The sequence below is a fragment of the Oryzias latipes genome, chromosome 5, assembly GCF_002234675.1.
Source record: "Oryzias latipes chromosome 5, ASM223467v1".
Classification (NCBI taxonomy): Eukaryota; Metazoa; Chordata; class Actinopteri; order Beloniformes; family Adrianichthyidae; genus Oryzias; species Oryzias latipes.
The window spans coordinates 15457702-15601880 of NC_019863.2; the positions used below are offsets into that span (position 1 = coordinate 15457702).

Here is a 144179-nt window from a genome sequence, read left to right on the forward strand (position 1 = left end):
TGATAAACACACGGTCAGATTATGGATTTAAATGTAGAACAGAAATCAGACTGACATGCTGAAGTTTGTGATAAATGCAGTCTTTGGCAACTCCACTTCGAAAAATATTTCCTGGGAAGAGTTGGCTTTGTTCAGAGCCACTGAGGTCATGACAGTGTGGGCAAAGCGAGATGAGACAACGCACTCCACAGTCACGCTGTGCAGCTCCACCTGAGGCCACAAAGAGAGGGATTCAAGCACTGCAACAGTTCAAATCAACTGCTTGTGTTTTTGTCAGAAAAGGCAGAAAGTTAAGGTTAGGGCTAACATAAAGCTTGAAATGCAAATTTACACAGGATAGGAGGAAATCTTTGGCAAGAAAAACGGTAAAGATTTTCTTTTTTTAATTTATTTATTTATTTATTTATTTGTTTTCATGCTTAAGTAAAGGGTTTTCATTTTCAAAAGGAAGTTTTAACAGAAACTCAATGTTCTGATATGCCAAAATATTGCATCTTGGAAAGAGTTCTCAAACGACATTACGTCACTGATTCCACTCTTGGGAGTGTTGTACTGTTGCTGGGATTACAAGAATGATCTCAACATTTATTTTTAGTCATTTTTGGGAAAAAGACTTAGATTTTGTTAGGTAAATGAGCGTGTAGAAATAACAACATTGTGCTCATTGGTTTCGACTTATTCTTAAGGAAGATTTCACATAAGTTATTATTGACTAGATATTTTTCTGTATGATTTTTTTTAACAGAAATGCATATTTTTTCCCGCTAAAAGTCTATTTTTCTTACCAGCTTTTCAGTTGTGCTTCTTTTCTGTAACAGAATAAACACAAAACAAGACAAGATAGATTTATTATTGAAAATCAAAATCTAGCCCTGAAAAACTTGTTTCCATTTTAAATGGAATAGTCAGGCATTGCAGAAGTTTCATACTGTCAAATAAATGCATCCAGACATTACAGAAAAACACAATTAGGAAACACAGACCACAACAAGAATCAAGTTGCTCATGCACAAGGGAGTGTGCATGAGCAACTTGATTCTGCCACACAAGAAGCAAGTGTGGCAGAAGAGGTCCACCACGCTTCTCTTCTCAAAGGATCTGCTTCTCCCCGTGCTCCTTTTAGTAACCCTTGTGCTATCCTAGGCACTTTACCATTGGGAGGTGGGTCATCTAGACCCCACAAGACAGTGCACTGAACCTTTTTTCTTCAATGATTTGTGATCTTCACTGGTGTCCATGGATTACATGAAATCTTTCCACCTTTATCCTCCTTTGTCATGGTAGGGAGAACACGTCAATGTAAGGGTGGGGTCATCTAAGATAACACAAGTTAAGAATTCAAGTAGGAGGTAACAATTTCAAGACAAAGAGAAAAGTTCCTTAGGGGGTGACGTATAATGACCCATTTGGTGGATTCTAAGTTCAAACAGTATTCATTATCAGCTCAGGACAGTGTTTCGTAAAACCCCCTCTTCCTAGCTGGGGATGAGAAGCAGATTAACAAACACACAACTGTTTTCAGAAAAGGTAAAAAGTTAAATCTGAGTTATCATTTAAACAAATACATTTAACCAAATACATTTAAACAAATAATAATAATAAAACAATTTCCTTCACACATATATGTCCAGTTTTGTTTCAAGCAACAAGGTTTTATTTTACATGCATGAAAAAGCTTTTTTATTGTCAATGAAATGACTTACTTTAAATTTTTTGGCAACTTGCATTTTTTCCTGAAATTCAAATAAAGGACAATCTGTGTGTCACATCAAGTGTAAAAGAGACTGACAACGTGACAGAAATCAGTTCAATATTTGAAAACAACCCAAAACTAAGATACCAATTTAAAAAGTTTTAATCATCTAGACTAGTTTAACTTCAATAGCCCCAAAAATGAAGGAGACCATGTTAAGTTACCTGCAGAGACTTTTTGTCCCCAGAGATGACCAGAGCCCCTGAAGCCAGGCTGCACAGCCAGAGGCAGGCACATCCCCACAGCAGCAGGCGGACATTCAGCAGCTCAGACATGACCTGACTCCCGCTGAACACTGGCCCGCTTCACTCTTCACTGCTGAGAAAAAAGCTGCTGCTTGGGGGCAGAGACAGAGTGTGGGTGTACTCCCCTCAACTGTTGATCAACAGATTTGGGCTAAAAAAGCCAAAAGGCCCTGAGGTACAAATGTGGCCCTTGTGAAATTCAAAGAACTTGAAATACTTTCTATTAAAATTTCTTTTTAAACTACTTCAAAGTGTTTTTCTAGAGCAAAAATGAAATTAACATCCATAGGCATAAAGGCATAAAAGAAAACACTAACCTTTGCTACTGTTGAAATAAATGTACAACACAGCATACACATTTAAAGTCTGGCCTTACAGAATGGTGACTGTATTTCTATCAAACATGTTATGATGGCATATTCAACCCAAAAAAGGCAACAAGTTAGAAAAAAGTTTTTCAGTCTGTGCAAATGCATTTGTTTTTCAAATACAAGCTAATGGCACGACAAAGACTGGATTAATGATTTATTCAAATGCAGACCAACTTCTATTTGATTTAGAACTTTCAGCTGTATATTTGCAATTCTGCTGCTGCACACATCTTTAAACAGCCGCCTTGTTTTCATACTGGGCTGTACTCTGCTCCCTGAGTCACTTCCAGCATGAGGTGGCACTGTGTTTACACTGAAACCCATTTTCTAATTTTTTCTTTTCACAGAGAAGTGTTCTGTTTATTAGTTTATCATCATCCCCTTTCAGGGAGACTCCCCTTAAAATGCCCACCGGTACATGTGGTTGGGCCAATCTAGCCACAGGGGTTGCAAGCCAGTAACTTCTGTGCCGGTCCCAAGCCCGGATAAATAGAGAGGGTTGCGTCAGGAAGGGCATCCGGCGTAAAAAATTGCCAAAATAACCATGCGAATCATCCACAACACTTTAGACATACCGGATCGGTCGAGGCCCGGGTTAACAACGACCGCCACCGATGCTGTTAACCTACAGGGTGTCGGTGGAAATTTGACTACTGTTGGTGGAAGAAAGAGGGGAGGCAGAAGGGTCCGTGGCCAGAGAGAGAAGGGAAAAGGCAGGAACATAGGTTTGAGAATAGGGACTCTTAACGTTGGCACAATGACAGGGAAAGGCAGAGAGCTGGCAGACATGATGGAGAGAAGGAAGGTAGATGTACTGTGTGTGCAGGAGACAAGGTGGAAGGGCAGCAAGGCACGTAGTATTGGAGGAGGATACAAACTGTTCTATCATGGTGTTGATAGGAAGAGAAACGGGGTAGGAGTGATTCTGAAGGGGGAGTTTGTAAACAGTGTTCTAGAGGTGAAAAGAGTCTCAGACAGGATGATGAGCCTAAAGTTAGAAATTGAAGGGGTGATGGTGAATGTAGTCAGTGGGTATGCGCCACAGGTTGGCTGTGAGTTAGAAGTGAAGGAGAGATTCTGGAGTGAGTTGGATGAGGTCATAGAGAGTTTTCCCAGAGGAGAGAGAGTTGTTATTGGAGCAGACTTTAATGGGCATGTTGGTGAGGGCAACAGAGGTGATGAGGAGGTGATGGGCAGGTTTGGTGTGAAGGAAAGGAATCTGGAGGGACAGATGGTGGTGGACTTTGCGAAGAGGATGGAAATGGCTGTAGTCAACACTTACTTCCAGAAGAGAGAGGAACATAGAGTGACATACAGAAGTGGAGGTAGGAGTACTCAGGTGGACTACATCCTATGTAGACGAGGTCATTTGAGAGAGGTTAATGACTGCAAAGTGGTGGCAGGAGAGAGTGTAGCCAGACAGCACCGCATGGTGGTGTGTAAGATGACTCTGGAGGTCAGGAAGAAGAAGAGAGGGAAAACAGAAAAGAAGACCAAGTGGTGGAAGCTACAGAATGAAGAAACTTGTGAGGAATTTAGGCAGAAGTTGAGGCAGGTCCTGGGTGGTCAGGATGAGCTTCCAGAGGACTGGGAAACTACAGCAGAGATTATCAGGGAAACAGGTAGGAAGGTGCTAGGTGTGTCATCTGGAAAGAGGAAAGACGGTAAAGAGACTTGGTGGTGGAATGAGGAAGTACAGGAATGCGTCCAGAGGAAGAGGTTGGCTAAAAGGAAGTGGGATGTAGAAAGGACTGAGGAAGGTAGACAGGAGTACAAGGAAGCGCAGCGTAAAGTGAAGAGAGAGGTGGCAAAGGCCAAACAGAAAGCTTACGATGAGCTATATGACAGGTTAGACACAAAGGAAGGAGAGAAGGACTTGTACAGGCTAGCCAGACAGAGAGACAGAGATGGGAAGGACGTGCAACAGATAAGGGTGATTAAGGACAGAGATGGAAAGGTGCTAACAACCCAGGAGAGTGTACAGAAAAGATGGAAGGAGTATTTTGAGGAGCTGATGAACGAGGAAAATGACAGGGAAAGAAGGGAGGAAGATGTGGTTGTTGTGGAGCAGGAAGTAGCAGAGATTGGAAAGGATGAGGTTAGGAAGGCTCTGAAAAGGATGAAGAGCGGAAAGGCCGTTGGTCCTGATGACGTACCTGTGGAGGTATGGAAGTGCCTAGGAGAGACAGCAGTGGAATTTCTAACAAGGTTGTTCAATAGGATTTTAGAGAGTGAGAAGATGCCTGAGGAATGGAGGAGAAGCGTTCTGGTCCCAATCTTTAAGAACAAGGGTGACACGCAGAACTGCAGCAACTATAGAGGAATAAAGTTGATGAGCCACACAATGAAGCTGTGGGAAAGAGTAGTGGAAGCCAGGCTTAGGAAGAAGGTGGAGATTTGTGAGCAGCAGTATGGTTTCATGCCCCGTAAGAGCACCACTGATGCCATTTTTGCTTTGAGAATGTTGATGGAAAAGTACAGAGAAGGTCAGAAGGAGCTGCATTGTGTGTTCGTAGATTTAGAGAAGGCGTATGACAGGGTGCCGAGGGAGGAGCTGTGGTACTGTATGAGGTCGTCTGGAGTGGCAGAGAAGTATGTCAGAGTAGTTCAGGACATGTATGAGAGAAGTATGACGGTGGTGAGATGTGCTGTAGGTCAGACAGAGGAGTTCAAGGTGGAGGTGGGACTACACCAAGGATCAGCTTTGAGTCCTTTTTTGTTTGCTATGCTGATGGACAGGCTGACAGACGAGGTAAGACAGGAATCTCCCTGGACAATGATGTTTGCGGATGACATTGTAATTTGCAATGAGAGTAGAGAGCAGGTGGAGGAACAGCTAGAGAGGTGGAGGTTTGCTCTGGAAAGAAGAGGCATGAAGGTCAGTCGTAGTAAGACAGAATACATGTGTCTGAACGACAGGGATCAAGGTAGAAGCGTTAGGTTACAGGGGACTGAGGTGAAGAAGGTGCAGGAGTTTAAGTACTTGGGGTCAACAGTTCAGTGTGATGGGGATTGTGGAAAAGAGGTGAAGAGGCGAGTGCAGGCAGGTTGGAGCGGTTGGAGGAAAGTGTCAGGAGTGTTGTGTGACAGAAAAGTGCCAGCAAGACTTAAAGGAAAGGTGTACAAGACAGTGGTGAGACCAGCTCTGCTCTATGGGTTAGAGACGGTAGCAGTGAGACAGAGACAAGAGGCTGAGATGGAGGTAGCGGAGATGAAGATGTTGAGGTTCTCCTTAGGAGTGACCAGGTTAGACAGGATAAGGAACGAGTACATCAGAGGGACGGCTCATGTTGCCTGTGTCAGCGACAAAGTCAGAGAAGCCAGACTGAGATGGTTTGGACATGTTCAGAGGAGGGATAGTGGATATATTGGTAGAAGGATGTTGGAGATGGAGCTGCCTGGCAGGAGGGCAAGAGGACGGCCAAAGAGGAGATACATGGATGTCTTAACAGAGGACATGAAGTTGGCTAATGTTAGGGTAGAAGATGTCCATGATAGAGTGAGGTGGAAAAGGATGATTCGCTGTGGCGACCCCTGATGGGAAAAGCCGAAAGAGAAAGAAGAAGAAGACATGTGGTTGGGCCAAAGAAAACTAAAGGTATATTCACACTTAAAATGTCCGCTGGTCTGGACCGAGGTTGCTTAATTTGGTCCACATTGAGTCCTGAACCTTGCACTTGGTCTGTATTCAGACTGCCTTCAAGTCGACGTTTCTGTTTTGAACCAAAACTTCTAAACAACAGCATGTGTAGTCTAGTCTGAATACACCCTAAGAGCTGGGTCTTTTTTCAAAAACACATTAAGACATAGGAAATACAGAACATATGAAACATAGGACTTTCTATGTTTGAACTGTTTTGACAGATAACACCCAAAATGTTTGTTGGTTTTCCCAGACCAAAATCTGTGCCACACTTCATTCAGCACCTATTGTGGTCCTACAATAAAAAATAAAACACATACGCCTTGTCTTTTTTTGAGGAAGAACTTGCAGAAGTGATGGCTGACTCCTTTTCCCCTCCACTGTAATCTTCTGTGGACAACTGTTGGACTTTTGGGACCTCTTGTTGAGTCTTCTTTTAAAGACCTACATGAGAGCCTCATAACTCAAAGAAAAAAAAAACTTGGTGAGGCACCTAACTCCCATAGATGAAAAAGTGAAGTGTTATTTGCAGGCACACCAGCAGCCCACTTCCAGGATATGAAATGAATTCACCTCACAACACTATTTTTTACTGTAATCTCACTTGAAGCAAGAAGTTGCTGTTCTTGTACTTGGCAACCAGATAATAAGCTGTTCTTGTACTTGGCAACCAGATAATAAACTGTTCTTGTACTTGGCAACCAGATTTCAGGAAAGAAATAGTACATTTGGCTTCTCTCTTTAAATGTCTGCAGTTTAAAAATCAAAAGAGAAAAAAACTCACGTCATTCCTTAATTTAAATGATGTTTTATTTTTTGTTAGTCTAACGTCAAATATTTCAAACAATGTTGACAAAGTCTCTGTTGTAACAACATAAATAAACAGATTTAATAAGAATTACAGTTGAAATTATATCAATGTTTCTAAAATGTCACTGTTTGAGTAAACCTGAACTCTTTTACTGACTAAATGAGTTACTTCACTGAACAAATATTTAAATTTAAAATAAATAACATCCCATTGAAGAGCCTCGTTGTCAAGTTATGATTATGTACCATAAAGTACATATTCCTTGAGTGGTTTTTCTTTGCAACTTGACTATTTGGTGAACACACTAGCTGCAGGGTCTTTGGCATCAGCAGGCTTGGAAAGGACCGTCTCCCCTCCTGTCCTCACACCGCTGAACACAGATGGAGCCACTTTCCCCATTCGCTCTGAACACCGAAACAGAAAAAAACGGTATAGTTTTGTTTAAATCCAGTTTTCTGCTCAATAGACAACCACAAATGTGTGTCTTTTGCAAAAACCCATTCCTTATATTTGACTTGGAAAAGAACATCAGAATTGAAGGATTTAAAAAAATCAATCTTTCAGCAGTGACGATGCTACTAGCACGGTAAGCTCACTTTAGCTTTCTTAAATTATTTTAAGATACTTGAGCATACAACCTAAATTATTATTTTTCTTTTAAGTTTTTCAAGTCAGCTAATAGTTTAGCAATCTAGCACATTTTACAGTCCTGTCTGCATCCGCAAATCGTGGAAGCACACGTACAAAAAACAAAATCTTTCCAGCGTCACTAACATTCCCTGGTGGTCTAGTGGTTAGGATTCGGCGCTCTCACCGCCGCGGCCCGGGTTCGATTCCCGGTCAGGGAACATGCTTTTTCACTGTTTTTAAGATCGTTCCAGCGGTCCAGCGTTAAAATTCACATCTACTCTGCTTAGTTTCTCTTTTTGTAATGTATATGATTTCTGTGGTTTACTTTTATAAATAACTGCCATCAGTGTGGCAGTTATTTTTTTAGCACAATACTTTTGGTCAAACATGCCTGAACAGAGCAAACATGGGACTTTCTGATAGAGATAATGTTATCCAATTATCTTGCTATATCAAAAATTGTGTTTTTCATAGATTGTACTCACCACACTCCACCATGACCTCATAGGTCTTACTCTTGACTTCACCCTTTAGGCCAAGTTTGCTGCGAGCTCCTTTCAGGTCTTCCTCTTTCACCGGAGGGCGCTTCTTCTTTTTAATTTCACCTGGCTACAAATATGAATTTAGCCATAAGTTTGCTCAAATTTGTACTGTTTAGTAAAATTATAACATTCTCCTACCTGTGACATATTGCTAACTTGCAGATTTCTTCCACAGACTCTGCTTCTATGTTGCTATTTTCTTGTGTCTTTGTTTCAATCAAGCCTGGGATAATATATAGTCGAGAACCCCTACCATCTGTTTCACTGAGGCCTGTTGTCAGAATGTATTCTTAGAACGGACGTGACAGATGATACAGCTGGAATGGGTCTCCAATGAGCTAATAAGCCAACAGCTGATAATTCTGGAGCCGAGTTCATTTTAGTACTTTACGAGGCAAGAAGAATGTCCACCCAGTAGTACCTCCATGAAACATCAGAGGCTTTTACACCTAGAAGAAAATTAACTTCTTCATTTTTTGGAATGAAGGGTTATTAAAGGTGTCGAAACCAGTTACAGCAACATGAGCTAAAACACAAAGCATGAGAATCTGAAACCAAACTCAAAACAATTATGAAGGGCTAATGGCTCACTTCCATTCAAATTGCAAAGTTGAAAATCTGATCTGAATGACAGACGACGTTTATGCATGAAACCAAATCTTATATATACATACTTGTAGCACTGAGTTTAGCTTTCAGCATGCTGTTCAGGAGACACAGTGGTGTAGTGGAAAACACCTCTAACTCACAATACAAGTAGCTGGATTCAAATCCCAACTGTGTACATTGCGTGTGGAGTTAGCATGTTCTCCTTGTCCCTCCAGCTTCTTGCAGTCCAAAAACATGTGTTATATGCTGATTGACTTGTCTCTTACGTGTGTCTGTCTCATGGTGGACTATTATACTGTTCAGGATGGTAGGCTCTACTCCAAGGCAATGTCAACTGTGGAAGCAACTATTAGGTAAGGAAGTGTTTCTTTGTAGCATAATTTAAAATAAAAGTCAATACCAAATCCTTTTAAAAAGAAGATAAGTACAATGGAATTTGACTTTTCATTTTCAAAAAGTTCTCTAGTAAATGTGTATGGAGTCCCAAACTGTTAATAATTAAATAAATAAATATGACCTCATGCAAATATACAATCAACCAATAAATCTCATAAATACATAAAAAGATCATGAAATTGTGAAAAACCTGCACACAGATTTTAAATAAGCCACTATATTATCAAATATGTTTAATTTTGCTTAACCTCTCCATTATTTTAAAACAGCATTTAAAATTTTTTTTTTAATCATGTTGAATACAATTATGATTTTATGGCTTTTTCAGAACCTTGGATTTCAAAATCAACAGTTTCCAAAGTAGCTTTGTTTTTATTTCATGTTGCTGTTTTTCAGAATGACTTATTTATTTCTTGAAGAGCTTTTTCAGCAGAATGACTCTGTCTGTCAATCAAACCTGACAAGGTTGAGACACTTTTGTTATTGGCTACTTCTTTACTCAGACATAAGCAGTAGCACCCTAACTACATCGATCGAAGTCGCTTCAGCGAACGTGACGGAGCAATGCACACCCCTCAACACTAGGGGGAGTATGCACCTCACCACATCAACAATGTTACCAAATTCTGGCGGTTTTATTTCAAAATTTGCGGGTAAAAATGACTGGGCGATTTTAGGTCGGTTCTGCTTTTATTTTTTTCTCATGAAAATAAAGTAGCGGACTGAGTTAGGCTGGGAGGCTGTTGGAGAGCCGTTAATCTTGTATGTACTGGACCTCCGTGAACGCACCAAGGGGAGGAGATACTAGCTAATGTTTTTAGCCTGGTCGCTACATGGAGAGCGGTGTCTGTGTTTATGTCATTTACAATGCATGGTAGACACGGACAATGTTCAGAGATCAGGTTGTAATTTCGAAGAGTTCTGCATGGTAATCCTGTTTCCATGTTTGAGTTCATGAGATCATCCCAGCTTCAGCTCCCTTGATGATGGCCACTTCAATGGTTTTTCCATCTCTCATTCTCTGAACAAGTTTGAAAGCTTGCTGTCCCGATTTAAATCGAGAGGGAAAAATAAAACCAGAGCACCTGATTGATAAATATTCTCTCGATGAAAATAAAAAAATATCATAAGGTTCAGGAGTCCTGAGCAGGCTGGCGCTGCTTTCGGGTCTCTGTCTGACCGCTAGCTCGCCTCCCGGGAGCCGCCACAGTGATCCCCTGTAAGGGAAACCTTATGTGACGACAGACTGGATCTGTGAGTACAGACAGCGGAGCTGTGTTAGCTAAAGAGCAGAGAAGAGGTCTAAGAGAATAACGTGAGGATTTTCGGATAAAACCTGTGCATTTTGCAATGCAAAAAATCATTTTGCATTTTCATTTATAACCCCCCATGGTCCGCGGTCATGGAAGGGTCGGTCGGTTTTTGTTGGGTCTGATGATTTTCAGATGACTTTTGGGCTGGAAAACTGGGACACTATCTAGAAATCCTGCACAGAGAACGAGAGTCTGGAGTGTTTCAACGGGAACTTCAAGATGTGGACGACTGGGGCATAAAGAAAGCTCCTCTGTGGTCCACACAAACTCTGAAACTAGAAAAACAGAGTCGTTGATGTTTGCATCTTCTGCAGCAGATTGTTTGTCTCTATTTGATCCACTAATGTCAGCAAAGCCATGCAGATGTCGCAGATATACAGTGATCCCTTGCTATATCACGGTTTACTTTTCACGGTTTCGCTACTTCACGGATTTGGATTGTGCATTGTGTTCTGCATTCTGATTGGCTAAAAAGTCACTCAGCGAGTAGCTCAAGAATGGGACCCTTTGATGAGCCGTTCATTACAGTTCTCCAACATAATCGATGGTGGCATGTCGGTGTATAAGGATCTTTAGCAAAGAAGAAAAAAGAGCGACAACAACTGCCTATCACTATGTTCCTCTCCCGAACAAACAAACCTGCAGCTGCACCGCGGGCTTCAGAAGGAAAAAACGCTGCAGAGGATGCAGCGGCTCAGTATGAAGAGCAGTGAAAAAGAAGACCGGAGTCACCATCTGTCCCACTGTACTTTTTTATTTTTTTCATAATCATTTTAAATTTTCTTCCGTTTAATCCACTCGGGTCGCGGTGGGCGGGGCTTATCTCCGCAATTTAAAGCCTTCTGTTCTTATCGATGATTGAAATTATCATTTGACAGCACACTACAGAAGTTATTTGTTGAAAAAACGTTTCTAAAGTACTTTTATTTTGTTAAAAAACAATTGATTTAGCCTGTTAAATGGTTTGTTCTTTCTTTTCAATGTATAATAGTGTATTTCATTGTATAATAATTGTAAAAAAATAAAGGTTTCTACTTCACGGGTTTTGCTTATCACGGGTTCTATTTGGAACGTAACCCCCGCGATAATCAAGGGATCACTGTATGTCATCTCTCTGACTGGCACACCGCAGAGTGGGTATCTAGGAATATGAGTCGATTTCCAGGGATCAGCCAATGTGCGTTTAGATCCCACCCACTTTTACTGATTGACAGACGGACTCATTCTGCTGAAAAAAACATGAAATAAAAACAAAGCTACTTTGGAAAATTTTGATTTTAAAAATCTGAGTTTCTGAAAAAAGACAGAATTATAATAATATTCAACATGATTAAAATTAATATTTTAAAATAATGGACAGCTTTTTAAAGCAAAATGAAATATCTTTAATAATATAATGGCTAATTTAAAATCTATGTGCAGGTTTTTCACAATTTCATGATCTTTTTATATATTTATGAGAGACTTATTGGATAATTGTGTCTTTGCACAAGGTATTTAATTATGAACAGTTTGGGACTCCATAAATGTGAAGCAAAATTCAATCAGAAATATCTAATTTGACAATGAAAATGGATCAACAGAAATGCACTGATCAGAGACATGCTTTGCTCGTGCGGAGTATCTAGCCACACCATGTGAGCACTGATGTCATGGCCCTTCTCCCTCCTGAAAATGTTGACTGGAATAGAATTATGCTACACTTTTTGCAGGGTGGATATGAAAATGAAAGTGCAATCCCCTCTTTGCATTTTCGCTTTAATTACGTTACAGACTGTGCGATGTTAAAGTAGAAAATGAAAAAGCATTTTGAAGGATTGATTTTTAATTTTATTTTTGAGTCAATTGATGTAGTTACATTGTCAAAATAACAAATGCAGCTTCATTTTGAAAATGAAAAAGCATTTCTGGTATTGAATTTTATTGTTAATTATGCTACAGAAAAACTTCCATAATAATTAGGAAATGGAAGACAGACAAGATTATTGATAATGTCCCTCAATCGAGGGCTCTCAATAAGACCTCACCTTATGGGTTCAAAATGATAACTAGAACGGTGAGCAAAAATCCCAGAACCACATGGGGAGACCTAGTGAATGACATGCAGGGAGCTGGGTCCAAAGTAACAAAGACTGCCATCAGTAACACACTACGCCACCAGGGACTCAATTTCTGCAATGCCAGACGTGTCCCCCTGCTAAATGTGCAGGCCTGTCTAAAGTTTGCTAAAGAGTATTTGGATGATCCAGAAGAGGATTGGGAGAATGTTCTATGGTCAGATGAAACCAAAATAGAACATTTTGGTAAGAACTCTACTCGTCATGTTTGGAGGAGAAGAGTGCTGGGTTGCATCCAAAGAACACCATACCTACTGTAAAGCATGGGGGTGGAAACATGTTCTGTGGCTGTTTTTCAGCAAAGGGCCAAAGACGACTGATCCAAGTAAAGGAAAGAATGAATGGGACCATGTATCGTCAGATTTTGAGTGAAAACCTCCTTCCATCAGCAAGGGCATTGACGATGAAACGTGCCTGGGTCATTCAGCAAGACAACAATCCCAAAAACACTGCCCGGGTAACGAAGGAGTGGCTTTGTAAGAAGCAGTTAGCCAGTCTTCAGATCTTAACCCCATAGAAAATCTTTGGAGAGGGTTGAAAGTTCATGTTGCCCAGTGATAAACCAAAAACATCACTGCTATAGAGGAGATCTGCATGGAGGAATGGGCCAAAATACCAGCAACAGTTTGTAAAACCCTTATGAAGACTTACAGAAAATACTTGATTGCTGTCATTGACAACAAAGCGTATACAACAAATTACTGAGTTTAAATCATTATTTACCGAATACTTATTTTCCACTACAATTTACAAATAAATGAAAAAAAATAAAGATTTGTCTCCAATAGTTGAGGTATACCTATAATGAAAATTACAGACTTCTGTCATCTTTTTAAGTGGGATGACTTGCACAATTGGTGGCTGACTAAATATTATTTTGTCTCACTGGATAAATAAATCTGTTGTATAAATGAATCTGTTGTATCCTAACGCAATTAAACGATTGCACTGACAAATAGATTACAGCAACCCTTTTTTCAAAATATTTTATTTGAAAAACACTTTAATCATGCCCCACCCCCTAAACTTAAAGTTAATCATTAAACAGTTAAACTGCAGAACATCTAAGATCCTCTTCGTCCCGCTTCAGCAGACTAGAAGGTGCTGCAATCCCCTTTTTCCAAATTCCTTTTCTCATCCCCAATACGGCGCAAACATGGTAAAACCATGATCAGCACCACAGAGGTTGCAGTTTGTTACCAACGTTAGTTTAAACAGAACTAGCAGTCACTCGAAAAAAACACACAACAGTACACAGGCACGCAAAGCCTTCTTCCCTCAGGTGTGTGATCCACAGTCATCGTTTACAGTTTAAAGGTCTATCACATTCTTTACATCAGAACCCGCTGAATGCTGCTTTGTGTCTGATGATTTAATATTTCAGATTAAACTGTCAACAAAAAAAAGACACAAAAAATATATATAAAACTAAAAAGAGAAAACAAACTTGCAAAACACCTGCTGGTAATGTCAACACACATTGAAAAAAATTTGTGAACAAAGTAGATTTCGACATAAAAAGAAAAGAAAGATGCAAGTTGGGGTTGTGCAATCAGCTCTCACAATTGGAGTGAAGGAATGAAGAACGCTTTGGGGATGAGCATAGTCACCTTCTTGGTTTAGAAAAACATTAACAAAAAAATAAGAATAAAAACATAAGAAGACAAAAACATTATTACAGCCGAAACAAATGAGTCAAACAGCCTCAAACAAACAAACTGCAGTTCCTTATCTACAAACACCAGTTAAGTGGACAAATAAATCTAGTAGCATCATTCTATGGTCCTGTTTTAACCACTGATGCATCTCCATCTTGCTGTTGCATGGATCTTATGTAGCAGCATGACCTTTGCAGTCCCAGTTTTAGAAATGACATGTAAGGTTTGTTAGAAGACACAAATGGAAGGCTGCTGCAAAAAGGAATGTGCTTCCTTTGTCAAAAGTAACATTACATAGGAAATATACAGTAGTAAAGAATGTAACTGTGCTGCAGTGTTCAGACATTGATAAAACACTTCTCTAGAAATGGAGAGGAGGAGGTGTAAATGTGCACCTGCCCTCTTGTACACATGTCACATGGTGGGACACCTCCATAAAAGATCAGACAAAGCTTAGATTATTTATGCCAGGAATACAGGAACTCCTACAATGTTTTTGAAGCAAATATAATCAACACACTAGACAGTTTACTATGATATTTGGCCAAAGTTGACTCATCCAATTGACTTGATATAGGAGCCATTTTTGCCATGCAGCAGGAATCCAAATATCATAAGGTACAAAATGACACTTTAATGACCTTGTTCAGACATGGCTTAGATATAGTCAGTGTTTTCTGCGGTCAGTGCAGAAACCTTTAGAAAAAGAATATAAGTACAGTAAAAACGTCTGAAAGACAGGAACAGAGGCTGATCTCTCGCTGCATGGAAGTACAGGGAATGTCTGCGGACCTGGAGGTGATGAGCTACCAGAGAAAACCTTACATAGCTGCAAAACAAGGCATGTACTCAGACTGGGATCCCCATGCGAAGCTTTTTCTTCTTCAATGTCTTCATGCCAGTGAGTCGACGGACATCATCTTCGTCTGACTCATCCATTTCATCATCTGCTGAGAAAAGGATCTGCAAAATGAAATCAGGGTAGGACTTTTAGACACTGAATATGAAAAGAGTGACTGTATTTTGTCATTATAGTACATTATTCATGATGTAATCTTTTATTAGAAGGTTGTAAAGAATCACTCCATCTAAATTACTCCAAGAGGATTCCTTTCAATCTTTGCAGTGAGTCTGAGTTTCCTTCTATTTCAGGACACATAGTCATGGTTGAACACTGGCAGAGTCTCATGGGGACTTTGCTTCAATAGTAAAACATAAAAATAATAAATAATTCGATTTAAAAAAAAAAGGCAAGTCTGAATTTTATGGCTCCTAGCAGCAATCACTGACTGCAAGGACCATATTGTTTTCGCAACAACAGACAAAAACTCAAAAAGGTTCACAAAACCTCAAAGTAAAGAAATAAGTCCAAAAAGACATGATCAGTCCCTTTTTTGCACAAAAACACATAGAAAAACATAGTTGGTCCTAATCGCAAAAACTTCTGCATGCACGAAAAGTTACCAAAATGTGCATACACCTGGAACCCGGTGAAAATGAATAATCGGAAAGTGAACGACACACCCAACCACCCCCAACACGAAGACATCTCAGCAGGCGAATCTATCCAAAAAAAATGAATGGAACCAAAAAAAAGGATTCAAAATACAGTGACGAAACCAAAACACACGTGTCTGGGATACCCAAAGGAAGTTTGGCCATACCATTATTATGGAATTAGGGGATCCCATTATTATGGGATGGCCAAATGACCTACGGCAGGGGTGTAAAACTCATTTTGGTTCAGGGGCCACATTCAAGGCGTCTGATCCCAAGTGGGCTGGACCAGTAACATAAAAGCAACCCAAGTAATTGCATTAAACTGGAACATTTTTTAAATGATTATAAAAAAACATACGAAGTACAGTCGGACAAATAGTGACTCAAGTGTATTTTACTGCTCTTCAGACTGAGCCGCTGCATCCTGACTCCGCTCTGCAGTGTTTTCTTCTTTTGAAGCCCGCAGTGCAGGTGTGTTTGATCGGGAGAAGAACACAATGATGGGCAGTTGTCGCTCTTTTTTCTATTGGTTTTAGAGAATCTCGAAATTGCAAGCTGATTTGCAAATACGTGTTGTAAATTTGGCAAGCTGATTTACGTACGTGTACTGCAATGTTACTGACGCACAGGTAGAAAAAGAAGTGGAGTGACTTTTTAGCCAATCAGAATTCAGAACAAAATGCACGATGCAAATCCGTGAAGTAGCGAAACTGTGAAAAGTAAAGCGCGTTATAGCAAGGGATCACTGTGATCACTGTATATGCCATTCCCTGGCTCAAGCTGATAAAAACAATATAACATATGATAAGATTGTCTGAGGAATTGTATTAGGAATTTCTTTTTTTAAACGACTGACGAAACCAATTTATCCTTGTTGGAGATATCCAAAGGGAGTTTTGAAATCCCTATGGAATGGCCACATGATCAAAGGTTTGGTGGCCGTTTTGTGCCAAAATCTGACATCTAGCTAATTTCATCTTGAATTTTCAATAAAAAGCTCCTTTCATACCAAATTTTTCTCCATGACCAAATTTTTACAATTTTTCATCAGCAAGGGATCACTGTATATGCCATTCCCTGGCTCAAGCTGATAAAAACAATATAACATATGATAAGATTGTCTGAGGAATTGTATTAGGAATTTCTTTTTTTAAACGACTGACGAAACCAATTTATCCTTGTTGGAGATATCCAAAGGGAGTTTTGAAATCCCTATGGAATGGCCACATGATCAAAGGTTTGGTGGCCGTTTTGTGCCAAAATCTGACATCTAGCTAATTTCATCTTGAATTTTCAATAAAAAGCTCCTTTAATACCAAATTTTTCTCCATGACCAAATTTTTACAATTTTTCATCAGTTGTCTTGAAACTTTGCGGGCATTTATGGCAAGCTGCTTTGGAAAAAATGTTGCAATTAGAAGTTGTAGATTTTAAATGGCGTGCCCGTGGCAAGTTAGCAAAAGTGGCATCTTATTACTCAGATATTTGTTAACCAGGGCTCGACATAGCCATTTGTCCGCAGGCCCGGTCCAGCTCGCTCGAGCAGTATGGACCACAAGACTTTATTTTTCACTTGTCCACTCGGGCCACTAAAATATTTAACAGTTAATATTTATATTTATATATTTTCACCTTTTTCAATAAAGTATCTTTTGCGAAAACGTGTAGATCAGGGGTGCTCATTACGTCGATCGCGATCGACCGGTCGATCTTCAAGGACATGAGTGTAGATCGCGGGCCAGAAAAGATAACAAAATAAATAAAAAGTGTTTAAAAACACTGAGCGCAAACTCTCTGTCATCAGAAAGTCGCTTTCTGCCCCGCGGCACGTTAAGTTCCTGGCAGAAGACCACTCCGGACAAGTGGAGTGTTTATTGAAGCCGTAACTCAAGTAACTAAAAAGTATATGTAACTTTGCAAATTTAAACAAGTAACTCTGCAAATTTGAACAACACAACAGTAATTAAGGATATAAAAAGTAAATGTAACTTTGCAACAGAAACAAAAAGCAGAACCTCAAGGCAGTCAGAGCAAAAAAGTAAATAAAACTTCTTAACTATTGATTACGAACAAATGTGAAATAGCAGTGATTATAAGCAGCATGAAAACTTCTTAACTAGTGTTACCTACTACACTGCAGTGCTCTCTTCAAAAAATCTGAAACAGACTAAGGCAGCTTTAAGTTTGATATGGTGTGTTTTCAGTAATTGAAAAGTGTATAAATAAGTGCTAGATATCAACAGAATGCACCAAATGGCACCATATTAAGATTTTCCGGGGGGGCATGCCCCCGGACCCCCCTAAAGTGGCGTCCACCGCTGGGTGCCGCCAGCGGCGGCGGCGGGTCGCGCTATGCGCAGTGTCGGGCCAGTAACTTTCAGGCAGGGCCAGTAACTTTCGCCCTGTAGGCCAGTGCAAATTTCTGGGCTATGTCAACCTCTGTTAACGGAATACTGTGAAAATGTAATGCATGCATCCATGGCTATAACTGAACAAATTGATATAACATTGGATACGAACATATGAGGAATGCGGCCGCGGTTAGCAAAAAACCCTCCATTGCTAAGGACATCCAAAAGTTATATTTTTCCGATTCTTAAACTCACGTCAATCTGTTCTTGACCCACGGCCAAAAAAAAAACCACCTAAAATGGTTGGTTTAGAGATAAAACCAACAGAGAAGCTGCCATTTTGAAAAATGTGGATTTTACATCAATTTGTCACATGCAGCTTGGACTAGCCTTGATCAGAGGTGGGCGGCAAGGGCGTCAGCGGCGCGTATAGTCGGTAAGCGAGATGGGTGGTGTTGCGTAGGGGCATACCAGCCACTTGCATTCAAGTTATCTTTACAAGCAGAAATAGTTAATTATGAAAATTTCTAAATTGTTTTTATCATCTGTATGATTAATTGCTGCATAGGTTCACTTCTTTCCTGCAGGGTTAGGATTTTTAACACTGCATAACCAAAAACTTTATATGCCAAATAAGTGTAGCTTTATTGCTGTTGTTTGCCAGTGACGGACATTATCTCTCATGAGCCACATACAAGTTTTACAATTCAACTTTAAAACATAATACTGGTGATATTTGATTAGCAATAATGCACAGAAGAGAACATTCAGCTTAACCAATGAAGGATCAGTCAACAAAAACAAAAGTCGAGCCAGCCAGGAGTCGAACCTAGAATCTTCTGATCCGTAGTCAGACGCGTTATCCATTGCGCCACTGGCCCACAAGATCCTTCCCCGGAATGCAGCAATTACAACACTGAGCGACATCCTGCCCATCCCCCCACATTCTCTTCCCCAACACGGCTTTCTTTAACCACTCTGCACATACTGAAACATTGTAAGATAAGAATGCTCGCAGGAAATTATATGAACCCAGTTAAAATGTTAAGATATATCTCAGAGGCACAAACAAATACCTTTAAATGCTGAAACAGTACAGTGTACACAAGAATTTAGTTTACTCCAGTTAATTGATCTCCAATTACCCTAAAATAAAAAATAATGACTTATAAGAAGGATGTATACATTCAAAGTTAAACAAAAAACAGCCTTTAACAAAGAAATAAAGAAAAGTACGAGCCAGCCAGGAGTCGAACCTAGAATCTTCTGATCCGTAGTCAGACGCGTTATCCATTGCGCCACTGGCCCTGTGCTGCTGTGAAGTCGCATGTAAAATAAGTACCAAATCAAAAGTGGGGGTGTGTTTCCCCACAAACCTCACTCCTGTGAGGTTTGTGGGGAAGAAGGGGGGCTTGTCGTGTGTGCATGAGACATGAAAACAATTCACCAAAAGAAGCAAAATGTTTCTGAAAGTGAACTTGAATTTACTATTACATAAAACGTGGATTATTTGCTGTGAGGTGCTTTATGAAATTTGTTTATCGACAAAAAGTGCGACCGCTTCACTGACAAGCAGCAAATTTTCGCCGGGTGCCGGCAACTTTTGAAGCGCCTGACATGGGGGTCTATATAATAATTAGCTGAATTACAGACTCAAGGACCATTTGCCACAAAACACACAACACATAAAAGACTTGAGGATAAAAATAAAACACTCAAACAAGTATAAAAACAATGACATAAAAAGGATTAAAAAAACAGTATCATAAAAGTATAAAAATTAATGACATTGGAATATAAAAACAATGACAAAAAAGTATAAAAACAGTAAAATAGCAGAGTAATGTGAACTTAATAAAAAGACGAAACACTGCCAACTTGAAAAAAAAAAACGCAAAAGTTTAAAAAAGGCGACCGTACCAAAACCTCCAAATAAGGGATTGGTATCTAATAGTGCTGTGCTTTATATTGGAGAGTTAAAATGATTTCATTATTTGAAGCATTAAGACGATAAATAAAACCATAGAAAAAAAGTCTTAATTAAAACCGCAAGCAGCGTTTTATGGCCCGCAAACACAACCCGCCTTCTACGCACCACCGCCCACCTTTGATGAGGGTTAGTCAAGGCTGCATATGCTAATAATATTAACAATGTTAACTATGCTAGCATTGCTAATATGGCTAAAAGTGCTAGCATAGTGATCGGCATCATCAACTGACTCAGAAAAACACATTGGTCCATTGGTGAGAGCTTTATGTCATAAGTTAGTAAAAAAACACTTTTTTCAAAATGGCGGCTTTTCTGTTGATTTTATCTCCATAGCAACCATTTTGTGTTTTGGTCACCTCGGGAGGAGGAATAGATGAACGGCAGTTTCAGACGAATCGGAAAAATTAAACTTAGTTGACCTTAGCAACAGTGGTTTTAAGCTAACCACGCCCACATTCCTTATATGTCCATATCCAGTGTTTTTCAATGTATTCAGTTTCAGGCAGAAATGCATGCATTCGATTTACACAGTATTCCATTGAAAAACATAAGAGTTATATCAGTGCGCCTGTTACGGCCCAAGGCCTTTTGGAGTGTGTATGTGTGTGTTGTGTGTATGTGTTGTGTGTGTGTGTGTGTGGTTGTGTCTTTTGCAGAAGCCTCCCCCACTTCAGTTGACTTCACCTGCTGCAGGAGATGATTTCAGCTTTTTCTCTCCTCCAATCACCAGGCTGGGCGGGAAGCATAAAAGCCTGGAGGAGCCTATGTTCCAGTGGGCAGCTTAATTCCTGGGAGGAATCTGTTTGATCAGCTGACCCCCTGTTGTTGGACTTGGCGTTAGAGCCTGTTGGAAACTGCCTGGTTTTCCCCTCTGATTGTGGACTATGTTTTGTATTTTAGGGATGTCTATCTAGTTAAATTTTCTTTTGGTCATTTATTGCATTAGTGCCTGAGCATTTAAGTTTATTACCTTCTTTATTGTTGCAGCTGTCATTTAAAATAAACTGCTGCACTGACAGCCATTCAACCCTTACCGGCTTAATATTGTTTCTTTATGTTACCTATTTTCTCCCTCCCTCTGGGTGGGATGTAACATAAGTGGGGGCTCGTCCGGGATCTTTGAAGCCATTTGAGTTAACATAATTTGTGATTTGTTCTATGTGGGTTTTTGTTCAGTTTTGATTCCATTTGGAGGTTTTGGTTAACAGTTTGTTTTCATAATGTTGTCATTTGAAGTCTGTGACCTGTTGGCTTTGGGATAAGAGCATTTTTAAAGAGCAGTTGTTGTCTGAGCATGGAAAGCTCCAAACCCTAAGGCAGACCTTGGCTGGACGCATCGGTTGGAGGTGGTGTAGGCAACGGTGTGGGAGTGGAGGCAACTGCAGATGTTGCCAGTGCGGTTAAGGAGGGGGCCAGACCCAACTCTGTTGCTCCAGACTGGGGTTGCCAGAGGATGTCTACTGCTCATCCAGTTTGTGAGTAGACACCTTGCTCTTGATTAAGTCACTGAATTCGTATTTGCACTTTTTGAGTGCATTGAGGCCTGTGTGGCCTGACCAAAACATTTGAAGTCTGTGCTTTAAGCACATTTTCAACATTTTGTGGGACAAGAAAACTGTTAACCAAACTTGTGTTGAATTTTGTTTGGTGCGTGTTCTGCGGGGCGCGCACCCCGGGTTGACGGGTGCGTGTTCTGCGGGGCGCGGACCCCGAGTTTACAGGTGCGTGTTCTGCGGGGCGCACACCCCGAGTTGACGGGTGCGTGTCTTGCGGGGCGCGCACCCCGAGTTGACGGGTGCGTGTCTTGCGGGGCGCGCACCCCGAGTTGACGGGTGCGTGTCTTGCGGGGCGTGCACCCCGAGTTTGACGGGTGCGTGTTCTGCGGGGCGCGCACCCCGAGTTTGACGGGTGCGTGTTCTGCGGGGCGCGCACCCCGAGTTTGACGGTCGCGTGCCCAGAGGGGTACGCGTCCTGAGTGGACGGTCGTGTGCCTCGAGGGGTGCGCTGCCTGAGTTTCTGTGATGTGTCTTGTGTGGTCAGTTAGTTTCTGTGGCGCATCTTGAGTTTGTGTGGTGTGCTAAGTTTCTGTTATTTGTCTTGAGGCCATCTTGAGTTTGTGTGGTGTGCTGTGAGAGCCACCACTTTTTTTGTGTGTGCTCCACTTAGGGTAAAAACTTCTTTTTGAAGAAGTTTTATCTTGGGTAGGGGGGTGTTACGGCTGTGGCCGTATTTGGTTTAGGTTTGTTCTGTGTTTTGTGTATTTTTCTTTATTAGAGTGGGACTTCTGTGTTTTGTGGATCTTTGTTTGTATGTCTGTGATTATTTGCAGGTGTGGTGCAAGAAGGTGTGGCCTCAATTTGGACAAGCTGGTGGAGGCAGCTTTAAAAGCACCATTTGGACATCCAGTCGGTGGGAAGGGAGCCTTGCTGCAACAGTCTCCACTGCAGCTTGGCCCTCTTCTCCATTTTATTTGTACTTCACCTCTTGTTTGGTTTGTCTTGTACTTCGTAGTTCTTTGTAGTTTGTAGTTTTGTGCCCACTCTGATTAGTCTTTTGGTTTATAGTTATGTTAAGTGAAGCTGTAGGGGTGAACTGCCATTTTCTTTAGTACATGTTTTCTCCTGTTTTTGTTAGGTTGGGGAGGTTAGTGTTTTGTCATTGTTTTCCCTTTTCCTTTGTACAGGTAAGAAAACAAGTTTTCAGTTAGTTGGGGTTTTGTTTGTTATTTTGGCCTGGGTTCACCCTGAAGCCTTTTAGCTTCACTTTTAGTTATTGTTGGATCGTTTGTTTATTTGTAAATAAATTTGGTTATTTTATGGAGACATTCGTTTGATGCTTTTTGTTACAGTCAACTTTGGTAGCCAAACCTTTACTTTTTTTATGCTATGCCCCCCCTAGCATCCCTAGACACAAAGGGGGCATAACAGTAGCTTGCCATTGATGCCCAAAAAGTTTTGAGATGATCGATGAAAATTCCATCGACAAGTTTACGTTTGAATTTGGTGGTAAAGGTAATTTTTATAGAAAATTCAAGATGGCGGCCTTATCCCGAGGTCAAAGGTCAACAAAACTCCAGAGGTGATTGAAGAATTACGTTAGGGACATGCGAGTCAAATTTCGTGAAGATCGCTCGAGACAAAGTTCATTTTTTCATATTGTGTAAAAACGCGAAAAACTCAAAATGGCAGATTTTGGCACAAAATGGCCGCCAAACCGTAGGTCATGTCGCCATCACGTAATGATTTCAAAACTTTGTTTGGATACACCCAACAAAGTAATCTGGGTTTCGTTAGCCGATTCTTGAAAAAAAAAAAAAAAAAAAAAAAATTTTTTTTTTTTTAGCTGAGTCAGAACTTTTTTTTGCGATCGCTTTTTGCTTATCACCCCCATATTCCTTTATTGATTTTGTCGTATGCAACATCGTTTTCTTCAGTGTGGGCCAGGGAATAGCACATTTCAGTTTCAGGACATTCCGATAAAATATGTGTGAGCTAGCTTAAATCGCAACAGTTGCGAATTCGCCACGCACATGCATTTAAAAATATACAAGTACTAATTACATCATTTTTTCCACAGTAGCTTCGCATTGAAGCCCGAGAAGTTTCAAAAAGATCGATAAAATCCCTGGGACGAGTTTTTCGTTTGTATCCGTTACTAAAGGGACATTTTTTTAAGAATTCAAGATGGCCGCCTCTTCCCAAGGTCCAAGGTCAAAGAAACGTCTTTGGTTATTGTAGAATGAAGCTGACGGAATGTGTATCCGATATCATGAAAATCCCTCAAACAAAAGTATCGTTTTCCCATACTGTCAAAAACTCGAAAATCGCCAATTCTCAGAGTTCGCCACAAAATGGCCGCCAAGCCGCAGGTCATGAGGCCATCCCATAATGATTTCAAAACCTCTTTGGGCCATCTCCAACACGCGTGTTTTGGTCTCGTACCCATATTTCGAAATATCTTTTTTTGGCCCCATAAGCAATTTTCGGCCCATTCATTTTTTTTTTAACGGGAACGCTCGCCATGATGTCATCGACTTCAGGGCGGTGACGTTCTCTTCGCCGAAAATTCATTTTCAATTTATACTAGGTGTGTGCCAATTTTGGTGAGTTTTCGGGTATGTGGCGGGGGTAGAATTTGAGCTCAAAGTGGAACAAAGAAAGTAGAAGAAAAAAAAAATAATTAAAGCCGCAAGCGGCGTTGTATCGCCCGCAGATGCACCCCCACCGCCCTCACCACACCTTTGATCAAGGCTAGTCAAAGCTGAATTTGCTAATAATGCTAACTATGCTAATGTGGCTAAAAGTACTAGCATTGGGATCAGCATCATCAACTCTCTCAGAAAAACACATTATTTAAAATGCCAATTATGCTAACTATGCTAGCTAAGCTAACATAGCTAAAAGTGCTAGCTAAGCGATCAGCATCATCAACTGACTCAGAAAAACACATTGCTCCATTGGCGAGAGCTATATATCGTAAGTTAGTAAAAAACCCACTTTTTTCAAAATGGCGGCTTTTCTGTTGATTTTATCTCCATAGCAACCATTTTATGTTTTGGTCACTTCGGGAGGAGGAATAGATCGACGTCAGTTTCAGACGAATCGGAAAAAGTAAACTTTTTCTTGTCCTTAGCAACAGTTGTTTTCTGATAACTGTTAAAAATACTAGTGGTCATCCAGCACCACCAGCAGGCCACACCCACTATCAGCTCAATAGTGAGCACCTGTGAGACTCAGCCAGGAACTTACTTAACTCAGCCAGCTTGCATTCCCTTCCCCCTCCAACATCTACCAGAAGAAGCAGTCCCAGCCAAATGCTACCACAGATCAGTCCATGTCCAGCTAAGTGGATGCATCATAGACGTATGTTTTGTTATTATCGTCAACCAACAATGTATGATGTGTCATTGTATTCATTTGTTTCTGCATTTAATTACAGGCAAAATCATCCACAACTCATCAGCTCAATCCAAATAAATAAGATGCCTGTGGAGTTTTGGGGGTTCAGTGTTTGAATGTGCACCCCACCTAAGACGTTCGATGACCCACACCAACTACCGTGTTTTTCCGGACTATAAGTCGCTGCGGAGTATAAGTCGCACCAGCCCAAAAATGCATTATAAAGTAGAAAAAAAAACATGACGTTAGCTTAAAACAACATATAAGTCGCATTTAAACGGGAAATTTATTTGACAAAATCTGAGACCAAGAACTAATAACTTGCACAACCTCATATGACACAATCATAACAGACTGTTTATCTCATAATTTCACAGTAATTCTTTCTCATATTTATTTATTCCTTTCATGAAGCATCATTGGCTAACTAATACTCTGTTTTCATCCTGTATTTGTAGAAACAGTTGTCATTTTTATTGCATTTCTGAATCTATGAAATCATTGGAAAATAGAATATTATGTTGTTAGCCTTCAAGATCTTACTGTAAAAAAAGTTTGCTGATTCTCTGAGTCACTTAACATACGCTTAACACTTAACATGCCTCATACATCAAATTGACCCAGGAACATAATCTCTGTTCCTCACAAATGAACATAACAGGAGGGTTAACAATGTATTTATTTCAATTTATTTCTAATATAAGTCGCTGCGGAGTATAAGTCGCACCCCTTGCCAAACTATGAAAAAAATAGCGACTTTTAGTCCAGAAAATACGGTAAACAGTTTTCTTTATGGTCCTTCGAGCCGGAAGTAACATCTATGGGGGACAATAGCTTCCAAATATCCATGGCAAGATGAGCAACATAAAGAGAGACCTAAACGAGTGAGGAGACCACCAAAGTACCTACAAGGCTATTGAACTGAATTCTATGGACAAACCTCAAAGCAAACCACAGAGGAGATGGAACTTGCTGCGGAGGCTGCAGAGACTCGTGCATTGAGGAATAAGGTGGCCGAGTTAAAGGGCATGGTCAGATAACTGATTGGTAGAGTTGAGCAGTATGAGCACACCTCAACTGAAAGTGAATCAGAGGTGGAGAACAACAGACCCCAGGAACATTAGCCTGCATCAGACCAAGTAAGTCATGCCAGTTATATCTCATGTGAGAAAGCCCACTCTAAACCCACTATATCTGAAATGGCTCCTATCCCAGATATTGGGAAAATAGCCCAGTCTCCTCAAACACTATCCCTGTAGCCATGCTCACACAGCCTTTCTACCATGCAAACTGAAGGAACCGGCCGCAGTTCCCCATGTTACACAAACTCCAGTTAAAGCATCATCCCTCCCAACAATTTCTGTGTCATTAAATCCAGCTGCTGTTCCATACACCTCTTCTACTTCAGTATCACCTCATGGAAATGTTACCGCTACATCTACAAGTGTACATTTGCCGTCAGCTGTCACTCCTTATGTTCCACTAAACCAGGGGTCAGCAACCTGCGGCTCCGGAGCCCCATGCGGCTCTTTCATCCTTGTGCTGCAGCTCTCTGTGTTTTTGTAAATTATCTATCATGTTCTAAAATTTTCGTGGTGCCCCTAACACCGTCGGGTAGTGCAAGCAGGCAGGAGGAAGAGAGAAGTGTGAGCACGCGGAGGGGGCGTGTCTGCAGCTGTGAACACCAACCAGAGTCTGTAATGAATAGGGATGGGTACCATGCCCCGGTATTGAATCAGTCCTGGGGCCACATTCTTAAAGACCGCAGTATCGTTAAGATCTGACCTGAACGGTTCTGCTATCGGTACTGGAGAAGTTACTTTTTCTTTTTTGTGTCCCACAAGCGTTATCTGCCATATTTAACTCACCAAGTCAGTTAACTTTCCATTAATTAATGATGATATTAATTTCGGTATTCTCGTTGAAGCGGAGAGCTCTGTCTATTTGTGTGCAAGGGGGGCGGGGCTTCCCAAACCCGGCCGCCGCGATGGACCTGCACGATGTCTGCAGAAGATCAGCTGAAAAGCTGAGCATTAAGTGGCCTGAAGCCCTCACTGAGACCACCACATCTCGCTATGAGGGAAAAAGACTGCCTAAAGCCAAGTCTTCCAGCAGACAGCTGCTGCCAGTGTTCCCTGAGTGCTTGGAGGAAGCGACCAGGACCTGGAGCACCCCCTTTTCAGCCAAAAGCCCCATCCTGGGAGGCTCGGCTTTGGACTGGGCCAACATGGAGGAGAACGGATTCTCGCATATCCCTCCAGTCGAACCGCTGCTGGCATCCCACCTACACCCGACGCAGCAGAAGTCCACCATGACTTCTGCGGGCCCCGCCCTGCCTTCGAAAGCTGACTGCTTCCAGTCAACTCTCACTGAAAAGGGCTAGAAGGCCGTTGCCGCATCAGTGAAAGCCCTGAATGCATCTTCTCTGCTCTTAGCCTACCAGGCAGAGCTGCAGGAACAGATGTCAGCCACACCAACCCCAGACCTGTGGAACGAGCTATGCGTGGTCACAGACCTTTGTCTGCGTCTCCACAGGTCCGCAGTCCAAGCCACTTATCTAGTCTCTCTCAGAAGGAGAAGACTCAACTCCTCGATGTGCCGGTCGACCCAAAGAGCCTATTTGGACCAGCGGTGGCCACTATGCAAAGGCGCTGTGAGGAGAAGAAACGGGAAGGTGAAGCGCTGCAGCTGTGTCTGCCCAGGAAGGTACCCCCTCCTACCCCAGCTGCACCGCGTCTTTCCTTCGCTCAAGCGGTAGCTAGACCAGCTTACCTCACTCCGAAACGCCAGCCTCAGCCAGGTGACCGGAGCCACGGAAAGCCTGCTGAGGCCAGAGGGGCCTGGGCCAAGAAACCGTTTGCTCCCAACGTGACAACGGCAGCCCAGCCAGCGCCTCCTGTCGCTCAGAGCTCAAAGAAAAAGAGGCGTGCCACCTAGGGCGCAACCACCAGGGACGGAGAGCGGGCACAACCAGAAGCCTGCTTCCCCCCTTCCACGACACGTTCCGTTCTCGTCGTTTTTCTCCAGGGCATGTTCCGGCCCGACCAACCGGCGTGCAGAGGTCCTGGGGACCCTCACAGTTCACAGCCAGTTAAAAAGGAGAAAAGAGGGGCTCTTCTAGGGCCGGCGTTTGGGGGTGGGGGCCTGGGCTTGCTCCGGGGGGGGGGGGGCGACACTTTCTGGCTCCTCTCTCTCTGTGTGGGGTGGGTGGTGCTGGGCCTGGGGTGTCGGCGCCTCCGGGGGTGGGGCCCCTGGGCTGGGTGGCCCTGGCCCCTTTGCTGGGGGGGGGGCTGGGGGACAGCTGTTTGACCACCGGGGGACAGTCTACCAGCTGTCCCCAACTTACCCCCTTCCTCATATAACCTCATATTAGGGGGGGGTCAAGTCTGCGATGCGCCTTGGGGGGGGGGGCTACTTGGCAGTGGCCCCCCTCCTATGGTTGCCGTATGGAGTGGGCCCCCCCTCTTTCGGTTTTATTTGCACCTTAGACATGTAGGGTCCTTGGTGGGGGGGTGCTTGGACATCACTGCCAGCAAGCAGCAGATGTCCTCCTGGCACCCTACCCGCCAATTTTAACCGCACCTTAGACATTTAGGGCCCCTTGGTGGGGAGGGTGAGGGGACATCACTGTGAGTAATCAGGAGATGTCCCCTTAGTGCCCTACTCGCCAATTTTAACTGCACCCCCCTTAGTACACACACCCCTCCCCCTTCAATATATACATTCCAAGATAAACACACACACATGCACACACACACCCTTTCAAACACACACATTTTGCAAGGAAGGTAGGACCTGGGTCCATCTGTCCCCTACCCCTTCCCTGGTGGGGGGTGCGGGCCCCTTGGCGATGGCGGCCGTGTCCCTTGGGTGCTGGCTCCCTGGGCCCGGCGGTGCTCTCTCCGCACGGTGGGGGGGTTCATATTACACCTGAGCCGGGGGTGTTTGTGTCCCTGGGGGGTGGGTCCTGGTCCTTGCCCCTGAGCGCTGGGCCCCGCCAAACTTCCAACATGGCCGAGCCTGGTCGGGCCATATTTATAACACCCCTTGTGGGCCCTCTTTTTTCCCCGGGGTTCCCCCCTCCTGGGCGGGGGCGGCGGGCCCCTGCCTTGCTCCTCCCTGGACCAACCGTGGGCTGGGCGGATGGCTGCCTGGAGTGCGGAGCGGGTCTCCCTTGGGGGGTCCTGGCTCGTACCTGGGGTAGGGGCGGGGGGATGCCCGGAACTCCTGGGTGGTGGTGGGGTGCTCGTCTGGGGCTGTGGGCGTCCTTCTCCGGTGGGGCCCTGCGTTGGGCGCTCCCGGCGCGGCGGGGGGGCTGCTCTCCTGGTTGGGCTGGGGCGGCGCTCTCTTTCCCTCCATGCCTCCCTGCTCTCTGGCTCTGGGGGCCTTGCGGCGGTCCTGCTGGCCCTTGCCTGGGTGGCGGGCTTGGTCGCCCGGGCGGCGGTTGTTCCCTGCCGGTTCCCGTGTGGCGTTGGGGGGATTTCGGCTGCCGCTGCGGTGGGGGTCTTGGGGTGGGGATGGCTGGGCACTCTCCCTCCTTCTTGTCATGTTCCACCATCCATTTTAGAAGAACATAAACACTCACCTGAGCACAGGTGTTAGCTCACCTTTGCACTAACAGTTTGCATGATTGAATGACTGAAATATTTCACACTAGTTGGTTTTAAGGCATAAGTATGCGTGTGAACACTATCTGTTTTGTGTACATGTCGACAGGTGGACATTTTTGCAGCTAGCAGGTGTGTTTATAACATTTGAGTGTGTGTGTGGATAGGCCCCGCCCTTTTTGTACTACATTTGAACCTTACCATAATGATTAACAACCAGTAAACTTGTTGCTTTATGCTGCTTCATGGTCTTATCCCCCTCCCTCTCTCTTCTTCCCCTCTTTCCTTTTCCGTCCAGTCCAACACCAAAGATTTTCAAACATGATTGAAATGAATAAAGTTTGGCCTCAATTACAAAAGGGGTTTATTCAGACATACCTTTGGTTTGTCTGAAGATTAATAACCCCTCTTGTTAAAGTAAAATATGTCCAACACAAGAGGCCCTCAGCTCTCATCTGTCTGCCTAGCTGTTGGACAGGACAAGTTAAAAAAAAAAAAAAAAAAAAAAAAAGGAGAAAAGAGGGACCCACAGAGAGCTCAGTGGAGCCACAGTTGTGTCCCAGAAAGTGTTTGAAAAGGTTTTTAAAAAATCCCCGAGGCGCGCAACCAGGCCCCGAGCCAAGGGCGCAGCCTCAACACAAAAAAACAAAACACATATAAATGACGGGAAGCCGGGTGGGAGCTGCGCGGCTGCACATGAGGCCACAGGAGGGAGCTGTTGCTCCACCAGTGGCACAGCAGCCCAGCCCCGTGGTAGCAGCGAGCCCTGCGTCAGCGCAGCTCGCGTTGGCCACCCCCACCAGTGTCTCAGCTCGGAAGCCGCTCGGCCCGCTCTCGGACAAATCACAGCTATGGCGACACTGCGGGGCGCCGGACTGGGTTATAAGGACTGTAACCAAAGGTTACAGACTCCAGTTTGCATCAACCCCTCCCCTTTTCAATGGTATACTGCAGTCGCAGGCCAGGGGGCAAAACGCAAGCATTTTGCAGGAAGAGATCAAAACACTGCAAGGCAAAAGAGCCATTCAGCTAGTGCCACCGGAGCAGGCTCACAGCGGTTTCTACTCCAGATACTTTCTGGTCCCAAAACGGGGTGGAGGCCTGCGTCCGATTCTAGACCTGCGAGCACTGAACAAATTCTTGAGGAAGTACAAGTTCAGAATGCTAACATACCCAGGTCTGATACGGTTTGTGCGTCCAGGAGACTGGTTCGTCTCCATAGATTTGAAAGACGCATATTTTCACGTCCCAATATGCCCCCCTCACAGAAAGTATCTCAGATTTTCCTTTCGAGGGAAGATTTACGAGTTTCTAGTGCTCCCCTTCGGGCTCTCACTGAGTACGCGGGTGTTTGTGAAATGCACGGAGGCCGCTGTCGCACCCGTGAGACAGATGGGCGTTCGGCTGGAAACGTATATAGACGACTGGCTGCTCGCAGTGCAGTCTCCCGAAGAACTCAGTACGCAGGCCGGGTTGCTCACATCGCACCTAACTGCACTGGGCTTCGCAGTAAACTGGGAAAAGTGCATGTTGACACCAGTTCAAACGATCACTTTCATCAGCTTATCCCTGAACTCAGTCGAGTTCAGAGCGCGACTCTCAGCGGAGAGAGTGACAGCCTTCCAAGCGTGTCTGTCAAAGTTCTGCAGGGGGGCGTGGATAACGTTCAGACTGTGCCTCAGGCTCCTCGGGCTGATGGCATCGGCTCTGTCCGTCATCCCTTTTGGTCGCTTACACATGCGTCCTTTTCAGCGGTGGGTGGCGTCGCTCAATCTGAGCCCCGCCCGCCATGGTCACCGGCAAGTGTTTGCTTCGTTGACGTGCATTCTCGCCCTACACAAGTAGAGGGATATCTCTTTCCTCGCTACGGGCGTTGTCATGGGAACCGTGCAAACAAGACAGGTGATTACCACAGACGCCTTGCTGACAGGCTGGGGAGCCACTCACGAGGGCAGGACAGTGAACGGTCTGTGGGGCTCTCACATGCGATCAGTTCACATAAACTGCTTGGAACTCTTGGCGGTGTCTCTTGCACTGAAACATTTCTTACCCTTCTTGAAAGGGCGCCATGTTTTAGTCAGGACCGACAATACCACGGTGGTGGCATATATCAACAGACAAGGAGGGCTGCGCTCATTTCAGTTGCACACGCTAGCACACAGACTGATTATGTGGAGCAGCTCCCGACTTCTGTCGCTGCGGGCCATTCTTGTACCGGGGATAATGAACCGGGAAGCCGACCTGCTCTCCAGAGGGAACCCGCGTTACAGGGAATGGAAGCTCCACAGCCAGGTGGTAGCCCAGATGTGGAGCATTTACGGTCAAGCAGAGGTCGATCTCTTTGCTTCAGCGGAGAACGCTCAGTGTCAGATGTTCTACTCTTTGACGGACCAGAGCGCCCCCCTGGGGGTGGACGCTCTAGCGCACGAGTGGCCGTGCCGACTTCTGTATGCGTTCCCACCGATGGAGTTGATTGCCCCTACCCTCACCAGGGTTCGGGAGGGGAAACACTCTCTCATCCTCGTAGCCCCTCGGTGGCCCGGGAAACACTGGCTAACGGACATCATTCAGATACTGCACAGCCAACCGTGGCCTCTGCATTTACGCAGGGACCTCCTGTCGCAGGCCCACGGGGAAATTTTTCATCCTCATCCGGAACGTCTGGCTCTGTGGGCCTGGCCCGTGAGAGGCTGAATCTCATGGTAGCGGGACTCCCGCAGAACGTCGTGGACACGATCCAGAGTGCCAGGGCGCGGTCTACCCGCTACGCCTACGGCGCGTTTTTGAGGACTGGTGCGTAAAAATGGCCGTGGTGACTTTCCAGAGCCCCGTCCCAGTCATTCTATCGTTCCTTCAGGAACTGATTGAAAAAGGTTTGTCCTTTTCCACCAAGTGTATCTGGCGGCCATATCCGCCTGTCACATAGGTTTTAATGACAAAACAGTGGGCCAGCATCCGCTTATTTGTCAGTTTATGAGGGGCGCACGTCGGCTCCGACCGGTGTCGAAAAGCCTTGTTGCTCCTTGGGATTTACCGTTGGTGCTAGACGCACTGTTGTGCGCACCGTTTGAGCCACTAAGGCAAGTGAGCCTCAAAGCGCTCTCTTTTAAAACAGCTCTGCTTATTGCACTAGCTTCTGCTAAGCGAGTGAGCGACATCCATGCGTTGTCAGTTCACCCGTCCTGTTTGCAGTTCTCCAGAGGGGATTCTAAGGTTTTGTTGAAACCGAATCCGGCATTTATGCCCAAGGTTTTCAACCCTGCCATACCTTACCACCCCATTGAGTTTTTGGCATTCAACCGGCCTCCTTTTTCCTCTACGGAGCAAGAGACGCTTCACACATTGTGTCCTGTGGGGGCGCTGCGCATGTATGTGGAGAGGACGGCTGGCTTCAGAAAATCTGAGCAGCTCTTTGTGTCGTGGGCTTCTCACACTGGTAAGCCCATAACCAAACAACGCCTGTCACACTGGGTTGTGGGCGCTATAACCATGGCTTATAGCAGCAAGGGGTTAACACCCCCGGCGGGCCTGCGTGCTCATTCCACTCGCGGCATGGCATCATCATGGGCAGTTTTTCAGGGCATCTCTCTGGATGACGTGTGCATGGCTGCCGGTTGGGGAACACCTCACACTTTCATCAGATTTTATAAATTTGATGTCACTATACCAGGGCTGCCTCACGCGGTGCTAAGTGTGGGGTCCACACCTACACCTGTATGATCAGCCTGGTTGTTCTCTGTTGGTCTTCGGAGTAAGCTTATCTGGCAATACGGGAGTCTCTACATCCCATAGTGAGATACCGAAACGAATGTTGAAAGAGAACTTTAGGTTAAGAACTTAACCCCGGTTCTCTGAAACATGAGTGAGGTATCTCACCAGATCACCCTCCTTGCCTGGAGCGAGAAGAGGTGTGCTTACTTAGACTGAGGAGAGAAGATGGCGTCCGGCTCTTATGGCAGGAGGAAGTCCCGCCTCCTGAGAGCAGACATCACCTTCTGTCTGCCAGTCAAGACTGCCATAATGTAATGTAAAAGAGCTTCTGGGGGACAGCGCAGGGGGCGTGTCCCATGGTGAGATACCTCACTCATGTTTCAGAGAACCGGGGTTAAGTTCTTAACCTAAAGTTGTTCAGACAGCACGCGCCGCGCGCACACACACAAGACAAGGCAGCGCACACACATCAGTGGCGATCTCGTAGGGGACACGTGAGCGCCCTAGACTAAGAACACCCGTTTCTGTGTAAAATTAATGAAGTTTTCATCAAGCAGCCCCTACCATGCTGACACCTTGCTGCTACGATGACAATGACTGTATGTTGCGCTGTTTAGAACACGCTGGGGCGGCGTGTTCTACACAAAACAAACAGGTAGAGAGGCGGGGCTTAGATTCACTGCTTATGATTCCAGACCCGTGACACACTATCAGCTGCTTCCTAATACTTAATAATAATTAATGACTAATGATAGTTGTCATCCGTAAAATTAATATAATTTATTGGGTTTACTGGATTTAAACAAAAATAAATAAATAGAAAGGAGTCTGTATCAAAGTGAATTTGTTTCCATCATCTCACTCAATCCTAACTCTGGGTGTTTGACGGACAGAAAAGTGTATTCAAGGTTGTGGAAATTGGGCAAAAGATCAAAGGAAACATCACCCTCATAAAGAAAAAAAATAATTAGATTAAATAATTAATTTTTCTTCTCTGAAGCAGACATCGATTTGGAACATGAAAATTTAAATTTCCAATTCATTAATGTTTTTTATAAGGCCTATATTGCAGATGAGGAGCTGACGGAGCAATGCTAGGCACTAGACAACATTCTGGATTTTGAAGGGAACTATGATTTGGACAGTAGAGAGCTTGTTCAGGACTTGTTCATTGACTAAGTCTCCTTGAGCTTATCACGTTCATGTCTGATAAGGATCTATCAGAAATATATCCCAACTTTTGGACTGCTCTCAGGATTGCACTCACCTTGCCAGTCACTGTGGCTCAAGCAGAGAGGAGCTTTTCAAAACTCAAGTTGATCAAGTCATACCTATAGTCAACCATGTCTCAGGAGCGACTGAGCGATTGTTAGAATCAATCATTCATTAGGGGAGCAGATTTCATATGATGACGTTATTGATGAGTTTGCATCAAGGAAGGCTAGAGGGGTTAGGTTTTAGTTAGTGTTTTCTGTTCTTAGTGCAATGGTGCTGCAGTTATATTTATTTTAGCGTGTTATTTGTGTGATAAAAGATTTGTGCTTTATACTATTTATTTTAAATTATTTTATCAGTATTGTGTTTGATTAAATATTTTTCTCCCCAACTGTGTTTTTTGCCATACTTATGGTCTTTTATTTTTAATGTAAGATAACTGTTCTAATGGAGCAATACAGACATCATTGAGTCAGGTAATACCCCATGAGTTATAAATCCAGTAAAACAAATGGCAAGAAGGAGAAAAATCCTAAGGCTGGCATATTTAAGATGCTCACTTATGGTTACAGAGATTTACAGTCAACTAATTTTTATTAAAAACATACTATACAAATCTGCCCATTCTGGTTTTGTCAGAAATCATTCTCTGAAACCAGCCGCCAAAAACAATAACCTTAAAGTTGGACTTCATGTTAAAATGTCTGTGAAAACACATCTGATATATGAAAAGAAATATGTAGACTTCAATTATTGAGCATCTTTTCTGGTATGCCAACATATTTTTTTGGTTTGAATGTTAAGTTCCTTGTATAATGTTAAGTATGATGTTTGTCTTATGCTAGGATTTTGTTTTGTGCCTTGGTTAAAATAAATAAATGAAAAAGTATTTGTGTATACCAGTGGTGGAATACAGATGGTTAACTCTTTACAACACATTTCCAGAGACTTACCTCAGACTCTGAGTCATCATGGGACAGTGCTCGTCTATAGCGTACTTTACTGCTCCCACGCGTGTCCTCTTCTCTCTCTTCCAGTTTTGCTTTTGTCCTATGCTTTTTCATAAGGAAATTATCAACTACCCAAAACATGAGGGCCTAAAATGACCACAAAAAAAAAAGATACAGATGTATTAGGTTTGAATTGAAAACTATTCCTATATTTATATTATTGCATTATGTTAGATTATATTTATATATTTTTAATATAATGGTTGATAATGGTTCCATGTTACTAAATTCATATGTTTAAAAAATATTTGTCAATGTAATTGTCGTTTTCTTTCAATCACATGCTCAAATAAAATAAAATAAAAAATGGTACCAGGACTTACGTTGACAAAGAATGGAACAATGAGCATGACTATTGCAAGCTCCAGGTCAGGATTGTGAATGGTACTAAGCAGATCCAGCTGCAATACAATAAAACCAAACAACAATCATTTCTTAATGTCAAGAACTAAAAAGCACTCAATTTTTCAAGACAAAAACAGAATCTTAAAATCACACCCAAAATTTTTTAAGGACTTTAAAGACCCACTCCAATAAAATTTTATATATATATATATATATATATATATATATATATATAGATATATATATATATATAGATATATATATATATATAAAATTAAGATTATAATTGCATTTCTTTATTCAAATTGTAGTGAATTAGGAGAAAAGAAAAAAAATTATTTGAAAAGCGGGCCACAAGCTCCCTGCTCTGCTCATTTCTGATGCATCCACTAGCAGACATAGAGATCCCTGTACATCTTTGTTTTCCTTTATCTGAGCTGGAATCTGGCTTGAAAGTGTACAGCTGGATAGCTCCAATACTGCTCACCATTTTTCTTGCACCACTAATGTTAGCTTGGGGCATATAAACAAAGAAATTGTGGAAAATAAGCAGAAAAAGATGGCATAATCATAATTAAAAGACCGCATTTAAAATAGATCAAAAGTTGATTGGAGTGGGACTTTAACCACACTATAAAATGAAAACAAAAAGAAAACTTTATTTTTAACTATTAGCTTTAGATTGTATTGTTTTAACAAATGTATTAATAACACACAATAAATGAAGGCTACTTTAACTGTTTAATGAGTTGATCTTCTCTTACCGTTTTCCACTGGGGGATGAGCAGAACCAACATGATGAGGATCTTCTCAAACATCATGATGAGAATGTACAGAATACACTGACCCAACCACGCAGAGCACTGAACTGGCTCTCCTGAAGGGAGAAAAAAAACCATAAAACACAGACATAATGGCTAAAAACAAAAAATGACACTCATGCTAACGTGTATGTTTAGTTTTTCCCATTCCAAATCCAAAATTTAAAATAAGAAAAAAAAAGCCATTTATGATTAAACAGAGGGTTGATTTTTGAAAAGTTCAATGATTTCAGATTAATAACCCCTTATGTGAGCATCAGATGAATAAAAAAGATCTTTTACTGTGAACAATTATAGATTTTAACAAACTGCACAATCCAAATTCTAAAAGTATTATTATAACATTACCGTAAATTGGCACATTTCAGACAAATATTTAGAGATGGCAGACAGAAAGTGAAAATGGCAGCATTGCCTCTTAATTATCACAAATGGAAAAGAAAAAGTTTTCTGACACCATTTTTGATACGGAACCACTTGAATGTGCATATAACCCTTGTGCTATCCTAGGCACTTTGACATTGGGAGTTGGGTCATCTAGACCCCACAAGACAGTGCGCTGAACTTTTTTCTTCAATGATTTGTGATCTTCACTGGTTTCCATGGATTACATGAAATCTTTACACCTTTATCCACCTTTGTCATGGTAGGGATAACATGCCAATGGTCATCTTGACCCCATAGGATAGCACAAGGGTTAAAAATATGATCTGACTGCAGGAACTTAGTGGCAGATAGTTTTGTTTTACAGAGAGCAAACCCTGCCCTCCAGTGGTCAACATGTGTCTTGTCTGTTGTCTTACCATATTCTCCAAAGCGAAGAGAATCCCATTGCCTCCACTCAACAATAGCGCTTACAACTCTCACTCCTGCATAGATCACCAACATGCCCAGGGAGGCATCTAGTAAAAAGTTAATGAGGTATCTATGAAAAAGCACAGGAGAACATGAATGCATCTGCTGGCAGTGTGTAGACAAACTAGAAAAAATGAAATCAGAGGAAACAAATCAGATACTCACAGTGAGCACGGATCCTCTTCTGTGAGGTCCGACAAGTAGACATTGGCAAAATGAATGAAGAGCATTCCAATTGCTTGCTTTGAGGTGTCCAAAAACCTACCGAGAGAGAATTAGGTTCCTTCTACAACACATTGATGGAAAAACTGCTGATTTGGATATGAAATACTTTTACAAAGCATTTACCAGATCCTCCATGGTCGCCGCTCATGTTTGGGCTCTCTGAAGCGTTTCACTGTAGAGGAAGATCAGAGACGGATCAAACTTAGAGACAAAAAATACTGTATTATATATCGGGCAGGGCTCAAGGCTAACTTTAAAGCACTGGTTGTAACAGTTTATCAAAATTAAATGAACCCACATTTCACACTGCATTGCCTTTACAGTTTAACAGGTTTGTATTTGTTCTTAAAGCTGCTGTCCATTTGCTGTTTTAAAGGAGTTGCAGACAAGATGCGGCCCAGACATCACTAGCCAGAAACTGAAATTCTACAAGATTGTGGCACCTTTTATTACCGTAAACCTTTTTCATGTGAAAAAACAGTTGAGTGTTCAACATGAGCTTAAAACAGGGCAGAAATAATAATGGTTTTATTCCTTTCAAAAAGTAGTTTTGTAAAACTGTAACACCAGAGCTTTAGCTTCAGTATTTGCATTCTTTCAACAACAGTAACTTTGCAACCCTTAAGGTGATCAACGTCAATTAGCGTATTCTGTTGCGGAGAAGAGCGGCTGTGCGCCGATATGTAACAGTTCATATGCATATCGGGGAAATGCCGCTTTGAATCATTCCTGATTTACAATGATACACATTGAGTTACGCTCAGAGCAAAGCAGGCTTTCACAGAGATATCTCAGGTGTCAAAGGCGTTAAGGTAAAAAAGTAAGGTCGCCAGTTAAATTAGTATTTTCCGAACAAAGTGTGTGTGGGGGGTTGGTTGGTAAATGTCCGGTTCTGGCTACTGATATCAGGATGCCATGTTGTCTGCAACCAGGTCCTCTTGGCTAAAAGCGAGAGGAGACACTTGGACGGCGCATTTGCGTGAAATGTTTTTATTTTTTTATGGATGCATGCCTACAGGAATGTGAGGTGGGAAGGGTCGCTCAGTCCAGTTCTCATATACAGTCAATTATTACACATTAATGGTACTGCAACTTGCATAAAAACTAACTTGAAATTTATAGTATTTCAGTAAAATAGGGCAAATAAAGCATTTATTAAATAATGAACTCCTTTTTCTAGACCTTCATAATGCACTCTGAGCTGCTCCAATCTCTTCTTTCTTTACAACATTCCATTTTTACTGTTAAAAAAATTATTTAATGTAATATTACTGCATAATGCACGAGTTGTAAAAGCTGTACGTCTTAATCCTCTGAACCGTTTATGTACGACGGAGTTTTAGGGCCACCAAAAAATAAATAAATAACGTTCAATGTTCTAATGCTAATATAACAGACTATTTTCATTCCTCTTTATTGTTTATGTTGAAACGGGATGTTTCATCTGGAGGACGGGGTGCATGTAACATTGTTTACTTCTGTGTTGATGTTCGGATGACAGGTTGATGACATAAGGTGACAAATGAACTTCAGGTTATGTGAATGAAAAGGAAAATAAGGTTGCAGCGGTCCTCTACACCCAAACGTGTCTCTGAGCTCCTTATTTTACATGTGAAACTACACTTTTACTGACACTGAACCCTGGAAAGCCGGCTCCACTGAAAATAATCAGATTTTTAGTCGCCCCCTCTGACATCCCTCCCTCTTCTTCCCTTCTTTCCTTTTCCGTCCGGTCCAACACCAAAGATTTTCAATCATGGTTGAAATGAATAAAGTTTGGCCTCAATTACAAAAGGGGTTTATTCAGACATACCTTTGGTTTGTCTGAAGATTAATAACCCCTCTTGTTAAAGTAAAATATGTCCAACACAAGAGGCCCTCAGCTCTCATCTGCCTGCCTAGCTGTTGGACAGGACAAGTTAAAAAAAAATGATAAAATAAAAGATTTTTAGTCGCCAAATGGTTCAGAATCTCTGTTTTTAAACCTATCCGGAAATAAATCTTCACAAAAAGGCTCCACATATTTCATCTTCAAGCTAGGCTCCGATAAACAGAAAACTTTGGGGATATTTCCTCGTTAACCTATGACTTTTATCTCGTTCATTTACGAGATGTTAAGTCGAAGATTTATGAGATAAAAATTCGTAAATTTATGACTTAAAAACCAGTAAGTACATCAAAAAAATAATTTAACAGTTATGACTTTCTTTCTCATAAATTTAGGACTTAAAAGTTGTAGTTTAAATGTTTTTTTGTTTTGTTTTTGTGAACTGGCCCTAAAACTCAGTCGTATTTATGCTTTTGGGAAAAGGTAAATTATTAATTTGAGGGAGGAAACCCGACTTTCAATGACCATTTATGAGTTCTGTTAAATACCCAACAATTAATAGCCCCTACGTTTTAATGCTAACACATCAAACGACCACATGGCGTCAGTGTCTAGCACTGTTCGCCCTAGGTTTAGGATTTTTCATTAACCACCCATTTTGAGGGACAACTTTAGCGTTTTACATACGAATCAGTGTGCGGGGGGAGAAACCCGTACCAGAGGGGACTTCTTGCGCCGTTGGGGCTTTCCAGCAGCAAGTTCTGACTGACTGGAAATTATAGTTTCTAATCGAAGCGCCATTTTGCCACGAGTCTACGGCGCTAAGCACGCAACCGGAGTAAAAAAAAACCCAGCTCAGACTTAATTTTAGTACGGACGAGACCTTAACATTGTTGTAAAAGCGTTGTTGGTTTTCTTTATATCTGCTCACGTTATCTGAGGCTACAACCACCGAGTTTATCGCACGAGGCTACTTACTCACCCACCTGAGACCGCAGAAGCTGCTAATGGAGGCGCGAGCGTCTTTGCACACAACACTAACTAAATCCCGGCCAATCAGAGGTGCGCTCGTGCCCTTCGCTATCTTTTGATGCTTAGACCACTGTGAGTCTGTTGCGAAACATTCTTTTTTTATACTTCACGCACGCGCGCTACTACGACCTGACGTTTTTGTTGTTGAGATTTAAGTCTCACGTGCGACCTACAGAGCTTGTTACGGAATATCCGTTGTTTTATTAAATAATATTAATCGTTTTAACAAGGAAGATAATTTGCTAATAATAAATTAAGCATTTACAAATATATTTGTGGTTAAAAAAAAAAACAATTACTTAAAATCTAACACACATCGTCATCAAAAAGTAAACTTTTTTTCACTGCCATTATTTCCAGATTTTACCAATTTAACAAACCAAAAATAAAAGAAGCTTATAAACTGATGATACATGTCTCTGGCCTCTGACCACCAAACAATCTGTTAGTATGTAGTACAGTACAGTATTTTAAACCAGATACATGGGTTAAAAAATTACAGTTGAAGTAGACTTAAAAAAAACCTGCTGAAATAAAGTCTAAATAGTGTCTTTTAAAAAAGTTTTAAGGTTGTGTGCATTTGTATATGTAGATTAGGCCTATTTAAAAAGGAACCCTGATAATCGTCTGACAAGTTGTTCCTCTTTCTTTTTACAATGGCCTCTTGTTGTACGAGGCTCTTTGATCACTTTTATTTTAACCTTGGTGACAGAAAACTCTGAAAACATTTTAAAAGAGGAGATTATTTACGTCTCAATGCAAAACTTTGTGTATTTTCAAATCAAGTTATAGCTTTAAAAAGAACTTCAAGTGAGTCATTGTATCCTAGCAAACTAGTGCAATAACAAGCTGTGACCTCAGCTTTTGCTCTCAACACATGACTTCAGACTGAACACACCCTATGCAGCAGGGTGAGATGTGAACATAAGTGCAGGGAAGGCCCAATCTCATCTTTTTGAATCAAAACCATTGTATTTAAACAAAAAATACATATAGTTTTTTAAAATTTTAACCATAAATGCTCATTTCTCTTTGTTTTTAGGCTGATCCTCAAGGCTTGTTGCCACAGCAAACCATCTGCCTCCTTACTCTCTTCTCCTCCTTTCTGGTAACTGAAACTTCAGTATCCTTTCATTAACATCGTCACCGTCTCTCCTTAGCAAAAAAAAGTTTTAAAAAGGCTCAGCTGGACCTTTTTAAGTTGAAGACATTTTGCTTCTTATCCAAGAGGGGAAATTTCTGAAAAACTAAGTTAGAAGGATCATTTTTCTGATATGGAAACATCCTGGATAAATGAGTCACCTAATAGATACACTGCCATCTCAAACTAGCTTCTCTGAATTTATCTTCAAACATCTACCATGAGCTGAGCTGTTCCTCTGATGAATTCATTTCACATTCTATCCATCCTTGTCACTCCCAAAGATACTTTAACATGTCAGCGTGTCTATTTCTCAGAGCCACTGTCTCTAAACCAGCAACATGGCTGGTCTCCAAGTCTCCACACTTTTCTTCCCCTTCTTGTTGACTCGCTTTGGTCACACATCACGCCTAAAACCTTCCTCCACCCATTCCAACCTGTTTCCACATGACCTCATTCTGCGTTGCTCTGGACTGTTGACCCAAAGTTCCTAAAGTCAAACTATCAGAGAAATAAATGGAAACATATACTCGAATATTCTTGCTAACACTTTGTCAAAACAAAGCAACATATAAGTTGGCCTGTAAATATTTTAAAAATGACAAATATTTTGAAAATCAGTTCAACTAGTTTAATGATTTCAAGCTTGAAAGATTTGGGCATATGGATGCAACAAAATAATGTCAACCCTGAAACCCTCTTTGACATCTGACTGTTGAAGGAAGCAGTCCGCTGGTAAAAACTGGAGTCAGGATCTAACAGGATGACGTCATTTTAGCTGCTATTCTTGTACGTACACTATGAAACCAGCTTTCTTATGGAATCAAATGTTTCCCAAATTTATGAAGCTGCAAATGAGGCCTGGGTCTGGTTCCCCTGTGGTGGTCCCCAGCCTGGATGAAATACAGGGTTGTGTCAGGAAGGGCGTTTGGCGTAAAAAACTCTCTACCAAACCCCATGTGCTGATCAGTGAAAGCTGATTCGCTGTGGTGACCCCTGCGGATATGCCAAAAAGTGAGCAACAACTCACATTTGAATCGAAACTTTGAGTTTATTTCTTTTTTTAAGTGCCATGGTTGTTCCATGCGTCATTATTTCCACTTTGCAGGAATCTCCTCTTCAACCCTTTTATGACATATTTTATGGTTTAATTATTGAAACCGTGCATGTCTTTTGAAATGGCTCTGACAGGTTCTCTGCATGTACATCTGGAAAGCTAGAAAAAAATTTTGTTCTTTCAGTGATGTTGATTTGCAGTTTTAGTCACATGGAATGTTGATTAGCTGTGTTGGATTGTAAAAAAAAAAAACGTTTTGTTAACGTTTGTAGAAAAAAGGCAAATAGTTGTTTCCCTAGTCTGTTTTAGACTATAGAAATTGTCTCAGAACCTTTTGAAGAATGCCAAAATCTAGGTTCCAAAATAAACGAATGAATGAATGAATGAATTGAATGAATGAATGAAACGTTTTTATAGCACTTTACAACACCATCAGCATCAAAGTGCTTTGCAATCAAAAGAGATTTAAAATTGAGCAAAATCCAAACAACAATTAAAAAATCAGCATAACGTTAACAGGTAATAAAATGCATAAAAGACATATACGAATTCAATAAAACAAGTCAAAGAAAATAAGATGCCACCAACTACTAAGCCATTCTAAAAAAATAAGTTCTTAGTTGTGACAACTGTTTAGGTCTGATGTCATGCGCAGTTCTGAAGGAATATTATTCAATAGCTGGGGGTCACCATCGGAATAGCACGTTCACCCAGTGTCTCTGGTCACATTAAGCAGGTACTTACTGGTTGGCAGACCTAGAGACTATATAAAATGGCTACAAACAGTTATCTGGTACTATATCATCAAGAGCTTTAAAAAATAAACTGTAAACGTTTAAACTAAACTCTAAAATTTACAGGGACCCGTGAAGTGAACTGAGGACTGGAGTGATGTGTGCTCGTCTGGATGTTCCAGTTAACAGTCGTGTAGCTGTAGTCTGGACAAACTGGAAGTGGTTCAGTGATTTACAATAAAGATTTACAATAATCTATCCGAGAGACAATCAGGGTGTGGATCGATGTTTCAAGATCACTGCAGCTCAGGGAAGATTTAGCTTTATTTAAAAGGCACAAGTTTGCGGACCACATGATTTCCTCTTTGCTCTTTGCAGATGATGTTGTCCTGTTGGCTTCATCAAGCCAGGACCTGCATTGGGCGGTGTGCGGCTGGTTGGAGGGTCAGCACTGCTAAATCTGAGGCCATGGTTCTTGACCGGAGAAAGGTAGATTGCCATTTCTCGGTGGGTGGAGTGTCCCTGCCCAAGGTGGAGAAGTTTAAATATTTTGTGGTCTTGTTCACGAGTGAAGGAAGACCGGAGCGTTATATTGACAGGCGAATCAAAGTGTCCGCAATTATGTGGTCGCTGTGCCGGTCTGTTGTGGTGAAGAGAGAGCTGAGCCAAAAAGCAAAGCTCTCAATTTACCGGTCGATCTTCGTTCCAATACTCACCTATGGCCATGAGCTATGAGTCATGACCGAAAGAACGAGGTCCGAATACAAGCGGCTGAAATGAGCTTCCTGCGTAATGGTGGCTGGGCACTCGCTTAGAGATAGGGTGAGAAGCTTGGTCACCCACAGGGAGCACCGAGTAGAATCGCTTTCCTCCGCATCGAGAGGAGCCAGTTGACGGTGGCTCTGGCATTTAGACCAGATACCTACTGGACGCCTCCCTGGGGAGGTGTTCCGGGCATGTCCCACTGGGCGGAGGCCCCGAGGAAGACCCAGGACACGCTGGAGAGACTACGTCTCTTGGCTATCCTTGGAAAGTCTCGGGATCCTCACGGAGGAGCTGGAGGAAGTGGCTGTGGCGAAGGAAGTCTGGGCATCTTTGCTTAGACATATCCCCCCATTACCCAGTCCCGGATAAGCAGAAGAAGATGGATGGATAGATAAAAGGCGTGAGTGAAAAGCTCATTTTGGCAGCATTGCCGATCTGTTTGTCAAATTGAATAAAACTGAAGGGACTTTTTAAGAGCTGAGATTCCAAGAACTTGAACAATTTTCCATCGATAAGTAACAAGCCCCCCATTGAATAATGTATTTGGCTTTAGGGGTTGTATTATATATATTTTTTATATTGTGGAACCAAACCTCACCTCACATCACATAAGAAGTTAGATATTTTTCATGTTTAAGGAAAACCCCTCCAATAAGAAAAAGTGACATTAAAAAAAATTCTCCTGGGAGAAAATCAGACTATTCATTTGACATGTATTGCCATTGGAGAAGCTTTGTTTAAGAGTGGACGTTTATGCAGTCAGCTGAAATCCACAGAGCATTTGATTCATCCAGTGCTACCCTTTGGCTGATAATGTCTGCTTACATCAGCACCCGGATCGGGTGTCTTGTCTTCCGGTCATACTCACACATCAGGATGCTGAAAGCCATCACAGCCAGAAGACCTTGCAGAAAAATCCCAAAGGAGTCCATCAGGGCGCCGTTCTTGCAGCCCCGCGTTTCAGTACCTGGCGATGGACTGGAGGATGCGGAAGTGTTGGTGCTGGACACTGCGGGCATGCTGGCTCCCCCCACCACCACCCCAAGCGCGTTTCCACCGCTGACAGCAGCCATAAAGCAGAAAAAGCCCAGCGATAACAGTATGAGGACGAGAGCTAGCTGCTGAGAGCAGTGCTAGCTTCTTCTGTCACAGTTACTTCTGCCCTGTAGTTGTTGGTCAGCTAACAACTGATATGTTAGGCTGGAGAGTCTTTGGCCAGAGAAGGTACCATTCCCCGACTGAAAGACGTTCATTCATTCTACTAAACCATGCTTGCGAGTCTGTTTTGAAATAAGGCTTTGCGAACAAGAAGTTCTGTAGGCAAACTCGTCTCGACGGTTCAAACCCGAGCTCTAATTAGAACAGTTTTTAAAGAGCCGGTCTCATTTAGGTGCTAGCATCGGATACTGAACAAAGATCTGGGCTTTCCTCTGCATCAATATGGTCATTAGCAACATTTAGGCTTATATTAGCGACATGACATCTATAGTTTAACACATTTTAACCAAATATCTAAGGTCCAGCGAGTCAGGTGCTACCACTAACCAAGCTAACCTTATACCAAAATTTCTCAATTGAATTAAGTCAAAGCAGGACTGGCAAAGTTTTAGTTTAGCATTTCTTCAGCAACAACACCAATCCCAACTTTATAAAACTACTAGGGGAAAAAAAGAAACCGGTATGCTGTAGGAATTGCGCTTCACCGCTAGCGAACATCCAGCTGCTTCCCTTTCCAGCAGTGCCCACTCATGTTGACAGACGCTGGGTCATGTGACCTCGACGTAAACACAACGAAGTGCATGCTGGGAAACGTTGTTAATCGTTTTTATTGCAGTGCGTTCTTTCGCAGCGGCGACAGAAACAATACATTTAATTGTTTTTGAAACAAAAAGAAAAGGAAATAAAATACAAACAACCCAACAAAGAAAACAATGGGGCTGATTTTTTTGGTCACAAAACAGAGCACAAACAATAATCACTCTACATGACATTGCAAACAGAAGTACAAAATCATTTTAAGAACATATTCTTCCTTTAAAACTTCCTAAAATCCCCTGTAAAAGCTAGACTAAGGTATATTATACAGTGGCTAATCCCCCATCATTCTCTCCAAATCAGAAAGGTTTGGCCAGTTCTGTGCAAATATATGGAATAATTGAACATTTAAGTAATTTTAATGCAAACAGTTCATCATGTGTATATATATATATATATATATATATATATATATATATATATATATATATATATATATATATATATATATATATATATATATATATATATATATATATATTATATATATATATATATATATATATATATATATATATATATATATATATATATATATATATATATATATTCAAAATTACCCTGTTGCACTGTTAGACATTTGATTATTTACAATATGTACAAATATGCATCTGGACGTACTGTAAAACAGTGCATGGTTTCACTTGTGCTTCTATTACAGAATCCTCATGGTACTGTTTATATACTTTAGAGGAGCGCAGTTTAGTCTCTTGAGATATATATATATATATATATATATATATATCTATATCTATATATATATATAGATATATAGATATCTATATATAGATATCTATATATCTATATATAGATATATAGATGTCTATATATAGATATATATCTAGTTAGTAATTTTAAACAATTTTGACATTTTTAATGCATTATGCATAACTGTTTTAAATTGTAAAATAGTTGCTTTTGCTTTTTTATTTTAGGCATCTATAGTACCAATTAAATGCTACGTCTGGTTCATTCACTGCACAAGAATTGATCTCTTTTACTCGTTCTTTTACAAAAAAGACAGGATTCTTTTTTTTTTATGTCCATACTTTTTCTAAAGATATCTGCATGCATCAAGAAAACCTTTAGTAATATAACACAAAAATTTAAAGTTGGTCCAAAACAACAACAAAATTAAAAAATAATCCAGCTACTTTTCAAAATAATCCACAAGGGTAAATATCAGTTAAAAAAAAGTCAAATATTCTCCTGTGCAGGATGACAAGCTTTGGGAACTCTTCCATTATAAGATTTGTGAGTCAGGCTGGGATTTGTAAATGGCCAAAAAATCAACAACAGTAATCCTAGTTTGTTCATCAAAAAAACAAGTTCTTCAAAACTTTAGGATTTTACTTTGAAACACTCTGGAATGAATAAGGGGTATATTCTTTAATATATGCCTTCAAACAGTCGTTATTTTCCCCTCTAACAATTTATTCTGGCACCATCTCTTGAGAGCACATAAAATGTTTTGATCCTCATCTTCTAAACTCCTTTTTCTCAAAGGGTCTAAATCTTCTTTACATCATGCAAGTCCACGGTGGACTGTGGATGTAAAACACACAGGACTCTAGAAGATATCCAATGTTAGAGAAGTCACAGTTGGAGTATATGTTTCTCTTTTTATATGGGTAATACACAGAACAGGATGTTGCCATGCCCTATGTTATTCCCCATCAACTATGTAGCAAACTGCTGATAAAATGCCAGTTTGACCCTCTCAATGTGGTGGCACAGCTTTATGGCTGGTCCCAGCTTCAGGTCCATGCATTCCTGGACTGTTGGGAGATTCAACAGCAGCAGTGCTTGTCCATCAATCTCCTGCAAACACAAACATTTTGGATAAGACATGTTCCCACATATTGCCTCCACTCTTAACAAGCTAGTCTCTATGCCTGGTCAGTCAAAATATTTCTAACCTGATCCAAGAAAATCTTTGCCAGAGGTGCGCAGTCTGTGGTCCTGATAAAGCGGACCACATCAGCAACACTCCACTCCAGTGGGCTGGTGTCCAAACACAGTTTCTGAGGAGGCTCAAGTTTTGACGTCTACAGAAACAAAGATGAGCTTAGTCAAACACAATAGGTTCTAACAGGTAAGCGAGAAACCTAAATATTTCATGCATTAAGCTCAAGTCTCAATGGACACCTCTTCTGCTTCATTCCAGCAGAAGACAGTGACAGAGAGTAATGCTACCTTCGGTGAAGGAGGGTGATTCTCATCATCAGAGAACGAGGGCGAACAAGGTTTCCGGCGTCTGCGTGAAGGCCTGGGCGTTGCTGGTGGTGAGGGAGAAGGTGTGGTTGGTTGAGACTTTCCAGCTGACTGCTCAGAGTCATCCTGAAGATCATCCTGCATCTCAGAGCCAGAATCATCACTCAGGGAGTCGTCTTCATCCAAATCTTCCTCTTCTCCACTGCCCTGCAAGTCAAAAATGAGAACAGTAATCTTTAAAATCCACTAAGCTGAATTGACAACCCTAATCACATGCATCTTACCAGTGGAGATCCCGCAGGCGTATTGTCTACAGAGGCTGAAGAACGTCTCTTCTTATGGACGAAGAGCTGTTTTCTCCTCTTTTTCCTACGCCCTTTCCTCTTTACGCCAGCCTCCAAATTGGTGTGGCCCCCAGGTGGACGCCCAACACGTTTACATTTTTTCTTTCCATAGTAATAAGCTGGTAAAAAAAACACACACACACACACACACACACAAAAGTTTGCTGACTACAGACGATTTAAGTATTTTGAAATTATTACTGATAAAAAATACAAAACTATTTAACTATTTCTGAAGAAAATTACTAATAGATATGCCCATAGATAAATAAACAAGTAAAAGCAAATCTATAATCATCCATGAAATGACCTACATAATTTTTTTAAAATTCAAATGATTGTAGTAATAATATTATGAATAAAGTAACTTTAGTATTATAAAAATGTGTAGCCATATTTCGTATGTTTCATCATGAAAATGGGCACAGATAATACAACAACTCCTTTCTAAGACTTATCTGACGTTTTGTAAAGTCACCCACTGTATTTGGTCTTGGTAAGGACAGAGCAGTTCTCCGAACAGTGCTCCAGCACCATGCGAGGTCCAAACAGATTTGGGCAGCACTCCAGTTTTATGCAGGTTTTCCTGCAGAAGTCTGCCACTCGATCTGCAGTCCGGACAATTTCCACTGTTGCTCTGTAACTCTTTCCCTTGTATCTGATGTTTGAAAAGAAATTAAGTTTAGTAAAGAAAATATTTCTAAATAAATTCCAATTACTTAATGAAAAAAAAAAAAAGGGGTAACCTGTCTTTAATCTTATTGGAGTGAGTTCCCTATCGTTCATGTGTACTCTTATAAGATATCTCTTAAAACAGCAGGAGCCTGACAAAGATTTAATTGTGCAAATAAAGTTTTTATTTCTGCTTCAAGTACTCTAAAGAGGTAAGTCTCACTTTGCTTTGAGTGTTTCTCCATGGCCTTGCCAGCGGCTCTCCTGATCCAGCTGCAGTTCTCTCAGCACGCGGCTCGGCTTGTATGCCGAGTTTATTAGTAGAGTCAACACCTGAATACAAAAGATGAATTAGATGGAGTTGCTCTTATTTTGTAAAAGTATTCTGGCCTTGATTCTGAACATGAAAAAATCCTTTTCCCATCTTTTACGTAGTGAAAGCTTTCTGATCAAGTACATTTTAAGGCACATGCGTTTTTTGTGCCGCTCCTTTAATGAAAGACAATACTAGACAGGCCAATTCTCCCCTCCTTTAAAAAAAGAAAGAACTTTTGTTACTGAATTACTTAATCAGATTACATTATTATTGTAGAAGTGCTTGTACTATCTTAGACTTTCTATTTGCTAAATTTAAATAAAATAATGGGAAAATAATTTGCATTTCTCTTCGAGTTGTAGGCATCAGGCCTTCCAGACTTGCAACATACACTTGTTACCTGTTCCAGCCCACCTGATCCAACATATCAGTTGTATATAAAGCACAGCAGAAACCTGATAACTTCATTTGAATTCAGGGTTTTGTAGCAGGGAAACAAGTACAGCTCGAGAACCCTGAGGGCTGCTAATAGGAAATGCCGGGCCACCCGTTAAACAGAGATATACTTTAACCCAAACAAAAAATGGTCTGAGCCAGACAGGAAGAAACCAGGAGTTGCTGAATTATGGAGCAGAGGCAATAAACTGACACTGTGTCTGACAATTACAGCTGATCCAATCATCCACAGTGTCTCAAGATTTCAATATTTGCAGAAAAAGATATTAAGGAGAATGAAAGCAATATATTCATTTTTAGGAATTATTTGCATAATACTAAATGGCAGACGACGCAGTCATTAACAGTAGGAGTCAATATAAAAAAAAAAAAAAAGGATGATCTGTCTCACCTCCTTGAGAACAAGAACACAGTTTCCAGGGCCGATGAATTGAGGCAGCTCAGCAATGCGTCCCTTGTTCAGATAAGGGCCTGAGAAGCACCGGTGGTTGAAGTAGATCTTGGGGCAGCAATATTTCCCATTTCCCTGCCCTGAATATTTTCATAACACCAGATTTAAAAACAAAAAGTGAACCTCCTTCATATTACACACTCCACCAATACATCAGGATTTAAAACTCTTCCTTTGAGAGTACTCGCCTGTCTCGGACTGGTTTGCCATCTGCTGCTTGACAGCATCTGGTGATGAAGACTTGGGAGGAGTTCTGCTGTACAGAAATGAAAACAGAGTCAGATGATGACATTTATTTAAAGAGATAGACCAGTCCATATATTTTACTGCTAAATACACTTACTGTTTCTCTGGCTGCACAACAGCAACTTTTCTTTCCTTCTCAACTGAAAAACATTGAAACTGATGTTAGAAATCATATAACATCTCATTCCCCCATCAGGGTGAAGTTCAATTTAAATGTCATCAGACAGCTGTTAGAATTCCTGCGCATACACTGAAGTCGTTTACCTGAAGGCTTGATGGGGTACACCAGTGGGTAGCCGTTTGTCTCACACCAGCTGACAGGAAAGATATCGAGGGAATCCACGTGAACTATCAGCTCTGGCATCGGCTGCTTCAGACCTATAGATATATAAGGACAACTGCTAAATATATTTCTTGCAATACCTGGCAACTTGAGGTGAAAATTGTGTGAGTTCTATTCTGATGCTGGTGAGAACTCGTGGTTATAGGTATTTTTGCATCCATATGTTCAGAAACAGTTAAAAATAAGTCTGGTTGGAACGTTCTAGAATTCCTCCTTTAAAAAGAAAAAAAAAAGGAGTCTTCTGGAACATAGTTTCTGCAAAGTGGCAGTAGTTCATTAGAAATTTGCCTCCGAGTTGTGGGCCCGATTGTTGGTGCGGTGCAACCCCACCCCCCTTCCCCTCCCTGTTCCAGAGCAGAGGAGGCAGCTCCTGGCCCGCTCAGCATACTTCTCACATCACAATTTAGATCTTTTTCCAGTGGCGTTTTTACGCCATCATGAGAAAAATGCCAAAAACATGCTAAAAACTCAGAGAGGGTCTTTACATATAAAAATGGTTAAAATAATGACATTGATGGTTGTGCTTTTTTATTTTATTTAATAAATTTCTAATTAAAGTACTTTAAAAAAACAGATAAAAGTGACGCTTCCTAGCTTTTGTTTACTTTCTTCAGTTAATCTAAAAAGCATAGTGTCATTAGCTAATCTCACCTTCCAGACTTAGCCAAATGTATTGCCCTTTGACCCTGGTGACTGTTGCAACATGAATGTTCTCAGGTGACAGCAGGTTGACAGCCTCTAGTTTCATGGCCTCTTTGAAGCTGTGTTCACTTTGCTCCTGGAAAACAGAAAGGTTGGATTCACATGGCAGCAGATGAGGAGGAGGATTCTTACTTACAAGGCTGGGATCTGGCAAATGTCTTAGAAAGCCTGAAATCAATTTTTCCCACAACACATAATTTATGACTAACAATTTTAGATAATGTTTCAAAAAACTAGTATACATGCTGGGCTCCAAAGTTTACACATCCTGGAGCCATTTTTAAAAGGCCAGGAGTTTGGAAGCAAGAACCTTTTTTTTTTTAAATCTAAAGGCAAGCCATTAATTTCAGCATAATTCAACAGATTAAAGTTTCACCACCCTTAACTTTTGAAATGAGTATAAACGTGCTGTAAAAGATCCTTAACAATAACAATATTAACATGAACAATGTTTAAATTTGAATAGAATAAAAAAAACAGACAAACATACCAGTAAATCATTTTAAGCAACTAGCTATTTTGATTATGTTTTAAGATATTTATTTAAAAAAAAAACAAAAAAAAAAACCTTGTTTTCATGACTTTACAGTTTCTAACAGCGTTTTAAGACTTTACTGTCCTTTCTATTCCAATTATCACTATAGTAAGTACATATTAATTTTTTGAATGAATTATCCTTACTAAACTAAAGGTTTTCGCATTTCCCCAACTTAAAGCTTCTCTAAGAAGTTTCTATAAATCCTTTTTACATTAATCTTAGCCATATTTACAAAACCTGAAACACTTTTTTTCCCATCAGTACTTTTTACATTTTCATACAATTCGATGTAAGAAGACTTGCCAGAGAGGAAGAGATGAAAATGCAAAAGCTAAAAGCAGGTAAAGTTCTGGTTGACGATCAATTGTGATGAGGAAACGAGCAGACAACCTTTAAAATGTCTTTCAGGTTGCAAAAAAATGAAAGGAAAGACAAATAGTCTTTCACATTCAAGTCTTAACTGTCAACTTGAAGAGGTCAATATTGAAATGTTAACATCTCAGTGAATATTAAAGAAAAAAAATAGACAGACATGCAGTGGTAGGGCGGCCAACCTCTGACTGGAAGATTGCAGGTTGGATTTCCCCCTATGTGTCGACTTCACACATGTCTTTGACCAGAGGCAAGGTAGAAGGCATTTGTGGCGATCATTTGATTGATAGCCACAAATGTTTTGACTTACAGTTGGAAAGCAATGTTGAGGAACAGCCTCGGCCTCGCACTGCTTCAGGTAATCAGCCCAGTCAAAATCTGGACCCTGGTATCCTACTCATGATAAGACAATAAAAGGAAAAGACGGGTCGGAATCCACCGGGGAAACACGGAAGGCAGAATCATATCCAATTTCTTTTGATTAATAAATAGATCATACGGAACAAACCTGGTGGGGGGCTGAGGGGAAGTCCATTTTTGAGACTCCACTGAGTGGGGAAGATCCCAGGACTGTCTCTGTGACACAGGAATGACCGACTTGAACCCTCCGACTCCTCAATACCACAAAGGTCATCCATTGTCACCAAGAAGTATTTATCGTTGTATACCTAAAGAATGCAGAAGATTAAATACCGGTACTTGGAGTAAAATGGATCTCCTGCCTTCTGGATGGAAAATTTCCCATTTAGTGAATAAGACTGAAAGTGTAACTGAAGGAGGAGTAAACAACAGATAAGAAAGTGACTGCATTAAAGAAGAAACAGATTTGATGAGAAATTCTGTTACCTTGGTGACAGTAGCAGGCCTGATGGAAATAGGTGCAGTGGGGTCAACAGCCTCTAGTTTCATCCCTTCCTTAAAACAATGAGCAGCGATGATGGGTTGTTCCTGGGAGAAAAACAACAGCGCTGTGGTGTTGAGTCATTTTTAAAAGCCACGCTCTCTGCTTGCTGACATGTATGCAAACTTTCACTTTCACTATCACATCGGAAACCAACGTGCAGCGCCATCAAGTCACTCGGTTGTAGACGTACCTTACTTAACTCTGCCACCAAAGCTTCATCCTGAGGAAGGTCACAGATCCTCTGCCTCACTTCCTCCCACTCCTCATCCGTCCGCAGAGCTAACAGATCTGGAGCAACAAAAGACAGAACATTTCAGATGAGTAGATTTTTATTGTCCGTAGTGCGTTAGTGGTTACCGTTGGAATATGATAAATACTAATACATACTAATACTAATACATTTCTAAAAGAAAAAAGGACACATGTAAAATAATAAATGCACTGGCAATAAAAGTATGGAATTTAGTAATAGTTCAGTACATGAGCTAACAAGCTCTGATCAATGTTAGTTTGGTTGGTCATTAAACATCCCATACCGGATTTGTGCATTTATTTTTTCTAATGTGGCTGATTACTTTTTGCAAAAAAAAAAAACAGGAAATCAAGTCCCCCAGCTTTTTTTCTACATACAAAGCCTTGACCCGTGTCAGTGAAACTGACCTGAAGGAGGTTTAAGTGTGTAGCCGTGCTCTTGGGCCCAGCCTGGTGGGTGAAGGCGTGGGTGGAGATAAAAGAGCCAGAGGGTTGCTGGTGTGTCTGGAAGGCCCTCTGTGCCGACGAGGCGCAGCTTGAGCCTCCCTCCAACATTCTCCTCCACCTCTGCGGCCCAGGCCAGCCCCGGGTCAACGTTGTCCTGGAGCTCCACATAACAACCCGCGCACAGAAGCTCCACAGGGTCTCTGCCACGCTGGGGCTGGAGGGGAGGGGTAAATGAGACGCGGCGCACTCACAAACACACGTGAACGCACGCTCAGCCGGGAGAGGAATTTTGAACTACAGAAAATGTCCCTCATGACTAAGAGGCAGAAGGGAAGCACAATGGCTGAAAACTAAATGAAGATTTTAAAGAATTTCACAAGCTGTTCTCGCACTGAGTTTACTTTTAGCAGCCTCGGTGAAGAAAACAAAATTTGAATTTTAAATACTTCATTTCAGACCTGCTACTGGTTATAAAATGCCACCAAACTGGGTTAAAAATTTTTTTCCCAAAGGCATGTAATACTTATTTTTCTGTCACTTTAAAACAATAGTTCCATCCGAACATCAACTGTCCACTTACATGTCTCCAGATAAGTGATAGAGTTTCCTGGTATGCAATGTGATTCTGTTGAGGAAACTTTGATCGGCTTCCTTTCCAGTTCACAGAAAAATGGATGGAGGCCAGCTCGCCATCCAGACACCGTGTTTTTTCTTAATTCTAAGAAGGACAACTGCTCCACTCTAACGCCTTACCAGTTCCAGAAGGCTGGCAGGCGCGCTGCACCCCTCAGCCAAGGCCTTTTCCAGCAGAGCTTCCCAGTCTTCATTCTTCTCACGTACCCCTAAGGTGATTCGCATACAGCATTAAGGTTATTAAGAAAACAAGCAGGGAGTCCTTGAGATGCCACAGTATATCTCTTATCCCTATATTCACCACTCCTAACTTTATCAACAGCAACAAAATAGGATAGAGACAGCTGTGTTTACCTTCTTTTTTTTCTCCCAAACAGACCTTTTATAGCTAAACTGAAAAACTAACAGTTCTTCAAATTAGCTCAATATTTTAGCTATTCTATCTACTGTAGGTGATGAGAAAATTAAAGTTTCATAATTTCATTATGAGGGACAACATTTTACAACAGTTTCATAAATTACAAATGCAATATTAAAAAAAAGTGAACCTGAGATGATTAGCTTCTAAATTTAAAAGGACTCTTTCTCGCTTAAGGACTTGTGCCTCTGCCTTCTTGTCCTTCAAGCTACTTACTTTTCTATTGTTCTTTTTTTTGCACAGGTCATGTATTGTGACTCATGTTAACCCTTTGATGCCTGAATTTATTTCCAAATGTTAAAAAAGAAAAATTACACGTTTTTGCTTTAAGTAGATGCTAAATTGAGGTATTTTTGGAGCCAAAGTGGTTAAAATAATCTAAGATGATATTTACTTAAAACTGTAAACTACTGTATCTCACCATGCAAAAGGGTCTCTTTGTCCTTTGATTACTGCCTGTTATTTTTTATATCAACCATTTTATACGACACTCCAATTCATTCCTGATATTTTGGGTTGAAAGTTCGTCAAAGTCCACTCTTGCGAAATCTGGAGAGGTTTTTAGTTCTTGAAACTAGAATTTGAAATTAAACTATGATAATTATTTTAGAGATTTTGGAGCCACAAGTGCAGTTAATGCTGTCAAAGATGCTTCTGCATCTTCTTCATGATTTATTGCAGGAAAATATTTGTTGCAAAACACATTAAACATTCAGTTATAACTCGTACCTCTGACAAAACACAAGATAATAAATAAAAATGGTTTTAAAATTGGTTAAACTAAGATTATTTTTTTCAATTGTGGATTTTCATTTAAGTCAAATCAAGCTTTATGTTGTCAACTTGCTCTTCTGCTGTCCCAACCAAAAACAAGTAAACACCAAAAATGAGCAACAGACTCACCCTCTGGGGCCCTCATGGTCTTGCCGTGATGCCGGCTCCAGCCCAAAGGGTGGAGGTCCGCCGTCATGATGTCACACCAGAAGTCGGAGCGACGGTCATCCTGGCATCCTTCGTAGCGCAGCAGCAGCAGCTGGCCACATGTGGTGATGATAGTGGCCACCCAATAAGGGCTGTCGACCTCTGAGCGCACACAGACCTCCAGCTTCATCCCAGGCGTAAGTCCCGTCTGCAGGCCCTGGTCCACCTGAGTTTCAGAAACCAAACAAAGTAATGATAAACTACAAAGTTGTCACAGCACATCATGGAGGGATTCTCTATAGCAACCCCTACAGGGAGTACCGAAAAGGAAAAGCAATACTAAGACTACTTAGGTCAGACTAATTATTAGATGTCCTAAAGTTATTTAGGATTTCGTACAAAAAATATATGGATTATGGTTAAAATGTGGTGACTCAGAAACATGCATTGTCCATGAAGGTCAATACCCACATGTTTGAAGGCGTGATGAGGCACAGACACAGATCCAGTCTCCTCCAGATAGTCATCCCAGATAAAGTCAGCCGAGTCCTGAGCACAGTCTCCATCTGAAACACACACAGATTTTTCCCCCTACTCTCTTTCACTCACTAATGTACACAACTACTCATTAAAAACAGTCTTACCAGACTCCAGTCCTTCCTGGCTCATGCTGGTGCCCCCCTCAAGGACAAGACTAGGAGAGTGCAAGCCGAGGAGAGATGCTATCCAGCCAGAGTGAGGGAATGAGCACGGGTCAAAGAACTGATCGGGGAGATGGAGGAAAAAAAAAAAAAAGGATTTAACTGGCTGTGCATCTATGGTAGGCTGCAAGTGCTATAGCAATGAAAAACGCAGACTGCATGGTAGAAAGTCACATAAAACTATGGAAACTGTGAGCAGAGCTTTCCCTGGAAATCTATCACAACTAAAGCAGAACAAAGCCAAATCTGGCAACACAAGTGAGTGGAAATACAGACTGAAGATTTTTTTCATAATAAAACTTTCAGAATTCAAGTTGTGGTACTGTTGCTAAATAAAAACTTGAACAGCAATATATTTCTTCAACATGTCTTTTTAATTGGTTCAGCACTACAGATGGAGTGCAGTGGGCGAAGATTTCACAATACTGTCATAATGTCACAAGCTTCACTTTCACATGTCAAAGCCATTGCTAGGCATCTTTTTCTTTCTTAAATAAAGCATGTATGCCTTTTTTGCCACTGAAGTGATTGAAATGGCCCTCGCTATGAATGCGGACGCACAAATAAAGCTTTGACATATGCAACTGACCTATAGCATTGTAGAAGTAAGTCGGTGAAATAAGTTAAAGCAACAAGAGAGACGACGTGAATGCAGAGGAAGGCAGAGCTGGGCGTGACGGGCGGCAGAGAGCGGGCCGAGGGAAACCGCTCCTTTCAGCCAGCTTGTCAGAGCCGTCTTTGTCACATTTGACATCTCTATTAAAACGAGGGCCGCCATCAGAGGCTGACCCCTCCTGACCGGTGGACGGTCTCTGCGACCCCCGTGCTCTGCCAGGATCAGCACCGCCTTTCACCCGCGACCCTGCACCAGACTCCCTCTGCCTTTCTCCCCCTTCGCTCTGACCTAAACGTACAAACCAGCGGGCTTTATTGTGCAAATTGTGGAAGGTGGGGGGGTGGCACATCAGAGGGGAAAAATGACGAAGAAAGAGTTAAAAATTGGAGAGTACGAGTTAAATATGAGTCTATAATTGAAAATCTAAACATATTGGGAACATTTTCCATTACTTTTTGTACTCTTAAACAGTCAAAAGGGCTGTTCTTAACTAGTTTTAAGGCTTTTTTATGAGTTTGAAAAGTCAAGCTGCACAGCTATTTGAATACAGTATTTAAGTGCTCAGGCTCAGTCTATGTAAAAACAAATGTGCACAATGTACTATAACTGAAGCGCATTAGTCGTTGCATTTCTGCAAAAGTTCAATGCATCAATGCTGCATCAGCTTGTGAAGACAGACAGGAAGAAAATCAACTTCCTCTATATACAGCGAGTGGTCTGTGAGCAGAAGTCTACAATTCAGGTTCTTGCACCAACGGAGAACCTGAACGAAACCTGAAAGAGAAAGAACCAAGCCGAAATGTACCCAGGCTAAAGCATAAACACTCGCAAACAACAAAAGCCCCGAAATGTAAGCACTCATCCAGCCGTGTTATCATCAGCCCTCAACTTGCCACCAAGTTTTTCTAAAAAGCAAAACTTGTCTGAACTCAAAAAGTTAGAAAGGAGGAAGGCTTTTCCAAACAGAACCTCGTCATATCTAAACCTCTCCAGCTGATTTGAAAAAAAAAAAAAGGTTCTCCACTTTTGAGTATCTTCCCACATTTCGTGCATGCCGTTATGTGCTTTTATGAGATAATTGCATAATTCCTTAATTCAGAGTGCAACTGTGAAGCTGCCCCTACGGGAGGAACAGGTTATTTCAAATATCAACACAGTGGTGATACAAGCTAAAAAACAAAACAAAAAAGCCCTGCTTTTAAATAAATGTTTACATTTTTTTTTTCTTTAAACCACATCTTCTTGGCAACAAAATTGGTATCATCGTAGTTGAAAAACTGTTAGAAGGAAGAGATCAACCAGCAGGATCTGTGAGCAGACTAAAATTAGATAGCAAAGAAAAACACACTTCAAGAAGCCTAAACAATTTCAGACAAAGAGTTGTGGTTTATGGAGAGCACAATGACTGACTGCCACAACAGCACACAACACCACCCATTACTTTGATCAATTCCTGTCATCACTGTTCTGTTTTTCTATAAAAAGTATAAAGCAAAATCTTTTTTTTTTAGTGTTTGCTGCACAGAAGTGAAAAGAACAGGTTGGGCATAGTTTGATTTCCTTAAGCCTAATAAAATATGTTATTACGTTTATATTTATAGATCTGGCATTTTTCTGACAATATTACAGAATAATTAAGCCCATTTATCAGCCTTCTACAATCTTGTTTCATCTTTGTAAAGCTTTTTAGTAATAATTTTAGGTGTCACATGAATTGGGCTTTGTTTGGTTGAATTGTTGCATTTTATATTGGAATTGATTGGTTTGTTGCAAAAAGCATTTCTCTGAAAATGACACACTAAATAGAAACGATTGTCAAGAAATTCGGGGAGAAAAAAGAAAAAGCTGTGTGTAAAAGCAATTAACAGGACATTATTTTTGAGTTATTGCTGCAATTTCAATTTGATTTATGTTGTGTAAACATTCTGATTTCATCAGAAACACTGGTGCCAATGCCTGGAACTACTTTTTGTATATATAAAAGACTACATTTTATTGTTTAAGCCAATAATATGAAAGAAAGTCCTGAACATGAGTGAAGGCGCAGAGGTGGCCCCCACAAAGGCAGCTGATACCTCCCAGTGAGATGTAAATAACTGCAACTACCAGCAGCATTATTCACCAAAATAAAAGCATGAAGACAATCAAATTAGAGCTGGACGGGAAGTCACCAAGTCCTCCAACCTTCTAGAAGTACCGACCAAGCACAGCGTTCAACATGAAGATATTTTCCATACAGTGAGCACCGATGGCCGTCTTTCCACACAACTACCCCACGCGCTTGCCGCGTTGCTGTTTTCCTTCTTTTTTTTGCGTAGAGCGGGACGTCAACTGAAACAGCGCGCGGCCGGCGACCCACTCAAGTTGCACAATAGGGAAGTTAAGGTGCAGAGGAATATTGAACGGTTGCGATCAGTCCGCGTGCAGTGTGACAGGCGCCAGGTAAATCCCGCACAGCACCATACAGCTGATCGACTTGGAAAAGACGGCAGTTAGTTTTACTGATCGACACATACAAAATAATAATAATGATTTAAAAAAAATCGGACGGGGTCGCGCAACCTTCATTATGTAAGAATTCGACATTATTAAAAAAAAATAGGAGTTACTCAAGGCCAAATAACTGTAAATTTCCACACGGTCCTTGAAGTGTATCTAGCTTTAGATTGCGCTTTTTTTCGGAAGAGCCGCAGCATTCAGAAAGAGAGATGGGCCATGAATGGCTTTGCAGAGGGACTAACTTTCACACTTCGCGCAACATTACACACGCCGAATTTCAATTGTGTCAAACTAATAAAGTATTACCTTTAAGAAGGAATCTAACGGGGTCAATCGGGAGTGTTTAGACGCTGGGTGAGATCGCCTATATCCGAATCAAGTTACTGAACGTCACGGCTTGAGCAATAGGAGCAGGCTGCCGAGCAATAAGGGCGCTTACACTCGACCGAAGCCGACTCATCTTTTTGAGAGACGGGAAAAAAGACGAATGCGCCACCACAGTGCAAAACACACGCAACGGTTTGTGACAAACAACACGGACTATGTGAATATTTAGTCGCAAAAATAACCCCTTACCGATAAGTAGTTTTTCCAAGTAGGTTTTTTAGATGCCGTTCCTCTTCGCCTGCTCGCTCGCAGTGATATTAAAGTCAGCGTGACTAAGAACCACAACGTTCCGGTTTGACCTTTCAAAATAAGATACTTACGTGGCTGAATCCGTCGTCAGGGCAACGAGAGGAGCTATTACTGTTTAGAGTTGAGGCCCCCTATTTCTGGTGTGCCTCGTGCAGCTTCTCGCGTGCTTCACGCTTTCGTTCACGACCTCATTCCAATATGGCACAAGTGGCCACTGCGCATGCTCCGCCGCTTATATGCCTCTGAGCCTGGCTTCATCATCACGCTGACTTCCATCTTCACACACACAATGAAACACCACATTACCAGAGTCAGGACTAACATTTTACAACACACAAAAGAAAACACAATGCGTCCCTCTTTGTGACTACATTATGTGTTATGAATTATCAGGACAAACTTGAATGTAGTGCTAAAAGGCCGAAAGAATACTTTATTATGGTTTAAAATTGGATTTATTGTACAAAAATCGAGCTACTTTCGATAAGTCCAGTTAATTTTGGCGGTGTGGCGTGTGAATACGCAGCCTCGGTTTTTAAAGTATATTTTATGGTAATGAGACCTCAGAGTTTTATTATTATTATTATTTTATTCGATGTTCTAGTTTATTAATAAAGAGCCACTTGGACGAGGCGGAGAAAGGCGGACTGACTCTACTTTTTAGCTAAATAGATGACAGGAACTCGTCAACCGATAGCAAATAATGGGTCGGGTCAGTGCACAGCGGTCCTTCACGCCACTCAGGGGTGTCAAGTCGGGTTTTTGGAGGAGAGGGCGGGAGAAATTGTTAAAAATGCAGACTGTCGGTGTGAGTGCAGTACGTTGACATATTTCACGTGCTTCTTCAGTAAAGTCGCTTTTTTTTTTAAATCGAATCTGTGAAAGCTTTTCAAAAAGCTCCCGAGCGCGCGACGTTGACGAAACAACATTTTATCAGTCATTTGGACCGTTAAAGATTAGTGAGGAGCAGTCTTCACCAACAGCCCAAGCCGTTATGCCCATTGTGACGAAAGAAAAAGAGCTCGTGCGCTAACGCGGCAGGAAAAAAAAAAAAGATTGCCCATTCTGGTTTTTACATTAACAAGGGAAATAGTCGGTGTCGAGAATAACCCTTAATCATACGGATTTATTTTAAAATAAATTCATCAAACTACAAGTATTGGAAATATTTAAGACGAGTTCATTCTTTTTAATTCGCTCCAACAATATGCGTTTTCTCTTTTAAATCAAAACGGCCATAAAACTGAAATAAATGCGAGGCTTCACAGAGGGTTGTTCCAAAAAACATTATGTAAAATGTCATCTTCTTCACATAAAACACGTTATAAACTAAACTGTAGGGTGAAGACTTGTTTAATGCAAATGTCAGCTTTACGGTTTTGGTAATTCAGAGGATGAGGACGGTCTCAAATGCGCTGAGCAACTCAAGCTCTCTTCAGGCAGACATGTGCACCACGCACACATTACCGCTAGGTGGCAGTAAACCATTTGTGTGTCGAAACTGTCAAATTCCTGTTGGCTTTCACATTTTGATGACATGTGCTGCCAGATGCATTGAATGACGTTGGTACAAAATCTTACAATAACTAAAACGAATTTAAAATCTTGTGTATAAGCTTTAGCATTAACAAAGTGGGAGGTTATTTTGTTACTAACCTGAACTGGGGGGGGGGGTTGCATTGTTTCACATAAAACAAACAAAGCAAACAATTAAGGTTTACAGTACATTTATTTAGAATCAAATGTGAAACTGAGACAGTAAACGGTAAAAGCCAATTCTCTAATTCTATCCATTTGGTTTATGCATATTAAAACCTGTTTCAACAGAAAAATGCCCAACGTTCCATGAAAACAAAAACCCTATTGTTCCATACACATAGCTTAGGTACCTGTGTTAGTATTGCATATGGAAAGAGGAGGATACAACTTAGTTTAATATACAGAATAGCATTTGGTACAAGTAGTGCACAAAATACGACTTTCATTTAAATCTCTTTAAAAGTAGGACTCTGAAGGAATCATCTCCAGTAAAAAAAAAAAAAAAAACACTACGAATGCTCACTTGCCTCCAAATATATCTAAAATTTAACTTCCTAACTATTTGCTTACAGTACAAGAAAGAAAAATAACTTCAAATTGAACAATTGTCTGTGCAATGACTACCTTAGCAAGTATTTCCACCAAGAAACAATACAACTGCCTTCACAAGAGTTTATATGCATCCCAAAAACAGCTGGTGAGACAGAACTGTGCAGGTGATTTTGGCCTGTATGTTTTTTCTAGATATATACAAAATAACTGATTAAACAAAAATTTTACCCTTTGCCTGTGACTACAAACTTAAAAATACAATGATGGTAATAATATAAGTTTAAACTATAACCTAAACAAGATATGTCAAGAAAAAATAAAATACAAGTGAATTCATCATCGACTGTACCACAACAGTTGTTGCAAGAAAAACAAAACAAAAACAGAACTCCCATCCTATCCTGAATTTAAAAACTATTATTTGCCTTATAGTTTCACAATTAAAGCTGAGTTTTGCTATCGACATTAAACATTTTGGTAACAATCACGTTGCAGAAGAGGGACTTTAAAAGTCAGAGTGAGACTCAAACCCAGCTGACAGAAGAATACATAATAAAAGAATTGCACAGCCCATAAGACTGCAGAGGTATAGCTGTGCTTCAGAGAATGCTGTTGTTCCTGTTCATTAGGATATCATATTTTCCAGTTTTGGGTTGATGAAAGAAAAGCCAGCGAATGCATTGCAGTCCATGGATTCAACCAAGTTTTTGTCACACTTGGAGAGGTGGGGTTTCTCATTGAGGAACTCACGATCAAAGTTGCTGCAGTCACTTGGGGATTTCTGTGGATAATAGGCCAAGAAATTCAGTTAAGTTAATATAAATTAAAGCACTGATAGGATCAAAGTCTAATATACACAATTGTACAAAAAAGCAGGATGGTATGGTCTAAAGCAGACAGATTTAACTTTATGGTCTGTATTGTAGGGCAACAATATTTCAGGCTTGCTAAAAGACTTCTACCGTTATTCTCTATTTTTTATCCATACATTTTTTTCAGGAGGGGGGTGTCTTCTTTGAATCACAAATAAGTAAGTTACGTTTTTATAGCACTTTTCCCAGAAAGAATCACAAAGTGCTTTCCAATACTCGTGAAAACTATTTAAAAAGACAAAATAAAACAAAAGTTGTACAAATTATAAAAGATTAAAAAAGCAGAATTACAAAATGATGACAACATAAAAACCCACATTTAGCTAAAAGTTTTCCAGGTGTGTTTTCAAAGGCTCAACCGACTCAATGGAACACAGCATAAAAAACAGCAAAAACTAGAAAACTTGTCCAAAAAAAAAAAGGTTTTTCGAATTCTGCCAAATGAAAACATTTCAAAGCCTTTTAGAAAGGCTGTAAACTCTTGTCCAAAAAATATTTTGTTAGAGGATGTTCGGTTGGCCGTTCTGCAGGGCCAATCAAGTGAAGTATTTCAGGCGAAGATGATGATTTGCTGACGGATTTTTTGAAAACATTTGTTTATTTATCTGTGATGGGCCGTGATCTATAGTCACATCCTTAGGGATTGACCAGGCGATTGTGCTCTACGTAATGAGCACCACTAGTTTACATGTTTGTACATTTCTAGAGGTCTTTTCAAAAGAAAATGTCTATTCGCACGTGATTTTCTAAATACGTGCAGCCAGCCCTGAACTCTTTTTTGGCTGCACAGACCTAGAGGAAGGGTTAAGGTTAGGATTAGCGTTGGGTTAAACCACCAAATAGTTCCTGCGCGCATCCGTTTTTGCATCTCACCGCTCCTTCAGGGGATAAACCAAATGCGGAAAAAACATTTCACACACCTTGGTGCGTGACAGATGATAGGACTTTAACTTCAAGTCTAACTTTAAATACGTGTGGCCAACAACAAAATGCAACCTTCGACGCACTTAAAATGCGTGTGGAGAAGGCAGCAATGTGCATCTTGGCTGCATGTGGCCAACATGAATTATCATCACTTTTTGTGCTGGTCGCACATAAATACATATGGAAAATATCAGATTTAATAAAAGAAACAAAAGGTCGTACCACTTTTGGCTTGTAGGGGGGTTCCACTTGTCTCTTTTCCAGAGCAGTCCAGTTGATGGATTTAAAGAAGGAATGTAAACGAATATTCCCAACCACACTCATCCTGGTAATCGGATCTTTTATAAACAGCTGAGAAAAATAAATATTCAAGAACAGCAGATTAAATAAAAATATTTAGAAAGAGATGAAATGGCACACATTTCTAACAACAAATACTAACTTGTTCAAGCAGATTCTTGGAGTCCTTGGTGATCCATCGAGGGTAGTGAGGGGTGTCTGTCCTGATGGCTTCAAACAACTCGTCTTCGTCGTCACCTTGAAAAGGTGACTGACCAATCAGCATCTCGTACACCAGTACACCAAAGGACCACCAGTCCACTGAGAAGGTGTACTTTTGTCCCAGCAGGATCTATTGAGACAATTGATCAACATCAAAGTAATGAAACAATAATGTCGAGTTCAGAAAAATGTTGCCATTTATTTAATATAAAGCCATTTAATAGAAAGTGGCAACAACAAAAATTAACTTTTTTCAATCAATGGCTTTGTCCAAATTCGAGGGTTTCGTTCCTCCTGGGATGCATTTTTAGGCTGCAATTTTAGGCTGCTTATGTCACAGCGCTGCCACAAGTGCTGTCCAAATTCAACGACTCGTTTAAGTCTCCTGATCTGGAGTATCCTTCTATGCTGTCCATATCCCAAGATGCATTGCGGCCGAACCCATAGATTTTCTGACAACAATGGCAGACTGTAACACGGGACTTGGAGTTGGAGAGAATGACACCTTTTTATAATTACACCTCCCAGATTCAAAGTTGGATTAAATAAGCCAGGACATTTTTGAGCCCTGTGCCTGGTTCACTACTCCTCTCTGTTCGGGACTAACGGTTGCTAGGCGACAGGACATTCGCCAATGTGCATTCACCTTCTAATACATTTTTCCCTTCCGGGGTCGGGGCTGCCTGAGCCTCAGGAGAAACCCTGGACAGGTCACCAGTCTGCCGCAGGGCCACATTCACACACACATGCACTCTCACATTAACAATTTAGAGTAACCAATTAACCTATGAAGTGTGTTTTTGGACAGTGGGAGGAAGCCGGAGAAAACCCGGGACTTGAACCAGGGGCCTTCTTGCTGTAAGGCAAGAGCCCTAACCACTGTGCCACCATGAAGCCCATTTGCCAATGTAATGGCTGGAATTATCTAAAGGCCAGACTCGTCCAAATTCACAGTTGTTAACATTCAGCCTACCCGCTTGATGAAGGACACGGCCAACGTCGCCCGGGAAGGCCAGGGCCATTGAAGGATGCAGCCCTCGAATTTGGACACACCCCATAATGCAATGCTAGCTAAACAGCCCTCTGATAAATTACTGAGGGAAATCCTGAGTGTGGTGAACATGAAGTTAAAATGCTTAAAATTATAAACCATGCCATCAGATAATCCCTGAAACAAACCTCAGGGGCAATGTAGTCTGGAGTTCCACAGAATGTGGAGGCTCTGTTTTCTTGAGAGATGTTCTCTCTACACATGCCAAAGTCAGCCAGCTTTATGTGTCCATCACAATCGAGCATGATGTTGTCCAGCTTCAAATCTCTGTGCACATAAAATAATAAAAGAAAAAATACTGTAAATGTACTCACAATGTTTTTAGACTAGGTGTAACCTAAACAAAACTAACTTGAAATGTCTTATATCAAAGTCGCATGATAGTTCAGACCAAAGTGCAGAATGGAGTTTACATCATACCTGTAAACGATTCCTCTTGAATGAAGGAAATTCAATCCCACCACTATCTCAGCAGCGTAGAATCTACAGTTACAAAAACACATTTTTACCATCATGAATAATGCTCAACAGCAAAGAGAAGGTCCATCAGAACTGCGTCTAGTGAACTGACGTGGCTCTGGTGATATCAAAGCGGCCTTTGTCTTGAATGTGAAACATCAAGTCACCCCCATTCAGGTACTCCATCACAAAGAAGAGGTGCTCCTGTGGAAAAGCACATCAAACTAGGAATGAACATGTGAAAATTCACATACAAAGTCAAGTAAAGAGAGCTTGGAAGTCATCTCTTAAACTTCCACTTTATTTTCAGACAGCAGAATAAAGTGTATTTTACTGGAAGATTTTCCAGTGGGTCATCTCTTACATTGGACTGGAATGTGGAGTAAAGGTGAGTGAGGAAGGGGTTCTCCCAGGCGAGAGCCAGAACTCTTTTTTCCACCATGGTGCACTCCACATCATCATCCATGAGAACAACATGCTTCTTCAGAACCTTCACAGCAAAGAACTGACCCTTTCCTCTCAGCTCTGCCAACAGGACCTGGGAAGTGGAGAAGTAATGCGTTAAAGCACGGTCCAAAAAATACATGCTTGTTGTGGTGATTTTGCAAAAACAATACGAGCAAATGGAGCATTCGTGACAAAAGCTTACTCGGATGTGAGAGGCTAATGTGGACAGTAAAACCAAAGCGGAGTTAAGTCCACTCAGTAGCATGAACAACCACTAGAGGTCCTCAGACAAAAGGGTTACCAGGAAACAGTCTGAACATTTCTCACACAATTAAAGGCTGTAAGCCAAAGTCTGAGCCTTAGGTGTCTGCATTCCAGCTCTTTAACCCTCGTCTTAAATGTGTTAAAAGGCAGCCTCTTATTTTTTTTAACAATTTATCATTCTGAAAATGTAGGTATCTCAGAGTTAAAAGTTGTAACTAGATTAGTTGAAGTATTTTACTCCGTTCTGATGAATTATGGGTTTCCATCTTATCTACAATAAGGCCCCACTGACAACCAAGAGTATATGTTTTTTCTAAATCTCGATAGGGGTGATTCATGTCGGAGTAAGACACCTTCATGCAATTAAAAAGGGTACATTGCAGTTTCTCTGTAATCAAAAATGAGGTTTTAGGAAATGACATTGTTTTTTTCATGATAGAGTGAAATGTGCTAATAAGACATTAAAAAACTATTATATAAAAAACATACAACCAACCATATTTAACTAAACATATACATGTTGAGAATGTTAAGGAATGTTGCATTGTTTTTACAAATGATATCACTGGAAAAAATAATGATTTATTGAGTTTCATATTGTATAAAAAAGTAATTCAAGTCTCACTCTGATTATTTTTTGATCTGTTGTCAAGTGTTCCCAGTGGTGTTTTAATTATGAAATAAAAAACGTGTTGTTTTTAAGCGGCAGTAGTTTATTAGAAATTTGCCACCGAGTACTGGTGGAACCACCGGTGCTGAGCAACCCCACCCCAATACCCATCACCCATAACTGAGCTCTCAGTTTACACTCTCTCTAGCTTACAGTTCCTCACAACCCCAACCTAACATTACCAGTGCAACATAAACGGGCAACAATATTGGAGCTAACCAGCTGTGCAGTTTTGAGCCAGATGCCAGCTTAAAACAAGGAAAACAAAGACGTAATCACCTACACGTGGATGGGCTGGGAGTTTTTGGCCCGCCCATTGTATTAGAATCGTCACAACTACAAACAGCATTTTTCCCATCTATCCCTAAGGCATAAGAGTTTGAGTAAAGAAATACTCGGAAATGCAGTTTTCATTGTATTTTTTTTTATACATGTCCTCCATCATCAGAAAATGCCATAAGAACATGTTAAAAAGACGATATTCACTGGAGTAGGTCCTTAAGGACGCAGACCACAGCGCATACCTTGCCAAAACTTCCTTTTCCCAGCACCTTGTGGAACACCAAGTGATTGAGAGTGAGGTGCAGTTGAGGAGCAGGGGATGGGGTAGGAGATGGGGTAGGAGTCTTGTTCTTGTCATCTGCTGTAAACACACATTCCCAGACTTTGAGTAAACAAAAATGTAAATCTATAGTCAAAGCTATATGCAAATTCAAGGGAAGAAAAAACTAAAATCAGAGATTATGAAAACAGGTGATCAGCATCACAATGACACTTTATGCAAACAAAAAAATGGCGACTGGTGATGCAGCTTACCATTCGGGTCTACTGTTGTAGTCTTCACGTCTTGGTAAATGCCAACATCGGGTACTTCGGCCTCAGATTCAGAGCCCTGAGATTTCTTTGAGGATTTCTAAAATGCAAACAAGCAATTTAAAAAAAAAAACTCAAATTACTTTAAATTAGGTTTTCATTTTCTTAAACAAACTATTCACCAACCTGTGAGACCGTGAGCTGAGACAGAGCTTCTGCCAGCAATTTCTGATTGACTCCACACAGATTAGCCACTTTGCTGTTACAATTAAAATGAACGTTCATCGAACAAGCTAGGAGAAAGGTTGTAAAAAGAAAAAAAATGGGTAAAAAGTATAGTTAAGATGCAGATAAAAATAAATGTGGCCTAAAGGAGAAGATAAAGAATATACAATCCTAAAAGGCAAAAGTACAACCAAAGAAGCGTATTCACCTTCACATTTCAGGCCCTGCTTGTAGAGGCCCCACAGCAGGCTGCCACAGTGGTCGCAGAATGTGGGGCTCTTGTAGTTGTAGGCCTTGAAACGATGTGGCATATCAATCTTAAAGCGCTCCTTCTGGAACTGCAAATGCAAAAGGATTCATGAAAATTCATCAAATAATATGCAGAGTAGACAAAAAAAAAGGGACATTTATAGCTGCTTTTCAATATAACTAAATGGATAAACTGCATCTTTGTTTCCATTTGATATATTTAAAAAAAAAACATTTTAAAATTGGGGCGACCATGGTGCAGCGGTAGGGCGGTCGATCCTCGTGAGATTGCAGGTTCGATTCCCGCCTTGCACGCTCATGAGTCGATGTGTCCTTGGGCAAGACACTGAACCCCACCTTGCCTCTGATGGAAGGTTGGCCCCAGTGTTTGGCAGCGGAGCCGCCATCAGTGTGTGAATGTGTGTGTGACTGTAAAGCGCTTTGGGCCTTGTAGGTAGAAAAGCGCTATATAAGTACAAGCCATTTACCGTTAAAATTATTTCCCAATTCTAATACTTAAAATATCCCAACAAGATATTAAACTTTACAAGGTTTTAGAAATAATAAATAAAAAAATTAATTAAAAAAGAAAGTCCCACTGCTTTTGATGCAACAGAAAAGCTGAAAAACATTTTTCATAGAACCAAGCAGCCTCCCCACATCAGGTCCACATCTGCAGTTAACATATTTCATTCTTTTGTAGCAGAGGGAACGCTTACCATAGTCTCACGACTGTTGGCTGCTGTTCCAGTACAATTGTAAATGATTTTGTCTTTACACTTCTTGTGGATTGCAGCATTGCATTCTGGGAACATACATAGAGTAGTTAGTTCAGTGTGACATCAAATGCGTAGATTTAAAAATAAAAGAAAGAAAGAAAAGACTCCACTTACGTTTACACTTGTAACCTTGCTTGTTGAGTCCCCTAGAATACAGGAAAAATAGGAAGAGATGTAAAAAGGTTGGTTTCTTTAGGTTGAACATGCCAAAGGCTAAAAATGTGCATGCAAAAAAAAAAAAAAATCATGTATGGACTTTAGTTTAAGTGCTGAGTTTGGCTCCATTAGATGAAAACAACTTAAAAACATTTTCATAGTAAACATTACATAACTAAAATGTAAAAAAAAAAGAAATGAGAGCAACACTTAAAAAAGTGTGTAATTTGTACATCAAACAGATGCATGTCTCCCTTATTGAAGACTATAGCAGACAGAACTTTGAGGTTTTAATATCAGCTGTCAGGTCGTCTCACCACACAAATTCTTTACAGACAGAGCAGAAGGTTGGTTGGTTGAAGAAGGTGGCGATAAACTCATGGTTCTTGATGATGTGAATTTTTGGCTGCCTTACGGCTCCTCTCCTTCTGGGCAGGGTGTATGTTTCTTCCTCAGGCTTCACAGACTGTGTTGTTGCCACTGAAAGTGGAGATCAGTTTATGGATCAGTGGAGTTTCTTTCCAGTCTACAGATTAGAAAACATTTGTCATTTCAAGTTTTACTCTAAAAGAAAAAGTTTAATTTCTACAGCCAAGAATGAGTTTTAATTTTGTTCACCTTTTCTTTAAGGATGACTCAGTCATCTGATTTTTCTTTAAATTGCCAATATAGAGAGAAATTAGGAACCGCAGTTAAACATTTTAAAGAGAAGATAGTGAGCAAGGAATGAGACCTGCTAGTAAAAACAAAACTTCAGAAGAAAATTAGAGTGTGTGTGTGTGTGTGTGTGGGGGGGGTGATAATCAGAAAAGGAGTCGCCTTAAAAACACAACACAGTGAAAAGCAGGAAAGGTGGTTAGATTAAAGAAAGACTGGAAAAAGGCCACAATAGGAAACAGATGTACACCGAAAACACAATTTTGTCAGCCTCCTACTCTTCTTAACTTATCACTCTGCTACCAATGAAAATTAATATTTTTAAGGTAGAAAATAAATTAAAATAGTATACCAAAAAAGTCAAGAAGTAACACAATAAAACATATTCCCTGAATCAGCATTTAAGATTCAAATGTGTGCAATCAGGAATAATAGTCTTGCTTTTTCTCTGTTAATCTGTACATTTGAACATGGAAATGACTGTTATTAGGACACTGCTAAACATTATGACCCACAAATTACATTTTATAAGTCACTTTTTGGTTTGATTGTGTAAACAGGGTTTTAAATAGTAAATATTAAGTATTTCACAAACTCCAATAAATATTTTTTCTGTGAAAAAAGAACTCTGCTTATTGGGTAAAACATTATCTCAAAAGGGCATAATTCTGTAAATCATGTTTACAAGTGAGCATAAATCAGCAAACCAACATTTAAATGCTTGTACTTTTAGCAAGAATTTAAGGAAAGAAAAGAGGAAATGTCCCTTTTCAGTAGAAGACAACAACAGAAGGGAAAACGAAAAAGGGGCAAAGAATATTTGGCCTCACTCCCTGTTGGTCTAGTGGGTACGATTTAGCACCACAGAACTTAATTACATAATAGCATTTCTTTAAAGTTCTCTCTAAAAATATTCACCTTAAACTTGTATAATTTTTCACAGACTTAAAAAAAAAACATCAAAGTTGGAACAATTCCAAGGTTTCCCAAAAAACATTTACAGTCACTGTTATCTGTAATAATTTGCTTAGACAGGATATAAAATACATATATGAAATTAAACAGATATAAATAAAGCAAAATATTTATGGAGTTTTATAAAATCAAATTTTAGAGATGTAGTTGAAGTTTTACCTATGTCACCGTCCTCCAGGAAAAACTGCACTGCCATCTGAACCTTTCCTGATGGCTGCAGGTCTACCCAGAATTCATTTTTGCCACTGGTCTTGGCCTTCTTACAGCGCTCTGCCAGCACAGACATTCCCATGGTGGCTTTGGCCACGGTCACATCAGTGCCCTGCATCAGGATCACTTCAAGGACACGACCCTCGTAGATGTGAGCATCAAAACTGGTCATCCAGGGAGGATACATGGTTGGTTTCCTTTGAACCAAAGCTTTCCCTCGTTCTATTAAAAAATAAAAAAATAAAGTAAGAAGAAGCAACAAAAAGCCAAAGGAAAAATATGCTTGTGGTCACCTGACCTCAACAGATGAGGCCACTTTAAGACTAGAGCATGGGGCATCCTTAATGCACCACTTTCCTGTCTGTACAGAGCCTTACATGCAAACATACCTGTGTTGATAGAATCCTTCAGTCTGATGGCGCATACGGGAAGGTCATTGAAAGCTGGCAAATCCCCAGCTTCATAAGCGTTGATGGCGATACGCAGGAAGGGCGGCATGGTGACCTCTCACCTCAGTCCCCTATAAGAATGAACAGACACACAGGCTGTGCTCAGTCACCTCTCATTGCATCTTGCACATTAAGCATCAATAGGGCTGCTGAAGTTCTGCACAGCATGGAGAAACTAAGCCAACAGAATCTTCAGAAACAACCCCAACTAGTACAACAAAGACTGGGCATACTAGGAGACATGGAAAACAAAACAAAAAAAGGAAATGCACTACAAAATATTTTAAATACTATTAATAAAAAAAAAAAACATTTTAGGTAGCAGTATGTTTTCAATTCAAAATAAATCCTAATACTATTACTTAATTTCAAAACAACTACATCTACATTTAGAAAATGTACTTTTATATGTTAAGTTTACAATATAAAAGCAGTAAAAAGAAAACTACAACAACGATAAAGACCACAAAAACTGAAAAAAACGAAAGATGTGTGTAAATATGAGGATTTTGTCATTTTGTCAAGTTCCATATATTCTGGAATGAAACTGTCCATATCATGAAAAAAATGGAAACTGAGTTAACTTCATTTGGTTGGAGCCGGAAAGAAGCCATTTTTATGGGTGACATCACAGTCAGTCCAGTTCTCATATACAGTCAATGGTTCAAACCCTCGTCCTAAAAAACATGTGTTTGTGTCTTTAGTAATAGATATTCAAACATCACCTGCAACTTGGTGTTCACAGTGGAATTTCTAAACCACTAGAAAACTTTTTCCTTTTTAAATAATAACAATAAAAAAATAACTTAAAAGCCCTGATACTGTTTCAAGCCAAAGAGAAGACTTGAGTTCATTCATTGAGGTGAGGCCTCCAGTCAGACGCATTTCTTATAGTGACTAGACAATTTACAGCAGGAGTGGAATTTTCCACTGATGTCATCTAGTGCCAGTGCAGTATGATAACTCTGCATGAACCGGACACATCTCTAGTGGAAATGTGTCGTAATGGAATTAGCAGGATGCTGTAAAAAGGCCTAACAATCAGAAGCACAAAGATGACGAGTTTGTGCATCAAAGGGAGGCCTGAGTGAGATGTTAAACAAAAATGACATTCAATACGTTCATAGACTCGAGCTTTCAACAACACAATGTAGTTGACGCTTGCATTCTTGTCATGTGAAGCTGAACAAATGACTCATAATTCAAGTGACTTTTCCTGCAAGAGTCAAATCAGACGGGCAAAGATACCATCAGAAACTCACAAAAGTGAATGCAACTTTTTAACAATTTTGACTCATTTCCAGGTTTTTGCACATTCCTCTACGATCTTTACAGATGGACAAAAATGACCAGAAAAACAAAGGGAGTTTACACAGGATATAGCTTCATTTCCCCAGGGAGAGAGGACAAAATTATCAGATGCATCAAGGAAGGGAATAGGTTGAAAAACAAAAAAGTAAACTTTAAGACAAAAAAAAAAGCCCTACTTACTGGAGCTTAAACAAGCAAGTCTGAGATCGTTTATTGTGCGTAAAATTTGACCAGATTTGCCATTGCCTTAACAAAAAGCAACAAACTACTACTTTAAAATGCAGAGCATGGCTTGTCTACTCTATCTGCAATTACTGCGTTTGGTGAAAAAATGTGCATAAACAGACTTACAGGAAAAAACTATATAAGCTCGAGCTATATTAGAAGAAAAAAAACTAAACAGATAAACATCACTAGGGGCATACCATTAAATGCTACATGAGGAAAATGTTGTGTAAGCCTCAAGACCCAAAAGGAAGATTGTGTCAGCTTTTTCCATTGTCGTTTAGTCTGTACAAATGTCAAAATAACCTAAGCTTTAGTTTTCAGCATGAAGAAAACTAAATTACAGCAAATCCTGCATGAACTTTACAGATGGAAAATAAGCGAATCATAATGATGAGTAGAGAAGCTGCATTTTCCTTCTTAAGAAATTGTAATTTGCCTTTACACTCATCTCAGTCTTGCTCAACCGTCACATGCATTTCTGCTTTCAGATCTGGATTTCTGAAATGTATTTCTATGATTTTTCACATCAAGAGCTTCAAATTTTCACCTACCAATTGCAAAGAAACTATGCACTTTTTTTTTTTAATTTAAATTTTTTTTTCTTCATATGGTTTGAATTACAACTAAACAATCTAACCCGAACCTTTGCATTTGAATTGTATAGACCTTCAAATACATTACATAAAATTAGGGCTGCACAATATGAGGAAAACCCACGATATGCGATATTGGTGATTAATATTGCGATAACAATATAATTTGTGGTATATAAACAAATAGCAAAACACCCAAAACATCATTCCCATTTCATTGCAACAGTTTAAAGATTATACTTCAAATGACCCTTGTCGACATAGGAGGCAAACATCTAACATAATAGACTCCATTTGATTGGTCAACAACATGAAGGGGTCCATCCAAATGGTCAAATGCATGAAGGGATTTATTTGATTCATTAAATGCTTCAGGTTGCCATAAGATTGTTTTAGCACATTTAAGGTAAACATTTATTGCAATTTTCGCTGTCTTTTGGAATATGCATTTTGCATAGCTGGATATCGCGATAACGATACATTTGCTGTATATTGTGCAGGCCTACATAAAATACAATTTTTGAAATTCACAGAATCAATGTAGACTAGATTTTATGCATGCATGCAACATTGCTGCTTCTGAGCTAATGTATTTCTGCTGAGAACTGGCAACATAGTTGAAAAAACCCTCCAAGGGTGTGGATGAGAAGAATTACACAAAGTCATGCAGTAACCAATTAATTCAGGGAGCCAACGTTAAAGTCAAATGAGTGTACTTTATCACAGATCTCCAAGAGAGAGAAGTGAAAATCCAAGAGCAGAGGTTTCACAAACTAATAGAATAAAGGCCAAAAGAGAGAGATGGGGGCTTAAACTGGAGAAACAGGCATTTGTTCTTGAACTGATGGTTAGAGAAGAAATATGTCAGGAAAAAAAGCAGAGCTAATCGACAGACAAAAACAGAGTCAAAGTGCAAAGCCTAAAAGAGAGAACAGTAGAAATCTGGCTGGACAAGAGTCTGAACTGGTTGGAAAACATGGATTCCATATATTGGAAGGTGCAGAGCAAATTATACTTCTTAAAAAAGACTTGTCTCTTTTAGTGTCTGCCCAAAACTCCTTTTTAGGTTTCGTTAGTCTGTTGTTTTCAGTGCCCTGTTTTATGCTGTGGTGTGTTAGGGGGGCTATGAGAGCAAAAAAGTCATAAAACACCGATTTGCCCGATTAAGACGGCAGGCTGGACACTGAACTGAACGCTCAACTACTTTTATTCTTTTTTTCTTTTATTCTGATCAGCTAATTGGACAATTGGCATTGTTTTTATGGTTTTTGTGATTATTATTAGTACTTTCAATATTTTTCATATATTTTTAGCATACTCATATTTAATTTATTGTGTATATTTTGAGCATTGGAAAAATAATAAAAAATTCTTTAAAAAAAAAAAACAATAATAATAAATTACCAATGCATAAGTCACCTTTTACCATCAGGAATTGCTGCAGTAAAAACAGAAAAAGTGCCAGAAAAACAAAAAACAACTGCACTCAGATATCCTATCTATGAAAATGTTCCTGCTTGTTATTGCACCCAAATGTTTCAACATAAGAAACTTAAAATCCAATTTTTCCCCAATTGGATTACACTTGAGTTTTTCTCGTTAGAATAAATTAAACCAAAACAGGGGAAGAAGAGTATGATACACTAAAGCCATTCTCCGTGATGCACCATAAACAAGCCAATGAGTAGAGATTTTCCCAGAAACCCCAGGGATTCAGCCGGTTAGACAGGCCGGGCAGATCTGAGCCCTCCTACTAATAATAATGACATCCATGTATCATCTGTTAAACAGTGACAACAAAGAGAGAAGACCATTTTGAAATCAACCACAACTGCAGTTTATGAGGCGTCAGTAACATTTGAGACTCTTCTGCCTCCAGAAACAGAAAAAAGGCAAATAAAAATACAGTATGATTACTAGTATTACAATGCTGTTAAATAAAGAAAGTTGAATAAAATCATTAAAAAATCTGTTTTTAAAGCTACCTGGTAAACGACCATTGCAATGATCATGACCCGTTTCTCTGTAGCCACACAATAACTAATAGAAGTCTATTTATAGCTTTTTGGAGAAAAGTTTTTAAGTGTGAGCTGTAGCCTGAACTAATGACATGGCTTCTGTGAGCAACATGAACCAGCAGTCTATTACGCAACAGCATTCGTTTTCCCCGCACTCTCCAATTGTTCTCTCATCCAAGAAATTTGTCAAAACATCACAAAGTAATTAAAAAGCTTCACCTTTGGTGACTAGATATCAGGTTGCTTTTAAACAAATTTAAACCATGCCTGTGACTTTGCATTTGTTGACTTTGCATTTGCTGACTCAATGTTAGAGGCTAATAGACAGAGCTGGGCCATCTAAACATTTTTTACTCGCATCTTAATCATCATCACTTCAATGACTTGTGGATTCACTTCACCAATAAAGTCTGGATTGTCTGGTTTATCTTTGATGAAAAAAACAAAACAAAAACTTTATAAGTATTGATTTATGATCGCATTTGTGAGAGAATTCAATACTGGGCAGTAAAATCTAGACTAATAAAGAGAAAGTAGTAACATTTCATCATAAAAGAATTTAGACAACCTTAAGATAAAACTGTTAGCAACAATAAGGAAAATTTGCCAAATTTTTCAAGTTTAGATATCAGCACAACTTTACCCCGAGGGTGGCATTCACATGCTTTAAATTCCAACAAAAGATTACTGTAAACAGAAAGAATAAAAACTTGCCCTTATTGTAGCCAACACATTCTTGCTTCTTCAGTAGCTTAAAGCGCTGCGTTTGATTGGGAATTGAAGGGAGATGCATCGATGCATTTTATCCATCAGACAGAATCGCAGCCTAACCTATGGAACCTTGTTTCCTGCTGCACAAACATAATACATGTTGTGCCTTTTGAAAAGAAATATGCCAGAATAAGTTCAAAAATGATAAACTGGGCAACAATGAATATGTTCTAAAACAAATTAAAATGATAAAATAATCCATACATGTGCATCGGTGTCTTCCTGTCATAAGCATCTGCTGGTTTTTTTTACATTGTTATGGAAGCTGAAAAACTTGTTAAAAAATTTCCTTAATTGTCCTTACTCTAAATAATCTCTAGTTTTTTTAAACTAATATTGAAAAATATATTTAAAAAAATTGAACTTTTTTCATAATAAAACATAATAATATATACACGTGTGTATATTTGTTGGCATTAAAACAGCTAAAACCATAACTTTGTTTTTGTTTGTAGGCAGACCAAATAGAGAAATAGTGAAGGCAATATGAAACTCAAAATAATATAACAGCTGAAATCAGTTTAAACTATACTAAGACTAAGGTGAATGAAACTATTGACAAGTTTTAAAAAGTTAGGAAAGTGAATTACTTCAAGCCCTTTTTAAAACTATTCCATTTTATGTAGTTTTATAATTGGTTTGAACTCGTTTAAAAAAAAATTGAGTTTCCACATACTTAAAAAAAAACAATAAAACTTTAAATATTTTTTTAACACCTGGCAGTGAACAGCCTCTAAACCCTGTAGGTAATAACCCAGAACAAAGAAGGTTTTAATGAGTTTCTGTGGAATCTGACAGAAGGGGGAAAAAAATAGTTTTTCTCTAAAGGCTTTATGTTGTGCACAAACCGATCAAGATATTCTGAAAGAGTGGGGGAAATGATGAAGGTCTAAATCCATCACTCTGGAGCTAAACTTATTCCGAAATGACCAAAAATAATTAGATATAAATGTAATTGTCACCATTAAATAATTAAAACTCTTGAATATGAAGGATGGCTGTGAACATTTTTCCGCCTTCAAATTTTTTTTGATTCTTTCCGAGTAGCATTAAGCTCTTTGGCATGAAGTTAAACCAGCTACACCACCATGGAAGTAATCCAGTCACTGTGCTTAAGGCTGAGCATGTGTTCGCTAGCTTTCAAAGGGGTGTCGATTTCTGTCTCATTCACAGTTCACAAAGGCAGTCTAAGCAAGATACCTGAACTTGATAAGACTGCAAGAGCCAGGAACAGGAAAACACAAGCCTGTGATGAGAGACGTCAAGTTATCAAAGCTAAAAGTTGGAAGAAACCAAAATAACTGCATAAGGACACTGATTAAAATGAAATTGGTAAACCACTTGGTTGTGAAATTTGAAGCTTTATCAATTTGTAGCAGAAACTGACACATAAAATATGATTAAAACTTTATCTAAACATGTATTAGGATAACTAATACACAAACAACTGCACACCTTTCACACTGGCAACTGCTTCCTTCTCCACTCACTAACATGGTATTAAACAGAATACTGTAAGCATTAGCTCGTTAATTCCAACAAATCAAATGTTTGTTTACCATCTATCTGTGCTGGTCTATTAATTTGAAGTTGCTGGGTTTGCGTGACACAGAGATGGGAGTAGAAACCCCCAACGAACTGATGTCTCAACTGTACCCACAAAGCAATTTGTGATGCTGCAAGCCAATATTGACACACCAGTAACCTGGGGCAGATTAGGTTACCTGCAGCCAGCCTTCACAGCACAGACACCATCCATAAACACACACACACACACACACACACACACACACACACACCCACACACACACACACACACACACACACAAGAGTGGGAGTAGGTGTTGCAAGGCTTTGCAGGCCGTGGAAAAAATGTTTCAAAAATATATTGATGGGTTGAACGAAACTAGTCAATAAAAGTTAATGAGCACTTGAAAATAAAAATAAAAATAAAACAAACAGGAAAATCCTCACCGCTAGGCAGAACCTTTAAAATCAAACACTGTCACCTATGGGCAAACTCCATTTTTAGCTATTTTATCTACCTGAGCATTTATAATGTAAATGCCCTAAACACAATTCTGATTTAAATGGGACAAATAAAGAGTTTCTAATGGAGCATCTCACCTGTAAAACATGCAAAACTGTCGCAAGTAGTTTAACCGCAAAGGTGAATCAGTTCACGTGGAAAAATGTGACTACCTACACAATAAAATTAATGGGAAAAAAATGAATGTATAAGCAATGTGCCTACATGAAAACAGTCAACGGAAATATTTGAAATCTGCTCTGGTTGTATACACACCCCAGTCTAATGGAAACTGATGACATTTCAGCAGTTATGAACGTTTATTCTTGTATTTGAGAAACTCAAATAAGTCTTCTTTCGGTTTCAACAAAACAAAAAAGAAAAAAAAGGAAAAGTAAGAAAGTCAAACAAACAAAGACTTCTATTTTCAAGGCTAAGTTTCTATTGGGGTATTAAAAGGTATATATGAAAAGCTTTGCATGAAATATAAAAAGCAATTGGGTAAAAACAGGATTGATCACAATCGTGGCGTTTGCGACATCTCACGTTAACCGACAGTTTAAACCCCACAGTAACAACAGAACCAGTCATCTGTAAAGCCAAACATGGCTTTGATTCTCTGTGTAAAACACGGTGCAACAATCAATAGTTTGTTTGTTTCTTTTAGGCCTAAATAGGAGGTTCCTGTCACAACTTTCAAAATACGCCAATTAGTTTGTGACAGCAGCAGCTGAAACTGCTTTACGTTAAATTAGAACTTACCTCTTTGGCAGTAAACAGTCGTGTCTGTCGCTGGTGCTCGCGGAGTCCGCCGGTTTTCTGAAAGCTCGATTCTGACCAACTTCAAAGACTGTTTGTTTTTTTTTTTTAATTCAGGAAGTGTTCATGTCAGCGTGGAGGTTCTTACTGGGACTGCCAGCCAGGTCACACTGAGGCTCTGTCGAAGGCGTCGCGAGCTACAAAGACAAGACGTGTGACGTCAAGCAGGTGAATTCGTGAATTCCCACACAAATGCGCACACGCGCGTACACTCGAACACACTTTAAATATAATGTTCACTGACTTAATGCTTGCTTCATCCGCACACAGAACCGGACTGACCACTTTTTAATGTGTTCTGGGAAAGGCGGACACTTCTGGCTGTGTCAGCCTTAAAAAACACGGAAGTATCCGGACCCGTGTCACTTGAGATTGTTTGTTTAAAAAAAAAAAAAAAAAACTTCAGATAATTGTTAATTTCCCTGCACCACGCCCCATTTTATCCCTCAAAAGACAAATTTGGCCACTAAAACCTCCAGGAGGTCGTTCTACACCATCAGTTTTTGTAATTTTATGACAGCAGACAATATGTAAAAAAAAAAAAAAAAAAATAAAAAACCTGATTCTGAGTCACCAGCCCTACCCACCAAAACTAAAACATTCCCAACACAAAGACAAGGTACACTTGACTGCCTGCCTGTGACCTATGTATAGCTCTGGACAAGTATAGGGATGACGAAAACATCTATAAATGGACGTAAACAGCGGGATTACTAACACAAAAAAACCATTACTCATCAAATCGCAATAAACATAAGTTAGAGATGACATGCAAAAAACAGGACAATGTTTGAGACTGCTTATCAGTTACATTGGGAGAAAAATCAATTAGTCTTACAAGCAAGTTTGAATTCATATCAAGTTAAAAGTATTGTTATTCCCAACAATTTTATATTTTAATTTACTAAAATTCAAATTTTCATACAAATTAAACAAGCTAAAGTTAGATTTCCCAAATGGATGAGTGCTCTTTTCGAATAAAACAAAGTATACTTCAAAGAACATAGTTAATATAGTTAAAAAACAAACAAAAAAAACCTTCAAATTCTCCAATGGCCTTTTTACTTCCTTGACACTTCCCTGACAGTGCTGCATTATTGGCTAGCAAAATTCCTCCCTTGAAAACATTCACAGACTTATGCCATCCTTGTTTTTTTTTCTCTCATAATGGAACCCACCTCCAGTTTCCTAAAGGGTCTGTCTTGCTTTAAAAAAAAAATCAGGTCATTCTAGTTTAACCGCTAATCCCAAGATTTTCTTTTTCTTGGCAAACGTGCAAGAAAACTTCCCTTAATGACAATTTATAGTGGGAAGAAGCCTATCTTAGGGTGCTGAATAACTTATCGATGTAAGTGTTCCTGTTACCTGCAGTTATGGAAAATAACCTGAAGCGAAGTTTAAAATAGACATGTCATTAACAACTGCAGAAATTCCAGCCTTACCAGTTTGTACAGTTTAGGAACAGTAAGTGACCATTGGTTGTCTTAAGCATCCACTTTAAGAAATCATAATGTGTTATAGAAATGTTAAAGCTTTTGTTCTTTTCTTAGGCAGCGGGGGACTCACATGTTTACTGTCATGAGGGCCAATTCTACCATTCCAGCAATTTCAGAACAGTATTTGCTGAATGAATAGAGGGACATAATAAAAAATGTATCAAGTGACAAACACTAATACCATGTTTTTCTTTTTTGATCTTCTTTATCAAAACCTGAGCTAGCCTTATAGCATTTTTGATTACTTATGTTTTTCTGAAACAGGAATAGAAACTCTTGCTTGACAGTGATGGTTGTGAGGTAATGACAATTTAAGCATCACCCTGAAAATACACAAGGGTCAAGATGCTCCATAAGAAATAATCAACAATACTTTCCACTTTCAGTCACCTATGAAAAGACTATAGCTCAAAAGAAATGGAAAAAAAACAAGAAAAAGCACGTCAGGAAGCATTTTTCAAGTGGGAACATGATATCTCAGGTAAGAAAAATGTGTCTGCAGAACAGCAGATCGCACGCACAGCCGAAATGACACGCTGTACTTTTGTCTTGCTTTCAATTAAATTTGGCTTCCATTGTGCAGCCAGCTTTGTATTGATAATTTGGTGTATGAGAGTTGTACACACAAACCAGAAATTAATAAGCCAAAATACTATTAATTCATATTATCATGGGTATTTTTATTTTATTTTATACCAAGCACAATTAAAAAATCTAACCTCATTTTGATGTAATTACTTTTTCTTTAAAATGTCTAGTTCCGATAAGAAAATATTATTTGATTTCTGGTGCTTTTTGCTAACCAACTGTCAATTTTCTATGTGCACGTTTTTTTACAAAGTTTTTTTTTTTTTTTTCTACAAGTGTCATCAGCTTCCAGGTAATGACATGATCAAAATCTCAGGTTTTGTACAAGGAATCTTTGTATCTTTGTCCTCTTAAAAGATCTTTCTTTTCTAATATGCTCAGACTGTAAAAACTGGAAAAAGCTCATCTCCTTTCCACCAATAGAATAGAAAGGTTTTGTCAAACCAACCTGGTGCTGAACAAGGTGCCATGATACTTGGAGGAAATGAACATTCACTGCAGTCACATCTGTTCTCTCTCCTGTCTGTCTTTTGTTGCTTTGAGTAAGTATTGGGTCACTGACACTCCTGAGATTGTGTAACTAGAGCAACACCAATCTTCCTATTTTCTGTTCTGCGTACTTTCTGACTAACTTTATTTGATCCAATTGGTTTTGGTCTCTATTTGCAGAATCAGCACTAACAGTGTTTTGAAAACTGTCCAGTTAATGGTAAATTAATGTGGGGGAGCATACAGTACTTGCAACTGAAGATCATTTTCTTCATTATAATAAGAAAAACATTTTTTAACAGCATTCTTTATAAATTGTTAATTTACTACGACAAAAAGTCCCTAGGTTTTAGCAGTTTGGCTGAAACTTGAAAAATAAACACATTATCTGGACTTTCGGATCCTTTTCTGAAGAGGAATGTCTAAATGGGGGCCAGAGGGAGGTATCATGGCACCATGTCAGAGGACTTTGTCCTTCCGCTGCTTTGGGATTCCCTCCAGAGCTGGAGGAGATGTCTGTTTAAGGGGAGGTCTGGGGATTTCTGTAAAGACTGCTGCCCTCTGCAAGCCAGGTCTAGGAAAAGGAGTGGAAGATAAATGAATGGATGATCTAAAGTGGGTGCAGTGTATACTATATTTGGTAATGTTATAAGAAAACAATATTGAACATAAATAGTGTGTAATACTTAATCTTGTTTACTACATCTGTTTACTACATATGTTGTAAACACAGCATAACTTTAGTCTTAAATAGATTTACCGATATCTTTAAAAAGTTGGTGTCAACAATCGTGTTTTTCTTCATAAAATAAGCAGCATTTACGATAAAATGTCAGACACAGATGGGGGATGAAAACATATTCATTGAAGATCAGACACAAACTATAAGTTTGTGAGTCAAAGTTTTAAAATAAATGACAATAAAAAAGACACTACGCAGAGGTGCAAAATCCATTTTTGCGAGGAAAAACTGGTATAACATTTCCATTTATCTTTCAAACAAAGCTGTTTTTGTTCGAATTGCTGTTTCACACTCAGAAGTGGAAGAGGAAGTCTTAAGCCTTTGTATCAAGATTATATCAGCTTGGCGGGACGTGTTGCTGCACCCTATTGGACAAACACTATCTTACACAACTTACATTTTGCCAACATCATCCCACAAAGCTTCAGTGACTGCATGCAGCCTCGGAATTTAGATGACAAGCATACTAAGACTGCAAAAAACAAAACACACAAAGGGGTACTTAAGTGCACACTCTTATCTGTCAGGCCGTTGTTCCATTATGTTAGTCGTCTAACTCAGCTCTCCTTTATCAGTAAAGTAAATGATTAAAAATGCAGGCCTACACTGTTATTGTCCTTTGGATGCAAATTTTAAAGTGATTTATTTTTAATTTGTTCCTATTTACATGAATATTTACAACACACTGCATGCTGGAAGTGTAACCCATAACTTGTTGGGTTTAGGCTGTAGGGAATGTATAGAAAATCTGAACAGACAAAGGCACAAAAGAGAGCTTCAAAAGAAATGTGACATGATGAATGAAGGTATATGTGCAGTAGGGATGCATGTTGATTAGACAGATCCTGCTTTTTAGGGTTTATATTAATAAAAAGGTGTCTTACTAATAACACAGAAAAACCATAAATGAACATAAAATTCCCTATCCAGGAGACATGAGCAGCACAGATGAGTTCAACACAGACAGGATATATTTTTATCCAGCAGCATACATCAAGAAAAATGCTGTGATAAAATATCACAATCATATATCCTTTTATATGTGGCTAATACTGTAACGTAATAGAAACATGTTAGAACAAAAAAATCAAAACATGTCTGTCCATACAGTACTGTGATAACAGAAAAATGAAAGATACAGTTGAATTAGAGGCACCATCCTCAGAATAATTTCAAATTGCACAACCTTCAATGAAAAATAATAAATTGGCACTTTAGATCAGCACAGCAAATTTCAATGATGTGTAAAAGATAACTGTTAAAATACATTTATAAAAGTGATTGGCATGCTGTAAGAAATTTTACAGTTTCATTTAAAAGACATTGACTAAAACACCACAATAAGTATAAAGTTCACTTACAGTCATGAACACAATATTTAATGAATTTTGTGTAATTCCATTTTATACAAATCATTTTTATATATGATTTCATTATCTGCAGTGTAAATTTGACAATTTATGATTTGAAACAGATATTTGTCAAAATCGGGCAAAAATTTCCCCAATAAAACGAATGGATGATGATGTTTCACATATTATTGCAAAGGAATCAGCGTTGGCCTGGGAACGCCTTGGGGTCCCTCCAGAGGAGCTGGAGGAAGGGGCTTGGGCGAGGGAAGTCTGGGCATCTCTGCTTAGACTGCTGCCCCCGCGACCCGGTCCCGGATAAGCGGAGGAAGATGGATGGATGGATGGAATCAGCGTTACTTTGTCCTGAAGAGAATTTTGTTGTTTAATGAAAAAAAAAAGGACTTCTTTTTGTATGCAGGGATTAAATAATCCTGTCTTGATCAAATCCCCTTAGAAATGGCAGAACATGTCAAAAGAGGCAATAGAAATTACAGTAGAAATGCACAGCGCCATCTCAAAAACAAAAAGTCAGTGTCACATAGATACCAGATTCCTGTAGTGTTTTAACTTGTTTCAAGACAGTTTGTTTGCATCTTTTTTTATAAACTTAAAGTGTATTTGAAGTAATTTCCGAATAATTCCTCTTTATTTAAACAAAAAAACTGAAGATGTTTCTGTTAGATGAGAAATCTTAAAAAAATAAAGAGAGAGAAACTAATTAGAAATGGCTGCAATAAAAATCTTTCTTGTAATATTTATCTTTTTAAAATTAAGCTGCTCTTGAAAAGGGAAGGCCTTGGTGAATGTTCATGTTTGTGGATATTTATCCAGTTTGTCGCCACAGATGCTGAAATCCTCCTGGTTTGCCTTGGTTTCTTTTCCTTTTTCCTTCGGCCACAAGGTGGCATCCTCCTTTAAAAGGTCATTAGGGGGGTTAGTCTTTGAATCCCACTGAAAACCAGATGTGATACATGCTCTCTGATGGTCTGTGTTTAGGCGCAGCAGGTAGTTTTGTTGTGTTTCACAAAGTTCTAGCAGCCAATGGGAGAAGGGCTTTAAGTGAACTGAGCAGATGCTATAAAACGGTGGCTTCTTCCATGGCATTAACCCATCTGAAAAACACAAACATTTAACAACAGTTAGGTACAAAAATATAGTTTTGTTATGTGTGGTCTTACATGTATATAATAATAAGCAATAACTCAGGAAATATATCTGATCAGGACTTTCAGAGACAAAATACACAAAATCTTTTGGAGTCATGTTCTTTCGAAGAAAACAACAAAAATATTTAATTTTCTATAAAGACTTTCAGATACAACAAAATGAAAATATCAGGATAAATACTAAATACTGTGTTTAACATTTTTTTAAATACACCATTGCATAAGCACACAACCCCTGCCTGCTGATGTATTTATTGCCACCTCCTCCAAAGAGGAAGAAAAAAACATCTTCCTGCTGATAATGCACCTCCAAACTAATGCTGTCCCTTCCAAAGCTTCTGTTTGATTCCCACATAGAAAAACTACTTCTATTTACTATTAAACCTTTAGGCTCTATTTCAAAAATGAAAGCTTTTCTAGTGATCTCACAGTGCTTACCTGCGTGCCGTGTGTTGATCATCGGCTTTGAAGGTATAGTAGAGGGTTTTCTTGTGGTACAAATGAAACACGCTGCTGCTGCTGCTGTCTTCTTCCTCAGGCGCCTCGGTCAGCTTCACAGTGAAGCCCTGAAGAGGCAAACTTTCTGAAGCCACTTTGTCCTAAAGAAAAGAAAAAAAAACAATGAAATGTCAAACTTTGCAGAAAGTAAAAGCGTCTGTACTGCTCTCTAGAGCTTTAGGGGAACAGAATTTTTATGCTTGAAAGAACAGAACAGTGCAAGATGCACACTTGTAAAAAAAAAAAGAAAGGAAAAGAGAGCACAGAGAATCCCTTTAGTAGTTATTCGTTTTCTGCTGATGAAACTGAGAAAAGACTGAGATGTGCTGTTTAAGGAGCTAGCAAAAGCTGACCAGACATGGAGAGGGATGGACGAAGACTGCAACACAACAGCTCTGCTAAAATCAAAGTGAAATAAATGAGTGTGTGTTTTTGGGGCTGGTGCGGGAGACTCTGTGCCCCCTCACCTCGCGGGCTGTAAAGGTGTAGAGCACCTTATCTTTGAGGAGGAACCACAGCCTCTTCCACTTTCTTTTGCTCTTCTTTCGCCGCTGCAGGCTCCCACTCATGGTGGAGCCCTCCACGCCGAGTGAAACCTGATGACACATTAACATCCGTCAAACAAGAACTCAGAGAGAGGAGAATGAATATGAAAAAATATACAATCAAATCACTTTCTGAGAATGTAATTGGTTTGCAACTGTAAGGTCTACTGACAGCTGCTTTACACTATAACTGTTAGTTTCTAAAACAGACATTAAAGGTAAAAACCCTGATAACAACAAAACAAGGAACCCTAATGCTTAAGTACAAAAACTCATCAACTTGTGGTTTGGGTTTAATGTCCAATAAAGGAATATAAAATTCTTTAAGCAAAAATCTTAAGTATTCTCTACAAAACCCTTAGGTTTTAAGGGAAAAAAAAGATATTCTCAATTTCTATCCCTATTTGGCTTGTCATAAATACGCAAAATAAGAGCAAAATGCTTAAGATTTAACTGCCTAATTGCATGAGAAAAATCCCATTTTGAAATTTTAGATTAAAATTAGATGCAAAAATGTGAGACAAAACATTCCACCTGGGTGAGGTTGGAGGTACTTTTTCTTAATTTCCACAGACTGGGGGGCTGCAGACTCTGGAAGACAGTTGAGAGGGGCCGACTGACCCGATGACTTCGGAGGCTGGAGTTATCACAAGCTGCTGGAACGCTGCCACCTGCAAGTGTGAATGTAAGTGTTGATTTATCAGGTGAACAACAGGTGTTTCTTTTTTATTGAATGTGTGTATACAGATATGTCTAACTGAGATTCACCTTTTTTCTCTAGCTCAGCAAAGCAGAGGTTGCACACTTTTGCCATCCTATCTTTGAGGTACTTCAGAGGGTATCTGTTTCTTGAGCAAGCTCGACATACCACCTGCTCAAAAAGAAACAGAACGCAGTAAGACTGCAAATTCCCATTCAAACATGACCCAACACACAGAATCAAGTACAAAACATTGAGGGTATGGTGCAGCAGTGGCATCTCTGACCTTTCCACAGGCGTTGCAGTGGTGCCGTCTGAGTGTGAGGCTGAAATCAGTTGTGCAGTTCATGCACATCATCACTTGTGAAACTGGAACCAGTACAGGTGCAGTTTCTCCGAGCGCCATCCACAGTTTTTCACGGGCCTGTTGGGACAATATTGGTTATGTTTTTTTTTTTATAGTCTTTACTCATACCTGGGTTACTGGAGCTTATCCCAGTTACTTTTAGGGAAAAAGTGGTCTATTGCTGGACTACACACAGACAGACAACTACACTCTCAGGTAGCTGAGGGTCATGTGTGGCCAATAAACCAACGGAAAAGGTTTTTGGATTAAGGGTGGAAGCAGGAGTACCTGGAGAACACAGAAAGAACCCAGCCAAGATGCAGTAGTGCAAGCCACCACCATGCAGTTCTTCAATTAAGTCACTTACAATCAAGTATAAATTTTTTACAACATAGATATATTTACGGTGTAATTCTTAAAAGGAATGTCAAACGTAATAATATCAGTTCATTGCTATTATTAAGGGTTAAAAAATAGATTAAAATCAATTCTATACATTTATTTGTTAAGAACTAACTGAAAATATTTGGTTGCAAGGACTAAATAAAAAACAAAAACATTTTGTTTAATATTTACTTCGTGAGACAGTGAAGTTCTGTCACAAGCAACCAAGAAATAGAGCATCATCAAGAAACTTTCAAAAGGTAAAAGCTGACAAGTTTAGTCTGACAGCTTCTTTGTGTCACACCAGGCTCTCCTACCTCACTGCAAGGGCCGCCAAACGTGCAGAGTCCTGCAGCGTGGTCTGCTATTGCTCGGCTCAAAGTGTGGAACCAGTCTTCTCGTTCTCCAACCGAACTAAACAGAAATGTTTGCTTATGCTTTCAAAACAAACTTTTAACCATTTTTGTGATTTAAGAACACAATAAAAAAAACTGTTCTTCTTCAAGACGATATTTATGAACATGACTGTTTGGTTGCTCACCTTGCAGAGAGTGTGATGGTGATGTCAGACACTTCAATCCTCAGACAGTTGAGCACGTTTTCCAGCACAGGTTTGCTCACCTATGTGTAAAAAAAAAACAGAGCAGTTAGAAAAAACTATGTGGATTTGTCCTGTTCAGTATTGGCCAAGAGACATTTCTCTACCTTCATTCCTGACAAAGGTAGGGTGTTCTTAAGTCTGTATTTGCCATCTTGCTGAGGGTAGGTATACAGCATCATGTCATTCATCTGAGAAAAACAGAAGTCATTTTTTATTAAAACTCCTTGCCAAACCAAGTTTGTAAGTAACAAGTTTATTGAAAGTCAGTACTCAATTCATGTTATTTGCAGTACCCACTACTAACACAGAGTGGTAGTATTGGCTACGAAAGGCCACAAATACTGACACAGTAGTTTAAGTAAGATTTTTTTCTCCCTAGAATTCTGTCAATTCTGGCAGCACTCATTTTCCATTTAGGCACACAACAAAAAGTTAATTAGTACAGTGGAGAAAGTGTTTATTTGCACGAGAGAATAAAAGTATTCCAATCCTCTGAACACAGAGTCCATTGTGTTTTAAATGGTATTTCATAACACAGACAAAAGGAATGACATCATTGGTCACACCTAATGTGTGCTCTAAACATCCGCTAGGGTCATAAAAGCAGCATCCAGGAATTCTCCACCCTGCTCAGGACTCCAGACCCCCCCCCCCCCCCCCCCCCCCCCCATAAAAAGAAACACACACACACACAACTTACTGACTACTCAGGCTGGACCAACAGCATGGAATCTATCACCTTCACCAAAACAACATAAGCAGTCACTGTAAACTGTTCTGAGGCTCGAGCCTCTGTGACAGAGACTAAACAAGGCGGACCGGCTCAGGCCCTGCCAGTGACCTCTTGGCTGTGTTCTGTCTGCTCCACCCTGAGCTGCTCATTTACTTAAAATTTGCTGCCAAATTAGCCCAGCTGAGTGCCTAGAAGAGAGATATCTACACAGCCTGTTTGTGCTGAAGGCATTTAACTCTTTATTAAGCGGCCTCTGGCTCATCCTCCAAACCTTTATCACCTGCCTTTTACAATCGGCTAGGTCTAATCTTTCTTTTTACTCCATTCCTTGCACATTCAGCCATCTTTTATTTCTTCTCTGAACCCGGGCTTGTGACATGGTTACTGCATTTCTCTGTTGCTCAGGTGACTGATGGCTTTTCATCTTCACTGTTTGGATTTTTTTTTCTTAATAGCCCATAAATAACACCTTTGACATTTTAACTGTTTACTGCAAGGTAGAAAATAGCTTTATAGCCGTGGTGGTCAACCAGTTTAAACCAGAAACCTTTTTTGAGTATTTTTAACCACAATCCCATTTCAGAAACTGATGCTATTGAGCAAAATAAAAAGACTGATAGAGCCCCAAAACAAATCTGTTACTTTCTACTTGGATCAACTGGGATAAACCCGAACTAAAAGCAGCTGAAGCTGCTGCTGCTACGGATATTAAGCTTAGGCATAATTCTTAACACAAGCCAGCACTGATTCCACACAGAACAATCGTATGGGCTTCTCCATTTCATGTTATGTGTTTGTGTAACACCACCCCACCCTCCACCACCTCCTCCCTGCATTCTACAGGGTGTCTGGTCTTCAATTTGCTGTCAGTCTCCTCCCAGTACATGGGAAGTCTGCATCCAGTGACCTGCACCAAACATCCTGAAGGGAAGTGAGGCCCTCGAAAACAAGTCCTGAGAGAGGAGGAGACCAGAGAGGCGAGGGAGGCCCCCTTGCTTGCAAGGGTGTGGTGCTCTGTTAAGGTCTGACAACCTTGGCCTCACCGCCCCACCAAGCCCACCTACATCCACCCAACATTCCTGGATTTTTCAAGCCAAGCCAACTTTGTTTTCTCTGCTACCTGAACGTCAGGTACCTAACTCTAAACTTATTGGAGAATAACATTTTACCAAATAATATCCAATCAGTTTCCTGGACAAAGTTTGATAGAGTTTGTTGTTTTTCACACCAAACAATCAATCCTTTGATAAAGCCTAATGAATTTAATATGTTGAACGTTATACATCAAAATTGATTTGATTACATTTTTCAAATGTATTTCCTCCAGCAAATTAGTCTGGATTGTTTTGTTCTTGTAATGAACAATCACAGGGATGCATATCCGCTTCTTTTAATCAGTTTGACAACAGACACTGTTGATTTCTTTTACACTTTATGCTCACATTTAAAGTGTTTTTATCATTCCTTTTTGATCATTTTTATTTTCTTAGAGTTTGCATTTCGCAGCTTTTAATTTTAATTTACTCAAAAACTATCCTTTCATTTGGAATAAATGAAGACAGCCAATATCAATTCAGCATAACAAAATTAAGTATTTTTTTTTAATTCAACAATTTATTTTGTACTTGAGAAAGTTGCATTATATATTGATGTAGTTGTGATTAGCAGTTTGTTGAATAGGAACCACCAAATCAATTTTAAAATGGACCACTTGTAAAAAGGAGAAGAAAAAATGTTTTTATGACACAATCCAATTTACTTGTTAAAAAAATAATCTAAATGGATATTCTTATGTTTATTAATGTAAATTAAAACTGTAATGGCATTTCAAAGGTAGAATATGTGAAAAAAGGCCAAAAGATTTAGTTACAGACTTGTTGAGACAACACCAGGCTATAGGCATCTGTCTCTTCTTTATGCAAAGACAATCACCAGCTGGTAATAAACATAAACAGATTGGTTTGAGTGTTCTCGCCAAGTTTTCTTTAAATCACTAATAAATATCAATCTGTTATTGGGTCGCAGTCCATCTGTGAGGACTCTGATTTAAAAGAAAAGATTTGTAAATTCATTAAGTGGTTTAAACTTCTTGTTTAGGGACTCCACATGGATACTTTAGAAAATGCCTTTTCATCAAAGATACATGCTAAGACAAGTACTTTTTTAGTAAATTTGATCGCATTTAAATTCAGTGAAGGAAAGAACTTGACAAATTGGTCTGGTTTAGCCTTCATCTTTTGATTTCTTTGGAAATGTCTTTGAAGGAACGTATGGGTTAAGGATTGTGGTTTAGGATTGTTATAGTTTTATAAGATGCTTTTACCAGAAAGAGGTGTCGCGGCTGCCTGCTCTTCCTGGAGACCTTCATGAGAGTGCCCTCTTTCACAAAAATCTGCCATGAGACAAACAAAGTCAACAATACCTTTTTAAATGGCATCTTACTTAATTAATACAATATTTAAAGACCACATCATGCTAGCATTGGATCTGGTTTTCAAATAACAGAATGAAAGGTGTGCTTGATGCTCACTCTGCCAGGTTTCAGAAGATCCCTTTTTCCCTTCACACTGTACTCAATGTGGACCAGACGCAACAAATTCTCCTAGGGGGGAGGAAAAGAAAAAGGATTATCCAATGATGGACAGATGAGGTAAAGATGGATTAAACCATCCCTGTATGGTCAATGGTCATGAATGACAATGTGGGGGTAGAGGGGGAATTGATGCAATTCTGAAATCTGAACGGGAATAAGTAGGAAGACTGTGTTTCTCCTGTCTGTCAGCCTGTGTCTGGAGGACTGCATGTCCAGGTTTGACTCACTGGTAACAGTGAGGGGAGTGTTTGTGAACCATCTCCATGAGCTTTCTATTTCAGTGGGAGTAGAAGTCCACTCACACACTGTTTCCTTTGTAATGATACACCTGGCACTCTTTGATGACATCATCTTTCCGAGGGTTTATTGCCAAATAGACATACATCTCCCTTTCATTCTGACAAGTTGTTCAGAGGAAGATGTGTAATTATTCACGCTCAAAATGAGCTCTTTCATGCAGGAAAACAACCGCAGGCCAACCAATGAATGTGTCAAATGGCACATGAGCTAAAGAGTGAATGCAAACACATGGGGTGCCTCCAGCCTCAGAAACTCACCCCCTGTTTGAGATTGTCATTGGCCTGATCTGCCACCTCGGACACGATCACCAAGGCAGCTGCAGTACACAGCAGAGAATGAAACAGAGAGCACAGGAGTCACAGTATGGTACTGGTTATGAGACAATAACTGGACCATTATTCATTTTAAACTTTTGCATTAAAGACCCACTCTGATAATCATTTTATCTATTTTAAAAGCATTCCCATGGTCTTTTTATAAACTATTGTTATGTCGTTTTTAGCCAAAACAAAATGTTTGTATTATTTTCTAGGACAGTTTTTACAGAGCGGCAGTAGTTCATTGGAAATTTGTCTTTGGGTTGTGGGCAGTACCATTCGTACGGAGATTTATTCACAATGATTTGAATAAAAAAAACCTCAGAAATAAAATTTTAAGCTTAATTTTCTTTATATGTGTCCTCATCATGAGAAAAATGCCACAGGAACATGCTAAAAACACCAAAAACACGTTCTTCGTTGGAATGGGTCTTTAAGGGATGCATATCTATTGATGCAAATAACAATATAGCTACACAACGGTATTTACCCTGAGTGTCTGTGTATTCCTTAGAATCAGGGGAAAGATTGTTCAGGTAGTCTGCAAAGAACAAGACAAAGATGAATCTCTTGTCACTTCATAGTTGTGGTTAGTGATTTATTGTATGATTGGACATTAAATCACAGATGAGTTTATAGTTTCCTTATCAGGATTTTATTTTTAAGGGAAAAGGAACAGTTCTTAGAAAACAAATGATTTTAAACAGGTAATTTTCCTAATGCAGCAAATACAGGTAATAATCATAATGTATGGAGATCAAACATAAGAATTTTAAGCATGAAATTGTACAAAACATTTCTAAAAAATAGCATTTTCAGTGAGAATCAAATGATTAACAGCATAACCCTGTTGTTAAAAACCACAAATAATGACATGGGCCGTACATTAGAGGTTAGATGTGTGTTACCTGTGAGTAGCATTCGATACTGAAGTACTCTCACGACGACATGTAGGAGCTGGTGATTCAGTGGGACTTCACTTTCTTCTTCACCTCTCATCTGCACACAGGTAAAACACAAATGGGAATTTTTTAATTTTTTTGTTGCTTAATTTTACTCCACCTGTCAACACTTTGAAACCAGGGGGACCACTTTGATTAAGTATTGTGAGCCAAGGTCAAAAGTGATCTGGCCCGTTCCATGTGTCAGGGTGACCTCCACGCAAACAAAAAGAACCCAGGACAACTCCCATTCTTCTGCTTCGTCCAGTTTTTTTCAGGTGAAAGGCAGACAGTCAGCGACACTATTAAAGAGAGCTTTAGAAAAATCAATCAGGATCTAATTGCCTCTGACAGGTATTTATGCCCCGAGCGGCAGAGGAGCCATGGGGGTCACACACAATCACACACAGTCTTCTCTAATCCAATGAAGTGCTATCCTTCATTAGATAGGCACAGATAGCGCCTTGCGGGGAGCTGCATGTTCATCTTATTTACACTGTACACACACAAGTGAAACGTGTCAAATTGCACAAGTTGAGACTCACACAGAGTCTAAACCTGTGACAAGGTTATAAAAATGACTTTGGAAAACTAATATTTTCTTCATTACATAAACTCAGCATCAAATTCAAGGCTTCTTCTAAGGGAAAGCTTCTGCGCAATCATCAGATTTGACCTTTCTTCTTTTTTTTCTACCTTCCTCCCCTCACCTGACCCCTGCGTAAAGCACTAATTGCAAAAACTACCACTTTCCAATTAAGAAATCCCAATTTCTTTTCAGAATATACGCCTTCAACGAGTGTCACTTGTGGCTGTGACCTAATTGACAGTTTTTCAGAAGAAGCGGTTTTCCAGAAATGCTAACAAGAGTGTGTTTTGCTTGGGCGAGTGAGACAAATCGAGGAGAGTGACACGAGAGACAAACACATGCACACACATGAATGGACAACAAACACACTGTTGTGGCCAGCGGGTTTGTTTTCTTTGCACACATCCTCCCCTCACACACACTTGCACAAAACTGATCTAATTGGGGAGTTGTAAAGGAGGGTGCTTCCCTAATTAGCTTCTGCCTGCCTCATTGCCCAGCTGCCTTTGGAAGGAATTCACTCCAACACTTTCTTTCTCATATCGCTCTCTGTCCACCTGCTGCCCATCCTCCTGATCTCCCCCTGGACTGCTTGAACGGGGCTTCAGGGGAACTCAGGCGATGACATGAATATAAATCAAATGTGAATTACTTTGCAAAGAGTTCTAGTAAATCTGCGTTTCACATGACACGTACATGATTGTGTGCTGCCGTGAAAAACAAGAGCACTTGCTTCCAATTTATAGGTTGCAAAAAAAAAAAATGTACTTGGTTCTTCCTAAAACTTAACTTCCAGCAAGTACAGCCTCACTGCAAAAACAGTAAAAAGTTCTTAAAATTACAAATATTTTCATTGAACAGGCAAAAGAAATTTTGCCATTGGGATAAGAAAAATGGTTTTACCATACAATACTTATTTTAAGAAAATAATGCTAGTCTGGAAGACATGTTTACTTAAGCTAAGATTATTTTGCAATTGAAAAACTTTCTTGATAAGATTCTTTTTCTTGCACAACAGAAAATAAGACATTTTTTCTTGAAACAAGGGTCATTTTACTTTCTTAAGATTCAGTTTTTGCAGAGCTTAGATAAACATTAACATATGATTAATTATATGGTGTCCTTGTTTAAAAAATTAAGCTGAAGCAGTGTGTGAAAAATTCGAGGGCTCCCCATGATTTAATAGCATGTAGAATTGCTTTTCTTAGCAACAATCTGGGTAATTATTTTTACTGTATTATGCCATCGATCTCCAACATCATTAGAGTAATTTTTGTTCCACTCTTCCCAAGACAGGGAATTATTTATCAGCTTAAAGTCCCACTCCGATCATCTTTTGAGCTATTATTAAAGTGTTCCCAGTCGTCTTTTTTATGATTTTGCTGTTTTTAGGCAAATAAAAAAAATGTGGACATATTTCAAGGATATAATTTCTGTGGCAGTAGTTTATTAGAAATTTGTCTCTGAGTTGTAGGCAGGACTGCTGAAATAGAGTAAGCCCTTCCCCAAGTCCCCTCATCCATTTGTCTACATGCTCTCCTGATCGCTAACAGCCCCTCACAACCCAAACACAACATTACCAGTGCAACAAAAACGGCGAGGAATAATGGAGCTATCCAGCTGTACAGTTCTGAGCCAGCTGCCAGCCTGGACGAGGAAAACTGCACAAAATTGCACAAGAACATGTTGAAAATGCCAAAAACATGATTTTATCGGAGTGGGTCTTTAAAGTCCTCAGGTTCCATGCGCAGCATTTCAGAGAGGATGGGTGTTGGTTGGTTCACTTGCACCCTTTAATTCTGCCTTTTTGTGTGGTTTTGTTTGCCGGTGGGATTTAAATCAACACATTGGTAGGTCAGGCAGCATTTGCTGACAGTCTGATGGCCTCAAATTTGACAGAAGTTCCTTGCCATGTTAGTAGCAGTATACAGTGCTCTGACTTATTGCTGAACATCAGCTTTGTTTGTGCCTAAAGCTACTTTATAAGTCACAATTATGTCATGTTCTTTTTTTACATGGTAGCTGAGGTTTGTGGAGTTTTAGCTCCAGGGTATTTCACAGCTACTTTGACCACTACACTGCCTGACCTTGAAGTGAACTCACTGAAAGCTCTGTTCCCGTGGAGACCGACAACTTTATTAAATGTTTTGATCAACTGAATAATCTTACATTGTAGAATAACATAATCCAAACTACATGGAAGTGAGTTCATGACCCCTCCCAGATTGAGCAATGCACAATTGCTTTTACAAGAACGCCTTTCCTCCTTTGGATTTGTGATTTGCTTCAGACAAACAAACCCCCTCTAGAAAGATCCTTAAATAAGTTGATGAACATATGAGTGGGACCGATGAAAGTTGGGTTATCTTTTTAAGAGGGAGTTCAGAGTTTTTCCCCACACTGGATCAACATTTTGCAGTAGATTAATAAATATTATTATCTGTGATTAATAACGGCCCACTCTGATCATCTTTTGATCTATTTTCAAAGCGTTCCCTTGGTCTTCTAACAATGATCAAGGGATGTTTAGCCACAAATAAAAATTAATTAATTAATTAATTAATATAGGACATAGTTTCTGCAGATCAGCAGTAGTGCATCAGAAATTTGCTCATGCGTTGTGGGTGGGATCGTTGGTGCAGAGTAAGCCTGCCCCCACTTCCCTTCATCCCTTTGTCTACATGCTCTCCCACCCGCGTACAGCCACTCACAACCCCAACCTAACATTACCGTTGAAACAAGGATGACGAGCAATATTGGAGCTATCCAACTTTACAGTTTAGAGCTATGTTGCAGCTAGGATAAGGGAAACTATGACGTACATGGATCTAGTTGTCTACAAGCAGATGCATAAGAATGGAGCACAGCAGAGAGCTTGTGGCCTGGCGCAGTAGCTTCTAAGTCACACTTACAAGCTTTTTTTTTTCTGCTCCTGAAATACAATGATTTCAATAAAGAAAAACTCAAAAATGCCATTTTAAGCTGGATTTTCTAAATATATGTCATCCATCATGAGAAAATGCCCAAAAAACATGTTAAAAACCCAAAAACACATTTTTTTAAGCCCTTCCTTGTGCCCAATGACTTTTTATAGTGTGCTGGTGCAAAGGAGAACAAAACTGAAGGAGGGTACACTTGCTCATTCTCACATGGTCCTGCCCCCTGTGAACCAAAGAGAAGTGCACCGTGGTAGAAACAAACTTACACAAAAGAAACACACACACGCACAGTCCATGGTGGCCAATGTTTATAAATGGTGTCGCAAACAACCAACTGGCTGTTGAGAGGAGGTTGTAATCCTGTAAGGGTCAAGTTCTGATCTGATCAGGGCCTGAGACTACTTCATCACTGTCATCACCACATCCACAATGAAATTACTACCACTTAAACTGCAGGACTTTAGCCTGTACAACCACAAGGTAAAAGGAAAGAAAGAATGGCGTAAGGCCTATAACAGACTGCTTACTTTTAACACATCCATCAAACTCACATAAAACCCTGATGTGCAGAAGTAGGAAGGACAATTCTGGGATAAAATACACATAACATTTCAGGCTTTAATCAATATGTTCTTGCATATTGTAGAACCAAAAAAGCCACTTTACTATTGTATGAGATATATCTTTATAAGTCAATTGAAAAAATTCCATCATTTTCATATTTTTAGCCGTTCTGATTCAAGGAGTAAAAACATAGTGTATTTATATACCACTGCTTGCTCAAACATCTAGTAGTAAGTCCCGCCTTATGAGCTGCTGCGTGTGGCTAATTGTTGGTTTATGAAATGAGAAAAAAGGAGGTTGATGTCTTGCAGCTAAAATTGAACCAGGTTCTGAGGAGCTAAATACTTTCAAAGGTGGAAACACGCTGAAGGGCAGCAAAGGCCAGTGCTGAAATCGGAGCCAGGTTATTCAAGTGAAGCACAGCTGCTGCTGAATATTCATGAGCAGAGACACTTGTCTACCCGCTTTTTTAAACCAAACTAGAAATGCCTGGAACCATTTTGTCAGCCGTTCAGTGAACTGATGCATTTGCATACATTGCATTGTGAAATACGTGGCTTTATTTGGACACAATATTTGAAAATAAGCAGCCCATGAGTATTTGTCTGGATTATAAATCTGTCTTAAAAAACAGTCAATTAAACTATTTATTGTTTGATTTTTGATAATAAGAGTTTTGAATGTTTAGTGTTTTCATTGTTTTCATAAGTTATTTCAGATCCTGTGTTTTATTACAGACTTTTTCCTTTTTATCAGATTCCATGTGCAAATTTCTTCTGAAAAAAAAAAAAGTATTGATTCAACACTCAGGAGCATCATTTACTTTCACCTGTGAGATCCATTTTTAATCTCCAGGAATTTTCATGGGAGAACTGCATCATCTGCAAGTATTTGTTTTTCAACGGGTAAAAAACATAAGCACAACAACAGAAAGCTCAAGTCTTTGCAGAGGAAGATCAAAAAACCAAAAGGTAGGAATATAAGCAAGAACTGCAATGTGGGTGTAAAGGGAAACATCAGGGGAACATCAGGGTCAATATCTGCGCTGAAAACACGCAGAAAGCAACCTTAACAAGTAAAGAAAACCTGAGATCTGAATATGTGACTGCAAAAATACTTCCTCTTTCAGATCCTTTTTTTAGTAGAATTCTTGCTTGGCACAGTGAAATGCATAACCCAATCCAAAGTCCAAAATGATGACAACAAAGTGCCTTTAACTTGTCAGATTCTTGTCTATCAGACTGTTATCTTACCTCAAATTTCTTGACGATGTTGGCAAAAGCAGGGTTGTTCCTGCAGCTCTGCTTCAGTAGTGACATGCTGCGATCGTACTGGCAGATGTAAGTGTCAAACACCCCAAAATCGTCCTGACGGGACAAGATCGCCTCCACCATCTTCTGGCTTTCTTCCCTTTAGAGTCAAACAAGAAGTAAGTCATAGTATTCTCAGCACCAACTAGCACATCAGCTGACTATTTTCGTGATAAACTAGAATTGTTTAAACATTTTGGATTTTTTCTTTAACACTACAAAAAAGATGTGCAACGAGAAAAGAGACTTTTTCTAGTGGACATGGCTAGAGGCAGTAAAAACAGCAAAACCTTAGACAATTCCCCAAATATAAAAAGAATACTTTATGTCAAACATATAATTCGAAAGTACTGTCAGAGACACAAACATGTAACATACACCTAAGGTCTCTTCATTGTTAAGCAATGTGAGCTAAATCATGCCCATAGAAAACATGGGAAATGTTCACACTTGTATGTTTTTGGTAGAATTAAAAATACTAATGCTCTGTTTCATTGTCAACATTAAACTACCGGTAATCTATTTTCAAACATTATCTGTATATTTAATTGCATTTACAGTTGTTAGTCCCTAAATAACACAATATTGAGGAAATTTCAACCTCGTATTTGTATTTGTTCTGAATGAATAAAACCAAATTTGGCTTTAGATTCTTTTTTTAAATGTATTTTTTTTTATTAGCTTTGTTGAAAATAGCAATTTTTGGTTGTTAATGTTTGACTAAAAGAAATCAGTAAAGAAGGAACTTGTTTAAAAAAATCTAAATTAAACCTGTTATAGGTATTTAATCAAAGATTCAAAGACATCCCTGATTTACTGGTGAGTTTTTTAACAGAATGAGCAGGTAAAAAAAAGAAAGATTTTTAGGGTTGTCAGTGGAGTTTCTATCATTGGCAGCTTTGTAAATCTATATCTGATCTAAACTTAACATTTTTATGAAGAATGTGAATCTGTTATGCTTCAAAACACATGCAAATCCCAGGGTTTGTCTCACCACTGGCTAATTCGTTCCTCCATGTCGGCTAAGATGCTGCAATGGAGTCTGTACACTTCTGGGAGCACGGTCAGTATCTCCCCCAACTTTTGCTCCTCCAACACTGGTTCCCCCTCCTCATTCACCGCCTCGGCCACTGCTGACCTGAAATCCTATAGAAGAAAGGGCAAACTGAGTTTGTGTGAATTGTTTTTAAGGAAAACAAAGGTATGGGGCAGAAAGGCTGAACAAGGAATAAAGGAAGCAGTGAGGATGGAAGTGAGGGAGGGTGGGAGGACAGGAGAAATGAAAGGCACGGTGGAATGAGCACCGAAGAGAAAAACTGGAAGGAAGGTCAGATCCTCCTAAACATCCTTCCTGTTCCCCTCCCCTTGTATCATTTCAGAACTTTTGGCTCTCTCCAGGCTTTCAGGAAAGAAAGAGCTGCACACCAGGTGTTGCTGCATAATGACCTTTCTCAATGACACTATGCCGTTTCTCTTACAAACCCTTGTTTCTCCTTCTTCAGGAATAAAAAAAGATATTTTACAAACACAAAGTCAACTTTACATCTTTAAAAATAAAAGTAGGCAATATTTATTAATAGCTGCAATGTTCTAGACTAATGCTATTGAAACGAAAAGTTACTATCAAGCTGTACAGTTTGGAGTGAGATGCCAACTCAGATGAGTAAAATGAAGACGTACGTGACTATTAGTCTGCAAGTGGATGCATTGGAATAGAGCAGAGCCAGGAGCTTGTGGCACGCCGACTGTAGGTTTAATTTAACAACTACAAGCTTTTTCCAAAAGCATTTTTTCATCTGCACCTGATTCACAACAATTTGAAAAAATAAATATTTAGAAATGCAATTATAATCTTAATTTTCTTTAAACATGTCCTCTATCACCAGAAAAATGCTAACAGAACATGTTAAAACCACCAAAAATACAATTTTTTTAGATTGGGTCTTGAAGGAGAGGTAATTTATTTAATTGGCTATTAGGCTCTAAGTAAATTAGGGAGACAGCAACATCCAATGTTTTCTGTGAGCCGAGATGCAACTAAATGACATCTCTTTCTTAGAGACATGTATTCTGTCTGAAACATACGTATATTTTAGGGGGTTCCAGATAAAATATGGGTATCCCAAGATGGAGACATCTACATCAGCTCTGGGTTGAGGTCTTTCATTGCAACTGCTGCTACAAAGAACAACAACCGCTGAGTCCCACGTTACAGCATTTAAGATAGGAACTTTATGGTCTCCTAATATTTCTCCAGTTACAGCAAGTCAAAGGCCAACATTAAGCACTTGATTAGGGAGGAAGTTGTGCTCAACAGAACAAGTTAGAAGCAAAAACGTCTCGACCGTGTGAGGTCTTATGGGGAAAGTCATTCAGAAAAGGAGGACAGCCCCCCCTTCCTCTTTGGAGACAGAGTCTGGAAATTCTTTGTATTCTTGTTATTCCTTATCAAACAATGGAACAATAGCTCATGTGTGCCTCACACTTCGCCCTGCTCCTTGTTTTTTTCCCAGACAGTGTGTGTGTTTGTGTGTGTGTATGTGTATACACGCTGTGCTGCCACAGTGTTTCCCAGCTGAATTACTCACTTTCATTATGACATCAGGCTGCATTCAAAAAGCAGCCAGCATGTCAAAGGATCACAGTTTAAAGTATGAGGAATAGTAAGAGCCCTATGCATTATGCAGCAGCGAGATGAAAAAAAAATGTTCAGTGTCACCTTTAACAAGTGACAAAAAGACTCAATTATGCAGGTTCACTGAAGATCGCTGCAAAGCAAGGTTATTCATTATCATTTAAAATGTCATTTTTCATATGATGGTGATTTATGCGAAAATATATTTCGCATATTTAATGCCAATAAAACCACAGTGAACACTACCCTTAAAGCTGTGGTGCGTTAATTACGATAATTAAATTTATGATGAGACTACAAATGTTATTTTTCATTATGAGGATAATTACATTAATGGATGTTTAGGAATGAACTAAAAAGCAGCTTTGCACTCACAGTTAGTTTTCATAAATCATGTTTGTTGGGGTGGGGGCATGGAGGAATTCAGGTTATATATATATATATATAAATATATATATATATTCAAGGTTAGAAGGTACAGGCTGACTGATGGGCTTCTTTGACAACACAGACCAGTTCTGACAGCCATCACTTTAATAGCCACACCATGCCTGAAATTCACTGCCTATTCTGGATTGAAAAGAAAACAAAAACAAAGGTTAGAATTGTTTTAACTGTTGCAATCTGCAATTTGAAGGTCATTTTATTCTGTACACTTCTGTCTTTGTGTCTCTGCAGTGGTGTGGTTTTGATGAGAGTAGAACTTCTACACAGCCTTACATGAACTATACTGTTACCCTAACAAAGGGGAAATTCTCAGTCATTCACAGTCTGCTTTCATGAGCTCTTACTGTGCATTCAACATTACTGGTCCAAATTGAGAGAATGAAAACACATTTTGCATAAGATCAGCAATTACACAAGGACAGCACATGGTGCTGGCACAATGTGCCATCTTACAACTGACCACACCATAGTACAACATGACAACTTTGTCAAGGCCAGGAAGTAGATGTTGGCTGAAACAACACTGATAAACCTGCAACAAATGCTGCACAGGGGAAAGAGGACAAGACGGGGACAGACACAAGGGAGCAGACACAGAATATGATACTATCAGTGGGTTCTCAAGACAGTTAAAAAAGCTAAAGATTAAGTTTCCTTACCTCCTGGATGTGCTTGAGAGCACTGACATGTCTGCAGAAACAAGAAGAGAGTTACAATGGATGCAAAATATGATAAAACACAATAAAGCCTCAGGGTCTGTTTAGGTTTGTTGGCAAATATGAATGAATCTTCAACAGTTTGTACAAATATTGATCACGTTTATGGTTAACACACAAATGTAGCAACATGGAGCTACATGTTTGAATGACATGTGTACACACGATTTCCTGCACAGCAACCTGGGCCTAAAGAGGATGAAATTCTAGCACTGGTTTGGGGGAAAAGAGATTGAGACAGATGATCTGAAATTTCTTGCACAACATAAAAGATAGATTGTGCGACAAGGTTTTCTGTTATTGAATAAATAAGTTAACATGATATACGCCATCTGTACTTCTACATTGGCCTCATATTTGTTTCTAAGATGGGCTGAGTGATCCAACACAGAATGAAAGGTTAAGGGTCCTCCTGTTGGCCAAATGGTTCTTTCATTTGGATGAAAGCTTTTTGTGCATTTTAGTTGACGTAATGCTTTTGTTGTGCTCCCTTCTTGTTTTATTTTTTTATACTAATATCAAAATGTCTTTGTTTAGACTTTAGAAAGCTGATCTCATATTTGCGCACTGAAACACTGTTCATTGGCTTTGCCCAAATTTCACCCCTATTCCTTAACTTCTATAAAAAACTATATATTGTGGGACTATCTAATGGATGCTAAGGTGAGACTGTTGTTTCATTTCATATTGTAGAAATAGTTCGGTTAAAAACCTTAGTTTTTCTGAGGCTACATTGCACCTTCAAACATGCAAACAAAATCTAAAAATGCAACACAACTATTATAAATAATGAGGTGAGATTAGTGAGAATGCTGTCAAAAGCTGCTGAGTTTGAGGACAGCTATGTAGTGTCGGCTGTGTGAAGTACCACGGACGTTTGTCATGTAACACAATAAATGTGCCTCTTTGTGCTTTCATTTTGAGAACACTATTAGTTTTGTTGAGCTAATTCAACTAACATTTTCTGTTACTTTTTTTGACAAAGCAATAAAACGTTTGTAAATTATATTTGAATTGAGGTTTTTATCATTTATGATTGCAGCTGTACGCCAATTCAATTATTCAAATGATGGCTGCTAGGACACCTACATGACTGCACGTGCAGCAGGACACCTGGGTAATTGGCTGTCAGGGGTTCTGCCTGCCGCTTGATGAATTGGCATCGAAGCAGGAAATATACAGCTGGAAGACACAGCTGCACTGAGGTGCGAGTATCATAAACACGTTTGAACGGTGACGCTGAATGGTGTCAGTGTTGGCGTGAAGGAGAACAAAACTCGCATGGGAAAAACTGCATCAGCAGCGACTCACAGCCTCTCGCTGTCCACGAGTTCCTTGGCAATGTAGAACGCTCGAGATCGGCCATCAATCTGTTGGACGGAGGGGAGAACATTTGGAGATGAATACACACACTTAATGTTTAAAGCCTCTCTGTGGGCACTCACTCCACTCCCCCATTAATAGCAAATGCTTCACAGCAGCTAAAGAGACTGACAAAAACACTAATGGAATTTTCTTCAAATTTTGCGCTGTCAAAAAAAGACAGATTATTTCATTACAGTGCAGAACAGACTTGCATGCACCTCAAACTGGACTATTCTACATTCAAATGCATTATTTATGACATACTGTGTGTGCAGCTGCCAAGTGATTTAGAGGCTAATCACTGGGTCTCAAAACATGAGAGCCAATTGACCAATTAGACACACGTGCCTTTTGAAGAGTGACTTTTTTCAGTGTGTAAAACTCTTAGCAGTTATCACACACCTGACACTGGGAGGGGTTTGGGCATCCTTCTTTTACCCATTTCCTGTGAGCTACAGTCTCAACTACTACTTGGGAGCCATTTAATGGTTCCAACTCCCATAAACCAATTTTATGGGAGGGACACCTGCCAGTCAAAAACACCTTATGATGGTCAAAATAGAAATGTAGATAAAGAAAAAAAAATAGAAAATTCTGTCATGGGGGGGGGGGGCTGGTGAGCATGAAGGACCCAAAATCCAGAGACGGGAGGCACACGGTTCCAGAGCAAGGGGTTAATTCTCAAACAAAAGCTGCTGCTAAGCAGGGAAACAAAACAAAAACTCACTGTGGGCTAACCAGGTAAACAGGGCAGAAGATGGACATGGACATGAAAGCTAGGGAAGAGAAATGGACCAGCACAAGAGGAATGCAGAGACAAGATACAGACAGCAGAGATTGGAACCAGGGAAGTAAAACTCAAAAACATGACATGCAGGAAACCTTCAAAATAAAGCAGGAAACAGAACTCAAATTATGACAGTGACATAACGGAAGCAAAAACTAATACCAAGAAACCCAATCCATGACAAATTGCATGGGAGTAAACAGGAAATGGCTCCTTTTTGCAACCTGGTATATTAATACCGATGACACCCTTTGATGCAAATATGCGTCAAGCCCCTTTGGTCTCAGGGAAGGTTCTCTGAGGTAGGCTGCGAAGGTGCGTCACTGCGTATTTGCCAAGTCGAAGACCCTATACACTGCGGTCAAATTGTTAAAAATAAAGCTAGCCTTTCTCCGACCCCTTTGTTCTGAATTTTCTTCCACATGTTAGTTGATCTGAAAACAGTTTCTCTGCAAGATAGAACCATTTTATAATCTTAAATAGAAACCCTGTGATGGACTGCCAAGCCATCCAGGGTGTACTCTGTCTTTGAACTACAGTGGCTGGGATAGGCTCCAGCATCCCCATGTCCCCGGACAGGATTAAGTGGCTTGAAAAAAATGGATGGATGGATGTATGTATAAAGAAATCACAGTCTCTCTTGTAAGTTATTTCAGTTTTTATAACGTAAATTTGAGGCGTTTTGTCAGTTTGGTTCACTTTTTTTTAGTACTTCTGGGGTCTGTTCAGGTCTCAGAATTCAAAACAAACACTCAGCTTATGGAACTGCATCAGCCACCTTATGTTTGCTTGTGTGCCATTTCACTCACTTGTCTGTCATAACTTTGTTCCAAGACCCCATCCTCCTCCTCCGAGGTACGCCCGTGGTCGTCCTCCACAGACAGTCCAGCAGGGACAGGGTTCATTGGAAAAGGCTCAGTGTAGGCACTGTCAAGTGAGGAAAAAGCAATAAATAACACTAGAAGTGAAGCTGTGAGGCTTTATTGCTTTGAGTAGCATTCATTCCCTCTCTGATCTCTGACATATAAACTGCACAAATAGTTTTGGTTAAACAGTACATACAATTTTTCTCCATTCTGTGTCTTCCTTCCTTTTCCTTCCAAATAAACATAACAGTGCTTTAAAAGTAAATAACATAACTTAATATAATAATAATGATGATGTCATGAGGGACACAAATACTCATCAGTGCATTCTATAGTATAAATCCACTTAATTCTCTAAGGACACTCTGACAACAAAGAGCAAAACTCAGAGTCCCCTGTAAATTGATGTTTTGTTTTTCCTGTGTGTGTCTCTAAGCATTTTGGTCATACAAGGAACCCTCCAAGGATTCACAGTAATCCCTTCCTGATTTGCTTCTGCAGAGATGGAACAGTTGTGCTGACGCAAAGGTAATCCTTTCATTTGCTGTCACACTCGAGCTGGACGGGCTGTGGGTCATTTCCCAGCTAATACCCTCAAACGCAAGTTGCACTAATGACTAATATTGTGCTTTGACCCTTTGAGACGAATTAGGTTATATTGATAAATATTGTATAGCTAATACAATACTGCAATAGTAATACAAGGTAGACACTTTGATGGCAAAAGTGTCAGCATGACATGGAGATAAATGTGTTGAAAGTTTCACCTCAAGATTTCATGTCATCTGAATGGTAGAAAATGCTCAGCAACTAAACAGTGAAGTCTGCGTTTGTTAAATAATGAGTTCTTAAAAGTCAAACGTTGGTAGGGTAATGATACCAAAAATATACCAAATATGTTTGCTTTGTTGACAGTTTCCAGGTTTTTGTATTTTAATCCCTTTTATATAGACTATATCACTTTTTGTTGTTGTTGCATCAAATCTGATGCTAAACACTTTAATATACGGAAACAGTCCATCAAGATATGATTGATTTTAAGCTGGTTTATTTAAGAGTGTAAACAAAAAGCCAATAGAGTGTTTGGGAAAGTCATGAAATGTAGAACAATTTAAACACTGCAAACTATTTGAGACTTACAACTTTTCAAAACATTGTGTTTTATAACATTCAAGAAATTCTCACAAGGGTTTAAGTTGCTTTGCACCTTTTCAAGCTTTTCTCAAAATCAGCACAGTCGAAAATGTTTTGTCTCACTAAGAGCTAGGATCTAGACATGAGGTTCTTATATAAAAAATGAGTCAAAATCCTTTTGCTCCATACTCTTGGCAACAGAGAAACTGATTTACGACAAAAAAACGAAAATGGCACTGAAATTTTTGGTTTAATTTTATGGATGCTATTTTTAAAGTTTGATAAATATTCACAAATTAGACTGGCATTTATTGTTATTATTTGAAACAAAAATTTGGATTTATGTCCTAAGAATATGTGCTAGTTTCAGATTTGAGAAGATTTATTCAGAAGAGCCAACTTCCACTAAGATTGTAATATCATTTTGTTCATATTTTGTTATAAAATTTCTCATTTACACCTTTTGCACTAGTTTCTTGTCAGTGTAATAAAAAACAACAGCAATTTTGTTCATTATAACTTTCAAAAATATAAATTATTTCACTAGAACTAGTAAAAAATGCGTATTATTGGGCTTAACGTTCCTTTACCCTGTTTTATTTATTTTAGTATTTAATTATCTTTTCCCAGTTTTAAATGCTTGTGTGTAACTCTTTGTTTTTACATTTTGACATCTCATTATAAGGATTCTTGTTAAGTATAAATGACTTCCTACACGATCAATAATTTCAACACTTTCTAGTGATTTTCTTGTTGTTATTTCTTATTTTAGGTTACCTCTTTCTTCAGTGATGATGAAATCAATTTTTGTATGAATTCTTTTAATGTCAAAATAAAAGACTTCTGTCATTCTTTAAAATACTGGAAACTTTCTACATCTTAATGCAGATCTATTTGCATGTTTCTTTCATACTTTCCTATCTCCTGTCATTGGATCAGTAAAGATAATTTAATGTTACATACACTAATAAAATGATCTAAGACTAATAGAGAAACACAACATTGCACCCGCAACAAAAAACAACAAAAACAGAATGTAGAGTTACAAGGAACACCCTTTAAACAAAATGAAGTATATTGACGTGCCATATTTAAATTACCAAAAATGTACATATTTCTATATGGAAAAAGGTTAATTATTTGAATCTGTGTGAAAATTGATGATGAAAGCACACTCCTCAAAATCTATGACATAAAAATTTCCCCAGTCCTTTGTATGCTCAAAGAATAAAACACTGTAGTGCACTAAAGGTTAACTGAGTTCTCGACTGGACTAAATTTCTGCTGAGAATTGCCTATACTTCAGGTTCCCTTTTTGGTTCTAGCTCTCTCTGCCTCTTTCTCTCTCTCACACACATCCACTGACACATCTTGGCCTCTTCGGGTGGGCTGGTGGAAGCACCCGTACCCCATTACTCACAACTGACCTCAGCGCAGACAGGTTAGTCTGGCCTCATTTGAGAGGAGACCTGGAGGAATAGTTCTTCTCTTAACTAATTCTTCAGCTCTGATTTGCCAAACAATCAATCCTAAAACCGGAGTACAATCTCTGCTGAAGAGTTTCACCTACCTTTTATCATGTAATACCACAACCACTATTACATATAAAAAAAGATGGGGAAAAAAAGCACTTAAATCTTCAACATGAACTTCTTCAAGTTGTTTGATCTGAAGGCAACATTTTCCCGGACTATAAAACCATGTTATCACAGCAACCCACTGGCGTTCAGCTCCAATGCAAACCTAAATCTACTGTGTCAGATTGAAGGACAGAATGACTCTCTAGCATAAGACTGAGGTATGTTGTCACCCATGGGTGAATTTGATGATGCTTGTACAATGTAATGCAATGGAGCTAAACACCAGGTATTAAAATAAATGTAAGTTCAGGCCTTTCCCAACTTGAAATAGAACTAAATTAGAAAATAGGAGAAACTAATGGGTTCATTAGCTTGCTAACTATAGAAGTTGAGACACTAATGGCGGATTAAGGCTCTTGAGGCAGTATTGAATTGTTTGCTGCCTTTACTGAGGATAATTATTTGTAGCCTGTGGCTGTTGTGCAGCCTCTATACTTGGAAACAATTTAAATGGAGTATTAAGTACATTGTTGCATAGCCTGTGATTGAACCAGCTTAGAGTTTACATTTGTAAAAAAATAAATAAATAACCTTTTATTCTGGATCTTTAATGTTAAAAGTTGCCTTTTCCAAACAACACTTTCAACCTTTAAAACTGTTTTGAAGATGCACTTTTTAATTTTATCTATAAACATGTACTATATAGAAATATCATTTTTATTTTTAAATAATAAATAACCTTAGTGAGTCCTAACACGTTTTACTATGCAACCACAATTAACACTGGAAACTAAGTAAAACTGGAATAAGTCCTCATTTTTGGTTCCAGACTTGTAATGAATGCTGCACTTTTCCTCGCTAAGCTTTCCTTTCCCCATCTATGCATAACTATTGCACTTTACTGGCATTTTTTATTTATATAATTTCTTTTAAATGTTTTTACTGATTAATTTAAAGGAATCTCAAAATAATACATTTACCAAAATGCAACTTAATTCAATTCAAATGAATTAAGTTTAACTGGGATCAGTGGTTGAAAATGCAAGAAATCAGCATCAGATGAATTCAGTTTTCAGTTTTTAAATCCATTGTTTTATCTGATGCCATACATCAGTAGTAGTGGTACAGTTTTAGATGGAAACCATGGCATAATGTGGTTCTGCTTGCTCAGTTCTTTATTGATTCTTTTCACCCCACAATTTCATTTCTCCCTTATGTCTCATGCATTTCCCTTCCCTATACTTTAATTATATATATACTGTATTAGTCCTTCTGTTGCCTCCTTGCTTCATAATTATATGGCTGTAGTCTGTCATGTGTGTGAAGCTTCAGCTTTAAAACCCCTGTGCGGATGCAGTATGCAGGAGAAAACTTTGTGGGCACACTAAAGAACTTCATGGTAAATGATGCTTTAAAATTTTTACTAACACTAAAAGGAAAAACACTTCTTCATAAGTGGTTTATGTACACTTTTAGCACTTCATTTATATTTTGAAAAACAGAAAATGGCACAAGGAATTCTGTTTTCTGATTCTTGGAGTTCAGAGCTATATTTGCAAGTTGATTTAACCCCTTTTAATTTCATAAAAAACATCCTTAAAACGTCTGGCATGTCTGTTAATAGGGTTTTCTAGGGTTTTAAGTAATTCTGGAATATAAATTCATACAAAATAGTTTTTAAAAGACGTTTGCAGCATTTTTCCTGGATACATTTTAGCGTAGATGTTTTACTTGAATCGAAATGGAGACCTTATAAAAAAATTTTAAAAAAGAATGTTGTACATACAAAATTAGTCGATGGATGTGCTAGAAGCTTCAATAGTTTATTCACCAACATTTTTGTGCAACTTCTGTTATTGTTGTTGTTGATGTTGTTTGGTGTCTCTTCTAAAAACATGTTCCATCAACATGAAGAAACACTGCTGTCCAGCACTGAATTGAGTGAGGACAGCAACTCAGTAATCCTGCACATTATAGTCATCACAATTTTTAACCAAAATAGCCACTCTATATGTTTTAAAGATCCACTCCATCTTTTGATTTATTGTAAACGTGTTCCCAGTGGTCTTTTAATTCTAATTATGCAGTTTTTACCCAAACAAATAACAACAACAAAAACAGTAATTTTCAAGGACATAGTTTCTGCAGAGCAGCAGCAGTTCATCAAAATATCACCTCTGAGTTGTGGGTGGAACTGTTGGCGCAGAGTAAGCCTACCCTTACATCCCGTCATCTATCTGTTAACATTCTCTCCATCTAGCTTACAGCCCCTCACAACCCAATCAAAGATTACTGGTGCAACAAAATGGTGGGCAAAATTGGAAGATGTACATGGATCTATTTGTCTGCAAGTGGATGGATCAGAATGGAGCTTGAGACTTCCTGTTGTAGGTCATACGTCATTCTTACAATCTTTTTCCAACAGAATTTTTTTGTTTGCTTCTGATTCACAATGATGTCAACAAATACTCAGAAATAAAAGCTTAATTTTCTCATGATTTATTCTCCATTATTAGAAAAAACCTCAAGAACATGTAAAAAAACTCCCAAAACAAGATTTTTATTAAACTTGATTAAAAAAATCAAATTTTTGCAAGAAGCTTTATGGTTTTGCAGAAAATTACTGTCAGCTGTTTGCTTTGCAGTCTATTTATCACGGATCAGATGATTGCTTATGGAGAGTATCTGTAGCCTGACACAGCAAACACCATTTATGTCTGACAGCAGTCATTACTGGTAAACCTGCATAACAAAGGCAGCAACTATGGCAGCTATTGCTGGACCACGTCTCATTGGGTTTCTTAAGGTACACTTTACTTTTTGTTGTTGTCTCATTTTCTAAAACCCTAAACCTCCAACCAGGGTTATGCCCTCATCCTGCATTTCCTGCAAACAAGCTGGAGAAGGGCTCATGGGCTGGATGCTTTCTCCTTGGGATGACCTGGCAACAACCTCAAAGTAACTGGCACCAGACCAGGCCTGGCGAGCCAGAGACACACCCTATCCACCACCTCTGTGCCATATACACCGCCCAGTACAACAATGTACTTGCAAGGGTTCCCTCATCACTTCTAACTACAACAAAAAACAGAAGGCGAGAAAGTGTCAAAGCTTAATCTTGCATCTGAAGAGGCTTGATAAGTACTAAAGGAACTTGTCAAAGTCCAACAGTTTTCCACTGAGGATAAGTATTTGCATCACTGTAGTAAATCTGTTATAATTGGAGCAGCTAGAAGCTGGCAAAAAGACACAACAAAAATCCTAAATCTTGAACTTCCTGCTGTATTATGGGTAAGTCAGCAAAGTTTTTTTCTCAGCAAAAAAATATAAAAAAGTCATTTTTAACTTAAGCCTGCACATATGCATATGAAGCACAAAAAAGCCCCTTGAGTTGGGATGAATCATTAGTGTGCCTTTTGTTTATTCATTACACAAAATGGCAGGTTGTTAATGAACATGTCCTTTGCTTAATGTAAATGTTGGTGTTAGTGCAGCATTTGAATGCTGGTAAACATAAATCACAGAGGAGGAAACAGGGCAAGCTTGTGGGAAAGCAGCTTTGTGAGTTCTCCTTAAAATGCATGCCCAGGACGTGAGGCATAGTCTTCTTGTTTGCACATCTTTAGGGCCGTTCAGTCATTTTCTTCACCACAAAAATCTACTTCAGCGGTTCTGCAGTCTTTACTGTGGTGAATGTGTTCTCAATAAATCACCGGTCATCAGACAGCACAGGACTGTGGTGGTGTATAGATTTGAAAAAGACTGCAATGCCTCGCAAAGGCAGAAAAGTACTTAAGTGACGACATGGGACTTTATTATTTTGTGCACACCTGAAAGCAGAGCAACGTTAGTGATGAGATTCCTCAACCAACAGCTGAAGAACCAGTATGATGAAAAACCTTTACATGTAATGCGCTGAAATCATAACATCGCCGAGGCTCTCAGCTGATGTTTTATTTTTTTTTCGTGAATGACCATTGGATAAAACAAAATTCTGCTTTTAAAAACCTAAGAGGAATCACAGAGATTATTAAATCAATGTATGAACTGATAATATTATGTGCATGACTCACAAATGAAGCTAGCTAAATTAAACTACAGTAGTGTCCCAACACTATCTTGCATGTTTCACAATAATTCCCTGTCCACTTGGAGGCACAGAGGTCATCAAACACATCTGCTTTATTAAGACTGGGAGAAAGACTGTGGCAGCGGGTAGAGTGATGTCCTCCCTTTGTCATGCTCAACTATAAATCCTGTAGTCCCTTTACAGTTCAGTAAAACAGAGGAACTCAGGAGAGAACAACTTCAATAAAAGCATTAAGCTGAAGAGTCAGGTAAAGAGGAGCAATTACACCCGAATCCCTCTCACTTTCTTCATTCTCTTCATAAATGCAACCTACCAATTTTCCCCAATTATCCCAAGCTTTATTTATAGTTGATCCACAGATTTCTATTAACACTTCCATCCTCGGGTGCTCTCACATTTTCTTTTATCCTCCTCTATGTCAATGTGTGAACTGTCCCCCTTCCCCCACAACCCCCTCTTTTCTCACTTTTAATTGAATTCTGAACCACTTTCTGGAATGTGGAGAAGCTGCATTCCCTGCATCCTCATTGCCATTACCTGTTCCATCCCCTCAGACATATATATGAGGCGGCAGCGCCACATGTGACCTCGAAACTCACTCAATGAAAAGCAAGAGTAAGCTCTCCCACCAGCATTACCTGGCTTCCCAAAGCCAATGATGCCTGACACAACAGGCTGCTCGTTTCTCACACAGGATCACTTCCAACAAGAGCAAGACCCGATTGTACTCAGCCAGGTGATACAGGCTCAGCTCAGATAAAGTGTGAAAACATCAGTCATCTACACAAGGGTGTAGATTGAACTTTTTAATGGATGTGTTGCTCCCAGTGGCTCGAATGAGTAATATTACAACTGCTTACTGTGGGAAATATCTGAATCTTTTTGATCAACTACAAAAGGACCCGGTTTTAGCAGAGATCATATCCTAGAACAGCACAACTTTTGTGAAGAATCCCTTAACTTCCAATTTTTTTATCTTTTTATCTTGTAGCACAGTTTCACTAAATAGTGTGTTTCATCTTATGTTTTTGCTGGTTGTCCTTTCTAGTAAAATATGGCCCTGAAGAAATGAGGCTTGCACATACTGTCTGTTCACATGACTGAACCATCTACATGCAGCATTCTCGAGGAGGCTGGAAGAATGGATTTTAGATTCAAGATCATGCTTAGTAAACCAAAAAGGGATTTGCTTTTGGTTCGTTTGCTCTCAAATGACCCTCAGACCCTTCCAGAGATAAGCTTTGAATCACACAATTTATTTTTCTTTTGAAAAGCATGAAAGAAAACTGAGAAATCCTGCAGCTAGACATAAACCCTCAGGTGTGAGCATTTTGTAAGCTGGTTTATTACAGTAAAAATGTGAAAATAGAAATGTGTTTCTTAAAATAAAATAATATGCTTACCTTTCAGAATCTGCTTTTGATGTCTCAGGCTTCCTGTCAATTCCGGGAAAACTGTTCATATCCACATAACCATCGTTCTCATTGTAGGTAGTAGTTGTGCGGCTCGGATTCTCAAAAAACTCTGTGACGGTGTGGGATCTGACTGGTCTTGGAATCTGGATGTTCTCATAGTCCGAGCTCAAGGCTGGAATGTTTTCATAGTCGGAAGTATCTGCACTTGGGAAGGAGATGGAGCGAGGTTTGTTCAAAGGCAGCGGCATGATGGAGCGCCGAGGGTCCTCTTTGAAAGACTTCACTCTGGAGACATCCCTTCCATAAGATTTGGGGTCCCCTTTCCTCCTCTGGTCTTTGTAGAGCAGGAAGGAGGGTGGCAAGTCAGAGTGAGGCTGCTTGACTTTGGTTATGTGGGATCCAGGCTGGGGAGAGCTGCCACTGCTCGTATTATCAAGCTCAATGACTCTTGCAGGCCCATGGTGGCTGGATGCTGAGGAAGAACGTGAGGAACGAACACTTCCATCATTGAAACCTTTTGAATCTGTCTTCTTCCTGAACTTGAGTGCAAAAAAATGCTTGAAAGAAGTCTTTTTTTTCTTAGGTAATTCGTTGGATTCATGTTGGATCAGGAGTGACGGTGAGCTCTTGGTCACTGGCCTTTTAGTGATGTATACAAAGTCAAAAGGTGGAGGTATGTCCACCATAGAGGTTGGTGTGGAGATCCCACTGGATGACTGTTGAACACGGTGAGAAAAGCTTCCTGAAGATGTTATGACACATGGAAGAGAAAGGTTTTCATTCTTCCTTTTTATCCTGATCTCATCCTTGAGTTCAGTCTGTGACAGAATATTTGCACCGTTGACTCGTAGCTGTTCTGAAGGATTGACGGGGTCCCTGGTCTTATCCAAAGCTACGGTGTAGTAGTCATGAGTTGGATATTCTGTCACTGTTTCCTCTGGTACAGTTTCAGGGACATTACTAGGCAGTTTCCCAGAATAAGATCGTGATCTTGTGACAGCAGCCTTTGGATCAGGGTTCTCCCCATCAGATTCAAACCTTGCCTCTTCGTAAATGTGCTCCTCACTGTCTGAGTCCGTGTCTTCATAGTAAGGCACAATATGGCAGTCCAGTTCTTCGATGTCTTCCTCGAAGGCCTCTGTGGTGTGGGCAAACACCACCCTGTTGGTGAGCTCTGGGGTGCGGCCCAGGTCCAAATCTGCAGGCACGGTGATGTTGCACAACCTGAGGCGAGGCTGGCAGCTTTTTCTCTGGAAAGCCTGCTCTCGTTTCGCAGTCCTTTCTTTAGCACTTTTTGCTTTGATGTGTTTTTTTTCCACTTTCTCCTCCTCGTCTTCATCGCCTATCTCAACATAATCCTCAGATGAGACACATCCAGACTGCTCCAAATGATCCTCTGTTGGACAGAGCGTGTTGTCTATGTCTGCATACTCATCCACTGAGTCAGTGTCTTTTGCTTTTTCTATCAGCTCGGTTCCTTCTTTAATGCATTGGAGTTCTAAGAGAGCTTGCTTTTCTTCTAGCTTGTCCACGTCATCTGATGATATGTAGAAAGGTTCCTGGCAAGAAGCACCTTGTATTTGCACTTCATCTGCGCTTGGAATATTATCATCCACATCTGGATTCCACTCAGGGTCTACAGTCCCACTTGTGTTTCCTGGAAGAGCTTCTATAACAGAATAAGGCCCAAACACGTCCTCTGTGCTAGAAGTGAATCGAAAACAACCGGAGACATCCTTTGTGGCTCTTTCTGGTTGCCAGACCTCTGTTTCTCCTGTTTCAGTTGGGTCACATGACTCGCACGTATCACTGGCATCATCGGTGAGCCCAATTAAATCGTAGGGATACTCCTCTGTGAGAGTTGGGAGCACGTTGAATCCAAATGCGAATCCTTCAGCTTCCAGCTCGTTCTCATTTGTTACAGAGCCAGAAGGCAGACAGTTCTCGCAGGCCTTTTCACTGTTTTCACACCCATAGCTGAATGAATGCGTCTGATCAAGTTTAAGCGCATTTACATATCCGTCATATTTTTCAAGAGGACCTGAACAAACATTAGTTTTAACAGTGTGACCATTCTCCTCCTCATCTTGTCCTGCTTCATCCTCTGAGGTGACAAGAGAAAGGGAAGGCTGAGAAGAAGTCTCTCTATCAACGTCAGCAATATCTTCAGACTGAATAAACTCACTGTCAGTGTTTTCCTCCTCTGCAGTGTTGATCAAATCATCAGCTTTGACTGTGTTGCTTGAACTTATGCTGTCAGCATCACCATCATTATCCAATATTCCTGCTTCTTTTAGACTTCCCACTTCAGTTTCTTGCTCTTTGGTGTCCTCATTGTCAATCCCTCCTGCACTTGTGTCATAAAGCTCATCCTGTGCCTCTTTTTTCTCCTCACTGTTACGATTCTCCTTAGCCATTTCATGGGTCTCATCAGGGTCCCCTTCAGTGTGAGTCAGCTCTCCATTACTGATGCCATGTTGAGGGCAGGGGGTTTCCTGTGGATGATACCAGGGTTTGGGGGCAACAGGAGGTTTGGGGCCATGGACAGAGGCGCAAGGCTTTGGCATCAGCTTGGACTGCACCTTGATAGTGAGATGACTACGAACCTTTGGTCGAGGAACTTGCAGTGACTTTGAGAAATCTGCAAAAGGGGAATGAAAGGAAATTAAAATCCTTTACTGAACATATTTCACTAATGTTTCAGAGGAATGCAACATAAAAAACGAGGCTTGTGCTTTTGTGCTGAACACTGACAGGAAGCTGTGTCCAGCACAATGGTCAGTGACAAGCAAAGAGCTGCAGGGGACATTATCAGCAGGAAAAACAACAGAGCCAGTGGGTTCTTAGAGGAGGAACAAAAACATCTATGTCTGGGAAATGATACAGGCAGATTAGATGTTTACAGCAAGAATGGATAAATAATTTGAGCAACTTAAAAAAAATACAAATAAAGGCCAAATCATCTAAATTAATTCTGTATGTTAATCATGTGATGCATGAATGAGCAAGGGACGTTAGGATTTAAAGTTCTTTGATCCCCTTTACTCTGACTTTGATGTGTTAAAAAGGTCTGATTTGTACAGAACCCAGCTTAAAACATTTGACAAGTAACCCACCCATTCTCAATAGTGTGTACACTCCCGGTCCTTTCCTGTTATTTAGTACCTACCCTGACGCACATCCTATCAAACCTTTGGTGCACTCTGGTTATCTGTTGCTAGTGTGATTGTGGTTTTCATCTTTCTTTTTCCATTGTGCAAAATTCAGTTTCATGTGACTCCTGAATGGTTTTGTAGTTCTTCCCCCCAAAAAACCTAAAGGACATATATTTGCTTTTCTCAATATTCCTACTTTTGTTGTCACAGATTCCAGATTCATCAACCTGAGTAAAGAAATTTAGAATGTGTACGGGTGATGGACACATTCACATAGACCTCTCCGGAAAAGCACTATTTTGCACCACAAGTAAACTCGCTTATCATTTTCCCACGCAAATAGACAAGTTGACATGCAGGCACACATATTTTTGTCCCCCCTTTGAGTGCACCAAAGAACATAAAAGACAAAGAGGAAAACTATGAGTCTGGCAAAGCTTCCAACTCCAAACAACAGGATATGAATTATGCAACAAGAATTCAATTACGACAAATGTTTGAGAAACAAAGGAAGATAGATGCTGAAAACTTGTCTGTGACAAAATGACAGGATGTGAATTCCTGCTGTCTTCTGGTTATAAATGTCACCTATAAAATCACAACAAGGGAGTGAGAAATCCATAGTGGCAAGGCTCTGGACCAGAAAAAGTGGCTTTTATGGTTTTCATAATAAAGATTTGGATAAATAGAAACAAATTACATAACAGATGCCTAAAGTTATTCCCCTTCAGATTTGTATGTCCTTTGACATGCAGCCATGTCATGATTCCAAATTATTCAATCACATTTAAAACTGTTTTTCTTGGACCTCCTAAACTTCAAAGTAAACAACTTTTGTTCGAGTAACAAAAGAAAAAGCGTTTCATCTGACAAGACACTGAAATTTTACTTTTAACGAGAAAAAGTAATGGGTGAAAAATAATTAATTTAAAACTTTCAGAATTCAAAGTCACCTTGTCATCTGCTCCAGGTCAGGTGCGCTTACGAAAAAAGCATAACGTTTATTATAGCTTACTTTTATTTTTTGAGATAACTCTCGTGCACATATGGTATTTATATCTAACCTGCGTTCATTGTGGGACATCATCATCATCATCTGCGGCAGCCGGCACTTGTCCTCATTTCGCCCACGGAGAGATGGAGCTCCTTCATGACACGGAAACTTAATCCAAACACACAGCGAGCGCATCGGGAGAATCGCCTGGTAATGCAGGGGTCGGCATAATGATCTTTTGTTTTGGGCTTTTAGAGACTTGTCTTGCGCGTTTCTTCTCAGAAGTCGCGGCTGCGTTCTCAGTCTGCGTGCATCCCTGCAGCTGATGTTGGCGCACACTGCTGCGCCCCACCGCTGCGCTCCTGCGTGGAAGCGGGAGGTGCTGCGAAGCTTTTCCTGAGGTGGGACTTTAACGCAAAGCTCTCAAAATATGTTGCACCCCCCCCCCCCCCCCCTGCTACGTACACAACGCCCCAGTTTAGCCTTTTCCTAGATTTCTAGATTATATTTCTAGATGACTTTTCTTTAATTATAGTCCCGTTTGGCTCATTAGTGTGTTCAATCAAACACTACATTCCTGATGGTTTTCTGAATACCAAGGATGTAAACAAAAGCCACAGCTAGTGTCCTTTTTTGCTGCCCTAGCTCTGAGTGGAAAATCTGCAGCCTTTTCCCAAAGAGGATTCATTGTTAAACGGCATTTTTGGGGGGTTTGGCTGCTTGACAGTTGTCTTAATTAGAAAATTATGAATATTGTAAATTTGGAAGTCTTAAAGCATTAGATTGCCAGGCCATTGCATTTTTTTTAAAGTAAGTCCTTTCTGGACATAAGTCAAACAGTTTGGATATTTTTTTGCTGCACACAGCTTTCTCCATGTGTCTGTTTTGTACTTCCTTTTTTTTTTTTTTTAAACCAGAACAGTGCATGGAAAAGTTCCTAAAAGTTGTTTCCAAAAACAGTTTCTCTAGGACAGCGAATGCTTTTGCTCTTGGCTGGGCTTCCTGACCCAGCATCTGTTGTATGATTGAATGAATGCAAACCCATGAAAAACCTCACTTCATAACAGGAAACTTCTCCCCCAGTTTCCTGCGCAACAGGCTGAACTTCCTTAGCAACAGATGGGAAAAGTCAGCAGTGTTCACCCCTTAGATAGTGTTTGACTGGTGTGATTGATTGATGTGGATCAAGGTATAGCAGTTTGAAGAACTCCAACCTGTGCAGCAAGATTCCAAGGACAAAGAAACCCTTTACAATATGGGAATGCCGGGCTCCTTGCTGTCTTGGGATTTTTGATTTGACAGCTCCCAACACTGGTTCAACGCCCACATGTTGAGATTAGCCTAGACTATCTCGTCTTCTTTCTCCTCCTTGCACACTTGAAGGTCAAACTATTCAGGCACGCAGCAGAAATGAAGTGGACGTAGAGCAGAGGAGCACAATGAAAGACTCTGCTGCACTACAGGGCTCTGGTCCCGATTGCTGCAGCAGCACACAGACCCATTCATTACACAAAGCAACATTCCCATTCCAGATGGTTTGCTGCAGGAGCGTTTGGGCTTTGCGACATGTACAAACATGTACAAAGAGCTATCAGGCTCTAAGAGATGATTAGAGTGTGATCATATCATAGTCAGCTCATGTTATTATTTCTCTAACACAAGAATCATCTCATTAAAAAACAGAATGATCCAACACACAACTTCTGATTCATTTAGCATGTCAATGAAAAGGGTATTAACAATGAAATTACTTTATTGCAAATGGAATAATGCGTTTTAGGCTATATCAAATTATCTTACCATATTATTATTATTATATATTTTTTTATTATGTTACTTCAGTTGACAACACAGTGACTCAATCATGCATTTGCATTTGCTGTGGACGGCTAAAGTCAAGGCCATTTAAAATATGAATAGTAGGACATTTATAGCTGCCATAGTAACCTTTTGGTTTTGAATTTGAGGACTAAATATAGTTATTTTTGTCTGTTTTGGCAGTGCCACATAAAGCTATCTCCAGAGCATATCATACACATATGACCTTTTTATTTTTGCTTTCATTTGAGCAAAATATGTTTTGCTTCCGAGGGTTGTGCAAAGAGAGCCTGTCAAGAGTATTGTGTCAAATTTCTGCAGAAAGAATAGCTTCAGGAGTAAATATCCCGCCAGATGTGGCACAGACGGTCAAAACATGTTTTTGGACAGAGGACATGCGTTTCCTGGACAGCCTGTAGCTGTGAGCTGCGCTCTGTCAACCCACCTGCTTGACTGAAAGTGAGAGGGGCGACATTGAGAAAAAAACATGCTTTGGTTGCAAAGAAACAAACCTGCATCATCCCCCCTCTGCTTAGCTGGATAAACAGCACCCCACAGGAAAGAGGTTGTCGGAGGGGTCAAAAAATATGTAGGACCTGTTTACCCATGGTAGAACATTGGTGCCAATACTTTTTTAGCGTCTTGTTTTTTTTTCTCTCCAAAAACAAAGCAACTTGACGTCAATCCAAACCGAGCAGATTTGGGTACTGCCTAATACAATATTTGTTGAAATGTTTACAGAAGATTTGCTGCAGAGTGTGCTGGGCTAAAAAAAACCCCAAAGCACTGACATTGATTTATGTAATACTAAAGAGCAATCAGGCTAAGGTCATACACTGTTTTAAAGTATTCACAAACACCTTTGCAGCCGGGTTGCAGAGCATTTGACCGCTGCAACTGGATCGAATTATCATTGAACTGTTACATTGATTCCAAGCTGCAAATAGCCAGTAGGGACAGTAACCTTCCCACAGGATTTGTGCTTTTGCTACAAGCTTTAGACTACCGTTAAGAGACCTCAGAGCAGATGAAATGAACATGGCAGACCAACAAAGTCTGTCACAAAGAAATTCTGTCAAAGAAGGGCGGTAAAGATAATTTTTTGAAGTTAAGTTAAAGTCCCAATTTATTCTCCGCATTTGACCAATTCCCTGGAGGAGTGGTGAGCTGCAGACACAGCCTCGCTCACTAACCATTTGGTGCTTTAACCCAGTGTTTTTCAACCAGTGTGCCGCGGCACACTAGTGTGCCGTGGGAGATGGTCAAGTGTGCCGTGGAGAAATTGCCCTCATTAATCATTCACTGATCTAAAAACATTTCCCATCTCCAGGATATCAGCTCTTTGTTCATCCAAACAGGCCCTGATAAAACACTGAGTAGTTAGGAATATAAAAGATCTTAAAATTACTTTTTCTTTGTGTTTATTTAATTCTATTAAAGAAATTTTGATAAGAATGACGCTACCGCGATTTCCCTGCAGCTATGACAGTTTGCGGAAAAGTCCCGTCCCTTTAACTGTCTCCACCAATCAATCTTGAAGGCTTAATCACATGTCATCAGTCTGACCAATCAGAAGTGCTTAAAGTCTTCACTTCCTTGTTCTTAATTCTGCTGATAAAGTCGCTCAGTTCTAACAAAAATGCAAGCTAAAGCTCTTCTTTAGCGGTGTAGCTTTCCACAGAGTCCGGTGTCAGACCGTGGAACAAGAGAACAAAACAATGAAGCTCAGAGACGCGAGTCTTTCTGCAAGTTTTCGGCAGTTTTCACACTACATCTCCCATGATGCATTGGCTTAAAGGTGTCCCAGCGCACAATGAGTTGTCCTTGCGAAACGCCTTGAAACCACAACAAACAAACAGTTTCTAAATTTTCTAATTTAACTTTCATTTCATCTCTTAGAAAAAACAGCCGCAACTTCCTGCTTTTCCGGCCACAATTATCACAAAAATGCACGTGAGATTGCGGGGAGGCTGTCGATCAATACAGACCATGAATCTCTGTTTTTTTTTTTTTTTTTGGATGCTGGTGTGCCGCGGGATTTTTGTCAAGGTTAAAGTGTGCCGTGGCTCAAAAAAGGTTGAAAAACACTGCTTTAACCTCCCTATCAAACCCCTAATGCTGAGTGTCAAGCAGAGTCTTTGAGATGATTCAATCTTGAATTTTACAAAACAAAACAGAAATTCAGAGACCAAAACATTAAAAACCAAAACTGAAAAAAAATTTAGAAAACGAAAGTAATTTTCAGAAAACAAAATGAAATGTTAAAAAAATGAAATACAATGAGAAACCGGAAAAGGTACATACTACGGGACATCGCTGACCGGACGATGATATCCAGTATCGGTTCGTGTCTAACTTTTGGTGGAAATGATGGAAAAACGTCTTCATCTAATCAGCGATGTTCAATAGTACCTACTGTTTCCAGTTTCTCATTGTGTTTCATTTTTCATTTTGATTTAGATAAATTGCTTTTGTTTTCCGAAATGTTTTTTTCTTGTCACAAAAACCAGAAAGGATAGGTACTATGGGGACATGGCTGATTGAATGGAGACGTTTGTCCTTCATGTCAAGGGAAAGTAGAAGCGATGCTGGATATCATCATCAAATCAGCGATGTCCCATAGTACCTACCTTTTTCGGTTTCTACTTGTGTTTGATTTTTTTAAACATTTCGTTTGTTTTCTGAAAGTTTTTTTCATTTTTTTGTTTTGGTTTGTGGATGTTTATTTTTTTTTTGTAGAATGTAATGCTGTTTGTTTTTTAAATTTAGCTTTTTTAATTGTTGATCTTTAAAATGTGTTTGCATCGAGTGATTTATTGATGTGATTTGCACTGAAGGGCTAAACACAACCAGAATTAATCCATATATAAGGTGTTACGGATTATTAGGCTCAGTCTTTTAAAGATTTTAAGTGTACCTTATAATGTGGAATATGTGGTATAGTATAAACCTGTTGAAAACCCCACTGGTGTCAGAAGTTTGGGATTTGTCACACAATAGAACTCCAAAGAAGTCAACAAAATTAATGCTAGTAACATTTTCCAAGGTGTCTGTTGGCCAAAGTTTAGCAAAGTTTCTGAAGTGGTGTTTTTGTTAGACAGACCTCTTTTCCAGGAAGCAGCAATATTTAGTTTTCCCCCAAAACAGAGGAATACTCCTCAGGAAGAAAAGCATTTGTTTTGAAGACGCGACTGTCAATATTTTGGCTAATTAGTTCAAAGCCCAGAGAGTGGGTCCAACAATCAAACATTAATTATGCTTTGCTTTTTTTGAGTGCAAAAACAATAAAAGCTATATGAACAAATGTGCAAGACCCAAAGAGAGTCCTCAATAAACACTGTCAGGATTAAAATGTGCATCCTTAGACACATTTTTTGAAAGAGACTGATGAGCGTTTGCATGATATGCCCCAGCGGGGTTTAGCAGCATTTTCAAATATTCATTAAACAGTACAGAATTCCTTTGTTTTCTATTTTAATAGCCCTCAGTGTTAATGACCTATAAATTCCCAGCATAGATTTTGTCAATGCGTAACTTTTATGTTTTTTCGCAGATGTTATTTCTTTTTTTTGTGCTTCGCAGATCTACAAATCCGAGCACTGACAAGTGCGTGTTGTGTTCCAAGACTCTATACGCGACTAAAGGATCTGGCCTGAAAACAATGGGATCATAAAAAATGCACCCAGGCCAGAATTTAACTCTTCCTGTGAGTGTTTTCACATTTCTCAGCCAAAGGAGACTGGGAGGATGCAAAGATTCTTGCAAGTAAAACTCGCAGAACTTTAATATTATCCTCTACATGGCTATTTAGATGCATAAGGGCGTTTTCTTTATTCTTCACTGCAAAACTAGAGAGAATTAATTCAAATTTAAACTTGTATGCATAAGGTTTAAAAGCAAAAACAACTTTTAGTCTGTACTGAAAGTTTTTGATAGATATCTTCATATGCCAGACGTGCAAAGTGAAAAATTGCCTCGGAAGGTCTGGCTCATAAATAAAAAGCATGCGACGTCCTTTCCAAAATGCCGCAAAGAACAAGTCATATTTCTGATATTATTCATTATAAGGAACAACCGATACATAATTTGTGCGTGTTGTTGAAACAATGTTACTTGTGTGTTCACATTACTCAAGGGATAACAAATCAGGGGGCTTTCCATCTCAGTCTGACAATGCACCTTTCATCGTATTGCCCACATTGGCTGATACGAGTGAAGGATGTGATTTGCATGTATGTGTGTTCACTTCATCTTCTGGATGGCTGTACCGGTGCGTGGAAAACACGGATGGTTGTTGCTTTTGCTTCTTCCGTAAGACCTGTGTGACCCTACACACAAAGATAACATGGCAGTCTCTTATCCCCGGGACACCCTGCCCCCACCGCCTCTTTTGGCCAAAAAACAGCCAGACCTGGCAGGGTAGACACAGAACTTCCTCTCTTGGTTGTCTGATGGAACAATGTGAACAGTAAGTTCCACAGCCTTCCTTCTGTGTCTCTAGTGGGTCTTTGTGTCAAAATAATGAAGTTCTTTATAATCAGTTTGGGATTCATGACAGATAAGAAATGTGAAATCCATAATTGCATGCGATGAGGCTTGTAGTAGTTAGCAATGATGAAAAACAAATTCAAAAGGGGTGTTCAGTTGTTACTCAGTTATGAGACACAATGTTTTCACAATTTAATGTTTCTCTCTCTTACAGGTTAAGAAAGTCTTTAGGAGTTTAATCAAATTTGACCTAAATGAACACAATTTAATACAAAGGAGTTATTCAAAACTCAAGTCCCTATAAATCATCTTTTGATCTACTGCAAAAGCGATCCCAGTGGTCTTTTAAGTACGATTATGCAGTTTCTAGGCAGACTTTAAAAAACGGTGTCCTTTTTTTAGGACACAGTTTCTGCAGAGCAGCGGTAGTTTATTAGAAATTTGCCTCTGAGTTGTGGGAGGGGTTGTTGGTGCAGAGTAAGCCCCCCGTTTCCCTACATCCCTTTGTTACACTCCGCCAGCTAACAGCCACTCCAAACCCCAATCTAACACTACCGGTGCAACAAAAATATTGAAACTTTCCAGCTGTACAGTTTTGAGCCAGATGCAAACTCGTTTGAGGAAAATGAAGACATTAATGGATCTATTTGTCTACAAGAGGATGCATCAGAATGGAGAGGAGCAGGTGGCTTGCTATTGTGGGTCCCACATCCCATCTACACGCTTTCAGTATTTTTTCATCTGCTCCTGATTTACAATGATTTGAATAAAGAAATACTCAGAAATGACATTTTTATTTTATTTTTCTTCAGATATGTCCATCATCAAAAAACTGACACAAGAAAATGTTAAAAACACCAAAAACACAATTTTCATTAGAGCTGGTCTTTGACTAAATTAAAAGTAGGTGCATTACAGGAAAACATCCAATCTTTTATGTGAGTCAAGATAGGAAAAAAAACATCTCCTGCTTATACACATGTATTCTGTCTAAAAACATATCTTGTAGGGAGTTTTAGACAAAATATGGGCATACAAAGACTTACGTCAGCTATGGGTCTAAGGTTTTTGAGCATCGAAGATTACTTTGTATGAAACATGGGTTTTGTTGTTCATTGCACATTTTGGTTAAAAAAGACCACCCAGGACATTTTTTGTGGGCCAGTCTGCAGAGAGAAATATATTATTTTCTTGAATTTTGTCAAATGTTTATCAAAGCCTCGGCAAATAAGGACTTATTTGTGAAACAAACATGTTTTACATTTTGTTGTTCTGTTGATTGCTTAAAAAAATAAAAATAAAAATAAAAATAAAATAATTTCAAATGTTCGTTAGTTGGTGTCTGACTTCCATGACTTCAGGCAACATCTTTTGTCCCATGTGTTAATTCCAGTGTAATTTACTGTGTCATTGTGTTGTGTCCTGCACACAATAGTTTGCCTCCCTGGAGATCATCTGTGTCTAATCTGACATCCATTATCCTTTGTCTTGGAGAACGCACTCAGGTCTTGCTGTCCTTCTTTTTTTGGTCAGAGATTTTGCTGAGGTGGTTTCTTAGGGCTCTTGTGTATTCTCACGTACAAATGACCCCCCGGGATGAATGACATAGTGGGGTGTGGGGGTGTGTGCTTCATACGCAAACTAGAAGCTATTCTACGCTATCAGCAGTAAACAAAACGTGGTCAATTTTCATTTACAAAAGCTGGGGAGAAAAAAAACATAACTGTGGGATATTCCTTGGAATTTTAATTGGATCACATGAAAAAAATCATTTTAACAATCAAGGTCACGACATTACCATGGCACTGGCTTGAACTGTATAATGGAGAAAATAACCTTTAAACTTCCTTAAAATAACATTTGAAAGTGATCTGCGTCCGATTGCACAGTTGAAACCATAATAATTTGGAAGTAACCTTTAAATTTCAGTTAGCTGATGCATTAATGTGGGTTTTTTAATATTACCTTTTAGGAAACATTTGTCCTCTTTGAAGTATCACTCAGAGAATGTTAGTGTTTGTAACATAATCAAAGCAGAAACAATCTGAAGGAGAAGAGATTTTTCTTACCTAACGGGAATAAAACATTTTAAGAAAACAGATGGATCGTATAAGAATCTACCGTAAAATGGTGGTGACCAAAATGAGAGGTTCCTTAAAAATACAATAGTTTGAATCGGCTGCAGGTAATGGATGTCATTTTTAGACTGTGCCAACTGATGACAATCAACAGCTTTCACTCCCATAGATTATGAGTATCCATGGCAACATGTAGATGGAAAGGGGCACCTTTGATGGACTGAGTCACAATCAATGGTTGCTGTCTTCACAACGCTTTGGTGGGGTGTGCTGTCACTATTGGTGCAATGAAAATTACGCTTGCTGCCTCTCTTGGGACACTCTCCTCCTCTAATCTCTCATTAACCTAGGGCCCATTGTCTGTAATGTCCACACTCCTGCTCTTACATGATTGTGGCCCTGCCGTATCTGTTTTATGAATCTAGCACTGTAACAACAGAGCAGTAATAAAGATTTAAATGTCAGCTTTTGTGGGGCCATTTCAGGCTTAAGTAGGTCATAAAGATTAGTTGTGAGAAATGTTAACTTTTTAGAGTGTTAATGGTTGAATAATTTATTTTGTGGATATCATTGTGAATCAAATGTCTTTCTCATTTTCATTTTATTGTGAGGATGAAGAGGTTAGAAATCCTTAAAAAACAAACCCTAACCCAGATATCTGACTGTAACTGCTGTGTTACTTTGTGATGTACAGATTTCAGTTGTAAACTTTGTAAATACTGAAATACCATTAGTTGCAACAATGGCAAATAGCCAGAACTCATTAGAAACACTAAGCCCAAAAAAACAAGTTATAAATGAACAAAAAAAAAGACAACAGTCTACCAGCACAAACATTTTCACCCCCCAATATCTCATTCAAGGTGGTTCTGGCTGAATTTCCTTGTTATTGAGATCTACTGTATGTGTATTTTATGAGCATTTTACAAAGTTATTAAATGACCTCTTTAACCCTTCAACTGCCTGTTCTACTAAATGGCAGAGCACATTTCAAAAATGTAGTTTTAAAAACATTGATTGTGTGTGTTACTCACCCAGGGCAATAAGCAATAGGAAAAAAAAACGTTTTTTATTGATTTTTTTTCTTCTTTTTCTTGGTGGGGTTGTTCAGGGGTTAAGGTATGCAGGCATAAACAAACAATTAAATAAATAATATCTTTGTTTGGTATTACCTCTATACCTCATTACAGCCTGCAATTATTTTTACTATTGATTAAAACAGACATTTTTTTAACACTTCTGAGCATGTTTTGACCTTCTCACTGTGAGTTTTTGTGCGTACACAGTCCTGTCTGTGAGGGTAAATGTATTCACATTTATTGCTTTCATCAATCTCAGAAGTTGAGGCTGAAGTCAGAACAGGTTCTGCAGCTTGGCTGCTGAAATACTGTCAGTAAAAGAAAAGGTAATATATATTAGGATGCCTTTTATAAACATTGCATCCTTGAGGCAGACATTAAGTGAAAGTAATGGTGACAGACAGGAAAATGAAGCCTTAGGTTGCAGCTGAGATGGAACAATAGATGTCTCAGTCAGATGGATGCCAGCAAAGCACAAAATAGCAAAGTCACTGCGTCTCCTACAGCCACTGACAGAAGAATAAAATCTATGTTATAGGATGGTCACATTTGCACCTCTAGAACACACATCTCAGCAACTCTGTCCGTGTAATGTGCTCTCTGTTTCCACACATCCGATTTGGAGAGATCAAAATTTGTTTAGAAAACCTGATTTTACAGAGGACACTGCTCTCACAATCTAATCTGCAATGTGCATCCATTACAATGAAGAAAAGGCACCAGAAGGGCAGAGCCAAACCCTAACATGAATACGATAAAAGCTGCCAGCGGCTCCTGTAAGCGCGACAGAGGTGGCGGTGAGAAGACAGATCCAGATGAATAGACTGGGAAAAGGCAAAACTGACTTTCAAGGCTGACTTGAAAGAGATGGGCAAAAACCTCTAAAATGCCACTTTTACAAGAGGAGTTAGTTCTGCAATACTATGTCAATTTACATGAGTATAGAAGTTTTTCTTTTGCTTTGGAGTGTTTGTTGTTATAATGTGAATGTTCAAGTTCTAAGGCTGTGTCTGTGCTGTTGGATGTTTTGTAGGCTTTATGCCTTTACCATTGTTGTTGTTTGCATATTGCTCAATGTGCCTATCTGTATATTTCTATTGTTTTTACTGCCTTAGAATAATAAAGGAATTTAGCTTTTGTTCTAATTCTGACATATTCATGTTCTAGATATGCTAAAACATGGATTCATTTGCATTTTCCTCATTTAAATAAATAAATGACACGGTTTGTTAGATAAAACAAATTAGACATAACATGTTAATTGTAGTAAAGATGCGTAAAAAAGACAAAAAATAAATTGTAAACAAAATTTTAAAAAATGCTGCTGATTAATTCTGTATATCAGGTTCAATATATAAGTCAGTGTGATGTGAAGATGCTTCTTAAACTCGGTTTGTACATTTATTTTAATGTAATTTTTGTTTCTCATGTTTAGTTTTTGTGTTAATAGGGGTTTTTATTTTACCTATAGGGTATGTTTTTGTGCACTACCACGACTACACTATGTTTGACTTTAATATCACCACAACATCTTTCTGTTTGTTTGTTGTCCCTCATTTGAGTCCGTAGTTCCAGTTTTTCTCTGGCAAATCGTCTTGTCTGTCTTGTTCTTTCCTTTTTTTCCCTACTGCCATGGCATGTCATGATGAAGTTAATTTTTTTTTAAATCATTTTTGTTTGTTAAATTATACACGTTTCCCCCTCATCCATCTCTGTTCTCCTGCATTTGTGCCCTTGCACTTAAATATTTCCGCAGGGAACCCCAGGAAAACCAGCCTGTAAACGAACGATTTTTCTTGTTTGTGTTGCGGGATGCAGCAACCGAGGGGACTGAAATCTGCAGCCCTGCTATCAGATAAGGTAACATGGCAACAGTGAAGGCTCAGACTCTGAACAACCTCCTTTTTTTAGTGATTTCCAAACCGAGTGATATGTGTGTTTGCTCTGCTCGTCTTTGTCTCCTGAAACCAAAGTCCTCTTCCTTGAAAATACGAGTGCAGGTTAGAAGGGTCATTCACAAATATCCGTCCTCTCCTAATAACTAAGCCCCAATATTCTCTGTCCTCCTGAGCAATACCCAACGTCGTGTTTCAGAGATAACAATTGCAAATCATCACTGGTGTTATATGGATGGGTCCAGGCTACAACTGAAAACTGATGGAGATTGAGGCCTTACAGGTGCAGCCAATTTCACTCATCAAACAGCAGACCGGGAAATTCAACCAATCAGTATTCTGTACGTCGAAGGTTTTTTTCAATCGTTATTACATACAGTGTTGTGCTGGATGGCATATTACTTTAAGGTCAGCATAACCACATTCAAGAGTATCATCTCTGTCGTACATAGCTAGACTGTCATTCATGTCTCTGATGGAAATAGATAATACTTCCCCACTGACCTTATTTTTTTGCCTTTGGTGAAATTTCAAATGCTTTCAAGTAAAATTCAGTTTTTTTTGTTTGTTAAAAGACAATGACATTGTTTTTAATGGTAATATTTTAGGTGTCAGATCAGCAAACTAAGTATTGCATCATTGTCAAGTTGGTTCTCCAATAAAAGACAAATCACCATCTCTACAGTGACCTCTGTTCTCAGACACAAGATCAAAAAATCCTTAAATGATGAATGCAATGTGTTGTTCAGAATGTCCCTATATCTTCAGAGATCGAATCAGGTTCTTTCCCCTAAGAGTTCTCTTCATTGGTATTTTGGAATTTTTACTACTCTCATGGTTATACTACGGTGGCGCTGAAGTGCAAATTCCATCTACAAATCAACACATAAACATATTAAAGATCCCAATGACAATTTAAAAAGCTAAAGAAATAATAAAAAAAAAATACATTTTAGAAATCAGAACAAAGTTCTGGAAACCTAAATAAAAAAATAAGATTCAATAAAAAAAGAAAATTCAAGAAAATCAAAAAGTTAAAAAATGAAACAAAATAAGAAACTGGAAAAGATGGGTTATATGGGAAATCATTGACTGGATGAAGAATAGGTTTTTTTGCCTGAACTTTTGTAAAGGGTTGATTGATCAATCACCAAACTTCTGCAGTGATTGGCCAGAAGCTAAGAGAGATGTTGTCTGCCGGATGATGTTGCCATGCTAAATAACTTCTGGTTGAAAAGAGGAACAATTGTGATTATCCATCAGTAACGTCCCATTTTATCTACCTAGTTTCTTTTTTCATTTTCCTTTTTCATTTTAATTCATTTTTCTTGGAATTACATTTTGGCTTGTGGAATTTTGTTATGATTTCTAAAAATGTACTGTCATTTTTTATTATGAGTTTTTTAACATTGTATTTTATTGTCATTGTGATCTTGAATATATTTTTGTGCTGAGTCATTTGTTGATGTGATTTGCACTTCAGGGCCACCGTACTCAGCAGTAAACAAATGCTCAGTACATATTTTTCCAAGAAGGATTATTTTTTTCTATTCAATTGTTTCAAACACGTTAATAATTATAACACAAACTTAAAGATGATAACAATAATAGCTGCAAAAAACAATAGCATAACAAAAATACAAAACGTGTTTAAAAATGGTGCAGACAGAACCCCAGTGTTTGTTGATAGTTTTAAAAGGGGAAAAATTATGAGTGGACCCAAAAAAAGCCTTTGAAAAGGAACTACAAGGTAGCTTTTAGGATGACGTCACAGCAGCGCCTGTGTAAACAAAAATAGTAATCACGTGTAAGAAACGTTTTCAGCTGTGTTAAAAAAAGTTCTAACAGATAAGCAGTTGGACCCTTTTTCCTCTTTGATAACATGACAATTGTTTCTTTACATTTGCCAGATACTCATTTGTTGCTACATTCCTCCTCTGTTTACGTCGGTTATGGTGGCCGTTTTGGTTCAGTTGTTCTGCTCCGGGAACGGATTGTATTCTGACTGAGGAATCTCAGAGCGGACCGAAGTTAGGCCACTGGAAGACATTGTCCTTCGATTACAACAGAATTACAATGAAAATGTCATCACCTGTGAAATCTTTCCATTTTAGCGAAAGTTTAGTGAAATTATGCAGATGCAACAACATCTGCATAATTCTGGATGACAAACTCATAGTTTTTCACCAATGAGTATTTGTTTGTCGTCTTGTTTATGGATTCACTGTTGTAACCTTTGTAGCCAGATTAATACATAAAATTTGTATTTATTTTTAATTCAAAGAGGGGTGACAAAGAAGTTTTTGAAAGTCGTGTTAACCCCAAAGGGTTACATTAGTTTAATATAGTTACAACTGTAATAAAAAGGAATTACCGTAATTTCCGGACTACAAGCCGCTACTTTTTTCCTGCGCATACAGCATTGCGGCTTATTCAGTGACGCGGCTAATTTATGGATTTAATTGGCGGCCGCCATGTACGTACTTTCGAACTCAGTGAATATTTTGAATTCTCTATCTAACACCAAGCACGAGGCATTTTTATTCAACACACCTCTTAGCAGCCAAACAGCATGGACTTGACTTCAGGTCTTAGACACTTCAGTCATGGTTCAACAAAACGAAACACGCATGCCCGGCCGCATCCCAGAATCCTTTGGGGCCATTAGACCCAACGTGCACGTGATCGCCGCTACATTATGATGAAGCTTTTAAGTTAAAAGCAATCGTTAAAAGCAGCGTAAAAAAGTCCACCGTCACCAATGGGTTTGGAAAAGCCGGTTTGCTGCGTGACGGAGAGAACAGCGCATGGAGTGAATTTACACTCCATTTACGGTTTCTAAGGAAACCGTAAAAGCGGAATTTTGCTTTGAAAAACTCACAGCCTCCGTGTGACCTGGAGACATCTTCTCCTGCTGATTGAGCTGCGGGGCCGATGGCAGTCTGATGGCTCCCACACGTAACAACGCATCCGCCCCTCATACACAAAACGTACAGTATTAAGTCCGATTGCTTTGCACAGAAACGATTTGCTCCATCCACCGGCGCAACGGGGACGAAGTGCTCCTCCTTGAAGCTGCCCTGGCCAGAGGTGTCGGAGTAGATAGGAAGGGGAGACAAGGAGCGCGCGGGGCGGGAGCGGAGTGCAGAGGCTTCTGAATTCTGACGCGCGCGTATCGCGCTGAGGCGCGCGCTTTTCAGTCGCCGCTGCTTTATTTTACCGTTGTGTTTTCTAACCAGTCCTGTTAATCCCATAAAGCTGCTGCGACACAAGCGGAAGGAGAGCTGTACCCGTTCACCCCTCCGTGCACTGCTGCTACTTGCTAATTCTTAAACACGTACAACAGAATGGCGAGCCGGGCGTTGGCCCCGCCTTTAGCCCCTAAGGCTACGTTCACACTGCAGGGCTTAATGCTCAATTCGGATTTTTTGAAAAAATCCGAATTGTTTGCTAGACCGTTCACATTTCCAAGTAAATCCGAACTTTTGTGATCTCCAGTGTGACCGTGACACGACCCAAACGAGACCCGCATGCGCAGAAGCCAGAAGAATACTCAACGGTGAACGACGTCACTTGTTTGCGGAGCAGATGTCAACAACAGTGTTGTCAAAAGCGGAGCTCTTTTTGTAATATTAAATTTATTTTCACGAAGGAGCAGCACAATTACAATCTTCTCATTTTAAGAAGGCAATGGAGTCTGGATCGTCTGTACCCACTGTTGTGGAATGGAAATGTGTATGTGTTGGAGCCGCTCGCCCGCGTGTGTGCAAGCGCGTGCCGCGATAGAGAATGGGGGGGGGGGGCAGTGTGTGCGCGCATTCATGTTGTGTGTTACGGAGGACGGTAATAAAAGAAGGTTTCCCCCAAAATAAATGCTATGGACTCTTTATTAACCCGTTCTGGAGAATCTAAGGATCAGAACAGAGAGGAGGGGGAGGATCGCCTCGGGTCCCCTGCGCTTCTGAGCACGGTCAAAGGGGAGAAAGAAAAAAAAGTTATCGCGGTAAAGGTTCAACACCACGCTCGGCCATTTATCTGGAAATTTTTTCAAAAACCGCCCAGTTGCGATCAGAGCTCTGGAGTTTGGCCTGAAAAGAGCGATCAGCCCAAATATTAATCCAATCGGGGATCTCGCTTCCCTTCCACTGACTGATCTCAGCAGCATCGTCCACCATGGTTGATGTTCTCGTTCCTGCCTACTTTAACGCAAAATGAAGACGTTTGTTGCGTGTCGATGACGTACAGTTCGGAATCAAGTCGCCTGGCCGGTCAGACGGCGGTCGCAATTGAAAAGAACGGCTACAATTCGGAATCAGGCCGGCAAACCCACGGGGCCTGGGTCGCAATTGAAAAGATCGGATCTGTGTCATTCAGACTGTCATGAAAAGATCGGAATTGGGCCGCTTAGGGGCAAAAAATTCGGAATTGGGTCGTTTCAGCCTGCAGTGTGAACGTAGCCTAAGACTCATGGGAAATGTGGAATCGCGGATGTAAATTTCCTCATCATAACTGAGGGATGTAATGTTGATTATATGGTTACTGTTTGTAATTTTATGTTAGATACCTAGATTGTCAACAAGTAAAAAAAAAAATGAAATAAAAACACCATAACTGAGGGACTTGTGAACAGAATATAGGTCCATGCTGTTTGACAGATGTCGATACACTCAAATACGTGACCCATAGGCAAAACTGGCACCACCCACAATGTGCTAATAAATTGCACTCACTCTGGGATGCTGGGCGTGATCTGTCAGGATGACAATATCGGCTAATACATGCGCGGCTTATACTCTGACGCGGCTTGTGTATGTATAAAAGCAGTCAAACACGTGAATATGGGTGGGTGCGGCTTGTAATCGGGTGCGCTTTGTAGTCCGGAATTTACGGTACTTAAAATTGATCATATTGCACAACATTTTCAGAAGAAAGTAAAATTTCCTCCCTTTCAAAATTTTATATATTTCTTCAGGTGTACATTGTAATTATTGTACATAATTTTTCCTTGTTCTCCTGTAACAGGGATCCTGATAGACAAGTAGCTGAAAATTTAAGGCAAATGGGATATGAAGTCTCAATTGGCACCACAATAATGAACAACCGGCAATACATTTTTAGGATTTGATAAATATTTTTGAAGGAATAAAACGGTGTGTTTTCCTGAGCTCCTACCATCAAAGTGTTCTGTGATGTTAGAGGCACGTCCCCTCACCCCTGCTGAGCTATAAGATGACTTCATTTCAAGAACAGCCTGGACGATCATCTGTGGGAATTCAAAAGCATAAAAAGCACATAAAAACCGCATTTAAGCAGCTTAAGGCCCGCCTTAGGCTGTTTACCAACTGTCTTCATCCAATGATGAGCCGTTAAAATGGAAAGAACTCTTCTGTTCACAAGCAGCTTGCTGTGAAAATGAGATAGAAACTTCACAAAAATAAACACCTTTAGAATAAATTTGGACCTAATGTACACTTTGACTACTCTATAGAAAAGCAGAAAGTTTTAGGAAAGAAAGACGCCGTCACTTGTCTGCAAGATTTTTAGAACAGCAATAAACCTCATTGGACCATTTTTTAGGCTTGATTTTTCAAACTACTTTATACTTTTTTTTTTTGTTTAGATGGTTTAACAACTGTTAGTCTTTCATGGGAAATAAACTCAAAAATAAACTGAAAGAATTTTTCAGAAACTTTTTAGTGATTTTGTGGCATTTATGATTGTTTAAAGACCCATTATCTACTTCTACAGAGAGATATAAACTTAATGGTTCGGTATAATCTCCTTTTCTACTTCATTATTAATCTGCTCCCCAGCAGCTGTTGTCAGGAACAGAAATGAGTTCAAAATGAATTGTTTTATTGAAACTGCTTTCTGGCTATTCAAATTCTCGCCCTAATGCTAAACACACATAACAGCAAGGAGTTTAAACCTAAATTGACGTAAAGTCTGAAAGGTTAAATGGCTGTTTATTTAATCAGAACATATTTTGTTGTAATCAGTCCAATAAGCACAAGAATGAATATTCATTGTGTTCTTAGCAAAAAGGTCAAACTTTGATAGTAGGATAGCATCTTATCACTGCTTCTGTTGGGATGTTTTTCCTCAAACTAAACTTTTTTTTTAATCAATGTTGCATTTGTATGAGGTAAAAGTGTTTGAAGCCAGTTTTAAACATAAAAAAATCATACAACTTTGTAATATTGTCCTTTAGATTTTTGTATATACCAGATCTTAAAGACTACAGTAGAAGATCTCTTTTTTTTGTCTGCTGACCTATCACCATCTTCTGTTTGCCACATTTGTTTGTCTTTTACCATATAGTTTTACATTTCTGAAGTGCTTCTTGACTAGACCTGACTAGACTAGACCAAGCTCATCTCAGTTGTTTCTTTCTTCCTCTGTTTTGACAGTACAGTAACTGGCAAAATCAAATTGAACCCTTCAGCACTGGTGATATCGCTGGAGACACTTAAATAACTCATGCTCTTTGACATACCGTAACTACTTGATGGTTTACACCAGAGGTGTCGGACTCCAGGACTTGAGGGCCAGCATCCTGCTGGTTTTTCACAAACCCGGCCCTACTTGCTGCTGATTACCTTGATCAGTCTTTTTCAATGAAAAGCTTTAATGGCAAATCAGTTGGAAAACACATAGAACACCTGCCCTCAAGGCCTGGAGTTCCTGTGGTTTTCATGATCAACATGAATCAGCTGATTCTGATGCAGAGAAAAGCAGCCTTTCATTTAGTCTTTGCGCTTCTATTACCAACGTGAAGTGTTCCAAATCTACCGGAACTAAGTTAGTTGCATCAGTAGTTGAAGAGTTAGTTGAAAGACTCTCAACAATGGAGCTAAGGCAGTCAAGAAGGGCTCCTGACCAATTAAAAGATTTCAAAAGAAGCCTGTCCTACTTTTTTCACTTGTTTATTCCTGTTCAGAATTATTGGGATTCTGGATCCTGTTGGGTGAAGGTGGGGGGAACACCCTGACACACAGCAAACCAAGAACCACACCACAACCAACCTATGGGAGGAAGCTAGACTGCCCAGAGAAAACCCACTGCGAGAACATAAAGGATTTGAACCAAGGTTCTTGCTGTGAGGTGGGGGTGCTACCCACTTCACCAATGCAGCCCTTACCTTTGTTTTGCTTTGTTTTTTATCATAAAAACATAAAAAGGTTGGATGCTCAGTGGTCAAAATCATTTCAGAGCAAGAGGAAGAGACCTCACCGTGCAAGGTTTAAGCATTCTATCGGGATATGGGATGGATTTTCTTACAATCTAAGAAAACCGTTTCAAACAATTCATACAATAAAGTGGTTTTATTTGTAATAATTCAGCTACAGTTTGAGTGGAGAGAGGATTTTAAAGATTCATCAACAGCAAAATGTGTTGAAAAAAACATCCTGTTAAAAGTGACATGTTCGAGCTTCAGCATAAGCCGCTCACAAACACAAAGATGAAGCAAGCTTTTGTGTTGTCTTGTTTCTTTTAAGATGCAGTAAATCCTCAATAGATAATGAAGGAGGGCTTGGCTCGGATTCCTTCAGCCGGAGCTTAACATTCTAATATCTTCCCCAACAAAAAGCAGGCTTTCCTCAGAGACCATAACCAGGATTTACTCCCTTTATCACCTTGACAGAGTATTTAATTTCTAAGAGGTTTCTGTGGGTTTGAGGTTCAGGCCGGCCAGTGTTGGAACTCCAGGCACTGCAGTGATGCTGGGGGGCGGTCAAGAGACAGTCAGACAGAGAGAGTATTTTGGTGCTTAGCCTACTGTAACCCCACAGTCTGAGTAAAGAATTGAGACATGTTTCAAGTTCATGAACATGTTGCCATCTCTCATTTAGTATTAGAGAAATTCAGTTCAGTGTCAGCTGATATGTACTGTGAATCTGGACAAATGATCAGACATTTGAAACTACCATAAGTGTGACTGTGACTTCTATCCTGCATATTGTTAGACAGATATGGTGGCACCCACTTGCAAATGCAATCTCCTGTTTCCAATTGTGAGGACACAGAGAAATTCAACAACTTTTTTCAGAGGCGATGACATATTCTAAGATGTGATTTCTTGCAGGTGTCACTTTCACATGAAAATCTCTTAGGCAATTAACTGAAGGGCTTTGGAAGATGCTAAGTGAGCAGATGTGCAATACTTTACTTGGAATTGGGAAAGATTGCACTAGGCATTTTGACACGCAAACGTGCAAATGTATGGGACAAATAACACAAAAGTCCCCTCAAATACTTGTGGATGGTCACGTCTATCCTTGGATGTAGTAGTTGTTGGTTGTAAGTGGATCCATGTAAGGGAGACTCAGAGCTGGAAGGTAAAAAGCATCCAGTCTACTAACTACACAGACACAAACCAACGTAAATACATGAAATCCTGGGATTCTCGACTGTGAGAAAATGCTTCTTCAAATACATTTCTTTCTCAGCTGATTTAGTTTGATCATGTGTGCAGTTTTGCACACATGTTGTTGATTAGGACTTTTCATGTGAGGCTCTGTTTCTACTTTTTCATGTCATGTTCAAAACCAGGCTAAGGCTGTTCACACCTTTAAGTTACCAAAGTAACTTTCTGATGTGTCTTTTTTAATTCTCTGTGTAATCAGCCTTTTAGAATTTTTTTTTAAATGTTCAAATTATTACATTAAACTCTCACATCTGTGTGAGGATAATGATTGTCTTGATTGCAGGCGCCTTGGGTCACAGTCATTGTGTGTATTCTTCTCTGTGGAGTAAATGCCGCCCCTTTTGACTTCAGCTTTAGCCTCTCGGGAAAATTTCCCCAATCCCAGCTCTCACTGCTGCTGCTCACTTGCAGGCCTCTGCCCCCCTGCAGACCATTTTGGAAACATTTAGTAAACTTTGCAATATTTTCTGAACCCCTATGTTTTTTTCCTCAAAGTCTCACATTTTTTCTGTACCTTTTAGACAGATTTTCAGGTGTTTTGAATCTAAGTAGTATCAGTCAGCCATCACAAAACGGAAAGTCAAAGGAAAAAACATTTACTATTTACAAAAAAACACTTTTTCTGTTAACAGGACCTTCTAATTCTTGTAGCCTTGAGGCTGCAGGTTTGCTTAGCCTGCCGTTTAACAAGGCCCACATAAATCACAAGTCCCTTGGATATTTTCCCTAAAAATGCAAAACAGCCGGCCACTGTAGCCCACGTGTGACATGAGTAAGTGTGGCTGCCATTTCAATGTACATGCAGTTTTATCAATGAACGCCTATTCACAGCTAAAACAAGAGCTGAGGGTGGACAGAGCAGCAGTGTAAACTTAACAAACACACACACACAAACTCAATTGCACACTCAATTACATCATGCACACTCAATTAAGCCCCAACAAAGTGAAAGGTGAACTCAAACACATTAGCAGATGTGTCCATAAATACTAATAGGGAAAAGATGGTGGCTACACACATCTAAAGAAGGGCACTTGTATGAAATTGAAAATAGTTTTTGTTGGAGTGCATTGAACTCTTTTATTGGTCTCTGAGTACATTAGGTGTTGAGTTTTTCATTCAACAGCAAACGTTATTTACTTTAGTTTGTCTTTTTTTTTTGAAGAATGATGAAACAGACCTAAGAGTGTGTTTGGATACACATCATTTTCTGATTGTTTGCAGGTTAGCACCTTATCAATTATTTGCCACCAGAGCTCAGTAGAGGACAGAACATGTACAGAGCAAGAGAAAATAATGGGCTTTTTTGGTCTAAATTAAATATGGCACAATTATGACATTTTAAATATTCATATTTTAAACAAATTGATTGAAATTGAAAATCACCTCCTTTAGAGTATTTTTCGGCAACATTAAAACTTACACTAATGTATGGAATAATTTGTGTAATAAAAAACTATCAGCCAGAGCAGCATGCAGAGAAATAATCTTTAAAACTACTTTTAATACCTGTTTTCCATGAATAAGATACTAAATGCAACTTTGCAAAAACAAGTACCATAGAAAAAAGTAAAAAATTCTTAAAATTTGAAAAAATGTCTATGATAAGAAAAGAAATATGCCAACTTTTTGTCAAACTAAGATTCTTTTGCTACTGAAAAACTTTCTTGATATTTTCTGCAAGACAGAAAATAAGATCTATTTTCTTGAATTAAATCTTTTTTGTTTATTTAGTTTTTGCAGTGCCAATCTGGTCAAAATTCAACATTATTTTTTTTTTTACAGTAATATGACATGAATGTCTTTCTGCGCTGAGGTAAAAAACAAAAACATAAAAATGAATCAAATAGTTTAGAAGTAATTATAAAAAACACAAACTTCTGACAATGTGTATTTATTTCCACAATTTGAAGTGTTTACAAGGTTTCTCTGTCACTTCTTCTCATCATTTAGGTTCTCTTACTTTTTGTTGCTTAGCTATTCAGCACCACTACAGTGCTTTATACAAAAATTCAAGTATAAACAATCAAATAAGGAATAATAAGGACAGACAAAAAGAGAGGACAAAAAGTTGTTTTAATAGTTGATTAGTGACTGTAGTCGAACAGTAAAAAAAAGTAAAGTACTGACAAAATTCAATTCAATTTTTATTTGTATAGCCCAAAATCACAACAACAGTCGTCTCGATGGGCTTCGAAGTAAAACATGAACTTAAAAGGATCACGAATACAAAGAGTTCAATAGGAAAATACTAAAATGAACTAACAAACTGACTATGCTATACTGGCCTCCCTGCCCTTAGACCCCCCTTCGACTGTTGCATGGAAATAAATGCAAACTATGTTTTATTTGTTAATGTATTGCATGTTATATCGTCATTGCAATATTGACCACTAATATCGCAAATCACAAGTTTTCCTCATATCGTGCAGCCATAAACTGTACTGTAGCTATGTGTCCGACACTTAAATGGGTAGTAAGCATTTAAGTAGTTTGGAAAACAAAACACTCTATAAAAACACCACTTCTACTGAATTTCACGGCATAAACTTTTCTTTCTGAATTTTATTTACAAGCAGTAAATTAGTGGGGGGGGGGGGGGGGTGCAAAATCACGTCCGTCAAATGTACTCAACCTCTGTGATGCCTTTAGTGGGTTGAAGTGATAAGAAGATGCAAGTTGAAATAATCCTCATCATGCACAACTGGAGGAGGTTTTGAGAGTGTCTCAGAGAGAGACCTGAGGTGTATCTGCAGTCTTATCAGCGACACCAACCTTCAGACTTACTTCTCAGTTATGTTTTTGTTGGAGAGGAAGGATATACCACACTTCCTAAAGCTCCACCCTGGCCCAGGCTCTGAAGAGGCAAAAGGCCAAAATAAAATGAAGGCCGAAGGAACTGTTAGCTGTTAAAAAATAGAGTGGGACCACCCTTCACAAACACATCCACCTCACAATAAATTTGGGCCTTTGACATGGTATATACAGATTTGAAAAAAGGTCATATTAGGATAGATACTGAACCTTTGATTGAAACGTTTGACTTTAGATCATACATTTGTGCTCTAAGATGAGACACGCAGATTCATTTAAAGAAATTACAATGTTCCTATTTGTATAAAACATTTTCTTTGTCTGTCTTTTAGCGGTGGAAAACAAATCAGTTGAGATTTCTGCTGCTTAGGTATGTTTCATTCGTACGACAACATTCCTGGCTAGCTGCTTGTCTTTTTCAAGCACTGTGCTTCTTTCATGCACAAGAGGACAATGGTTATGAAGGAACACTGGAATGGTGGAACCGGAAGCGTGCTGAGGACAGGAAATAAGAAGCACAAGCAGGAATAAACTCTACTGAATAAGCAGGAGGGGATATTTCATTTCACTATTTTAAGACAATGAAAGAATGAGAGATGAGCCTAACACAACAATAAACGTACTTAATCTGAGACAAGAATCAAATGAATAGATGATCATAATGGGTGCTTCTATGTCTTTTTAGTTTCTCTTGGTCCTCCTTTTTAGCATATTTTGGACGTTGCCCCTCTGTTGCTCAAATGGCTGGATATTTGTCTTAGCCACAGTCAAATAATGAGACAACATGATCCTGTGTCTTCAAGGATCTACCTCAATTGTGGCATGGCATTGTTAAAAGGTAACTCAGTTGTTTAAATGTTGATTTATTTTGGCTCATTTTTATTATGCAATTTTACAAAGCCTTAATTATTTTACCTTAAATTTCACTGGGCACTCTAAAATCTGACTTTGGTCCAGTGTTGTTAATCACTGTTCAAGAACAACATAATGTATACAAGTATGAGAACCTCCAGGGTGCATAGGATTACTGCGGAGGGTAGGTAGTCCTAAAATCTATATAACTTTGCACATAAAACTCGAATTTAAGAGGCCAAAACCATACTATTCTTAAGACTTACCGTAAACAATATCCACATATATGATAATATTTCACCTTTGACACACAAAAGAACACATTTTTTATTAAATGTTAGTTATTTTCCTGGTTTCTTTTCCAACCTGGAAGCATGACCACTGGATCTCTGAGGCACCGGCTTTCTCTCTGTGTGGGTGCCGCCCATTTCATGACTTCAACCTATCGGCCTTGGCAGCATGTCTGCGTCTTGCTCACAAAAACCAACAACATCCAAACTTTTGCAAAGATGGATGTGTAAATTGTACATAAAAGGAAAGCGCTGTAACTGATTGCTGTTAGCTCTGCAGAGAAAGTGGTGTGTGTGAGTATGCCTGGGGGAGGCAGGGGGGAGGCACAAACTCTTCCTGGAAGGGGCTGTTCTCTCTGGTCTATGTCCACTCATGAGAACCTGCTTGTTTTCATGTATTGGGAGGGGCTGGGGCTCAGGGCGCATGTTTTTAAAAGAAATACTCAATCCACGAACAGATCAAAATAATGCTTTGGCGTTTCTTTTCGTGAAGAATGATTATACTCTTTAAAGGAATAAAAAAAAGATTTTGCATAATATGGGCCATTACAAAGTCTTAAATTACAATTAAAATCTGGAGATGGATTGTCTCCTTTAGAATATGGAAAACAAATAAATTATTTTATTCAATTTTTAAGAGCTTGAATAAAATTTTCTAAATGAAATCATTAAGATCACTGCAAGTGTCCTACACAGAGTGCATATTAATTGTGGGTGCAGCCCGTCAGAAGCTGAAGGAAACAATTTGCAAAGCAGATGTGTTGCCCCAATTTTCTTTGCTGGTTTTGTTGAACACCTTACTGGTGATTGCAGATATCCTGCAGCACCGCACAGTCTATAGTACTCCATACACTTCATTCCTTAGGCAAAAATGCCTTAACCACGCTATCAGCAGCCATGAATACATTTTGACTGCTAATAAAATGCATTTCTATGGATTCTTGGCACAAGTAAAATGGTTACTTCCAAAGCAATTTTACTGCAAAACAAACACATTAATCACATGCTAAAAAATTTACTTACAATGGCTTCCTATTTTAATTTTTGGTTTATTAAAAAAGCTGAGGCTTTTTTCAGGTTTTTATGGGAATCTTTTTGAAATTGTTGAAAAAGAGCTGGAAACATGAAGGTAGCTCATGTTTAAAAAAAACATCCCCTCACCTGCTTTCATCACACAGCAAGACAGTAGGGTTTTGTTGAGAGTACACATATAGTGTCTAATTACATTTTGAGCAGTGGTGATAAATCACTGGGATCTTAATCAGAGCACTACAATGAAGGGTGTCATCAATCACTTACTAAAGCAAAACACAACAGCAGCGTTGAGCTTCTCTTATTATGTTTCTGGTGGCACAGCTTTTGCACCAAACAGAAACCGTATTGCTGTGACATTCTACTCCCAGCAGCATCAATGCCACTTTAAAGTCCTGACAAAAGCAATCAAAGGGTAAATGAATATTATTAGGACATGTCGAGTTGTAAAGCAGACCAACCCAGACTATGCATGCCAATGAAAAAAAGGCGGACATGTTTTGTCTTCTTCAATCGATAATTAGCTTAACCCTTTTGCTATCTTTGATGACCCCACCCTTACATTGACGTGTTCTCCCTACCATGATAAAGGTGAATAAAGGTGGAAAGATTTCATGTAATCCATGCACACCAGTGATGTTCACAAATCATTGAAGAAAAAAGGTTCAGAGCACTGTCTAGTGGGTCTAGATGACCCAACTCCCAATGCCAAAGTGCCTAGGATAGCACAAGGATTTAGACACTCCCTGATCAACTTTTGATCTGTTGTAAAAGCTTTCTCTATGGTCTTTTAATTAG

The 144179-nt window shown here is 39.6% G+C and overlaps 5 protein-coding genes and 3 non-coding genes across 15 annotated transcripts in view; 1 reads left to right on the forward strand and 7 right to left on the reverse strand.

Annotated features, from left to right (window-relative positions):
- Positions 1–2068, reverse strand: part of itih3 (inter-alpha-trypsin inhibitor heavy chain 3) — a 10275-nt gene extending 8207 nt beyond the window's left edge. The window contains exons 1-4 of one of the 2 annotated variants that reach the window (XM_023954982.1): positions 1918–2068; positions 1704–1733; positions 786–809; positions 56–210 (exon numbers count right to left, since the gene is read on the reverse strand). In XM_023954982.1, coding sequence (XP_023810750.1) covers positions 56–210; positions 786–809; positions 1704–1733; positions 1918–2028 — 320 coding nt within the window. In that variant the 5' untranslated portion in view covers positions 2029–2068. The remainder of the gene's footprint in view (positions 1–55; positions 211–785; positions 810–1703; positions 1734–1917) is intronic. The other variant, XM_023954983.1, reaches the window with a different exon arrangement.
- A 4736-nt stretch (positions 2069–6804) lies between these two features.
- On the reverse strand, positions 6805–45925 carry stimate (STIM activating enhancer). 2 transcript variants are annotated; one of them, XM_023954984.1, is made up of 10 exons: positions 45042–45925; positions 37740–37788; positions 37557–37652; positions 37340–37461; positions 36480–36592; positions 35694–35771; positions 35314–35457; positions 14944–15051; positions 7939–8062; positions 6805–7227 (listed from the first exon to the last, which is right to left on the reverse strand). In XM_023954984.1, the coding sequence occupies exons 1-10, from the start codon at positions 45244–45246 to the stop codon at positions 7112–7114; spliced, it is 1155 nt and encodes a 384-aa protein (XP_023810752.1). In that variant the 5' UTR covers positions 45247–45925; the 3' UTR covers positions 6805–7111. The 2 variants fall into 2 exon arrangements, with proteins under 2 accessions (XP_023810752.1, XP_004068893.1); XM_004068845.3 differs by lacking the exons at positions 14944–15051; positions 35314–35457; positions 35694–35771; ... (3 more) ...; positions 37740–37788; positions 45042–45925 and adding an exon at positions 8134–8296.
- On the forward strand, positions 7600–7671 carry trnae-cuc. The gene has a single exon. It is a non-coding gene; the product is annotated as a tRNA-Glu (tRNA).
- trnar-acg lies at positions 18748–18820 on the reverse strand. Its single transcript has one exon. It is a non-coding gene; the product is annotated as a tRNA-Arg (tRNA).
- On the reverse strand, positions 19175–19247 carry trnar-acg. Its single transcript has one exon. It is a non-coding gene; the product is annotated as a tRNA-Arg (tRNA).
- A 1659-nt stretch (positions 45926–47584) lies between the features above and the next one.
- Positions 47585–60855, reverse strand: sfmbt1 (Scm like with four mbt domains 1). 3 transcript variants are annotated; one of them, XM_023954986.1, is made up of 21 exons: positions 60741–60855; positions 56862–56979; positions 56689–56783; positions 56200–56443; positions 54999–55087; positions 54207–54459; positions 53737–53834; positions 53489–53590; positions 53151–53310; positions 52953–53035; positions 51682–51808; positions 50952–51065; positions 50785–50827; positions 50630–50697; positions 50382–50521; positions 49442–49551; positions 49029–49204; positions 48487–48665; positions 48185–48409; positions 47908–48036; positions 47585–47809 (listed from the first exon to the last, which is right to left on the reverse strand). In XM_023954986.1, the coding sequence occupies exons 2-21, from the start codon at positions 56884–56886 to the stop codon at positions 47669–47671; spliced, it is 2601 nt and encodes an 866-aa protein (XP_023810754.1). In that variant the 5' UTR covers positions 56887–56979; positions 60741–60855; the 3' UTR covers positions 47585–47668. The 3 variants fall into 3 exon arrangements, with proteins under 3 accessions (XP_023810754.1, XP_023810755.1, XP_023810753.1); XM_023954987.1 differs by lacking the exon at positions 60741–60855 and adding an exon at positions 60610–60722 and having other exon boundaries at positions 50630–50694; XM_023954985.1 differs by lacking the exon at positions 60741–60855 and adding an exon at positions 60610–60722.
- A 1524-nt stretch (positions 60856–62379) lies between these two features.
- On the reverse strand, positions 62380–80580 carry LOC101162283 (protein kinase C delta type). Of its 3 annotated transcripts, XM_011475057.3 has the most exons (18): positions 80475–80580; positions 80174–80367; positions 72402–72532; positions 71962–72234; positions 70488–70650; positions 70129–70160; positions 69955–70040; positions 69195–69324; positions 68948–69054; positions 68765–68861; positions 68473–68591; positions 66932–67105; positions 66680–66771; positions 66529–66591; positions 66237–66375; positions 64999–65187; positions 64779–64907; positions 62380–63541 (listed from the first exon to the last, which is right to left on the reverse strand). In XM_011475057.3, exons 3-18 carry the CDS (start codon positions 72508–72510, stop codon positions 63386–63388), a joined length of 2058 nt encoding a protein of 685 aa, XP_011473359.1. In that variant the 5' UTR covers positions 72511–72532; positions 80174–80367; positions 80475–80580; the 3' UTR covers positions 62380–63385. The 3 variants fall into 3 exon arrangements, with proteins under 3 accessions (XP_011473359.1, XP_020558932.1, XP_011473358.1); XM_020703273.2 differs by lacking the exon at positions 80475–80580 and having other exon boundaries at positions 68473–68588; positions 80174–80459; XM_011475056.3 differs by lacking the exon at positions 80475–80580 and having other exon boundaries at positions 80174–80458.
- A 3066-nt stretch (positions 80581–83646) lies between these two features.
- Positions 83647–118970, reverse strand: LOC101170085 (FYVE, RhoGEF and PH domain-containing protein 5). 2 transcript variants are annotated; one of them, XM_011475058.3, is made up of 21 exons: positions 118678–118970; positions 114447–117099; positions 106183–106300; positions 104533–104591; positions 103165–103195; positions 100418–100569; positions 99367–99523; positions 93989–94079; positions 93571–93621; positions 93021–93079; positions 92401–92472; positions 92194–92262; positions 89242–89325; positions 89078–89157; positions 88854–88950; positions 88093–88230; positions 87875–87977; positions 87641–87777; positions 87056–87157; positions 86502–86662; positions 83647–86009 (listed from the first exon to the last, which is right to left on the reverse strand). In XM_011475058.3, exons 1-21 carry the CDS (start codon positions 118685–118687, stop codon positions 85973–85975), a joined length of 4461 nt encoding a protein of 1486 aa, XP_011473360.2. In that variant the 5' UTR covers positions 118688–118970; the 3' UTR covers positions 83647–85972. The 2 variants fall into 2 exon arrangements, with proteins under 2 accessions (XP_011473360.2, XP_004069007.2); XM_004068959.4 differs by having other exon boundaries at positions 87029–87157.
- Between the last annotated feature and the right edge of the window lie 25209 nt (positions 118971–144179).

Bases quoted from the DNA above. Each gene is read 5' to 3' on its own strand.
- stimate (XM_023954984.1), bottom strand. From the start codon at position 45,246: ATGGCTGCTGTCAGCGGTGGAAACGCGCTTGGGGTGGTGGTGGGGGGA. The intron at 37,462-37,556 runs GTGAGTATCTGA...GCTTTTTCATAG, and splicing joins GAAGAGGATCCGTGCTCACT to ATACCTCATTAACTTTTTAC. The intron at 36,593-37,339 runs GTAAGACAACAG...TTCTCCCTTCAG, and splicing joins TCTTCGCTTTGGAGAATATG to GAGAGCCAGTTCAGTGCTCT.
- sfmbt1 (XM_023954986.1), bottom strand. From the start codon at position 56,886: ATGAGCCAGGAAGGACTGGAGTCTG. The intron at 50,828-50,951 runs GTAAACGACTTC...AATGTTTTTCAG, and splicing joins GTACCCCATCAAGCCTTCAG to TTGAGAAGGAAAGAAAAGTT. The intron at 50,522-50,629 runs GCGAGTACTCTC...GAAAATATTCAG, and splicing joins GGCAAACCAGTCCGAGACAG to GGCAGGGAAATGGGAAATAT.
- LOC101162283 (XM_011475057.3), bottom strand. From the start codon at position 72,510: ATGCCGCCCTTCCTGCGTATCGCCATCAACGCTTATGAAGCTGGGGAT. The intron at 69,055-69,194 runs GTGAATACGCTT...CCTTTCTCCTAG, and splicing joins GCAGGGCCTGAAATGTGAAG to CTTGTTCGATGAACGTTCAT. The intron at 64,908-64,998 runs GTTAGTATTTGT...TATTTTTCTCAG, and splicing joins CCAAGAATCTGCTTGAACAA to CTGTTTATAAAAGATCCGAT.
- LOC101170085 (XM_004068959.4), bottom strand. The intron at 89,326-92,193 runs GTAAAAGCATCT...TGTTTTTCTCAG, and splicing joins AGCCGCGACACCTCTTTCTG to ATGAATGACATGATGCTGTA. The intron at 87,978-88,092 runs GTCAGAGATGCC...CTTTTTGAGCAG, and splicing joins ACTGCAACGCCTGTGGAAAG to GTGGTATGTCGAGCTTGCTC.